Source organism: Agelaius phoeniceus, chromosome 2, assembly GCF_051311805.1.
Source record: "Agelaius phoeniceus isolate bAgePho1 chromosome 2, bAgePho1.hap1, whole genome shotgun sequence".
NCBI classification, from domain to species: Eukaryota; Metazoa; Chordata; class Aves; order Passeriformes; family Icteridae; genus Agelaius; species Agelaius phoeniceus.
The window spans coordinates 88,154,408-88,292,158 of record NC_135266.1 but is presented as its reverse complement, the minus strand read 5'-3'; the positions used below and the strand labels follow the sequence as shown (position 1 = coordinate 88,292,158).

General features: G+C 44.1%; 4 protein-coding genes across 11 annotated transcripts; 2 read left to right on the top strand and 2 right to left on the bottom strand.

The window, feature by feature from the left end:
* Positions 1-3,840: 3,840 nt before the first annotated feature.
* On the bottom strand, positions 3,841-10,398 carry AICDA (activation induced cytidine deaminase). The gene is made up of 5 exons (XM_077174674.1): positions 10,394-10,398; positions 5,946-6,126; positions 4,459-4,729; positions 4,193-4,308; positions 3,841-3,894 (listed from the first exon to the last, which is right to left on the bottom strand). Exons 1-5 carry the CDS (start codon positions 10,396-10,398, stop codon positions 3,841-3,843), a joined length of 627 nt encoding a protein of 208 aa, XP_077030789.1.
* Positions 10,399-18,276: 7,878 nt separating this feature from the next.
* On the bottom strand, positions 18,277-39,227 carry MFAP5 (microfibril associated protein 5). Of its 2 annotated transcripts, XM_077174135.1 has the most exons (11): positions 38,118-38,393; positions 32,455-35,427; positions 30,739-31,542; positions 30,284-30,346; positions 27,548-27,595; positions 26,390-26,413; positions 24,091-24,126; positions 23,277-23,312; positions 22,424-22,511; positions 21,496-21,569; positions 18,277-20,910 (listed from the first exon to the last, which is right to left on the bottom strand). In XM_077174135.1, exons 4-11 carry the CDS (start codon positions 30,342-30,344, stop codon positions 20,792-20,794), a joined length of 486 nt encoding a protein of 161 aa, XP_077030250.1. In that variant the 5' UTR covers positions 30,345-30,346; positions 30,739-31,542; positions 32,455-35,427; positions 38,118-38,393; the 3' UTR covers positions 18,277-20,791. The 2 variants fall into 2 exon arrangements, with proteins under 2 accessions (XP_077030250.1, XP_054484300.2); XM_054628325.2 differs by lacking the exons at positions 32,455-35,427; positions 38,118-38,393 and adding an exon at positions 39,026-39,227 and having other exon boundaries at positions 30,739-30,880.
* A 5,325-nt stretch (positions 39,228-44,552) lies between these two features.
* On the top strand, positions 44,553-95,144 carry RIMKLB (ribosomal modification protein rimK like family member B). 7 transcript variants are annotated; one of them, XM_077174130.1, is made up of 10 exons: positions 44,772-44,936; positions 45,936-46,434; positions 52,477-52,697; positions 76,728-76,958; positions 78,872-78,958; positions 81,888-82,091; positions 83,539-88,066; positions 88,459-90,502; positions 94,622-94,687; positions 94,940-95,144. In XM_077174130.1, the coding sequence occupies exons 3-7, from the start codon at positions 52,523-52,525 to the stop codon at positions 84,000-84,002; spliced, it is 1,161 nt and encodes a 386-aa protein (XP_077030245.1). In that variant the 5' UTR covers positions 44,772-44,936; positions 45,936-46,434; positions 52,477-52,522; the 3' UTR covers positions 84,003-88,066; positions 88,459-90,502; positions 94,622-94,687; positions 94,940-95,144. The 7 variants fall into 7 exon arrangements, with proteins under 7 accessions (XP_077030248.1, XP_077030244.1, XP_077030247.1 ...); XM_077174129.1 differs by lacking the exon at positions 44,772-44,936 and adding an exon at positions 44,554-44,729 and having other exon boundaries at positions 83,539-90,502; XM_077174132.1 differs by having other exon boundaries at positions 44,771-44,936; positions 52,480-52,697; positions 83,539-90,502.
* An 18,407-nt stretch (positions 95,145-113,551) lies between these two features.
* LOC129135175 (alpha-2-macroglobulin-like protein 1) lies at positions 113,552-136,504 on the top strand. Its single transcript, XM_077174128.1, has 35 exons — positions 113,552-113,897; positions 114,457-114,640; positions 115,623-115,785; positions 116,141-116,198; positions 117,600-117,778; positions 118,387-118,471; positions 119,278-119,392; positions 119,725-119,839; positions 120,239-120,348; positions 120,882-121,049; positions 121,362-121,592; positions 121,986-122,049; positions 122,816-122,961; positions 123,940-124,089; positions 124,454-124,570; positions 125,112-125,259; positions 125,692-125,803; positions 127,054-127,279; positions 127,781-127,907; positions 128,194-128,315; positions 128,803-128,857; positions 129,579-129,662; positions 130,057-130,233; positions 130,394-130,475; positions 130,812-130,968; positions 131,158-131,232; positions 132,363-132,525; positions 133,180-133,397; positions 133,580-133,795; positions 134,278-134,402; positions 134,764-134,854; positions 135,297-135,365; positions 135,586-135,688; positions 135,781-135,822; positions 136,190-136,504. The coding sequence occupies exons 1-34, from the start codon at positions 113,839-113,841 to the stop codon at positions 135,819-135,821; spliced, it is 4,335 nt and encodes a 1,444-aa protein (XP_077030243.1). The 5' UTR covers positions 113,552-113,838; the 3' UTR covers position 135,822; positions 136,190-136,504.
* Positions 136,505-137,751: the final 1,247 nt, after the last annotated feature.

Here is a 137,751-nt window from a genome sequence, read left to right as displayed (position 1 = left end):
GCAATCTGCTGTATCTCTGCTGTGCCCCTACTGGCATGTGAAGCCTAGAGGTGGGTCTACCACACTGGTAGCCTTTAAAGGCAACCACAGAAGGCAGCTGGTCGGCTCTCACCTTCTCTTGGCCCTCTGGACTGGTAAAAACATTGTGCCAGCTTGTAGAGTGGGATAGTTCTTAAGTGTGAATTAATGACAAGATTATAGTGGGGACATATCAACACCCTCCCTGTGCTGGAACTTGGGTGCAACAGCAGCAACAGCAATGGAGTTTTAGCCATATCTGATGGAAGTCTGAGGGGAAACCTGCCTAAGACAGAAGTGTATGAGAGGTTTCAAAGCCAAAGGCAGCCTCCAGAATCCTTGCCACACTTTGGTGCCTCCCCATCTGCTATGACCTCTGCTCTTGCAGCAACCCACTTTCTCCTTGCCCAGCAGGGGCTCTGCTCCTCATTGCTCACGTTTTCTGAATGAGGGGTCTCTTCTCTGCCACATCCCTTCATGTTTCTTCTGTGAACCAAATCTGACTTCCATCACTGTGAATATTTAATACATATGTGAAGAAATAATGACATTTCTGCTCCTAGGAACGCTAAAGGGTCAGCACCAGGGAGAGTAGAAAAATGTACTCAAAGACAACGCCGGACACAAATACATGTAGACTGAAAACCCCCTGAAGGGACAAATAGCAAGGGAAATTCCATGACCCTGAAACCCTTTTCTATCCTAATTTCCAAGTACCAGCATGCAGCAGAGGAGGAGAAAAGGAGGGAGAAGCCACGCTTGTGTTTGCAAGGGTCTGGAGTGTGCCTTTGCATTTTTCAATGGCAATCTGTTTCTCATTACTGCAAAGTCCAAGGACACCGTGTACTGACCTGGAGGAATGCTGTGTGCAGCTGTGGGAATAATGTCAGTGTCCTGCTCTTCTGTGGACATGTTGTGGGGCTGTTCAGAGACAGGCTTGGGGAGCTGTTTGCAGCATGGATCAACATCCCTTCAAGGCAGCACCCTCAGCAGGGTGGCAGACACCCCGTGCACCAGGAGATGGCAGCCATGCCCAGTTGTTCACATCAGCTGCCATCCCATTTTTCCTGTTTCCTCTCTTATCAAGGACTCCACAGCTACCTGGATGTGCTTGTGTTCAGAGTTCATTGCTGCAAACCATGCAGTGTTGATCAAACGAGACTGGGGCTTTCAGCCAGCACCAAGGCCCCTAGTCTGGCTGTTCCCCACAGTGTGGAGAGGAAATGCTCTCCCAGAATCACAAGCCCCCATTTCCCACAGCTCAGGCAGCTGGGACTGCAGGTATATTTGCCACAGTCCCCTTGAGAGCTTAGCTTTTGGCCAGGTGCATATAAAGGAGAGAGACACCACAATCTCCATAAGGCTGTAAAGATAAGTGGTTTCAAAAATATATAATCAGTAATGAAATATTCACTATATAAACAGGCTCCAAAGCAAGAAAAATATCTTGGGTTAATAAAGTAATGTTACTGCATAAGAGTCACCCTTCAGGGAGTTATTCTTGGCAGAGACACCTAAAGTGTTTGAGGCTGAATTAATTTAGAAAGCCAAATTAAAGAATAGCTTGTAACAAACAATATGAATTGGTATTTGTGAACAGAAAAAGTGCAGTTAAAACAATCTTGTGTGCAAAAGAGCTAAATTCCTATAGCTGAATCACATGGATTAACTCTAGAGTCTACTCTGAATTTAATCAGATTTATGTTCAGGGGAATCTAAATATAGGATGTATTCCTAATATAGTTCATGATTCTTTGCATTTACTCATTACATTTTTTTCTCCTCCTGTACAATGTCAGCTGTCATCATGTTTCAACAAGTATCTTCAACTCAGTGTTAGTCAAAATTTAAGCAAAGGCTTGTATCACAACCCCTTTTTAAAAAAATGGTAATTTTTTCTAACAATTTCACTGAGAAGGACAATGATGTTGTACAGGTACAATGTCAAAAGTTGAAAGATGAAGATTCTTTATACATCCTTGCTTCTCTTCTTGTTTTGTGAAGCATATTGTCAGCCCTTTTTGTGTCCAGTGTGGTCAATTATGAGTCATGAATGGGCACAATAGGCTGGCCATCAATGAAAGAAGCACGTCAAATAACTTCAGAGGTTTTTGGTAGCATGTCCAAAGTACCTGAACAATTTATCTGCCTTGATCTGCTGGGTGACATTGTCAATAACTTCAAAGCTACAAGTAAAAGTATGAAGACAGTTTAATATTTCTAGGTTGTACCCCCAGAAATTAGAAAGAAAAGGTGACATGTCAATCCTCCGTGTCCAATATACTTCCTTCACCCACATGATACCAAAAAAAGACAAAACCAGATGCTTGTTTTTAAGACCTTTATTTATATAAATAATATGCACCATATGAAACAAATATACAACACCATGCTTGCAAATTAATGCTTTGCAAAGGACTGTCATTGCTATTCCTGGTCAAAATTTCCCAAGCTGAGAGTGCCTTGGGAGCCTGAAGTAGTAGGAAGCTTGTGAGGCAGCTGGCTGTGAGCCCTGCTAGCAGGAGCAGGCCCTGTAGGGGCAGGGCTCTCTGCTCTCCTGGCACCAGGGGAGGTGTTCTGAGGAGCCTCCAGCCCTAGCCAGAAAGAGGAGCAGGATGGAGCAGAGAACTTGCAGCCACCATGAAGGAAATGACAGAGCACACCCAGAGTGTGGCACATACTTAGCCTTGTCCAGGCCCCAAGAGGTTGGACTGGAGAGGGCAATCCAGCTGTAATTCGGGGGTGGGAGGGTGGTGGTGAGCAGGCATGTACTGTGAACCTGTATCTTCAGCTCGTAAGGACTGTGTCCACCAGATCAGGAGCTAATGGGGTCCTCTAGTGGAAACAGAGTGATTGCCAGGCAGGAGGATGGTTTGGTTTGGGCCCTACAGAAGATATCTATTTACAGGCCAAAGAGCTTTGCATATGACAGGATTTTTTCTGGCCAGCTCTCAGTAGAGTCACATTGCTGGCCATATTATAAATGGCAATAAAAAACTGGGAAAAACAAAAGACTGTGGGACTGTAAAGGTGCCTCCAGCAGAGGCAGCTGGCTGGGGAGGAAGCACATTGCATGTCTAGTCTAGGGGGAAATGCTCAGAGGATGAAGAGCACTCCCCACAGTGAGAGCTGTGGTGCTCTGCACACAATCCTCTTAGACCTGCTGGCTTCATGTGAGTTTTTCAAGCTGAGCTACCTGGGCTGTCAAGGACTCACTTCAACACTCTCAGCTGAGCTTTCCAGTAGCTGGCCAACTTTGCTGTTAATACATAGGTTGTACCACCTCAGTTGTGATGGTTTTCACTTCCTACCAACATCCAGAAGGACAAATAAACCATTTCACAGGGGAGGACACAGAGCAGCTGAGTGTAGTGCAGCTCTAAGAGCCAAAAAATGAGCTCCCTGAAGCCTTCATGAAATGTACAGGTGAGTGCAGTGCCAGTGAGAACACAGCCACACAAAAGCTTTGTAGGCTGTCTGCTCCCACCTGGGCAAGACTAAACCCAGAGCTCCATTTAGTGGATCACCTGGATTAGCTCTGCAGGGACTGAGGGGAGGCAAATCACTCTCTGGCAATGTCACTGCAGTCCTGGCTATTCCCAGTTAGCAATGGATAAGGTGTGAGCCTAGGGAAGGTGTCTTCACAAGATCAGCCTAATTCTCCTCGGAAATAAAAAGTAAGGATAGTCTTATGTCTAGACACAGGGCTGTAAGGAAGAGAGATGTAAGAAGGGAAGAGGAGAAAGATCTGTTGTAAGGGAGAGAGTTGGAAATCAAAGAGCAAGTGTTTGTGAAGTCTTCTGATTGCTGATGAGTTTCACTTCAAAGTCCCAGAATTTTAAAAGCATCTCGTAAATCATCTACTTCGTACAGTGGCTGCAGGACAAAATAGAAATGGTAGATCAGTTGTCAAGTGAGCAGGAACCCATGAATATGAGGAAGGAATGGCAGGAGATGGGATTAGAGGGGGAAGAAGGAGAAGTGAACAAGGAGAGGAGAGATGAAGAAAGTTGAGGAAGAGGCATAAGGGATGTGGAATATGAAGACACATGAGTGAATGAAACTGCAGATGGCAGGGATGAGCAGCAAGTGCAGAGAGGAATTATGGTGAGGAAGAGAGGAATAAACTGGGGGAAGAGGCATTGGAAAAAGAAGAAGGAGAATTGTCCCTTACCAGGAGGATTCGTCGAAGTTTCCTGGCAAGATGGACAGAGTTTTCATGCAGCCCTTCCCAGCCTTTGAATGCCTGTTCCCTGTTCTCCACAAATGTGTTCCAGCAGTAGAAGTAATCTGTGCAAGACATGGGGGAGTTACAGGCGCTTGACAGGACACTGATCACTAAATCACCACACTCTGCATCATCTTCTCTGGCTCCTTGCCCTACCTTCTCCCCAGCATGCCTTAGCTCTCCATCATCTCTTTCCTGCCTGCACAACTCACCTTTGAAGGTCATGATGGCGATCTGCGCCCCCGCCTTGTGCAGGCGCCTCAGCCCCTCGGGCTCTGCCTTGCGCTCCTCGCAGAAGTAGAGGCGGGCCATGAAGATGCGGAGGCTCAGGTTGGGGTAGGAGCGCAGGAAGCTGGCGATGTGCTGGGCGCAGTCGTAGCAGGGGCTCCAGGAGGTGAACCAGGTGATTCGGTAGCAGCGTCCCGGGTCCAGGTCCCAGGCTGCGATGTAGCGCAGGAAGAGCACCTCCACGTGGCAGCCCATCTTCGGGAAACCGGGAGAGACAGGGGCCAGGAGTCAGCAGGGTGTGACGGGCAGGCAGGGAGGGCTGGCCTGGATGGGGTGTGAGGGAGGAGAAGCAAGGTGCGGGGAGTGCTCTCGGGTCGGCACACACGGGGACGAGGCACGGCAGTACTTAAGGGCTAGAGAAGCGCTGGTGGGCACTGGTGTGGAGGGATGTACGAACGGGATGGGCAGGAGCTAAGCAGGAAGGTAGGAAGACTGGAAAAGCAGCAGGGAGTGAGGGTGTCTCGCTGGTAACACACTTGGGGGTAGCACAAAGTACAGCTTTACCCGGAGGCTGCATCCCTCAAACGGTGTGAATCAGCACAGTGCCCAGGTGTGCCTGTGCCTGCACAGTGCCCAGCTGTGCCTGTGCCAACACAGCTCCCAGGTGTGCCTGTACCTGCACAGTGCCCAGGTGTGCCTGTACCAGCACAGCCCCAAGTGTGCCTGTACCTGCACAGCCCCAGGTGTGCCTGTACCTGCACAGTGCCCAGGTGTGCCTGTACCAATGCAGCCCCAGGTATGCCTGTGCCTGCACAGCCCCAGGTGTGCCTGTACCTGCACAGTGCCCAGGTGTGCCTGTACCAATGCAGCCCCAGGTATGCCTGTGCCTGCACAGCCCCAGGTGTGCCTGTACCTGCACAGTGCCCAGGTGTGCCTGTACCAATGCAGCCCCAGGTGTGCCTGTGCCTGCACAGCCCCAGGTGTGCCTGTGCCAATACAGTGCCCAGGTGTACCTGTGCCAACACAGCCCCAGGTGTGCCTGTACCTGCACAGTGCCCAGGTGTGCCTGTACCAATACAGCCCCAGGTGTGCCTGTACCTGCACAGCCCCACGTGTGCCTGTACCTGCACAGCCCCAGGTGTGCCTGTACCTGCACAGTGCCCAGGTGTGCCTGTACCTGCACAGTGCCCAGGTGTGCCTGCGCCTGCACAGTGCCCAGGTGTGCCTGTACCAGCACAGCCCCATGTGTGCCTGTACCTGCACAGTGCCCAGGTGTGCCTGTACCTGCACAGTGCCCAGGTGTGCCTGTACCAGCACAGCCCCATGTGTGCCTGTACCTGCACAGTGCCCAGGTGTGCCTGCACCAACACAGGGCCCAGGTGTTGCTGTCACAGCCCTCTGCTCCCCGCTGTCCCAGGCAATCTGGAGCTGCGGGCTCCAGAACAGGCTGGCAAGGTGTTCCCTCCCCCACCTGGTTGCGCAGGTATCCAAAATCCAGGGAGCAGGAGGTGGCGCTGTCCCGGCGCTTCACCACATAGCACAGGTAGGTCTCACGCCGGCCCTTGGCCTTGCGCAGGTTCCTGAAGTTGTAGAGGAAGAGTCTCCTTTGCATGAGGATGCTGCAGGAGAAGACAAGAGAGAATTTACATTTACTCGTGCAGCCAGTTGTTTACCATGTCTCTGTTGAGGGCTCAGCACCAAAAATATCCTCTTCACATCCAAGCCTCTCTGTACGAGAAGAGTGTTGGTAATTTGCATGAAATGTTCTAGGGAAAGGATGCAGACGTGACTCTGGGGATGAAGCAGGTGACCTTGTGAGTGGAAATGGTGTGTGAATTAATAGTGATTAGTCAAACAGCAACTATGGTTGGGCAGAGTGTGAAAATATCTGAAAATATCCAGAACATGGACACCAGGGAGGGAGGAGGATGAAGGCATCTGAGAAGACCTGTGAAGATGAGAGGGTGTGGAGTTCAGCCATCAAGAGATGTTATTTTTGCTATATGAAACCCAGAAAATCCACTGGGGCAAGGGATGGACCAAATTAGAATCTCTTCAGAGAACACTGGACTGAATGCCTTCCAAGCAGGGCCTAAAAGAAGAGCAGAGTTGAAAGTGTGCAGGACCGGGGAAAGATGCCACCCAGCAGCTGATGGAATATTTAAATGGTAGCCATGCTGACACTTCCCCAGACACAAGTACCACTTCCACAGCAGACAGACATCAAGACTGGCATGGGCCTGCTCCTGTGCCCAGGGACCATGCTGGGGACAGGCAGCAGGAGCACAGGGAGGGTGTAAAGTAGTCATGAGCCATTTCTAACAGCCTCCCTGCCAAGTGGAGGGACACAGGCAGCTGGGTTCATTGAGGTGAGATACTCACCTCCCCCGCAGCAATGCAAAACAGAAGTGAATAGGTTAAAAATAATCAGGTCCTTTGTCATCTTTTCCCACTGTTAGGCTGATGTTCAGCACAAAGATGGGGTAAGTTTAAGAGATACTGAGCTGGGTTTTCCAGAAGATCTCCAGTGAAGTGTAGAAAAGGGGAATTTGGGTTTGTTAGGAATTTAAATCTGAGAGTCTAGGCACTTGTATACACCCTTCATCTGTTTGCTAGTGTCACCATAGAGCTTGAGCACTGCAGAGCACTTGATGACCAGCTAACAGGCATCCTCTCTGCCCCTCCAGGAGCTTCTGTCCCTTGTGCACCCTGACACATGGCCACTGCATCACAGGTACTCATTCACAGAGTCATGCACATCCTCTTGCTACCTAGTGATGTGATTTGAGGTTGTGTGTCACTGCCTACTGCTCCTCTCCTGCATCACAGACATTCTCCCTCAGGCAGCCTTGCTGCCCTATTGTCCCACAGACAGGCAGACAACTCTTTCCTGCCCTGTCTCCCTCAGCCTGCAGTGCACAAATGCCTGTCCTGCTCACACTGAAAGAGGAAGCACACCCATACTCTGCTGTGCCATGCTTTGTGCTGACAGGCTCCTGCAGAAGCACATCACATTCGAGCTTGTCTTCTGTTAGAAGAAGGTCCACAGAGAAGACTGCACACACTCAGGAGGGTAAAGCATCCCCATTAAGTATCTCATTCAGCCCAACAGCAGTCTGAGGCTGTTCCTGGAGGTCTGTCCTGTAAGCTCTGTTGCAGTCCTGCTCTGGTGTGTTGCAGGTTGTGTCAGGAGCAGAGCACGAGCTGATCCCACTGCATTCCGTCACCCCTTTCTCTGGCTGCTCATGGTGTGGGCCTGTTTCCCATACCCACGGTATGTTCTTCATCATCTTTCTCACTCTTGGAGCTGACTCACTCCCTACCACCTTGGATTCACCCTATTTCCCTGCCTTTGTGCAAACACTTACAAATGAACACCTGTGTATATTCCTAACACACACACTCACACACATATTGGTCTCCCCAATTTTTTTTCTCCCCAAAATTATCAACCAGTCGCTCACCACAGGTTTGTAAGCCTTAGATGTGTTATTGCAGGGATATGGAAAAGATTGTGCCCTGTAACAGAGATGCTGGAGAGGCAATCTGTTCTATGGTGACAGATCCTTAGGTTGTCCAGAAAGAATAGCCCAGACAATTGCACAGGTGTGATAGGTCAGAGCCTTGCAAAGCACTTACCTGGGGTGTGCCACAACTGCAGAAAACAGAACTGAGCCTTGTGCACAAGGCAACTGCTTGCTGAAGAAACATATAAGCCAGGTGAAAAACAATTACAACTGTGTTGATGTTTCATTAAAACCCATTTGGAAAAATGCTTTTTATCACATCAAAAACATAAGGGAAAACAGACTTTCCCTTTTATATTTTTTAAAAAGTTTTGTGCAGAACAATTTGCTTTCAAAATGTTTCTGATTCTTCTTCTAATTGTCCCTTTTCTCATCTCATTCAATTCTTCTCTATTCAATGTTTTTGACCCTGCAGAGTCGCATGTGGATGCAAATAAGAGTGAAGAACAAGAAATGACCTCAAACCACAGAAAAATAAAATTATGATCACTTAGATTATTTTTCAGTTTCAGAACAAATCAATGACAATTTGAATCACAGAAGACACTTGTTCAACTAGAAATGTTCATTAACATCGGCTCTTTTTCTCCCTTTCCTCTGGAGTTCACCATCCCAGGGAGGATTTTTTCCCAGGGAGGATTTCAGAATGGCTGGTGCAAACAGAAGAATGAATGAACAGATGTTGTGTGGAGCAACTGAGCAGGTGTCTGGCTAGGTGTAAACTGCTGGATACACATGCAACTCCTATGGCTATAGCATAGCTCAAGGGAAAGCAGCAAGGACACAGGAGCTGTGATTGCACCTGGGCACTGAAGAAGCAGCCTGAACAGAGATCTTCTCCTCAAATAAAGCTTCATGAAATCAGAGTGAAGCCCCCTGAGCATGTGCATAGTATGCCATTGTGGAGAGTGATTAGCCATAATAAGCTCACAGACTAATTGCAGTGCAAGTAGAGGATTGAGGGGCTTAAGCGGCAGATAGTATCTGACCGTTCATCCTTCTGTTATCATCCTTTATTTCTAGCAAAGAAAAACAATGAAAGGAACAGAGAATAGCCACAAGAAAGAAATTACAGAAAGGGAAAGAGTACAGGTGGCAGACAGTCAAAGAGAAAGAACAACAGAGACACAGAGAGGCAAGTTTCAAGAGCAGGACAGGCAGGGAGTTAGATCAGTGAGGCAGATGGGGAAAGGGATGATCAACACCACAGGGAAAGCAAGTTAATTCTGACAGAAAGACTCTCATTTCTCATTGGAGTAAGAAACTAGAGACACTCCTTTTACCTGTCCATGACTCCCAGGGCCTCTCTCAGGTGATGAGATCACAAGGAGGTTATCTCACAGACTCTGTGCAGCCCTCTGACCTGATGTACCGAAATGTGGACTGGCCTGTGTGTCCCCTCCCCATTCACCCCTATCTATTCCCTGCTGGCTTTCATCGGGGTGTGGTTGAGGGAGGAGTTAGAAGGGTCTCTGGAGCTGCAGGAGCTGAAGGGAAAGATGTTGAGATGCAAAGGGGCATCAGTTCTGAAAGATGCTCAGCACCCATTGGCCACCACCCCCCCTTGCACTGCCTACCGGCCCCCTCCCACCTGCAAAAATATCTGAAATAATATCAATAGCATAACAAGGCAGGAAACATTGTCTAGTGGTTAGAGGGGGGCCTGAGAGCTTGTGTACCACTAGTGTGAATGTGGGCAAAACCACACCATCCCTCCGGGCTTTGCATCACGCAGCTGTGCAGGGATGGTGGTGACCCTCCAGCACAGAGGCAGCTCTGTGCAGCAGCCTGGAGCCACCCTGCTGGAAGGAGCTCAGGGAACTGCAGCTTGTGGGCAGACTTTCCCTGCTCCTCTGGGACCCCTTGAAGGCCTGGCAGTTGCATGGAGCAGCACTGAACTGAAGATGAGAGTGAGAGGGACTCAGCTCCCAGGGCTCAGTGGGGAGAGGCTGGCCTCAGCTTGGCACCTGAACATTGTCACGAGTGTCTGAGCCCTGTCAACATGCCAGGAGTGGTGGCAGACCTGCACTGCAAAGCTGCACACAAAGCACCAGTGGGGAGTGACCAGAGGGGCCTGATCCTGCTGTTCCAGGTGGTGCTGGCCCCAGCACCGAGCTCTGCCGGTGGCAGGGTGACAGTCAGGACCCCCTGACTGAGGTCTGCGCTGTCACAGCCAGGCTGGCACTCAGGATGCACACACTTTGCTCTGCCAGCACTGCTCTGGGCTGCCCAGGCTCTGCTGCTGCTGGCAGCCACCCCCTGTGCAGGGCTGAAGGGCAGCGAGGCTGGGGCAGTGCCTTGGGCTGGCCAGGGTGCCAGGAGGCAGCCAGGGCACGTTCTGCTCTGCTTCTGCCCCAAGCGGGCAGGGCTGAGAAGCAAGGCTTTTGTTTACCTCATGCTAGGCTAGCTCTTCGTTTTTTCTCTGCTTGATTTACTTTCCTTATTAATTTTACTGGTTTTCAGAATGCTAAGGCTTTGTGAAACCAGTATATGCAAAAACAGGCAAAGGAGAGATGAGTTGCCAGAGCAGAGCAGACTCTGTAGCCGAGCGCTTGGAGAGGACTTGTTTTTGAGAGCAGAGAGCATGGCATACTCCAGGAAAAGGAGAAGCACTCCTGCAAAGCCCAGGCATGGGCTGTCCTACTCCTCAGGGAAATGCCTGGGTGGGACACAAACTCAATGGACACACATTCTGGCAGCTGCATTGGTCTCAAGAGATGTGGCAATTATCCTCCTTGAGGATCTGGCTCCTAGTGCTTGACCAAAGTTAGAAAAGACTGAAATCCTTGAGAATCCCTGTCCTACTTAACAGAGCCTAAGAGAACACTCTGGCTAATGAAACAGCAGTCCCCTTTCAGCCTTTGCTCTAACAGCACCTTGTGAAAAACCTCCTAGGTCAGAGCAACAATCACACTTTAATACCGGATTTCTTTTAATAATTCAAAGGGCACATTTGTTACACAGGACATAAAAAGAAAAAGAGAGAAAAGCAAAAACAAAAAGGAAAACACTCTGGGAAATCTGCTTCTTAGAGATCATAACCATTTGTGTTTCGTTTAATAAATCAAGTAAATTCGCCTTTATTCTTGTGCTGGTTCTCAATTTTCATAGCCAAAAGATTGCACAAAATTTTATATAAATTTTCTACTTTGAAAGGAGTCAAGAAATATCTCCATGGCCAGCCTGGTTCTCCCCATAAATTTAATTGGTGCAAAATTATTTTCTGAAAGGTTTTACATGTCAAGTCTCATAAAATGTATAACTAGATCCTTTCTCTGGTCCTGGCTGTAAGTGGAATTTGTCCTTCCATGTTTAAAACATGCTCTTTCCCCTAAATGTTGAGAGTTTCTTTGCTCTCCACAGAGATAAAAAAGAAAGAATGGATGAACAAACAGATGAACTATAATTGATGGCAAGGCTCTCAAGTCCAAGTGCTGCTGGAGGCTTTCTAATGCCCTTCATTTAGACTGGTAACTTCCTTCACATGTGAGGTCCAAGTGCACGAAGTCAGTGGCAGAGATTCTCTGCCTCTATCTCTAATCCCCAGAGCAGAAACCTGCTGGTGTGGATGTGCTTTAGAGTCTTGTAGCAAGTCCAGGGGACATTTCAAGAGGGACCTTCAGTTCCTATGCAGTTCTGCCTAAAACAGGAGCTGTACTCTCTTGCCACAGCAAGATTTTGCTCATTAGCAGATACCATCCCTGCTCTGGTTAAAAAAAAAAAAAAAAAAAAGTTTAGAAAGCCGTGGAAAGGTTGCTGATCCCTGATCTCATTACTTGTCCAGCTTTCTCCCTGGTTGTAAATTTCCAAATCTGTTTCATGAGTCAAGCATAGGCTGGGAGCTCATACCCAAAGGGTTATGCTGACCACTTCAGTTTTCTGTCCTTTCTGTTCAGTGAAAACCTCTTTGGAGATGGGAGAGGAAGATACTGAAGATGTCTCCATCACGGTTTCTGATCAAAGCCTGGGTCAGTTAAAGGCTGGTGGGGAAGCCTGAAGAGAGTCCCTGTGCTGCTGTGTTATCTAGCAAGAGACACTGCTCCAGCTTTTTGGGATCATGGAAGAATGTTCTAGCATCCCTTCAGGCTTCTTGTACTCAGGGCTTTATTTTCTGTTTTGGAGTGAGAACAGAGAAATAAGTGCTGGCTGAAGAGCAGTGGTCAGGTGTAAGGTGGGGTGAGAGGAGGAATGACACCATTGCTTTTACGAAAGATTCAGAAAGCAAATTACCAAGAAATTAGACAGCAAAAATACAGTGAATAATTTAAATTATCTTCCCCCAAAGCAGAGGAGAGGTTGCTTGTTTAGTCAACAGGAAGTCATGTGTTGGTGCATGCCATTATAAATATATATTTATTTTTTCCATTCACCCTTTGCTCAGAAATCGCCTTTTGAAAGTAGCGCCTCTGTCACCAGTTGGTTGGTTTTGCACTGAACACAAGAAACGCAGACACCTGCTCACCCTGGCCTCAAGAGAAAACCTCAAACAGAAAAACTTTCTCTGCTCCACAAGTGCTGATGCACCACAGCCACTGACTTGCACAGAGATGCTGAGCAGGGGAGTGGTGGAGCTCCTTGCACTAAGGCACTGGCTGATAAATAAGCTCTTATGCTTATTTATTATAAGCACATGGAACACGCTCACATAATATGAGCATATACTAAGCCTGAGACTATACACCAAAATGCTTATTTATTACACACACATTTCACTGTGTTCACTCCACAAAGATTCCTCACCCTCCTTAGAATGACAGACCCAACACAAAGGTACTGCACTTGCTCAGACACCTGTGCCGGGCACACCTCTCCCATTTTTCCAGTCTTGGGTGCAAAAAACCCCTCCACACCAGATATAGAGCAGCTTACTGTTACGACATGGGGGAGAGAGCCTTGTCCCTAGAGCTGCCACCTCTTCCTGTGATGCAGCAGTGGATGCTGTGCCTGGGGAGAAGGTTTCAGCCATTGCTTTACAAAGCAGTGATTTTTGCGGAATGTGCAGCACCACAGATATTTATAAAAGCTGTGAGGATGTGTGTGTGGTCTGCCTGGGGTGGACTTCACCAGAGAGGGATGGTGTGGTGCTGGGGTTTGCAAAGGCAAAGCTAAAGCACTGTGGGGTGAGTGTCACGGAGGCTGCATCTAAATTAGACAAGAGCAGGGATTCCAGGTTATGAGAGGGAAGGGGGAAGTAAAAAAGGCAGGAGCTCAGGATGTGTGGGAGGGTGAGTTTACAAAACTTGCACTGCCGCATGCTGCAGGATTGTCAATGATGCCACTGATGCAGAATTGAGGACATCTGGTTGCTGCGTGTGATTAAAGGTTATATGTTATTGTGTGTTTTACTAGCAATTCAGCTTTCCAGGCTTGCACTGCAAAATCTTTACCTGGAGACTTGACCTGCAGTTTATTTTTGTTTCACTGTTGAGCTTGTTTTGGTGCTGGGGGACAAGGCAAATGAGGGTGAAACTATAGAATTGAGTGTACATTTTTTAACCGCAGCCCTGTGAGTGCTTCTCATTCCTGCCCTGCAGCTCTCTGCCAGCCCGGCCCAGGCCTTCTTACAGGAACTAATAATCCTTAATTCTGGCCCTGTGACCCCACAATTATTTTGTCTCCCTGCCTGTACTAGTACCCTCCACCATGTCTCTAGGCCACAGCACTTCCAGCCCTTGCTACCAGAGACTGACACCTTCTGGGATCACCAGCAGAAAGGCAGGAAAGGGGCTAGATTGTGTTGGGGAGTTTGAGACCTAGTGAATGGCTTCCCCATCATGACTGCAGATAAAAAATGTGAGCAAAATCCACATCCTTATGCTAAATGTCCTCAAGTGTGTTCTCTGGCTTGAGGCTGTGACATGGCTGGGTGCTTCCCTCATTTATGCTAAGAGAAACAGGCTCTCTGATGAAAGCAGAACTGCCCTCCCCATGTTGAGAGATGGGGGGTAGAGTACCTACCAGAGCTGCTGGCACCCTGCTGCTTGCCATTGCAGTGCCTGCAGCTTCAGCCTCCAGCATGCCCTGCCCATCTCAAGTGGCTCCTGACTCTGTGCTGACCTGGAGAATGCCCTCTGTGTGCTCAGGGAGCTGCAGGCACTGTTCCAGTGTTACTGCACTCTCCTACAGCTCAGCTGTAGGCACCTGGGCACCCCACATGCTGTTTCAAATCAGATTTTCCTGCTCCTCAGTGGAAGTCACTGGCTCCATATCTCTGCAGTTATCTGCTAGCCACAGAGAGAAACTCAGTTTTGTACTGCTGTTTTTCACAATGAGGCTCACCTTCTAGCTGTGGTTATGGTTTTGCAAACCATTTTGCCTGTGATTAGCTCAAGTTTGTGCAGTGCTGCAGCTCGTGCTACTCCCTGCAAAAAGAGCTTGCACTGGGGCCTGGGTGGTAAATCCTGATTTTAACTTCCCTGTTGTCTTTGGAGAAGTACTTTGTTGGAGAGACTGAGACAGAAGTCTTGGGAGTTCAGTAAGAAACTGTGTGTTGGACGTTCCTTGGCTGTCAGTCGTGTGCTGAGGACCTTGCAGTTGTACAAGGTTTCCTTGGCGGGAAGTCCTCATGAGCATCTCTTGATCTGGCACTCATACACAGCCAATTTCCTTTTGCCCAGTCTGTGCTCAACATGGGGACACCAGATCCTCTCCTCTCTTCTATCATTTTTGTGCAGGTACAGGTAAGGCACAGGTAAATTTACTTAAGGGTGGCTATCTTGGTCCTGTTGCAATTTGGGAGACAGGGCAAAGCTTTTGGATTGGAGAGGCAAAAATCTACTGTGAAGCAGTGCCCCTGGGGACTCTCAGGGAACAGAAAGGGCAAAGAGGTTTGCAGAGACTACAAAGAGTTCAGACATCTTTCCTAAGCTAAACCAGTGAGCAGCTACAAAGACAGCAGCTGATGGACAGTGGAGCCAAAAGGGACAGTGTGTGATGACAGTGCTGGGCTCAAGCAGGGCTCATGAGAAAATCACCAGAGCACAGAGTCTCAGGAGCAACTACACTCACTGCACCAGGCAGAAAAGAAAGGCTTTTGAAGGTGCCAAGAAGGCAGCAAAGGCCAAGACCCACGTGGCCCTGGACTGGCACTGCCAAGGAGCCCTGATTAGCTCTGGCTGTGAAGAAAGTCCCAAGGAAAGTCAAGATGGCCAAGAAATAGCTACAGGATATGAAAAATGACAGACCAAAAGAGGCAAAGATCCAGCTAAGGGCAAAACAGTGAAACCCAAGGCTACCAAACCCAAGGCAGAGAAATTGAAAGTGACCTCAGGGTGAGAAGGTGGTGCACAAGAAGTAGATGCTGTGTGAGCACAGAAAAAGTGGACACAGAAGCACAGACTGCAGCAGACTGCAGGGACACAGACTACAAATCCTTTAATTGAACCACTGATTTTTGTAATGTTTTGCATTTTTTAGCACAATTTCCTCAAAGGAAGAGAATTTATTTCAATAGTTTTAAAAATGCCTTGTTTTGCAATTAAACTTAAAAGTTTCTTCTCGTTATTTTCTTCAGTTGACTGCAGCAATATTGTAGGGGAGGCAGTTTGCTCAGAGATGCACAGCAAAAAGAACAGAGGCAGCAGCCGAAAGACGCAATAAAGGAATTTCTGATCTGACATCAGGAAACTACTCTCCATCTTAAGTGTGGTGCAATATTAGAACAAGTTGTGGATTCTCCATCCCCTGCTGATTTTTTCAGAATTCACTTGGACAAGGCTCTGAACAATCTGAGCTGCTTTGAAGTTAGCTCCACATATTTACTTTCAATGTAAGTTTATCTGTGATCTTAACTGGGAACATATATTATCTCAATATCCACATTTATTTTAAAAAATGCACTGCTTAACCTACATTTATTCTTATATTTAAGCAGGTGAGATCTGACATGTCTTATTAGTTAGCCACATTGAATTACATATGCTTCTCTATTACACCTTTTTGCTAGTTTGTGACCAGCTGTATTTGTATGGAAATTGCAACCTTAGTAAAATGCCCCAAACTGCATTCTGATAGATAATTTATTCTTAAATGAATGGAATGTTTTTCACAATTCACTTTGTAAATATACTTCAGCGTACTAGCAACAAGCACATGCCATTTGTATTTTAACTGATAAAATTCACATTAGTGGACATGTTTTTATTTGAGAAAATAACTTGCACTAATATCAAAAGTAGACAATCAAATACCTTTGTAGTATTTCCCACATATTTTTAAATAACTTTTTTAATGGACTAAAATCCAGTTCTCTATTTTGTGGGAGTTTATTCCAACTTGCTGCATTACAGGTTCTAAGGATGGCAGGAACAGAGAGAAAAAGCAATGTGCTAAAGATCAGAGAGCAGGGGGTGAAGAGATTCAGAACTGGAATTCAGATTTCCTGTGCCCCAGTCAAGGAGCTGCTCACAACTGGACAAATGTGCACTGTCAAACAATGTCACCATGTGGTGTCAGGGGTCAATACTACAGGATCCTGTACTTTAATATCTCCAGAAAAAAATTAACCAAACAATTAAAAAAAAATTAAAGCTAAAGTCTCCTTTGGTTCCAACCCAGCTATTCTTTGCTGAGTAGAGGAGCTCTTTTTGGGTGGGGGGCAAGGACCAGACCCCTCTGTGAAGGACAAGCCCACACGGCAGCCAGCAGTACATCCCTGCGGGATCCTTCCAAGCTGAGACGCCCAATGTCAAAGCTCTTTGTTCACACCGTGGGCTCTTGAGGACAGGATTCAGGCAACAAGTTTCAGAAGCTTCTAGGTGACATGTCAGCTGCTCCCGACAGCCCTCCCATGCTTGTTAGCTCCACATGCCCAGCAGTGAGGCACTGCTTCAAACTTGGGAGCAGACACTGGAGCACAGGCTTTAACCAGCAGCCTTCAAACTGGTCACATAGACTGGTACTGGGGAGCTGTGACAGCAAGAGGAGGAGGAACAGCCATTGTGTGGGAAGTGATCACAGGGCATCTAAATCCTGCTCCAGGTCAGGAGAGGCTGTGAAAATCAGCCACAAGTGCAGAATCATGCTTCTAAAAACAGAGCTCTGTCAGATTTCTTTGTGGCTAGCCCAACTGCACGAGCTGCACACCTACCTGGAGGCGTATTTAAAACCACTTCCCTAGCTTGCAAGAGAAAGTGATGTCCAGATATTGTGGCAATTCAGGTTGGAGTGGCAGGGGTGATAAATCTGGGTATGGGACAAGTGCCAATGAAGTGTGGGCCGACTCTAGTGTAAGGGAAAAGGAAGAATAAGCTGAATTACAAACAGTTGATGGCATATGTTGTGCTTGGCTCACACAGCCAGGGGAAAGTGCCAATGCAGGAGCACTGCAAAGGCTGAGTTTATGAGACAGAGCAGGCTCTGGCCTGTGTAGGAGGGAGCAGTGTCTCCAGCCACTGGGGCTGGGGCTGTACCCACTACAGCAGTCCGAGACCGGGACACCACAGCTTCAGCCAGGAAGGGGAGTAGAGTGTTGTGCAATAATCTGCATTGTGTGGTTTAGTCCTGAAGATCTATGGGGCACTCTCAGAGGCAGCTTAATGGGTAATTTGGCCCACGGCCACTTTTGTTCTAGAAATACCATCTAAATGCAGACTTGACTGCTTGCACATGAAGATTGCACTGCTTGCACTTGCATTGCTCAGAGTCCCCCACATCTTAGTGCTTCATCTTTTCAACCAAAATACGATGTACAGTCAATGCCTGATGAAACTATGAAAAAGGCAGAAAATCAATGAAAAGGAAAATTTCCTAATCTTTTTGACCTAGATGTGTAATTTTTAATGTGGTCTCTCAGTTATTCCTGTTATTGAGTTAAATGGTTGTAGTGAACAAGTTCTTCTCTTCTCATGTGATATTTATTACAGTTTTTCTCTTATTTCAGTCATCTTGCAATTTTATTTGCAGATGTTAATTCTCCACCAGAAAGTCATGGCATGTGCATAGTAAAAAGATGTGTCCTCAGCACAGATTTCACGGGCTGGGAGGAGTTATCCCTGTGTTCAGCAGCTAACAATTGTCAGGAAAATCTACCACAGCTATCCATGGTAAAAAAAATGCTGGAGAAAATGTTATGTTTCTCTAGGAAAAAAAAAGCATTCCCAGGAACTTCCATGAGCTGTGATTCATGAGTGAGAGGAGGGTGACAGCAGAGGACTAGGCTAGCAGGGAGTAAAAGGTTCCAAATGATAGATTTTATATGGAATCAAGTATCCCCACAAATCTGGAGGAAAAACAGCAAGAGACAAATAAACCCAAACACATGAGAGTTGTCAAGAATAACAGGAAATAAATTTTCTTTTAATATGGATTATATAGACTCTAGCATTAAAAAAGTGTTCTCCTGGACAGGAGCACCTCTTCCTGTCCCTGCTGAAAGCAAGCAACAGAAAGGCTTCTGACCACTTCCCAACCTGTATGAAAGTTAAATTTCTATATGCTGTACAGTAGCTAGGTTACCCAGTTATGTATCTATAGTGATGAATATTCACCTCTAAATACAGAGAACAGACTTGACCCAGTCCAATTTCCAAGATCCATCTCCATCCTACCTTCCTCCACACAGGCAATTTTCACAGGTATCCCTGTGGCATGGAAGCCAGGGGCTGCCAGTGGCTTGAATGTCTTTGAGATCAAGCTCTCAGTACCCTCCTTTCTACAGAAATGTGCACCCTCTCAGTACAAAGAAATCCCTACTTCATTCCTAGTCTCATGAGCCTGGAGTACTCGAGAGGAGCATCACCCCCTGAGTAGCAGTGCAGTGTTCCTATATGTAGGATAAAATTCTAGTCACTGCATGATTTGGAATTCTTTCTCCTGTACACTGGATAAATATAGAGAGATTTAGCCCATCGAAGGCTAATTTTGACCTCACATGGACACTGTCTGCACAGGGTGTCTTCCCCCACACAGAGGATGTGACCAGCTTCTTGCTGCATACAGCAGAAATGCAGGTCCTGGCAAGATGGTCCTACACTAATTGTTTTTGCTCTTTTCCTCAAACATCTGCCTCTGTGCAGCAAACTGTCCCCAGTACTGTGTGACCCTGGCTCTGTGCAACAGGGCAGTGCTCCTGCAAGACTGAAGGGTTCGGCAGATGATGTGAGGGGACTGAATGCCAAATCTAGCAAACTGGTTTTCAGTTACTTGGGAACAACACAAAGATCCTAGAGACAGGGTCTTGCTGATGCTCTGGTGCCCCACAGAATCATGCCACTAAGAGTCACATGGGGACTATTGGTAACAATAGTGATTAATAAAATTCAGACTGCTCTTCCCTACTTACCCTACCTGATCTCATCACTAAAACTGTCCATATACCTGGAAATGTTCTCCATATATCTAGAAAACAAAGTCCTCGAGCAGACCAGACATCCAATGCTGCCACAGTGAATTCTTCTGCCCAGGCTGGCCTGTATAAGCACTTATACCTGCAGATATGTTTACCTTCCCCATCAGCACCTGGCCCTGTGCAGGTCAGCACAGTCAGAGATTCTGCAGAAAAATCCCAGGTGCCAGATAAACAGCAATCCCAGATAATGATTCTGCTCCCACACCCAATTCCAATTTGCAACTCCTTCCTGCTTTGTGCAGGAGCTTCCAGGTCAGGAGGTAGGAACTCAACTGGAGATTGAAAGCAGGTACAGCAACTGGAGAGTGTGGAGGTAGCCAGACCAAGACAAGACACCAAGACAAGATAATTCATTGCAAGGTCTCAGTAATGTCAGGTCACACAGGTTCTTCATGGGCTTTCTTGGGCTTAGGAGTGGAGGGAGCTGTAATTACTGCTCCCTGAAACTTGCCTGGAATGGGCATCAAGAGATGGCTTCAGTGGGAAGGGAGGGACAAGAACAGGGGAGGGGAGGGGAGAGGAGAGGAGAGGAGAGGAGAGGAGAGGAGAGGAGAGGAGAGGAGAGGAGAGGAGAGGAGAGGAGAGGAGAGGAGAGGAGAGGAGAGGAGAGGAGAGGAGAGGAGAGGAGAGGAGAGGAGAGGAGAGGAGAGGAGAGGAGAGGAGAGGAGAGGAGAGGAGAGGAGATGCAGCACTCTGATCCAACATAATCTTTTTGAGAAAAATATAATGCCATACTAAATCCAGATTTTTTCCTTTTGGTAGGAGATGTGTGTAAGGGAGGCAATGGGCTTGAGGCAAAAACTTCCCAGAGGTAGTTATAAATGATCTGTGGCCACCCAGGGAGGGGTGCCTTGGGTTCAGGACAGCTTGTCTCCCAGTTCTGTCACTTCCCTGAGGCCAGCAGACACAAGGAGGAGAATGTGCTATCACACAACAGACTCAGTGGCTTGGGAGAATCAGAGAGGCTCAGGCTGACCAACCACATCTGAGCTCATGCTGATGCCAGGCAAGAAATCTAGGGCAGGAGTTCTAGGGCATGAAGGTGAGATAAGATGCAGCTTAAGGCATCTGTGCCATTGGGAGGACTTCATCCTGTCCCCATTTCTGGCTCTCTTCAGGGGCAAAGCAAGAGAAGGTGCAGCACATTTATAAGGACCTCTGGGAAATGAGCAGCTCACAGCCTTCCAGGCAGAGTGTGAGAGAAAAGAGGGGAGAGTCCCCTGTCCTTAGTAATAGATTATAAAGATGACAACAGCTACCATGACAGATTGGCAGAGAGGGTACTCTGTGCCCTGCAGCACCTGAAGAAGAGGATGTAGAAGAAGGCATAGAAGCAAGGAAATAATGGGGGAATCACAAGCAAGAAGCACTTGTCTTGGACTGTATGTAGTGGATGATGCCTTCTCTTCTCTCTCTTCCTTTTCCTCTGCCACTGTTGGTAGCTCACAGAGCATCAGGCCTGCGCTGCTGCTCCAGGAGCTGTCTGCAGGGGAGAGGCAGGGGCTGCCCGGACCGGCGGAGGCGTCGAGGAGGAAGGCCAGCCAGCTGGCGACAGATCTCATCTGAAGACAAGCACACACACACAGGTTGACAGATAATCAAAGCTTCCTTCAAATTATTCTCCAGCAGAATAGTTAGAGGCACATCCTTCACTGCATCTACAGAGGCTGTTGAAACTGCTCAATCCCCATATCCATGAGGAAAGCAAAGCAAGTCCTTAGGCTTTTATGAATTTCCTTCTGGCTTTATGCATATACATTACATGTTAAAACCACTTGTATTTTGCTGCAACAAAGATTGCATAAAACATCTAGACTGGATCCTGCTTCTATTCATGAACAGAAATACTGAGATTTACTCTTTAACCTCAAAAGAGTACAACTTTGAGTAAGGGTGTGTCTGGGACTACTAGACCATGATTAAGATCGAGGAATAGAGAGCTATCATATTTTTTAGTACCACAATATCTACTTCCCAGTTTTTTTATCATGGCATGTGTATTATGTCCAAGACTGCATTGCATCAGAGCTCTTTCAAAGTCTAGGGAAGATACTGCATGTGGGTCAGGGTCTAAGCCAACTAGTTAGCTTTGACACTCTATCAGATGGCTGCAGTAATCCTTCTAGCTAGCCTGTGATACCACTCACCTTGCATGACCTCGTTCTCCTTGCAGATAATGCGAGTGCACACCTCCTTGTTTATTACGTACATGCGACGCACACTGCGGCATCACCGGGATCAGCAAAGGAAGGCACAGGGACACAAAGAAACAAAAAAGGGGAACAGGGAATAAACGTGTATATTCACTAGTGAGCAGGCAAATCCTTTTTTTTTTTATTTCTTAGCCGAAAATAAGGCTGCTCAATAGCAAAGTAATCTTTGTAAAGACTCAATGAAATCTTAGAATCATAGGAAGGCTTGAGTTGGAAGGGACATTGAAAATCACCTAGGTCCAAACTCACTTCCTTGGGCAGGAATGTCACCCACTGGATCAGGTTGCTCAAGGCCCCACATTGGACCTTGCCTTGAACACTCCCAAAGATGGGCATTGACAACTTCCCTGGGCAATCTGTGCCAGTGGTGCCTCACCACCCTCTGAGTAAAGAACTTCTTCCTGACAACAAATCTAAATCTCTCTTCTTTCAGTTTAAAACCATTGCCCCTTCTCTTATCACTCTTTGTCCATGTAAAATGTTGCTCTCCCTCTGTTTAATAAGCTCCCTTTAGGTACTGCAGGCTGCAATGGGTTCTCCCTGGAGCCTTCTCTTCTCCAAGCTGAATAATCCCAGCTCTCTCACCTGTCTGTAGGAGAGGTGCTCCATATCTCTGATCATTTTCATGGCCCTATAAATATGGATTAAATATGGATTACAATATAGGGCACATAGGGCTCCTTAGTGCTGCACAGACTGTAGCCATTGTGCTGTTTTAAATAATTAGCCTAAAAGGATGCTCTGGGGATAGGATTCATCTCACCAATAGGTTCCCAGAGAAAACCTCTAGTCTTCAAATGAACCAGACCTACCATTTCTGGGCAGTTTTGAGTGCTTTTCTTAGGGACTGCTGGTTTCTTACCTTGTAACACAGAGGTAGCTGATACACTGCTTTACTGGCTTGTGAACAGAGTACAGGCGTGTGCAGGGGAACTTTTCCTCACGGCAGTCTGAGAACACACACACAAACACGGAGGTGCAACCCAGCATCATGGCCAGGTGCACTCATTCAGGCACAGATATAACCTCATCACCAGGGACAGCCCTCCAGGCTTCTAGGGAAGGACCCCAGCCTCTCTTGTCACTCTCATGTGAGAGATGGGGCTGGTTTAAAGAAGAGGAAAATAGTGCAGACATTTCTGATCCCCTTGCTCCACAAGACAAAAGGAAGGGAAAATTGAGTGAAATGCAAACCAAGCCCACTGGACACCCAGAATACAGAAGGCACATGTTGTGAAGGGGACAGACACATATAAACAAAATGTAAATTTTAGTTGCATATTTAAGACTTGGGTTTCTAAAAGATGTGCAATTATCAAATTTCAGGACACAAATCTAGTTCCTAGTTTTCCAGACAATCAACCCTGTAACTAACTACAATGGATTTTCTACTACTATTCTTCTACTACTGCCCACTACAATGGATTTTCTTGCACATCATTCTAAAATGCCCGGTCTTGGCCACTGACACTGACATGATATTGACCCACTGTATCTGGTCTGCTGATCTGCCAGCTCCTCCCTTCCCAGGCACATCCAGGAGAAGGCTTCAGCTTCCACTACCATCATTCTCCAGTACTGCTAACTCAAGGAACAATATAAAGCAATTTTCCAGGAGACAGAGCTGTGTGCCCAGCCAGAACCTCTCTGGAGAGCTAATAGGGTGGGTAAAAGTGGGTCTGGGAGAAGATGTAGGCAGCAAACTTAAAACACACCTGATGAAGCCGTTGTCGCTTCACTGTCAGACTGAACTGGAAGACAGAGGGTAGCAAAGTTAGCTAGTTACCATGATTCCTTCCTAGAAAGCAGCTTAATCAAAACAAATATCTGGAAAACTCTTTCAAGAGCCTTCCATTGTAACTTCTAATGTGGAAAAAGATTTCATTGTTACTGACATGAAACCATAAAGTACAAATCCAATGTGAGTCTAGTGCCAGATATGCAATCAACAATGCTAAATATTTACTTAATCTTTCCCATAAAGCGTTACCACTGCTGTTGAAAATTACAGTGTATGGACATTCTGACTTAAAAGGCCAGGTAAATTCTTTTAGCTGCTGTAATTACCCTTTATGGAGTAAAGAGGTGAAGGACTTTGTGACAGCCCTTCATAAGGAACAGTGACACACTGTTTAAGAAACAGCATCCCAATACCACTGGCTCTTTACTGTCCATGACAAGGGGTCAAAAAGAGGCAGGTTTGTTACTCCCTCTGATAAAGTAACCCCTCTGTACCACAGCAAACCAGTACATTTTATAATTTACCCAGTAACAAACTGGAAAGGAATTCAGAGAACTGACTGCCAGGGGCAAGTTCTTATGAGCAATTACAGAGGACTTCTGCTTCTGCTCAGATGCCATAGTATTAGCCAGAAGCATAGACAAAACATATGTGTTAAAGAGAATGAATCTTTTGAGTGTGGGGCTTAGGGGCAGTCAGAGAAGGCAGGATTCCAGGTGTGTAAGGGACTGTGTGAGGAGAGGGAGGAGGGTCCACAACATGTGGCTGCAAACTGAGAATAAACTCACCAGGAGGAAGAGGCACAGGTGGTGTGGCAGCTGCACCTGGAAAAAGAGATGTACTGGAAGATCTTTATTTGAGCTTACAGTCTCCTCCTGCCAGTGTTCTGCTGGCTTACCAGTCCTGACTAGTGAGGTAAGGACTAGTCAGGACTGGTCCTTACATCTGGTTTATAGACAACGCTGACCGTGATGTTGTTATTATCTGATTTGTCAGAGTACCTGTAGGCTTTCCCTGCCAATATGCTGGGTGTGCTAGAGCTGATAGGATGCTGCAGAGCAAAGATGGGTCCCAATGGCACATTCTTTGTGAAGGGTTTTGCTTGATCCCTCAATGGTAAGCATTTTGAAGCCCCAGTTTGCTGTAAAGGCTTCACTTTTACTCTTTTAACCTTTAGATGTATGTTAGTCACCACCAGTTTGGTCTGGACACTAAGTCCTATCTACCTTCCTACAGACTGTCAGGCCTCATATGCTGAACACAGCTGTTTTCACCTCCCATCCCAACCACAAAGATCATACATCTTGTAGATACAATATTGTGCTTCCACTTTCCTCTTCCAGTGTTGTCTTGAAGCATGGACAAACGACTCTTCAACTAATTAAAGTTGAAAAGAAGGATATATATTACATATGGAATAATTTCTAAAGGCATGTGCAAGGAGGAGTTGCAGACTCCTGTTCTCTATTTACCTAAGAAAGGTTTTATATATTCACGTGATTTCTATGGAAGCCTAATACATAATCATTACCTGCCCATTTCATATTATAATTAGCTGAATATCTATTATGGCCAAGCAATTGTATCCTCTTAATTTGGTCAGTGGGATTTTTAAATAAGGGAGTGGGTGTATAGGAGGAAGAAAGCCACCTTCCTCATGGTGAACTCTTCACCTATGTCCAGTTGGCAGGACTTTTTCACCTGGTGGTCATGGTCCAAGCCTCTCTTGTTCGATTATTCTTGGAGGCCAGTTATTTTTATGGTTTCTGCTCTTTTACAGTACTCTGTCTATCCTCTGTCACTCCTAGCTTTACTTCTGGATATCTTTGTCACACTTTAACTAGGGTACATGATTCTTGCTAGCCACATTTCTAACTTAACTCTTTAACTTATTTAAGATCTTAACCAAAATATGCAGTCTGTTACTATCTTAATTATATTCCTAGCTGGCCCTTCGACTCATCTGCAGTTTTCAATTATCCTAATTACATTTCCAGCTGGCCTCTTGACTCAGTCTCATGGCAGTCTGACCCACAACAAGTACTGCAGCCAGCTGATGAGCAGTCAGGGCAGAGGACAAACTGTGGAGCTGATGCTCTAGAGAACAAGACACCACTCTCAGATGAGTTCCCATACAGTCAGAGCACACTCCCCAGAAACAGCCATGCATAGCTGCCTCTCTCTGACCCATAGCATCGACCACATGTGTTCTCCCTCTCCCTGCCCTGCCGGGTCTTCACCCACCTCAGAGGAATGTGTTTGAAACACTGCTCCAGCAGAGAGAGAAACCATCTCCAAGGCCAGTGGTGACAGATTTGAACTCAGAGTGGGGTTGGAAAAAGTGGGGAGGCTCCTTCTTGAGCCTCTCTTTTCCTCCATTGCCCATTGTTGGAATTGCCTACACTCCCATCAGCTCTGTGTCCATCTCCTGGGGCCATCTCCACTCTCTAAGGACACACACTGTGTGCTCTAAGTGCTTATCTTCCAAGTCCTCCATCTACCCTTCTCTTCACAGACATTTTGCTGCCCCCCTGTGACACAGCTGCAGGCACGGTGGGGCAGACAGTACCGAAAGAACAGAATTTCCACTTCCCCACTCCAACAATGCTCAGGGTTTGCTCTACTACTTTCAGGGGATTTTTGGCACCTCTGTCTCCTGAGAACTGAAGGACATCTGCTACCAGTCAGCAGACACACACACACAGCCTGTGTCCCCGTTTGAACCTGTCCAATTTCTCACCCTCATCATTTAGTCTGTTTGTTCCTGCCACCTTCTCTGGAAGCCAAGGATGTGTGAGCTTTAAATTTCATGGCTTCCTGCAGTGGAAACCTCTTCAGGGAGCCCTGGTACATAAAGTGAGATTGGCATTTCCTTGGAGAATAGACCATTAAGTTACCCTAAATTCATCTCCCTGCGTGGAGCACAAAAAGGACTCCCAGACAGACATAAGTGCTGGAAGAATGCTGCCATGCATCAGAAGTGGGATGAGGAGTTTCTGGACATAATGGGTAATTTCTGTGGCTGTCTAGGCAGCAGTGGTGAAAAGGGAAAAAGAAGCATGAAGATGCCAAGAGATTGGAGCTTACCAGAGCTGTCAGGGGTAACTCCACCTGGAAAAGAGAATGTCCTTGAAAAAGCTTTTCTTTACTTTATGGTCCCTTACACAGCCAGCCAGAGCCAGCTTGAATTACCTCTCCTGCCAGGCTCATGAGACAGTGGGACCCAACCCAGCAAATACATAATCAAACACAGTATCCCCAACCTGTCTGTATCTACTCTCCTTTCTTGTGGCCTGGGACTGGATTTCTTAGTGCACGTGTTGTATCAACTCTGAGTGTGTTTTGGAGGCATATCTTGACTTCTCAGATATGGCTGCTGTTGGCTTCTGAAATGAAGGTGCTGAGGGGTCTTGCAGCACTAGGGACAGACAGCTGAGGGCACCCATGGCAGAGAAGGAGGGAGGCAACCCCAAAACCTAGCCTTGACTGCAGAAATTCATCAGTGGATGAGTTTCTTTGAAAAGCAATTGATGGCAAAGCTGAGGTAGTGGTAGAGAGGTAAAGCATGAAGGAAAGGATGCTTGGAGGATATGTTTTGACCTGGCTTCTGAATAGTTTTCTGGGAAACTGCAGATATTACATATCATAGGATCATAGCTGGGAGATGGCTGCAGGCTTAGCCAGGGGCTTCAGGTTTGAAGAAAAGACAAGCCCTTGTGGTCCTTTTGGGTGCTGAAGCATGATGTAAATGTACATTCATTTTATCTTACCATGTGGCAAAAATGGATTAAGGTCCAGAGGGATAAATCAATTCACCCCCAACAACACAGCCAGTAAGAAGATCAGTCAATATCCTTTCCCAATGGCCTCACTACTAAAGCACCATGCCATTTGTGCACCATTCTCCTTAGGATTTTTCTGAGCAGCAGTAGAGTTCCCCAAGCATCTCGTGGTTGAAGATGTACCAGCTTTTGTGGACCTCCTACAACCCTTGACTGTGAACATAACTTTGTACCCTTCAGCTAAGTGTTCAGGACCCCTGCACTAGAGAATTATTTGTAAAGAGCATGTAACACTTAGCAGGTTGTCTTGGAGAGCTTGTTTAATCTTCACTGAAAGGTAAGCTCACAATGTCAGAGGCAAAGAAACAAAGAATAGTATTTTCTAATAAACAGGCTGTAACTCCACAGGACAACTGGGTCACATGAGCAATCTTCAGCACATTAACATGCCTGTAATACTTACCAGTAGCAGTTTCTGGTTCTTGCCCATTGACCATCCATGGAAACCAGTCTGCAAGAGAAGAAGAGAGGGGTGTGACAAAAGACAGATTTTTATAGTCTGCAGGCTTTGTGAAATTTTCATGTTTATCTATCCAGGAGACACCACTGCCCTCTGCTGAAGGGAGCAATGCTCTCTACTCAGCCTCCACTGCCAGCTGCATTTGCTGTTTAAAGGCTTGTGGATACAGCAGGTCCTGATCCTATCCCTGCTGCTTCCACCACGGGCAGTGGCTAGGCACAGGGACAAGTTAGTAAATACTTCTGGATCTGCTACCAGACCTTGCCCTTCTGAAACCTCTTTTGATGCATTTTGAAAAAAAAGATCGATGTGGCCTCTCTGCTCTGGAGGCTGAGCAAAATCCCTATCTCTATTTTATAAAAGAGGAAACTGAGTCATGGAAATTATTCACTTGGGGGGCACAGATTGAGTCATTGGTACAGTAAAAAGCAGACTTCAGGTTTTGTAGCTCCTTAGGCAAATCATCCAGCCTGTGTATGGAGCACAGAGCAGATAATCTTTCCTCTCTCAGCCTCTGGGTGAACTGGAGAAGAGGAATGATGGAAGCTTGGCTGTGCATACTACATGGAAGGAACTGAAGCTGGGCTAGACTGTTTGTTTGTTTAAATATAAAGGGTGACAGAGCAGCTTCCTTAGAGCAGCCAGGAATAGGAAAATATTTCCTGCTAGCCACAGACGAGGGAAATGTCTGCATAACTGGGGTGGGATGAAGGAAGGAGTTGGCAGGAAAAAGCCAGTGATCTGGGGCACTGCAGGAATGTGTGCATGACCAGCCCAAAAATCAGTACATCCCACTACGTCCTGCAACCTCAGCCTGCAGCTTTCTGCTCTTGAGGGGAGCACTGTGTGGGTAAAACTATCAGATTTTGAGTTTTTGTCATAGTTCTTCCACATTCCAAGGGCAGTTACTTGCAGGCCACAGAGGGTCTCTTGGGACCCCTACATAATCCTGCTCTACAGCATTACAGGAGTTGCTGGACACTGATATTCTGTTCCCCACCCAGCTGCCAGCTGTTGGTGATTAACCCAGGGAGGGCCAGACATGCATAATAACTTAAGTACACAATCTAATACAGCCCAAAACTTCCCCTGTTCTGGCTAATCTCTTAATTGTAACAAGTGGGGAAGAAAATGGTGTTGAGCACATTCTCCTTTGTTACTGATGCAAAAGGAAGGATGAAAATCCTGAAACCATTGCAGAAGCCAGCAGAGCTGGATTTGAAGAGATGTGTAGAAAAGACAGGGTGGCTCCTCCCCCTTTTCTAACTTTGAAAAGTCAGCTATTACGAATCTTGTTTTCCCCTAGGGGTTGAAGAGAAAGCCAGTCCAATTCTAAAACAAAAGGACATAAGTGAAGTGAAATCTCTGCATACCAGACAAGGACACAAAAAGGTTGATTTTCTTATCCCACCTTCAATCACTTCAATTTATAATTACTACGGTACCAAATAAACAAGCCTTATAAACAACTGGACTTTCTTATCCAAGCTGCAGTAAATTCATCCTTGAGATCTAGAACTACAACCTTAACCCACCAAATCTGTAGCTTACCCAAAATCAAAAGAAACAATGAGAGACCAGCTGGTGATTCCTGTTATTTTCCAAGTTAAAACAAACGAACTCAAAAAGAAGTGCTAAAACAAAATATTCAAAAGTAAGAAATATTCCTTTCAGGCTTCCTTCATGTACAATAAAAACCACGGCCTTTTTTTTTCCTGTTTCAAATCATAGCCCACCTATAAGCTCATCTCTTGGATGCCTCATCTCCCTACTTCACAGTCATAAACATGACATTCTTTACAGAGCACCTTTAAAGGAAAAAGTGCTATTTGGAGCAGAATCAGGTTTCAGCATGAGGGGAGGATCAAAGAGGGTATTAGAATAACCTAGTTTGAAAATGATACATACAGTCTTTCCTGGACAAAGCTTTGCCCATTCACTGAATTTAATCTTTCACTATCTGTCCTGAGTCTTCTGACTATAATGTCTGATGCTACCCTCTTGTTTTATTCCTTTTTGTTGTTGTTGTTGTTGTTGTTGTTGTGCTATTAAAAAAAAAAAAAACAACTGATCTGAATTTTTGCTAAAGTATCTCCAAGCAAACAAAGTAATGGAGACACAAAAGAGAATAACAACAACCACCACCACCAAAAGCAGAAAATGGTCTGAACTACAGAGGTGAGGCTTCTCAAAACAGCTGTAAAAATACTACAAAACCTCCCAGCAGTTGAGTGACTTGGAATGAGGTCAATCCAGCAGGAACTGCTAGTGACAGCAAACATGTCACAACTGTGACAGAACAAATTTTGCAGAGCACTAGGAAATGCCCTGCAGATCATGCATACACAGGTGGTAAAGCAGTAAGCACAAAGCACACCTAACTCTCTTTCTCAAATGTTTTGCTTACTATAACATACCTAGAGTAGAAGCTGTGGACCTTTGTCTCTTGTGACTCCCAGTACTTTCTGGAGAGTGTCACAGATGGGAAACTGTTTCCAGTTTCTAATTTTCTCCTTGCAATTTTACATCCATCTTGCCTTTCCTGTTCAGTCCTTCTCCCTTCTCCACCCCTCTATATATCTTTGCCTTTGTTCTTAGATCATTGAACATTATTCTGTGTAGGAAACTCCGTGGGGTCCAGATGGGGAAGAAATCCTTCCCCTGGGCATAAGGACTCACCAGCTGGGGACAAGAAGAGTGTTAAGACACAAAACAGTATACAGGTTCCAGAGGTCTTCATGCCTGTGGAGTGGAGGAGAGAACAGAGGAGAGCTAAGAGAGGAACCGGTATACACTTCCCTATGCCTCAGAAACTTTGCTGCTTGCACCCATTTTCTTCTCAAGACCATTTGGTCTTCCCAGCCTCCCTCCTGTCTCCCTCCTCATGTGGCCAGTATCCCAGTTATTTCTGAAACATTCTGGACTGAACTTATAACACCACCTGCTTTGCTCCTCTTTTCCACCTCCTTTCTCCAGTCCCCATCTCTTTTCACATTTGGATGGCTAAGCCCTGCTCCACACACACCCTCAGCATGCAACGGAAAGTTTCCCCCACGTTCTCTCCCTCCATTCTCTTCTGCTTTTCAGTTATTTCGAGGAGCACTGAAAAAAAAGACAGGGTCCCCATCACTTACTGCAGCCCTCAGCTTCCACTCCCTTCAGCAGCAGACGCTCTGTTTTTCCCCTTCGGCGCCCCCCCACTTTGGCTATTGGGTAAATCACATGCAGCCACACCCAGAACACGTTCTCCTTTTAGTTGTCTTCAAAATACAATTTCTGGGAAAAGAGAAAAAAAAAGAAAAAACCCCAAGAAGCCAGCGAGATGGAGGGATATGGTATCATCATGCATGTGGAATGAGGGGGGGAGCGAGGAGCAGCAGCCCACACCCTCATTCCAGAGTTTATTGTCCTCCGAAGGGGCTCCTCCCATTCCCCCAGGATGGCCCAGCACCAGGGATGGATTCCTGGGTCTGCGTTGCACACTGGTGTCCCGTTTCGTCCTGCCCTTCTACGCAGCCTGGCTTCTCCTCAGGCCGCTACCCCTAGTCACGTTTCCCTTCTCAGCTGCCGCCAGTCCCCACCCCAGTGCTCCGGTCCCCTTCCCCGTGTCCCTGGCTGCCTGTGGCACAGGGACATGCGGAGCCCGCATCCCGTTCTCCGGCAGGACGCGCCCGGATGCTCCCCGCGCCTCTCCGCCCCGCGGCACCGAGCGGTGCCGGTGGCGGGGCCGGGGCCGGGGCAGGCGGGCTGGGGCTGGCAGGGGGGCAGCGGCGGGCAGCGACAGCGGTGACATCACCCCGCTGCCTCGCTGGCGCTTCCCGGCGGGATGGAGGGACTGGGCTTCCCACGGGACCGGGCTCGGGGCGGGCAGGGAGCACAAGGAACGGGAGCAGGTATCGGCCACGGGGCCCGTCCTGCAGCGCCGCTGCCGTTCTGGCCTGAGAAAGGCAGGCAAAAAAAAAAAAAAAATTAGGAAAATGAGAGAGACACAAACGGAGAAAGAAGACGATGAATGAGACCTGACCTTCACTGCCGTCCTCCTGACTCCCCTGTGCCTCCAAGCATTGTGTGTTTTATGTGTGTTTTATGATGCAAGCCCCACAAATCCCACTGGAATAGCCAGTCTCCCCTAACTCTTCTTCCAACAGCCCCTGGATCTGACCTCCTTCTGTTTCTTCCACTGCCTTCTTTTCCCTTTACTGCTTCTGTAACAACTCTGCTGGGTTTGAGGAGGCACTGAGTGAGCTTCAAGGCACAATCTCAGTCCTGGAGCCAAGGAGAAGACCAGGAAACGCCCCCAATTCCCTACCTCATACAGCAATGAAAGACAGAAACCTTGTAAGGGAAAGCTGTGTCTCCTAAGGCTCATCCTGGTAGCTTGGTAACCCCCTTTTTTTCAACTAATTGCAAGCTGAAAATAAAATCCTACAATGCCTTATACACAGTTACTGAGGAAATGCTCTCTGTGTCCTCCTTGCCATGCCAGACCCATGTTGCCCACACCTGACATAACTGAAGCCACCACTTCTTACCTGAGAGTGGCTGAACACTGTTTTTGGCATTGCTTAAGAAGAAAGCAACTGTTCCTTCTTATTTGTGGCCCTCCCAAGACTCCTGGTGGATGCACGAGTGGTGGACCATACCAGAAGAGGTGCAGAGGGGCTGGGGAAAGCTAAGAATTTCCCTGCTCACCAGGGCAACCCTCTGAACCCAAACACCATTCCTCTCTTTCGTTGGAGCAAGACACCACCATTCCAACTTTCAGGGACCAGCTAAAACTGAGTCCATTGGAAATGCTCAAGAGGTCATTAAAGAAACAGAAGGATATGATGGAAGTTAGACCCACACACCAGTTTGAGGAATCCTCTCAGATCCTTGGCTTTTTCTGGAAGTCCACATAGCAGTATGTTTGGACAATTTTCCACACACCTTGGTTTGACTTTTGTTTTTCTCTGTGCCTCTGTGCTGTCATTTGAGCTGTTACTGCTTAAGAGGCTAACTAAAACATCCTGAAGGCCTGGTGAGTTTTCAACACATTTATTTGGGAATTTTCATTGATGCCAAATGTTTTCATCTACCAATGTGTTGATGTGCCACCATCTCCCACAGAGCACAGGATCCACGGCCAGTACTGGATCAGGTTTCTGCTGATTGCTTTTGAGCTTTAAATTTTTCTCTCAGACTGGAAGACATTCTCCCTCAGCTGCTTGGTGGGGGTAGATCCCTTGTGCTAGCAGAACCCCTCAATTTGGAGAGCTTGGTGCGGATGGAGGCGATCCTGCTGGTGATGGAATTGCTGGCTGGGAGCTGCTCAGTATTTTACAAACCAGACGAGCCGCAGAGAAATAGCTGGGAGTGTCCTGCTGCTCTTGCTCGCGGTGGACACCGGAGGGAGCCGCAGCACACCGGCAGGCGAACGCCCCTGTCTTCTCTTGCAGTCCAAGCCCATTCTCTAAGAGATGTGGGGCTGCATCTGCAGGCCTTCATCCAGTATGAAGCATCTCCTCTTAGCTCTCCTCTTTTTCAGCCTACTGGATTAGAAACTGTTCAACTTGGTTTTTTGTGATAGAAAATAATCTTGATTTCCTCCCCTCCATTCCTTGACTCATGACATTGACAAAGATTGCTGGATGCCCTTCGTGGCTGGGAGGAACGAATACTTCGCATACTTCTGCATGTTCCTTTCTCACTAATGTTGCTGTTTTATGCTTTGCATGCTGCTGTCCTCCATCACAGGGTATCTTGGGGGACATCTACAGCTGATGACTCAAGGTAAAGCACTCTTTCTTCTAAAAATTTAAAAGGTATCAGTGCCACAGTATGGTGGGAAGAACTGTTCAAAAAAGAACTCTTTGCCACAGTAAATGGCATGGGTGACTCATAGAGGAAACACTTCCACACATATATTCCCTCAAGTGCTGACCACAGTGCCTGTAGTTGTTTACCTAAGATCAGATGCAGCAGCAGTGATTCAGCAAAAACTTATCTTTCTTTCCAGTTGGTACTGATCCTATTATGTTTATCTGGGATGCTGTAGTAATGGTAGCATATTTTGGATAAGATACAAAACCAGCCTTCCTGGAAATTAAAATCTCCTGGTGCATTTCACCCTGTAGATGACTGCATCTGAACAGACAGTCTAAGTGATCCTGGGGCATGCTATTTGCAAAGGTCTTGGAGACTTTTACCTCTCCTCTTGGTTTCCCTGGCCTTCCCGTATCCTCATGGTAACAGGGCATTAAGTTACATCTGAGTGATAAGAAATTAATGAACTGCTGTGAGATCTGTGAATGCATCATGTCAATAATGCAGCTCTAGTAGTCATGCGAATTGGGGCTGAAAGGAATTTTCTTGGGACCCCACTGCTGATGGGCTCCTTTAAGACCTGGGGTCTGACAGCATCCTGCAGTTGTTCCACTGGTGTTGCTGAGGTCATCAGTGGGAAGGGACATGAGTTAAAGGCCAGATCCATCTATCCTCAATTTTGGGAGCTTCACATCTTCATCACATTGTAGAAGAGTGAATACTGACAAGTACAGGAGCCTAGACACACAATTTGTCTCTATTTTACTCATAGTCATGTTTTCTGTTGTCCCATCTAGGAAAATAAGGAATTCTTCACCCCTTTATTTCCAAATCAACAAGGCAGTGCTTAGAGGGCATGTAATCTTGCAGTCACAAAATACACTAAGGTAGTCCATGAAATTCTAATAAATACTGGCGCAGCTCCTCCAAATCCGTTCGGCATTGTGAAGAACTGAGCACAAGAAGAGGAAATCAGTGAGTTCTTTGCTCCTTGGTTGGTGATTTGGCCCTGTGCTTCAGGCTTCTCATGGCCAATGTGGTTATAGCAAGTTGTCAGGGCCTTCTTTCTTCACTGGTGGTGCTTTGGGGTTTTCTTCTCTACTCTTTCTGTAGTTCTTACTATCACAAACATCCTTCCTTTCTGATCCTTTGTACTGTCTCAGGGTCGATTCTTCCTGGCTGTTTCACCTGTTCCTCCACCCTCTCCTTTCTCCAAGGAGCTGAGCTCAAATACGTCTCTTCTCCGGGAACTTTTTCCGAAATTGTTCTCTGAGGGAAGCATAACACTTTAAGCTTGACAAACATATAAATCCCTCCTGCAGGCTCAGTTATGTGTGTCCATACAGACTCTGGAGCACATAGAAACACCATATTTAATTCAGCTGGTGTGATTTTATACACAGACGAGTCTGCAGATACAAGTAGAACACCAGCAAGGACATGATGGATTCTCCCTTCCCTTCTCCCATCTCTTCTGGACATCACAAACTCTGGAGCAAAGCCAGCAGGATTAATCCTCCTGTTGCAGCACAGCAATCATGCCCTGGAGCAGTAACCAGAGCTGGCTGAAGAAGTCATTGCTGGGAAGTAGAGTTGTGTCTTACACTGACACAGACAGGTTCACAGAGCTGCTCTGGCACAGATCAACTCACAGCTGAGCTTTCCAAACAATACAGTATCTGTCTTAAAGTCCAGCCTCTTGGACCGTTTTATTGTCATTTAGTAGTCCTGCATGGTGGAAGAGATTTTAGTGGTTTTGTCTACCCTAACAGTCCAAAGCCAGCAAAACTATATTAATTATATTTAAAAATAGCATAACCTCTAAGCTTTTAAACATCATTGGTGAAGGGGGCAAAGCTGTCAACTTTAAAAGCCATTTGCTTTAAATTCTGTAATGTTGATGAAAGATCTGTTGTCAAAGCCTTTTTTAAAATTGGCCACATCCAAAATATTCAAACTGAATATGTTGAAGTTCTCTGTGTCAGCATTGACAGCACTCACCCTGCTTCTGAAAGGATCTAAGAAAGAAGAACAAGTTGTACTGAGTAGAAGAAATGCAAATGATGTTATATGTTAGCAGACAGATTGATGAGGGTTTACATTGTGGGGAAATTAGGAAGTACCACTTTCAGGTTTGCATCCCTCCATTTCCTATACCTTCACAGGGGCTGTAAAGTCTGACTTAAATATTCATTTGTGTTCTATTCTACGGTTGACATTACAGGAATCTGAACAAAGATTTTGGGCATTACTGAAACCGCATTGATATAAATCACTGTGTTTCCTGTAGGTAATGCTGACTTCAACCAGGTCACGTGAATTTTCCTGTGACCTTCCCCAGGTGTAGTCACTATTCTATTCAATGGCAGACTGATGTCAAGGCAAGCAATGTTAATAAAAATCTGTCCTGATGTGAAATGTGTACATGTAAAAGGCCTGCACTGCTTTAGCTCACCTCAGCTTTAAAGAGATGAAAACAGCAACAAATATAGACCATTCTATGTATCAACATCAAGAGCACCTTCACAACATGTCTGTAAAAGGGCAGCACTGGTAGCTGAAAAATCTACTTTGGTACTATTCTAATAATTTCTTGCCTCTGTCCATCAATGCAGCTGCCCTGATACATATCTTCTTGTGAGAAAACCTTCAACTATTTACCCTTGAGTTTTCTTGCCATGTCTGCCATCTCAGGTTTCTCTCCAATTTCATTCTTGGGGGTTTTTTTGCTATGTTTTCTTTCTCCTGCATCTAATCTTCCCCCACCTATTTCTGCATTTATTCCTCTGATTCTGTATATGCCTCCTTTCTTTTTCTTTCTTTCTTTCTTTCTTTCTTTCTTTCTTTCTTTCTTTCTTTCTTTCTTTCTTTCTTTCTTTCTTTCTTTCTTTCTTTCTTTCTTTCTTTCTTTCTTTCTTTCTTTCTTTCTTTCTTTCTTTCTTTCTTTCTTTCTTTCTTTCTTTCTTTCTTTCTTTCTTTCTTTCTTTCTTTCTTTCTTTCTTTCTTTCTTTCTTTCTTTCTTTCTTTCTTTCTTTCTTTCTTTCTTTTTCTCTTTCTTTCTTTCTTTCTTTCTTTCTTTCTTTCTTTCTTTCTTTCTTTCTTTCTCTCTCTCTCTCTCTCTCTCTCTCTTTCTCTCTTTTTCTCTTTCTCTCTTTCTCTCTTTCTCTCTTTCTCTCTTTCTCTCTTTCTCTCTTCTTTTTCCCTCCTCCCAAGTGTTGTCTCCCGGTTTTTCTATCTGAACAATCTTTTCTGGCTCTGGCATTCTCTCTGTCTCCTTGGTTTCCTTTCAGTCGCCCTCACTGGAATGTTGGCAGAAACATATTTTTCTTTGAAAACAAAGAGACTAAATAAGTAAAGGAATAAATAAAATAGCTGGAAGCAGATGGGAGGTCTCTATTCCAGGAGGGTCTGTATTCTGCGATCTTTTCTCACTTCCTAGCAAAGGAGGAGATAGTTGCACTCCCTGCCCACCCACCCTTGCCTCACAGGGAGCCAGGCTTCCCCCTCCCCTGGTGTGAGGACCTTGCTGGGAGTGATGGATTGCACTGCAGCGAGGGCTGGGAAACACTGCAGGGAGAGGAGGGGGAGGGATGAGGAAGGAAGGGGAGAGGGAGGGAAGAAGGGAGGAGACTCGCTGCCAGCGTCAGGCTAGGAAGGATGTAACGGGGCTGATGAGGAGAGACGAAGGGGGGATTGGAAAACGAGGATGGGGAGGGCATGGCTGGGAGAGCGTGCGTTTCTGCAGGCAGCACAGCTCCGATGAGATGGGTGAACCCAGGAATGATGGAGGCACCAGGCAGTGGGGGCAAGGCTGGCACTGGGCAGCAGGGGAGACGGGCGGGGAAAATGGAAACGACATAGAGAAAGGGAGGAGGAGAGAAAGTCGGAGCTAGAGAAAATAAGGCTTTGGTTGTACAGCAACGACAAAAGGACACAACTCTGGCAATCTGGATTTTTTTGGAGCTGTAACAGAGGAGGCAGTGTTGATGTAGAAACACTCAAAAGGTCAAACAAAGCGTACTGCAAACTGTACTGAAATGGGCTTTCATTGCACTCCGAAGGGTGGTAACAGGATGACCTCTGGGCAGTAGCGAGGTACATCTGTGCTGCCGAAGCTACTGGTGATGGAGCTTGCAGCGTCTGGCTGCAGCGGCTTCATTGCCCTGTGGATTTTGGCAAGGGGGATGCGTCCTTTTGCCTGGGCACTGTGAGGAATGCAGATGACCTCCTCCCCACTGAACCAATTGCAAGTGCTGCTGAAACATGAGTTGTCATTGTTTGTTGCCTTTCACGCTTCTCTTCTCTCTCTCTCTTTTTTTTTTTTTTAATATACATTTCTCCATCTGTTCCTCATTCATTGCCCAGATTTTTCCTCCATCTCTCCGTTCCCAGCACTACCTTCATCCCTCCCTTCCTCTCCCTCTCCCCTGCCCACTCGCAGGCGCAGCGCTGGGAAGGGAAGGGGCTCGGCGGGCGCCCGGCGGCGGGACCCGGGGGCGCGGGGCTGGCGAGGATGGGGAGCGGGGCGGGGAACGCCGATGCGAGCAGCCCGGAGAACGCTGTCCCGCCCTACAACTTCGCGGAGAGACCCTTCCCCCTCCCGCCATCCACTCATCCTCCTCTCGCCATCCACTCATCCCCCTCTGGCTACAGCTGGCTCTCCGCCCCCCATCGCAGTGCACCAGCTGCGGTTTCCAGCTACACTGACCTAGTTTTGGCCTCCCTGCGAGGCACCTCTGTGCCCCTCCTCCCTTAGCACCTGGCGCAGGAGAAGGGAAGGGGAAGGGTCCCCTGGCACCGCAGGGAACCTCCTGAGCACTGCTCCCATCATGGCGCCGGACCCTGCGAGGGGAGACCAGAACTGGAGATGCAGACGCCCGCCCCCTAATCAGCTCCATCGGCTCAAGGCATGCGAGCGGAGCGGGGTGTGTAAGCACCCTTGCTAGCGGCGAGAGGGGGCATCAGTTAGGTGAAGAAAAATGAAGAAACTGCTCCCCACGAATGAGAATAGACAACCCCCAGATTGCCAGCTCTCGTCAGCTCCGGTGACAGAACTGCCGGACACAAGAGGAAAACACTAACACGACTGGGGTAAACTCGAGGACATTTAACCTGCTGCCTGAAGCTCTTTAGCTGGGAGGGCAGATGTTTATCAGACTTAATGCAGCAAAGTGCCTGCGAGATATAGCCATCCTGTGGTTGCATCAGATCCTTCCCAACAGGCACTGAAATCCAAAGTCATCACTGCAACAGCATTCATCAAAAGACAATGGGGAAGGAGACAGAAAAGGGCAAAACAGGAGTCAAAAAGAGGTAAAGGAGCAGGAAACAAAGGCAGGCAGGCAGGAACTTTCTCAAGATGGTAAAGGAAAAATGCAGACTGGGAAAAACAGCTGGAGAAGGGGCCAGGCAGACGACAGGGACTGGAAGAGGAGAGATACAGACAAAATGTTTTCCTTTCAAATGAGTGTGTCCATCAAAAGCGCATTCACCCTTCTGTCCAGCTCCTCAGTACTGTTGTTTCTCTGCAGCAGAACTGCAAATCAGTTGGGAGAAATGCGCTCCTGTCTTGTGGAACTGGGAGCTGCTGGTTATATACCAGTCTTTGAAACTTACCAGCTGCTATTCATCCTTCCCTTTGTTTCTGTGTGCAACTATGCCCGCCTGGGCTTCTTTGTGTCTCTCAGTCCTCAAACTGTGCCCAGAATAAGGATAACAGGAGCCTCTGACCTTCTCCAAAGTTACCTATTCAATGAGATGCATGCACTCCTCTCTTATGTCCCCAAACGGTTGCTGTCTGTCAGAAAAGGTCTTTCAATGCCCCTGCAAGCCCTTTTCTTCTGTCAGGATTGTACCCTGAGCCTGAGACTCGTCTCAAATGCTGGGAAGAAGGGGATTCCCATTCCTTCTATTCCACCACATGCAAACACCACTGTTATTTTGTCCCAGTATTTACAGCAAAATAATTATTTCCCCCCGCAGTAGCCTGCTGGCTCCCTTCCTATGCCTGGCATAGGAAACGGGCAGTCGCGGCCTTCCCTTGCCAGTGCGTTCGGCACCGGTCGCCCCCCAGCCCACGACCGCTGTCCATCCCGGCAGAGGTTCAGAGGTCCCCGAACGGCGCTACCCGGGCAGCATCACCCGCGCTGCCCCGGCCCCTCTGCCCCCACGCCGCTCCCCCGTCCCGGGGCGCTCCGAGCCCGGCCCGCGCTGCCGCTGGCGGCGCGGCGGCGCTGGCAGCCGGCCCGGCGGCAGAGACCTCGCCGCCGCCGCCGGCCGCAGCCGGCTGCCACGGGCAGGGCTGGGCTCCTCGGCACCGCCGCCACCAGCGCCGCCACCGCTGCCCGCAGCGCCCCGCCCGCACACGGGCGAGGAGGATGCGGATGCGCGCTCGGGTGCGGGTGGGCAGCGGAGGCGAGCCTGGGGCTGGACCCTCCCGCGCTGGAGCCGCAGCCTCCCCACGCCGACCCCTCAGCTGCCGCTCGGTGTGTCCGTGCCGGCAGCAGCGGCGGGCAGTCCCCACCGGGCTGGTCCCCACCCGAAGGCAGGGGCAGAGGAGCAGCTCGGCACTAGATGCCACGGGCAGCAGGGCATGGAGCTGTACGTGGGGAGCAGGGACGCCTCTGGCGTGGGAAGCCCGTGTGTGTAGGGCAATGGACTGTGTTTATGCAGAGACACGGGTGGGTTCGGTTTGATGAACCACATGGAGTCAGGCACACGGGCAACAGACCCACCTGCAAGCTGGGGGGTCACATTCTGCAGGGCATGGTGTGGCACTGAGTCAGCAAAACCTGGAACTTTCTGCAGACACCCTTAGCTGGGAGTCCTTTGTGTTAGCAGTAGTTTCTCTATCTTAGAGTAGTTAATTCAGAACAGGAATTAGTGTAACAGCAGAACCAATGAGAAGCTGGGGTTGTATGAAATTAAAGACGGTTTTGCACCACTTGGCACAGTCCTTATTTTACATGGTATGAAATAAGAACGATATGGCCATTTTCCTGTTGAAACACAGGCCAGAAGTTCTTTCCCTTCACTGGACCATCTGTGTTCATATGTGAGCCCAAGCATTCATGTGTGAACACAGGCCTATACCTTGCCTTATAAATATTTTTTTTTTACTATTCAGTCATCCAAGCAGGAAGCAGAAACATCGCTATGAGACTCAGCTGACCAAATGAGTAGCTACTGAAGACACAGGGGAGCACACAGCACACAGGAAAATGAGTATAAATAATTAGCCTTAGCAACATTTGCAGGCTGGACTTTCCATCATTGTTGCATCACAAGGTCACACACTCAACCAGAGACAGTATATGAAACTTTACAATGTGAATAATGGGATAATATCCTGCAGGCTTTGGCTTCAGGACTAAACAGCTGGTTTGCAGTTGTAGTGAACTCAGTGACAAAAGATGTTTCATGGAATCAACCGTGAAATCAGATTTTGCATACATTAAGGCTTTGGACCAGTCCTTACATTATGCATTACAGAGTGCATGGGAAAAATCTCAAAAGAAAGGTGCCAGGATTTGTTAGTGTTCAGAGGCATCCATTCCTTGTTGATACTACAATTATAATTCTTCCCTAAAGGGTGAAGCTTGGAATTCTTTCTGGACCACTGACACTGGGGGCACTGTCCAATATCGTTCTTGCACAATAAAATAGTAAGAATTTTGTCCTGAGAATAGATTTATGGATAACAGGAGAGACCTTGCCTTCACTGGCAAAAAAAAAAAAAAAAAAAAAAAAAGGGAAAAAATTAAAAATAATGGAAAAAATAAAAAAGGTCTTGCCTAATTCTTGGAAACTATAACATCTACATGTAACTCAGTTGCAGTGAGAATTCTTTATTAAAAAAAGAACTCAAAAGCTTCTGCAGCAGTAGGCACATCCTAGGTTGGCACATCCTAAGTAATAAATTGACCCTTTCTTCTGCTCTACCTCTCCAGAAAGGGCAAAAGACTCTCATGACTCATTCCAAACTCACTTAGTTTTCTAGATGATGGGAAATTGTTCTAGAGATATAGGGTATACAACCTATGACAAAGCTCAACTACTACAATTTCAGCAGTTCAACAAAACAGTAATAAAAAGGATACAGGGCTACATTTTTGCATGAGAGAGCTCTACAAAGGTAAGTGGTAGTTGGCAGAATAAATTGTTACTGATAATGGTAAGACCCAGCTGAAGTATCCCAAATGGTTTGAGATCAAATATCTTACTGTTACCATGACGAGTGTTTTTCCTGTACTTGTAGAATGACTTCCTCTCAGATGTCTTATAACCAAACATGCATTTGTATGGCCAAAAATCTACATTCCTGAATTCTCCAGATGAGCAATTCTCCTCTTTCCACAAACTGTTAACCATCTTTGAGCAGCAGAGGCACCTGCCTTACCACTTGGCTGCTTACTGTAATATAAAAGAAAAAAATTCTGCTATTACTGTGTCACAGTAGTTATATAAATCCTAATGCAGACATTTTTCTTTCCTCTTTGCTTTATGCTGTCTTAAAACCAGCATGCAATTCTTACTCTGAAATACGTGTGCATGCTGGCAATGTGCAGTTGTTGCACAATCTTCAGCAGAGCAGTGATACCACAGTAGCTCTTTGTTAGCAAATTCTCTGTGTAAACAAACCCCGTGCACCTCACAGGCTGAAATTACAACTTTTGAAAGTGCGAACTTCATGCACATGGGAACTCTGTTCTAGAAGGCTTCAGAGTGTAGTAATTCTGTCAAAGAAAGTAGTATTTTGCTACTGTCAAAACAACAAAAATGCTGTCTAGCATTTTGGTGTTCTTTATCTATATCTATTATCTATTGCTAGTTTACCCTGCTGGTACTTGCCTACGATCGCCTCCTGCTCTCAACTTGTGCTTTCAAGTTGGCTTTGAAGTGGGTGATAGTATCTTTTTCCTTATACTGTTGTACAGAGACAGAAGGAGGGGAGCCTGAATTTGGAAGTGGTCTCCGCCTTGCAGCCGCTAGAAGCCAGAAGTCTTGGCAAGCAACACAAGCAGAGAGGAGAGCATTGGATGATGTCTGGGATTTTGGCCTCTGACATCATCTGTGAGGTAGCCTTGCCTCATACTCATTAAGCAAATAGTTTTCAGAAGAGCTGCCTGAATCACATGTGAGGTTTGGGGAGTAGGACCCAGATGTTTGTAGAACAAAATGAACAAATTGTCGTTCAGGTGAGAGAATTAAGATTGGTAGGACAGCACTGCCACATGCTGAAGAGGTAGAAGAAAGCAGGTTGAATGGGAACATTCGTGGTAGGATGGGTGTTTGGGAATGACCAGTGGCTGTATCCCATATTTGCAAAGCTGGGAGTGCAACACAGGTTATTGAGGAACACACATGTTGTTCCCCTGGTGTGCAGTGTGGGTGTTGTGTCTAGAGGTTCTGAAAGTTGGGTGAAGGAGAAGTTCACACAGGAAAATGTGAAATATACAGCTGATACAATATAGTGAAAGAAAAGGGTGTGGTACCGAGGAAACTGAGTAGGTGTGCCACAGAAACTGATCAACAAGGTGTGCTGGTTGATAAAGGGAATGTGTCATATTTGTTTGCTGCCAGCAATTATTTTAGAGAAGTGACAGCAGCAAGGGATGGTGCAGCCCTGGCTACACGCTGGGTATGTCAGGCACATGATGCTGTATGATGTGTGGCATGGGGGACATGTCACAGGACATAAGGTGAGAGGACATAGGCTTAAGCTGTGCCAGACAAGGTTTCTGCTTAATATTAGGAAGAATTTCTTCACTTTCACACAAGAAAGTGTGATTAGATATTGGAAAGATGTGCCCAGGGAGGTGGTGGAGTCATTGCTCCTGGAGGTGTTTAAGGAAAGGCTGGATGTGGCACTCAGTGCCACGATCTACTGCCATGGTGGTGTTTGGTCATAGGTTGGACTTGGTGATCTCAGAGGTCTTTTCCAACCAAATCGATTCGGTGGTTCTGTCACACATTTACCTGTCACACGAAGTACAAGGGTTCTGGCTTTGCACACCACATGCCAAAGCAGCAGCAACAAGCACAACAGGTATTGTATGTTTTGCTGCACTGACAGACGGAGCAACTGGGTGGGCATGGCAGGATCTGGGCTGGGGTCTGCCCAGGGCAGTTGGAGCTGGACCGAAGCCCAGTCTGGGGTGGGGGAGAAGGGCAGGAGCAGGTGTGAGGAAGAGCATGAGGAAGAGCTTTGTCAGCAGGCCATGGGATGTGATCCTGCCCCTCTACTTGGCCTTAGTGAGGCTGCATCTGGAGTGCAGCGTCCAGTCTGGGTTCCTCAGTAAGGAGAGACATGAAGCTCCTGGAGCAGGTTGGAGGGGGAATGAGGATGATGAGGGGACTAGAGCAGCTCTCTTGCAAGGAAAGGCTGAGAGACTGGGGCCAGTTCAGCCTCGAGAAGAGAGGGGACCTTAGCAATGTCTACAAGCAACTAAAGGGGGGATTCCAAGGGGATGGAGCTAGGCTCTGCTTGATGGTGCCAACCACTAGGTCATGAGGCAATGGGCAGAAACTGATTCTCTGGAAGTTCCACCTGAATATGAGGAAGAACTTTGCTGTGCAGGTACCAAGCACTGGAACAGATTGCTCAGAAAGGCTGTGGAGTCTCCCTCACTGGAGATATTTGAGAACTGTCTGGACACAATCCTGTGCCATGCGCTCTGGGATCGCTGGCTGGAGCGGGCAGATTGGACCAGACGATCACTGCGGTCCCTTCCAACTTGACCCATTCTGTTGGAGGCCTCAGCCGTTAGACAGGAGTGGCCTCAGCCACCTCAGCGGTGGTGCCGCCGCTCACGAGTTCAGTTCGGTTCGGGCCGATCCGGTTCGGGCCGATCCGGTTCGTGCCGAGCCGGTTCGGGCCCGTCCAGTCCGGTTCGGCTCGGTCCGGTCCGAGGCATCCCGGCGCCGCCGCCCTCGCGCTCCCCCGCGCCCGCCCCGCGCGTGCCAAGCCCGGCCCGGCCGTTACGGCACCGCCGCCGCTTCGCTGTGAGGCGGCGGGAGCGAGCGCGGGAGGCGGCGGCGGGCGGGGGGCTCGGTGCAGGGAACAGCCGCGGCCTCCTCGCCTCAGCCGCGGGGAGGAGGGACACCGAGGAGGGGGAAGGCGGGGTGGTGGTGGGGGGGACGAGCAGAGCGTCGCGTCGCGTCGCTCGCTTCCCTCTAGGACCGCGCCGCCGGCGGGGAGGAAGGGGCGCGTCTCCCCGGAGCCTTCGTCGCCCCGCGCCCTCCTTCCCAGGCCCGGTGCCGGAGGGGGTGGGGGTGGGCGCCCCGCGGGTCCCCTCAGGCTCGGCGGTGCCCGGGGCGGGTGAGATGTCGGGCTGAGCGGGCGCGAGCCCGCGGGGGTGGGGTCCGCCGTGCCCGGGGAGGGGGCGGGCGGGGGGGTGGTTGGGACCGTCCCCTCACAGCCGTCCCGCCCCGCCGCGCTGCGCCCATGGTGATTGTGCTGCATCCCCCGCGCGCGGAGCGGGGCGAGCTGCCCGCGCCTCCCCGCCGCGCCCGCCGGGGCGCCCAGGTGGGTGGCGGAGGGGGAGCGGCGGCGGCGGCGGCCGCTCGTGGTGCGAGGGGAGAGGGGCGGGAGGGGCGGGGGGGCCGCGCCCCCGGCCCGGGACCCGCGTTCCGCGGGCGGGTCGGTCGCGCTGCGAGCGCGGGGTGGGGGCCGCCGCCCCGCGGGCTCGGTCGGCGGCCGCGTCCCCGCACGGGTCCGTGGGGATCGGCGGTGGCTGTGGGGGCTGATCTTCACGTGATGGAGCCAGGGGGTGTGTGGCTGGCGTTGGGTCTGGCAACAAGATCTTCCCAACTAGGTTTCCTCTCCCCTTTTGTTTTCCGATGTTTAAAAAAGAGCTGGTGGCACCTCGGTGCCTTTACTGCCTGAGATCTTACCAGGGGCTCCGTGTTCCAAGCGTGCCACTCTGTTAATCTTGGATTGATTCCATCATTTAAGCAAGCATCCTCTAGACATGTTATTTTGGTTTGGGTTTTTTTTTTCTTTTTTTTTTTGTCATCGTTTATAAACCGCTGTTTATTTTCTGTGGCAGCGTGGGTTTTAATGCATGGGAGTACATGGTCCTAATGCATAGGAATACACACTTCTGAACTGAAATGTACTTTTCTCCAGTCTCATCTGAATCCTAAGGGTTATTCTGGGGGAGATGTTTAAAGGTTTAAAGGCTCACAAATAAATAGGAATAGTTTTTGTAGGTTTAGAAACTTAATTTCCTCATATGTTCCCCTGTAGGTACGGATTTATCTATCCATTGAACGTACATTTTTAAGTAAAAGGACAAACTGCTTAGCTTTGTGGGCTTTTTCCCCCTTAGAATTGGTTTCTGTGATTTGTGTTAAATACTTCAAGTTGCACATTTCCCCTAATTATGTTCATGTCATCATTTTCTTTTGACTTTGCTTACTGTTTTGAATAGCACCTTTTCTTCCTTTGGGATTTAGTTTATTTCATGCCTTTGTATGTTTATGTCTAATAGGGATGTTTCTTCTTTTTTTTTTTCCTCCCTAGGTGTTGGTGACTTCAGTCATTTAGGGGTTTAGTTCTGAGGAAGCAGAGACACAAGGATTGAGTTTCTTTTACATAGAAAGCTACAGCTCTTCACCAATACTTTTTACTCCTTCCCATCCTTCCCTGCTCCGTAGGGGAGAACAGTTTGGGAATTATTTTAAACATTCATTTACTCCCCCTTCCCTCCCTCAGAAATCTACCCTGGTCCCAGAGGCATCCGCTAGACAGTGCCTGACAGGACCAGGAGAGCGCTATCATAGCTTGCTTGCTTTGGGAGCTTCAGTAGTACCCTTCCCTCCTTTGGGGTGTAGTGCAGGGAGGCACCCAGGAGACTTCCGTGCCACCCGTTTTGGTTAGTAGAGGATCCAGGAAAGGGGTACCTAGCAAGACACGTGACCTCCTTAAGGGAGCCAGAACTGAAGCAGCACTTGGCACGCTGAAGGAAACACCCATCTTTAGTGTCTTTTTCGTCTTCCACTCCTTCCTCACCAAATTTCTGGTAAGTCTCTTCAGCCCATTCATTCACGCAGTGCATGTTTCCCTTCCCCCACTCCAGGCGCTGGGAGAGGCATGCACGGAGACTGTGGGGTGGGGGAAGGGAGGAGGGAAAACTGGCTGTGTACACACGGATCGGGGAGGAGAGGGGGTATTATTGTACCACACTGCGGGGGAACCTGGCACAGGTGGAAAAGCAGCTGATGTGGGAGGAAATGGTGTGTTTTATTTGCACCCGGGTGTGCGTGCGCACACAGGGACAGTGGAGGGGCGTGAAAAAGCTGAGAGCCTGTTGTTGGAAAAAATACCAAGACCAAAGTAGAAGGATGGCTGATACTGACCAGTATTGGGCTCATGTTGCAGGGAGGAAAGAGAATGGATTATTCGGTGGTGACCGGGAAGTGGGGTGTGTGAATGAGGAATCTTGCCTTCTACTTGCAAGCGTGAGCACAGAGCAGGAAAGATGGGGGGTGTGGATGTCCGCCTTTCAGAGGCAGCTGTGCCTGGGAGGATTGCTGCTAGCATCTTGAACATCACTCAGTGCAAAGGTGGAGACAAGGAGATGAAAGCCATCATGGGGAGTGCAGTTGCCCGTCTGCAGGGGTGGGAATGAATGGGAACAATTAATATATTCCCATGTCCTTTGGCTGTGGCAGTCTACAAATCTCAAAGGGAAAAGGAGGTGAATACTGTGATGTGCTTTCAAAGAGGTGTGCTTGGGGTTCACCTGCCTGCAGAGACTTTCAGTTCTCCGATGCATGTGTAGAGGGTGGATGATAATGCAGCAGCAGTGGACAGATTGTGCTGCAGCTTTTCAATATATTATATAAAATGCATTTAAAGAAATATTTTAATTTTTCAGATTCTTCACCTTTTAAAAATGTGTTCTTTCCAAAGATTCTCAAACAGTTATGTGACAGTCTTAGGAAAACTAGTTTCTGGTACATAAAAGAGGAATTTTTCTTGATGTTGGCCTTAAGCATCACCATGAAGCAGCATTGTCAGGAACGAGTTGACTTATCTTGGATTTATTTTTCTAAAGATGTCAGTTCTTTTCTCTATCACCATGTGATATATTCATCATCCATACATATTTCGTAATATTTTTTTAAGATGATCATCATTCTGGTATCTTTGTGTGGAAAAAAAAATCACTTGTGCTTTATGCTCGAAACAGCTGTGAACTGTTTGCAGACCTGCTCTCCCTATGACATACAAAGTCCTATTTCTGGGGTGTTTCAGATACTGCTCTCTTCTCATTAAGATGAGACAGAGATTTCCATGACAGTGTATGATGGATTACATGCTGGGTCATGTGCTGGACAACTGTTCATTAGCTGTTTAACTGGTCTGCTATCTGAGATTGACTTTATAATTCAGATCTGCCTTGAGGTGTCTCCTGAAGGAGGTAACTTGCAAGCATCTGCCAACCATTCTTAGGTCTTCACTGTCTTGAAATGCATCCTTCCAGCCATTCTAGAAGCTGCTGTAATGGTAGAGATGATTGGTTTTTTTGGAAATGTGTACTCAGTTGCAAGCCTTAGCTAATTTATGATGAAAAGGAAGTCAAAATACCTTTTCCAGCTTGAATAGCACTGTTCTGAAAATGAGTATTAAGGGATAAACATTAATGGTGTTGTTAATGTTACTCATAGTGAGGTGGGTGCTTGGAGCAATGTTTTTCCTAGTTCTCCTTTTCCCATGGTGGTTCTGACCTGTCAGTCTTTTGCTCATTCCTTCTCAATTCCCTGAGATTTTTATTGTGGGTATCTCAGATGTAAGAATTAAACATGCCTAGAGGTATGCTAAGTTAGGTTTTACCTCTCTTTTAAACACTGAAAACTGTGGAGTTTGTGTTATCTGCACAGTGCTGTAGCTGAGAGTCTGAGCCAAGCTCTAAAAAAGGGGAGATTCTGGGAGGGGCTGCTGGTAATAACTGTTCCACTAAGGTGTGTCCCAGATCCCACTGTAGGCAGTGGGTGTGTGCTGCAACATCAGATCACAGCTTGAGCAGGTGGAATAGCTAGATCACATTGATCCTTGATGCTATAAACATCTGGGATTCCATTCATTATTCCCATAGGGAAGACACAACCCAGACTTTTTAATTTACAAAAGCATTGAGTAGTTGCATCGTGAACAAAAAGAATATTGAATTTTTTTTGCATACTAGATACCTTTTATCTTACGCATTTATCAATAATACATGAGTTAATCAGTATCTCCTAAAAATGGGTTTCTTGCTTCATCTTAAGGGAAATACATCATGGTGAAAAAGAAAAAGAAACGAGTCTATTTTTCTCCTACTTTTGGGTTTTGAAGACAGGAGAACGAGTAAATGAGCCATGGAGACTAATCTCCCATTCCTGGAGGGAGAGGGAGGTCTCTAATCTTCTCTGAAGAGAACACCTCCTTCAAGGCAAAAAGAGTGGTCTTCAGAGAAGATTTCCAGATCTCTCTAGACAGCTGATCTGATTGGCTGAATTCTCTGTTATTTCAATAAAACATATTCATACATGATGTAAAGTAGAAAAGCAGCACAGTGAGTGCTTTTGTTAGAGCAGCTGCTAGAGGTGTACTGCAGATTGAAGGAATGTGGGAGGAAATAGGTTTGCATGTGCTGGGGAGGGAAGGAAGCTGCTGTGTGATTGCTGGAGTAAGGCCTGGCTTAAGCAGGATAAGGGTGCCACAGCTGAAAGTTGGGGTGAGCTTTCATTCCCTCTGTAAATTGCAAGGAATCTGTTCCATGCAGTGTATTCCTGAAGCAGTTGTGGCAGTGTCTGCTTGGCTGGAGTGACACACAGTTTGATTTTTATCACAGACCTTTTACTTTGATACCACCCTTTTTCCTTCTCCCAGTCTGCTACATGCAGTTAAGTTTATGATTATTTTTTGCCTTCGAATTTCATAAATCTGTGAAGTAGTTATTGAAAGATTGTACTTACTTTGACTGTAGTAGCTTTGAGTGAAAAGTGCACTTGAAGTGGCCATCTTGAAGTTATTTAAACATCTGCTCTTCCCCTTATATATACCATAGTTACTTTGCAATAGATGCTCTCATGGATTAGGAAGTATTCTTTGCACACCCAGCATTGTCTGAGGCTGTGTCTTTTAGATTGAAATGGGTGGAGCTGGTTTTCAGGGAAGAATTCTGGCAGTAATATCCAAATTCAGAGCATAATGCTTTTGTGCATCTGACTGCAAGTCCAGCTTTCCTCCCACAAACCATTTTCTTGAGAATGTGGAAGGGATTTTTAAGATATTTGGGTTAATAGGGTAAATGCAAGTTTTTTTTATGTGAGATTTCTTACACAATCAAAATAGATTATTAGGTGAGACTGAAACTGATGAATATATTCTGGTTTTAGGAGCAGAATGTTAGAAAAAGAAATTCTTTTGGGTAGAAGAGAATTATGCTATTGGGTTGGAGGTGAAGGATCCATGATTTAGGACTGCTAGTTTCTGTCTCTGCTGCTGGCTTGTCGCTTGTTCTAAAGTGAGCTTCTCAGTCATTACTTGCGGACTTGAGATTGCTACCTGCCTTTCTTATGGTAAGATGGGAGCTTTTGTATATACATTCATGAAACCATTAAGATTTTGAGCAAATGAGATGTAGTATTAGGAGAGAGATGAATAGCCATACCCAAGGCATTTTTATACACCTGCTGGTTTAATATCCTCATTGATATATGGACGACCCTTCTTGACAATGTTGTAATTTCTTTCAAAAGTAGAAGATGGAGGAAAGAGAAGGATATTAGCTGACTTTTAAGGAATTAAGTGCTGAAATGACAGTCAGGGAAAGGTGATAGAGTATTTAAGGGGGTGGAGGTGGGGCCACATAGAGAAGAGATTTGTGAAAATTTGAAGCAGATTGGCAAAGAAAGCAAAAATGGGGAGAAAATACTTGGTTCTTGTATTAGTGTTAGAACCAGTACTGAGGGGGAAAAAGCCTCAAACCACAGAAACCCAAACTAAAACCCCAAGCAGGCAGAAATATGTGATGGTATCTGATTTATGTCTTTTTCCTTTAACGCTGAGGAATCGTGTGCGGTGTGTTTTTCCATGCCCCGGGCGTTCTCCCGCGGTTGTGTGGGATGTGCCCGTCCGGGCCGGGGGCAGAGCGGCGCTGCCCGGCAGGGGCGGCAGGTGGCGCTGCTGGGCCCGGCCAGCCCCTGTGCAAATGGCAGCGCTGAGGGGCAGTGCCCGGGCCCCGGGCCTGCGGCGGGGGCATTCCTGCCCCAGAAACACAGGCTGTGCCGCCGCCCAGCACAGGATGTTGTTCCAGGAAGTTCCCTGTAAACTACCGCGTCCAGACATGCATTGTTGAGGGAGACACAAGTGGGGCAGGGTCTGAGAGATGTCAGCCATTGCCAGCCCAAGCCTCATCTTGTCCTTTTCACTTCGAGCTGCTTTGAAGAACAAAGAGGTTCTTGAAGAGATCAAAAGATACTCCTTATAACCTCCCACACCCATTTTTCTGCGGAGAGCAAATGCTCTTTTTCCTGCTTTACCTTGAACATCTTGACTGCATTGAAGGGCTGGTCTGGATCTGTGATCATGTTTCCATAGCTTCTGCCTTTTTCCAGTCTGTTAGTATGAAGAACTGTAGTTCTTGGCTTTATTGTTGCACCTCATTTACTAAATCAATGAAAAAAAAGTCACAGTCTTTGTGTGTTGTTACTATGGTTCTCAGTACCAGGAATAAAAATGTCCACTTAAAATTTTGTTTTCTTATTAAGAAAAGGTTGTTGTGGTTGAAAAAAAAAGTTTTTTAATACTAGAAAAACCTAGCTGTTTCTTAAGGTTGTAACTAAACAATCCTTTGTCCTAAGACCTGCTGCAGAAACTAAAATTCTTTGTGATATCAAGTGATAGCAATTATATACTAAAGGTGGTTTTATATTTACATTGTCTGCTGACAGCAGTCATGACTACCAGGCAAAATTTCTGTTTCTATCTGAGAGTTCAGTTCTGCTAGGAGCTCATGTCAGTTACATTGGTGAAAGTTATGATTTTTTCATCTTTACTTTAATAGGAAAGTTTAAACCATTCTGGTTTTCTCCAGAATTCCTGTTCCCTACACCATGGCTTGTTTTTCTTGAACATAAAGGAGTAGTCCATTTATGCACCTGTAACTGGTTTACAGCTTTAAAAATAATTCAGTAAAAATATATTCAGTCAAAAATTGTCCAAGCACTCCAAAGCAAAAGGAGCAGTCCCTTGCTATTATCTCTTCTAATCCTATTGAAATTCTTCAATTTGAACTGTGTTTTCAGTTCTTGGGCCTGAATTCATTAGTGCTGTTTATATATAAAGGTGATTTAAAAAAAGTGTTTTGAACCAAGAAAGGGCTACCACTGAAACTCTGGCCTAGATTTTGCTTTATTTCATGTGTGTTAATGTCCTGACATTTTTTTGGTGCTCCTTGTACCATTAGTTTTTCCATTATTATGTGTTCTGGATACTACTTCATCTAGTTCTAGGTATATCTCACAGCAGATGTGAAATATTTGTGAGAGCAAAACAGTCCTAAATAGTTACCTGGAACATTCTGTGGGAATGAATTTCTGTTCTTCTGGTCTGCTTTTTTAACATAAAGAGTTTATCACACTCTACTGTTCTATATGTGGGGGAAAGAGACGACTCGAGTCTGTCACTGGGTTTTTAGCAGTGCCTAGGAGAAGGGCAGAGTTATTTCAGTAGAAGGAGTTATCCTAATCATGAAGCTGAAATTCTGGCCTTCAGACGTGGCCATTCAAATTGTTTTCAGTTACATCTTTGTGTACTTCTTGAGGAGAAAGCTGGGATGAGGACCAAGACCTAATTTCTAGCATTTAGTGTTCATGGAATGTAAATGGATTTGTTTCTGTTGTTGGTACTTTTGTTTGCAGAGTAGGTGTAGACATTATTTTGCTTCTTGGAGGTTGGAAATCTGTTGGAATGGACTGACTTGTGCAGAGGAAGTGGGACTTAGTACAGCAGGGATCATGAAGATAAGAGCCTGTGTACTCTAAAAGAGTTTCTCATCTTCTCCTCTGTCTAGCAGTTCCATTGGAAGGAGGCCTTGAAGGTTGCAAGACAAGTCCAAGATGTGCAGTTCAGTTGCTCCCAGGCTGTGGTTCTTAACAGACCGCCGCATCAGAGAAGATTACCCTCAGCAGGAGATCCTGAGAGCCCTGAAGGCCAAGTGCTGTGAAGAGGAGCTGGATTTCCGGGCCTTGGTGATGGATGAGGTGGTGCTGACCATTGAGGATGGAAATCTTGGTGAGAATGAACTAAGGCTGGGAGGGTGCTGAAAGGGTACTTGGAAAAAGATTGTAAAATGGAGCATTGGTACTGTTTAATAACAAATCCCATGTATGCCAGACTACCTGCCATTCATCATCTAAATCATGTAGATGTACATCATACAGGTTTTTTTAGAAAGTATTATGGTAATCAAATATAATTGTTCAGTTTGCTAATTTGCATTAGAACCACTTTTACCTTTCCTCTGCAGAAAAGAGAGGAGGATTGTTTCATTTTGGTGAGTCCAGGGTAAGGACTACAGGACCCCTGAATTAATAAGAAATCATGGAGCTTAATTTTTACTTCGGTACTTGAACTTTGTGGGTCACATTTAAGAGTTTCAGAGGGACTTTTTTCTTCTGTTTGTGTTCTGGCTCCAAAATAGAAAACACTGGAAATAATCTAAAAGGAATTTTCAATGAACAGTACAAAGTGTCATGGAACTAGAGGTTATAATGTGATGTAACTAAAGCATGCTGCTGTATGGATGGGGAGTTATGTGAATTCCAAAAAAGAACAGTGCTGATAAAGTATGTGCATCAAATAATTTGAGCTATTACTACAATTTACAGTATTTAAACTAAATGGTAAGATTTCTGTTCTATTTTTCTTCTAGCTTTTTTTTTTCCTGTGATGATTAAAAAGGAAAAGTAAAATGTTAAGTTGCATTAGAAATGTTAAGTAAAAGGATTATTACTATCTTATTACTTACTATATGTTACTGTAGATAGTAAGCTTATGTGATGGGAAGATACTAATACCACCAGTGTCAAGCTGTGTAACACTTATAATTTATTTCTGTTTCAACATTTTTTAATTTGGATTTCCTAAAGCAAGGAGATTGCAGTGGGTTTTTTTTACCTTTAACTCTTTCATTCCTCTTTCCCATTTATCAGTCAAAAAACATGTATTGCTGGAGATCCAGGGAAGAATTACATTTCTGAAAGTTGTATTAGAGTAATTCTGTGTGGGAAGAAAACATGAAAGTCTCTCAGCTGTGAAGAAGAGGCTGCCATGTATACCTTGTTCCTCTTTGGGTAATCATATGTGGGAAGGGAATCATAAAACTGACTCTGGGGAAGAACTTTGGTCAGAATTTATACCCTATTTTGGCATGAATCAATCAACTAAAAACAAATGCATGGTAAATCCACTATTTTTTATTCTGGTATTTCTAAACTTCTGTTTACCTATATTGTCTTTTAATCAGAGGAGTCTTATGATTTTTATCGCAGATAGACATTCTGTAGGATGTCTTCAAATCAAGGTAGCTTCTTGTCAGAAAGTCTGAGCTCTGAGCGTGCTTTCCTTTGGACAGTGTGTGATGGGAACACAGCCATCGTGGACTGTAGCTGCAGTCTCTGAGATGCATAATTAGTCCTTCAGCATTTCAGTACTGTTTGTTATTTCTTGGTGATTTCTTCTTTTCTGTCTTCTGTCTATTTTTGGGGAACGAAATAGGGCAAGTGTGAATTGTGGACCTTTCTGCTCTCTTCTGTCTAATGTCTCCTAGCACTGTGTCTATTGCAAGGAAAATGATAAAAGTGGTGCACGTTGGAAAACTAATATTGAAGAATGTGTAGTCCAAGAACAAGAAATATTAAGAAAATTTCTAGAACAAAATACAAGAAAAGGGAAATTATTCTCATACAGAGTATTCATTCAATATGATGTAAATAACTGACCATTTGAAAAAGAGTGAGATAAAAATGCTGAAAAATTGTGGATAGAATTTTTTTTAATAAGTAGTCTGGTCTGTCTAATTGTGTTGGTGGTTTTTTTTTTTTTTTTTTTTTTTTTTTTTTTTTTTTTTTTCCTGAGGGGTGAGAATTGTCTTGTATCAAACAATTCTTTCTCTTGGAGAGCAATGAAAAATCTTCTCTCTTAATTTTCCAGTTGTGTTTTTTCTAGAGCTTTTGCTTTGGTAAAGATTTCTGCTAGAGGACACAAGCAAAAGCTTTGTGTTTAATTTTCCTTTTTAAAAACCTCAGTTGGCCTAGGAAAAGGTATCCTGTAACAAAATCCAGGAGGTAGTGCATTCTGTACCCTTTTTGTTACCTACTGTTGTGTGAGGGATCCAGATTGAGTAAAATTTTCTATGACATAGAGGAGTTGATGAAGAGAATATATCTTCAGTGGATAATCGTGTGCTTTTGCTTCCTTTTCTATTATTATTTGTCTTGAAAGCTTGGCAATTCAAGGCTCAAATTCTGAAGGTAATGCATGGTACTGAAAGAAATAATAGTTAGGTTTTTTTCCATATATTCACACTTTGATTGGAGCTTTTTTTGTCTTTTAATACCAAGACAATTTCTTAGGTAAATTGTTAGAAGAATGTTAAATTTACACAGTCAAGTTGGATACTACAGGGTGCTATTTAAAACCTCAAAAATTTGGTATTTAGATGATAGAGTCAGTAATCCTTCTTGTGGACTTGCTGACTGTCAGGAACATGGCTGGAGACTTCAGAGACCAAAAATTTAGTATAAGATATTAAAAAGCTTGAATTATTTACTTCACAGGGGTAGAGTGGAAAAGACACTTCTAAATTTAGGAAAATTGAGCAGGACCATGGGATACATACATGTGAAAATTGTCCCTTCCACAAACCACATGACTTATACCTTAACAGTAGAGCACACTGATGCAGATATCACTGATGCCCAGGCCAAAGTTAGAAGCTTTTGTGATGCTGAGATTTACAAAATTTGTGTCTATCAGACGTGATAGGATTTGCTATAGCCAAAGAGAAAGGGGAAGGAGGGGAGTTGTTTCACTCAGTGGATTCAGCAGCAGCCACTCCTTGGGGCAGGTCTCTGCTGTACTGCAGGGCTGGATGGGAAGTGTGGCTGGATTCCCAAAGCAAACCAACAGTGTAGGCACAGCAATCCCTGCTAGTTCCTTTTCTTTCACAGCTGAAACTCAGGATGACCCAAAATCCCAAATACCCCATACAAGCCCCATATCAGCAGCCACATGGTGAACCTGTATGCAGCTCAAGATCCACATTAGATACATCAACACAGCATGAGTCCAGAAGTGATTGTAAATCCAAGTTAAAAGATGTGGAATTCGTTTTTCCTTTTTAGCCTAAAAGGAGATTCTTAAACTGATTTATGCTTAAACGCTTTTGGAAATAAGTTCAACAAGTATTTTTTGACATTAACTGTGGTTTATGCCTTACTTGAATAGGTGTCTGCTTACCCAAGCCATGCACTCCTTTATCTTTTCCACAGTGGCAGTAGTACTCTGTAGATTTCCAAGGGAAAAACTGAGAAAAAATAAGTGGAAGAGTAGAGCTATATAAATTCTTTCTGCTTCTCTGGTGGGTTGAGTGTGCTGAGATGGTTACTGAATCAGACATGCACAACATTGTTGCACAGGAATGGACAAGAATGCATGTGTGGAAAAAAAGTGGAGGGTGATACTGGGCTGGTTTGATTTAAACTTGCACTGTGTAGCTGTAGCCTAAGTTTCCTAAGAGCTAAATTCATGAAACTAAACCAGTCTAGGACAATCTACTGCCGAGTGGAGCATCTGTGTTCCTCTTGTCCTTCTCCAGCATTGCTCTTGCTGCTTGCCTTGTAAAGGACTTCATGTCTCTCTTGTCTTGCTTTCATGTTGTACCTCAGATAATTAAAAAAAAAAAGCTTCTCTCTGTCTGCTACTTTGCAGGATCTTGCATTTGTGCGAGTTGAGTTGGCCAATCCAATGGAAGATTACCTCCACCAAATAATTAACAGTTTTCTGTTGGATTAGATTGTTGCACTAACCCTTTTTGTGGTCACACAGTTCCTAGCTCTGGTACACAGGCAAGGAAGAACGGGGTTGTTCTTTCAGGGAATGGCTTGTATTTATGTTGATTTAGCTATAGCTCCAGAAATACTTCAAAGCAGGAATTTTCTTGTGGTTGAGATGTCTGATTGTGTCAGCTTTAGGATTATTTTGTTTGTGCATGGCATTTGGTATTTACCAGATGTAAGAATTACAAACTGAAATGTCTAGTTTTCTAATCTAGTTTGGCAATTCCTATATTTATTTGAAATACAAATACAAATAGCAACTAATGCAACAAACTCTGCAGGACATTTTTTAGACATTTATTTGAAGTCTTAGCAGTGAGTCCTGTCAAAATGTGTACTTTTAAACTATATGTCTAAGCTTGCTAATGCAGTGATGTAACAGGCTTGAGGAGTTTGCAGCTAAACAAATTACAGCTTGTGAGCAGGGGTGAGTAGTGTGAGATGAGGTGGAGGTGAGGGAAGCTGGTAGGAAAATCCCACCCTATAGGGGGACTTTTTGGACAAGAGACAAAACATACCCATGGGTTGTCTCTTCGTTCTGAATATTCTTTCTTCTTCCCTGTGTCTAGGATTGAGTTGTACCTTTCCCCACAGACTCCAGACCTTACCTGTAGGACAGCACAGTTAAAGAATTATTCTTCTGTGAAGAAAATGTTAGGGAAATTTGGATCCTTCCCTCATTAAAATGATATATAGTAATATTTTCATTAAATTTTTTTGCTACCAGAACAGCAGAAATTGGAATTCACTGTGTCAGCAATTTACCAATACCTTTATTGTAGATTTTTGGAATCTCCATATTTCCTGATACTGTCCTGTGAAGGAAAATAGTTTTAAGGAAAGTGGCTTTGATGAACTTTGAACTGTTGAAGATGCTGGAGTGACTTAAGTATAAAACAAAGTATTTACTTTTCCTAAGACTTACTTGGCTTTTCCTTTGGGAATGTGAAACCAAATGGTCAGCTTAGGTGAGGAATAAAAAGGGTGTAGTAGTCATGTATTCTAAAACAGTCATACATTGTGCACAGTCAGCTGACTTTTCTTAAGTCAGATGGGTAGCGTCTGGAAACAGATCTCTTACCTTCATTTTTTCTGCAGAGGAAGTACTTAGAAGATATATTCTTTTAATTTGGTAAAGGTTGGTATGCTGGTTTAGGCATCTGATTTAGGGTTTCCAGTGTGGGCCTGAACTTTGCAATAGAAGGCAGTGTCTTGTTTAAGTCTTTAATCTTTTGTTTTGTATGATCTGTCCTTCATTTATTTAGTTTGAACTAGGAATGAGTAGTTGTGATCTCTGATTTTTTTTCACACACTGGATTAGACGTAATTTGAAATAAACATGGAGGAATTGACTTAGTTGAAAGATTTCTGTAAAGTATAGAAAGCTGGGGGGAAAAAAGGTAAGGATGGATAACAAATTCTTGTGTTTTCATATAATGGTAAGAAAAAAACAAAAAACCACTTTGAATCAGCTAGATCAATGGCAAGAGAGGACTTTTACGTATATTAAATGGTTTCCATATCAGAATATCAAAACTCTTAATATTTTTGTAAGTCACCTAAAGACTGTCTTCTATCATACAAGAGGGAACATAGTCATGTCCTCTTCCTTCTGATTGTTTCAGTAGTCCCCTGGCACTTGTTAGTCCAGCAGTGCACCTTAATGTAAGAGATTTTCCTGCAGCATGCAGCAGTGGCTTTGGGAGTGATGGAACAGAAGCAGGCAGCCTTGGCAAGGTGCCTTTTTGAGCACTGCAGAGTTGGCCTGTTTCCTGCTATTAACTACAGCCAGAGCAGCCATTACTTCCTCTGCAGAGTTGGGAAATTGGTTTGTGACTCAAGTGAGAGCAGGAGAAGGAACTGCATTGTGTGCAAAGGACTGGAAGGTGGTTAGACATGAAGTGGATTTTGTGCTGTGGAAGGTGCTGGGCTTAGAATCACTCGAAACTTCATTTTTGATGTTCTTTCACTGTGGAAATTGATCACTTCCAGTCTGATTGCTGCTAAAACCGTAAGCATTACTGTTAGGCAGCTATGGACTATATAGAGGAGATTTTGGAATGGTAGCTATGTTTAGAGGTGGGTGTAATCTAGTATGTGACACCCCAGTATTACATACCCAAGACAAACACATCTCTACTAGAAAAAAAGTAACATTTGCTTTATTATCGTCTTTTAATAACAGTGCCTTTCAACAGTTGCCATGTATGTTAAGAAGAATTGGTTTGTTTTTTTTCTGAACTATGACACCAAAGACAACTTTCTTACAATGCATATAGAAAGAAAGGATTTATACTCTGTAACCATCCTGGGTGTTCTTGCAGTTTTCTTCCTTCCTGTCAGGGATTTCTATTCTTATGTGAATGATTGTCATCTTAAACTGATGCTAAAATAACAAAGGCTAACAGTGAATTTGATCTTCTCAAAATTGTTCTGTTTCTTCAGTATGTCACCAGCTGTAGATATGGGCTCAGTCCAAAGCCACCTTGGCAAGGTAGAGGGGTAGGAATGTTTCTGCAGGGAGGTATTTTATTATGTTAATTTCAAAGGGCTGTGTTAAGGTCTGAAGGTTTTCATTTGCATGTGTTCTAGAACAGCCAGCCAGGAAAATGAGACTTGTAGGGCACATCATCTTGAACATACGTGCATGTCATCATATCTGAAAATGCCAGAAAGCACTGCCAGATTTTTAATTGTTGTAAGAATTCTCAGGAGTGACCATCTGGATGATAAACAATGTAAAAAGGGACAAAAGCAAGATGAAAGTGTTTCCATACATCCTAGTTGAGAAATGAAAATTAGCCTAACATTTCACAAGACAGTCTAACTGGCCGGGGGTTTCTGTGTGACTTTTCCAACAATCCCTGTTCCAGTGCTGTGTCACCTAAGCAAGTTTTGCTGGCACATTTGTCTGAGCAGTTGTATTGTGAACTGGGTCTGCATACTGATGTAGTTTTAAAACCAGTGTGTTCTTGGTGGCAGGTGTTTTTTTTAGACTTCATCAGCCCTCCGAGTCAGGGAACAGCATGGCTGCACAAACAGTTCTTCAGCACGTAAATCAGAAGGGCAAACTGTGTGTTGGAGTGGGAGAGATTAGAAGATAGCCCAAGTATTGATGTGAAAAACTTTATTTTATGGATATGCTTGCTTTCCCAGATTTGTGATCAGAGAAGTACCCTTATCACTTGTTCTTTAAGCAATTGACTTTGTCCATCTTTTCTCAAGTCTGGTAGTAGTCCATTTATGAATGATGGGTAGTTGATTCTCAGTGATTGTGAATGTGAGACAGACTGATACTTCTGAACCTTGACCAGTATTGAGATGGTCTTCCAGTGTGCAGACCTGTGTTTGGATTGATAGGGGCTTCTAGGAGTACCAGTGTCCATGGACAAGTCACTTTCTTTTCTTCTTTTTATAAACTCTTACATGTGAATTTTGGTGAAATACCAGTTTTAGGAATTACAGTTTCCTTTTGTATCTGCCCTTGACTGCATGGAAAGAGTGGAATGAAGAGCATAACAACAACAAAAAGAATGTCGCTACTGAAATGATCAATTATTTTTTATTTCCTTGTATTGTAAATAATTAACATTTACAATGTCATAAAAAGCTGTAATGGTGTCCTTATAATGATTATTCTTTGAATGGTAGAGCTTATATGATTTCCATCTCTCTAAAAATCTAGTCCATTTTAGGATTAAAAGTGTGATAAAATGCCTTTTTATTTGTTAAAAGTTAAGCAAGTTGAAGCAGAATGTGTTAGAGCTCTGACAACTTGAGCAGAATACCTGACAGCAAAGATATTCTGCTTATGTTGTTAGAGGAACCCTGCTTGAATTGCACTAATTAATTGTGTTAACTTGTAGGAAACCTTTCTTATTATACAGAAAAGTTTTCTTGCTCTGTACTTCCGTATAGGGCAGGAATTGAGCTGGGGACTCTTACTGTGTTTGTTACCCATCTTGACACGTCTGTGAGTAAAGCATGGAAGAACGGATATTGGAAGAGACACACTAGTGATTTGATCCTTTTTGTTAAGATCTGAAGTAAAAAAGACTAGGTACGCCAGTGCTCTTGATTTTTTCGGTGAGAAGGTGGTTGGACTCCACCGATACAGTTATTAGGGTCAAAGATTTTGTTCATCATAATAGTTGTAATGTAACACCCATGAATGATATGCTCAAAATTCATGCTATCAAATCCTGTTTCTTGGCAGTTTCTGTCTAAAGAATAATTAGATCTGGTAGGGAAACACAGCAGTCAGAAGATCAATAAATATTTCCCTCGAGTTCTAAGAACTTGATTTGAAAGTATCCTCTAGGTGTCATGTCAGTTGTCTTGTTGTGTTGATACAATGCTGGGGAAGTTTGAGGGGGATGATTTCCTTTTAATTGAAGTTTTTTCAAGGACAGAAGAAGAAGTCTTTTGTAAAAAGCTGTGTGTTCTCTTTAGTTGTTAAAAATATACAGCTATGAGTTGTTTGACAAGCAATTTAGAAATAGAGCATAGACAGAGCTGTTGGAGCGCAATGCAAAGGTCCTTTTGATATGCTCACTATCACAACACTGGGCATTCCCAGTCCCTGGGAAGGCATACAGGGGTTTAAGTCAACTCAAGCCCATTGCTCTCTTCAAAACTCTCTTGGCTAATCATTCTGTTTTTATCCTCTAGGTTGGGCTGAGCCCTGGATACACTCCCCCAGGCTGGTTTAGTTACCTTAGGGAGACATTCAGGCTCTTGCTGCTCTCCTGGACAAACATTTACACATGCAACTGATTCACTCAACTGAGAGTCAAACAGTCTCCTAAGTGTTACAAACCTTTATCTTGAAAGCCACCTTCTGGTCTCTTTTGTCATAGAATGGTTTGAGTTGGAAGGGACCTTAAAGATCATCTCATTTCACCCTCCCTGCTATGGGCAGGGACACCTTCTGCTAGACCAGGCTCCTCAAAGCCCTGTCCAACCTGCCCTTAAACACTTCCAGGGATGAGGCAGCCACAAATTCTCTAGGCAGCCTGTGCCAGAGCTTCATCACCTCTTAATCAAGAATTGTCTCCTAATATCTAAAGCAAACAGCTCTTTCAGTTTAAAGCCATTCCCCCTTATCCTGTCACTACGTGCCCTTGTAAATACTCACCATCTTTCTTGCTGTCAACTTCCAGGTACTGAAAGGCTGCAATTAGGTCACCTGAAAGTCTTCTCCAGGCTGAACATTCCCAATTCTCTCAGCCTTTCCTTATGGAAGGGGTGCTCCACCCCTCTAGTCATCATATGATAAGGTCAACTTGCTTAGCCACAGCTGTGGTCAGTCACTTCCCATATTTCCTAGAGCTTCACAGGCACATCATGTTTGTTCATCTCTGCTGAGCCTTCTCAGGAGTTCACTGATCCATCATGTGGAGAAAAGAGCTGTGAGTACATAGAATCTGGAGTCTGGGGCATTTGCATCAATGTTAGACTTGTTTAGCATCTGTCTTTGGTTGAAGTAGTAAGTACAAGTATATTTCTTCCCAGGTTCGTGCCCTGACCTTAGAGATGGAATATTTTCATCTTTGACGTGCTAGTTGTATGCTTTATGTAACACAGAATGATATGATACAGAGAGAGATCAGCCTAGGAGGGCTCTGTGGTCTGATGTCTGTGTCAGTATTTGGGTCCCATATCCAAGTAACTGTCCTTGAGTGATGAGGTAAAAGGGTATCTTCACCACCAATTTGGCTTACTGTGAAAAGTGCCAGAATCCCTTTGTGAATCTAGTGTGAAAAGTCAAGCTGCTTCTTCCAAGGTTCTTGTTATGCTCCAGATAGTACTGTGAAGGTCTTGAATTAATGAATAGATTATTTTGGTTTCCCCACCCCCAATAAAAGTTACTTGCTTTGACATCTCAATGGTTGACCTAACTGCTGAAATTGCTGATGTCCTGACGTTATGCTTACTTCCTGGTAAAGTCAGGATTTATTTAAAAGTATAATTTGAGACACTCAAGATGGTAAATGGATGACAAGTCCTAATTTATAATGCCTTCTTCCTTGCTTTCCAGTAAGAAGAGCATATTGCTTTGCTTTCTGTCTTATGTATGAAACAAAGTAAAAACATCTGTTGGCCAGAGAGGTGACACTGGTACAAAACTGCTACTTCACCTAGTTTGGGCAAGGAAATTTTGAGTTTTAGTACTGATTATGTTTTAAGTGTTGTATTTATGTCTGATAAAATATTGAATGAGGATTTTTTTGACATTGCAAATAGGTTTCACATCACCTATCTTAATATAACAGTGGCCTAAACCTTTGCATCAGATTTTTATTGCTTAGAATTTGTCCTTCCTTATTAATAATACATCTGACTCTTAAATGGCTCTTTGAGGCTGTCTTGTGATTTTTTTTTGCCAAGTCATGCAGTGGAAGGAGGGCTCTTCAAGGAAAAAAGAATGTTTTACCCCAAATCTGTAAGGATCTTTTTGGACAGAAAGGCTTGGAACAGGAACTCAGTTTGGCTGAAGTGGCTATTGCTAGTGAAAGTAGACATAAATTTGTCCCAAATTGTTACCATTTCAAAAAATAATCTGTTAAGCATCTTAGAGACTTGTTTAAACTTTACAGCTAAACCATTTGAAACATAGCTATGTATTATGGAAAAGAAAGTTCCTCTGGTGTTGTGGCCTTCTGTCTGCAGTGAGATGGAGGATACAGTTTGGTCTGAGCACACAATTTAAAGTAGGGATCTTCTTTCATATTGGTTTTACCTCTTCTCTCTGACACAAAGACCTGAATGGTCCATTCAAATATAATGGGGACAAGATGATTGAAGTTGGTTTGAGATTGGGGACTGAGGTGCCAGTGAAGAAAAATGTGGTGTGAAGGCAGTGTACTTGGCAAACATGCAGGAACAAGAAACAGTAGCAGGAAGTGATTGCAGAGAAACTCTTGCTAGATAAGGAGTTGCTTCCCTCATGAAGGAAATAGGAGAGTGGAACTGGTGGGAACACAGGTTTTGTGATTAAACTTGCAAACTGAACAAGGAGACTCAAATGGGAAACAAGTTTGAAGGCAAAGCAGGCAAGTGAGTGGTTACAGTGGTATTCAGAATTGCAGTCAGAGAAATTACACGACAGTAGGAGAAATCCATGGTTTGGAAACTAACTGGAATGTCTAAGGGGATCAATTCTATGAGGGGGGATGAATGGAAAGTGAGAATTTGAGCAAAGCAAGCTTGTCTCACCCTCACATCCTATTCCACCATGTCAGGTGTTACTTAGGTGTCAAGGGATGAAGTTTGCTTTTGATTATCTGCAAGTATGAGGATAAAATTCTCATATGAGTAGCAGCAGCAAATGACCTAAACTTAGAAATTGGCAAAATCATACTTGGAATTTTGTCTTTGTTGAGTATTTGTTTTCAGCTACTACATTTTAAATTACTTAATTGCTTGCTACTTTTTTGTCAGCTTCCTTAAAGTACATGGTGTTCTGCTCTGGAAATGTAACTTGCAGTATGGTGGAGAGGACAATTTGTAGGATGCCTTTTGATTACAAAATTTGTGACAATTGAAGCAGAACATAGCTGGAAGAAAAAAATCTTAGTCTAGTGATTTAAATTGAACTGCTCAGAAATTGCCTTTAATTGCATGTTTTTGCATTTTCTGAGTGCCCAGACTTTGGATGATAGGATCAGCTTTGTGAAAGAGCTGAATACTTAGATCCACAAATGAAGTCAATCAGAACAGCATGAGCAACTGAGAAATCATGGTGGCTCAAATGTGGCATCTAGAATTCCTTTGTCAACACTTATCTCTGGGTTTCCCTCCCCCATATGGGAGATCAGTAGAATATTCACTGATTTCCTGTGGTGTTATCAAAATTAATTATGACTGTGAAGGACTTACATATTACTGTGATAAGCACAATACGTAAAACTCAAGAAGAAATTAACAGTGATGTGTTTTATGCAAGGATTTCAGTATATCAATCCATGGATTACACACTAAACAATGTAAAAGAAAATACAGTCCTCAGTCACTACTTTTTAAATGAGTGCTGTACCTTCTGTGCACATTAGGTATCTGCTGTGGGGAAAAATAATGTTTGTTTGTGTAATTGAAGACAGTATGTGTGTGGGGTAGTAGATCAGTGCAACAGATATCCTTAGTTGTGGCTTTTTCTAACATTTGTGTGCTTGGCTTTGTGGCTGCAATAGTTTTCTCTTAATGTAGCTTTTGAATGTAATATTGAATACCTACATTCTTAGTAAATAAAGTATGTGCACATAGGGACTGTGCTGGATGCATCAACACTATTTACTATCCAGGTTTTGAAAAATGTAGATGTAGGGGAAACCAGGAGTGCTGGAATGATAACTAATTACTTGGGTGACCTAATACTCTTGTCTTTGAATAGTAGTCCATGGATAAATTTACCTTGAAGATAATGTGTATTCTGTCAGTGAGACCAAGGAATTTTACCTGAATACCTGGGGGAATTGCTCTTATACCTTGTTCTCTCTTTTACTTGTTTCATGAATATGTGAATTGGCATGTCCCCATTGTTATTGTACTCAACTACTCTGGAAATTGGCTTATTCCATTCTTGGAATTCAGTTTGCATTCTTTTGACAGCACTGCTTTCAGTGTTTATATTTCATATTTTATGAGGTGCCTTGCAGGCTTTTTTCATGGTTAAGGATATCTTCATATATATAAAAAAGTAATATATTACTTTTGGACATCAGCATTAAGTGTTGGGCCTTCTGTTCCTGGATGAGGAACAGACTCACAGGGTGAACTACATTCTTAGTTCTGTGGTCAGGCAGGATGCCCTGCTTTGAGTTGAGATTTTTCTTAATATGAAGTAGGAAGGGAGCACTAGTGAGCCTGGCTGAGCCTGCAGTGGCAGAGGCAGCTGGTTGTTATGATAATGAAATTATTTTTTGTGAGCTTCAGATTCCTTGCACCAACCCACAGTGTTGTAGAAAGCAGAGCCATGCAAATCTTGCCTCTCCATGTTGTGGGGCTGCTTTCTTTCCTATGTCATGCCTTTTTCTTCAATGAATGTTGTTGTTAATAACAGAAGAGGCCTTACCAAATTCTCCTGCTAGTGTTACTATGTGTCCTTGTTCCCCTGACTCAGACAACATTCGGGAATATCCTGTAGACTCCGAGTAAAAGTTTAACTCTCCTTTGTCTGGCATGCAGGCTGTTGCTTCTTATTCCCAGTGAGACAAAGTTTTGGTAAGTGTATCTTAAAAAACCTTTTAAGGTTTGAAGTAGCTTTTTTCCTACAAAACTAGACTCAAACTCAACTCAGGACCTGAAGGGTACTACCCTTTGTTTCCCTGACAGCTTTCTGCACCTGCATCTTTCTGTGAAGGCCTGTCTTGTTGGATGACTACATCCACCAGAAAATGAAATTATGATGTGCGAGGCCCATTTTCAGTTGTTTCTTAAGAGCTTAACAATGAAAGCTTACAACTTCTTCCCCACTTTGTTACTTTGCTTTCCAGACAGGATTTGCCTTTACCATATATTAAATTTCTTCTTTGATCTCTTTCCAAATTTCCTTGTGGTCAGAGAATCAGGCCTTGGGTCCTGTCTCTCCTCTACAACTGTCGAACCTATAAAAGCACTTTCCACTTCTTGCATGAAGAACTTGATCTTTAATTTTTAATGACTAAAAGAACTTGTCAGATGATCTTGATAATGCAAAAGAAAGACAGGATGTTGCCCAGTGAACCCACGTATCTAGTTTGAGATATGAAATAGGGCATTGTGGAGCAAGCATCCTACTGTTACAGCTGGGCATAACATTAAGTAACTTAAGAGCCCAGGCATACTGCAGGAGAAGGCCCCAGAGAGTCAGGGGGATAATTGAGTTTGAAATGGACCTTAAAAAGACATCTGGACCAACCTTCTAGTTACAAAGGCCAACATGAAAGCTGGAGCCAGCTCTGAAGTTCGATCAGGTTGCTTGGGGTGTATGAAGTCAGGTTTTGAATATCTCCAGAGATGAAGCTGCCACAGCCTCTCAGTGTGTCACAAAGTTAGACTGCCCTCATGGAGTGGGTGGTCCAAATATACGGTCACAATGTGTTAGCGTGCTGTATCAGTTGCTGGGCTCTTGTCTAGCTCTGTGCACTCCAAAGCAGAGCTGCATGTGTGTGATCTGCTCCTTTGTGTGGGGCACAAACCCTTCTCATATTCACAGCCTGTCCTTCTGAAGAAGCCTTTATCCATTCACCACAGTACCTCAGGCATGCAAACTATCCAGCTGCTAATTGAGGAGAGATTATGGGTTGAAGTCATGGTAAGTGCAGGTAGAAATAACTTGGTATTGACTGGAAATTTTTGAAATGTGCATGTTCATATCCTGCTTCCTTTTCTTTTTCTGTCAATCTTCCCAGGATCATTCTGGCCTAAGACTGAAATGGTTCTTTGTGCACTCCTCCTTACATGCTTGGGACTAAAGGTGAGGCAGGATTCTGAAAGTGCATGCCCTTTGTGGATGCTTTGAGTTGAATAAAGTTCAGTGGTTGCAGGCAGAAAGGATTCTGTACATGTAAACTGCATGTCTTGTTGCTTGTAATTGTTAGTCCTGTTCAAACAACTCTGGCAACTGGGTTTTTGTAGCAGTTTTGCTGCAAATTTTTCTTAACCTGAGAGCGTGGAAGCCACTGGAGAAGGTGTCACCTGCATAGGACAGGAGTTGGAGAAACAGAAATCAGTCTGATTGGTTTGGTTTTACAAAGCTGGAGGCTGGGCTAGCATAGTGACAATCGAGTTGTAAATACAGAAAGAATTCCCACCTCACTATAGATAATTCTAGTCTCAAAACACTATCTTGACAATTTAAACTGTTGAGATCCTTGCTGTCCTTGCTGTGATCCAGGTTTCTCTGTTGCAGTTGACACCTGGATTCATCAGATCCTGCAGTGAGCTTGTTCAGCTTGAAACACCTGCAAGAAATTGAATTCCAGAGAAGAACAGAAGAGTTTCCTGCTGGTGTGGGAAGCTTACCAGCTCACCAGTGGGTCTGTGTATGAGTGATAGGGAGTGGGTGGTACTACATGCCACTGTAGGATTGCATGGAGCTGGAGAGTAAAACTGTTGGCAGCAACAGGATTTAAGTCAAAATTGTCTTGGAACCACAACCTTATGTGAGTGCTTTCTTCAGCACGGGAATTTCTAAAGAGGTGCTCATTTCTTCCCCTTTCTTACTTAGGTCTTCCAAGGTTCATAGCATGCTGTCAGACCTTTTTCTTTCAGAGTTTTTAGTCTTTTTAAGTTGTTAGAGTCAGAGTCTAGAAATGAATGTAAATTGCAATTCCGTAACTAAGAACAGATCAAGAGTGGCATTTGGTAGTGAAATCCCATGATTGCGTTGCTGTAAAATGGAAGAACTTGAAGAAAAATGTAATCTGCAGATATTTAAAGGCAATTCTTTGAGTAATCTGTGGAAGAGCTAAATGAACTAAGGAGACTTATCATACCTGAAGTGGTAAGGCTTTTGTTTCTCTTCTCTGCCATTGACTTGTGATGAGAGCTGTAGACCCTTAGTGGTTTTTATTTCTTTGTTAATTGGGTGGGTGATTATTTCAGACAAGAGAGCTTCAGATCTTGTAGTGTAGATGAAATGTTTATAAAGATACTTACCAGCTTGCAGGGATTGGTAAGCACAGAATTACCCTTACAGTCTAGAGATTAGTGGTAAATTGGCTGATCTCTTAAATGTGTTGCCTTCAAAAGTCAAAACAAGCTGACAGTCCCTTCTACTTGCTTTAGCATGGTGTCTGTGAGTATGGTACTACCACAACATGATTTTTGTATTTGACTGGACTGACTGGAAGGACTGTGTAATAATGAGGAACATTTTCTTTCAAGAAGAAAGTTATAGATTGTATGGAGCGTATTAATTAGGGAGCAAACTAAGTATCTTAATTAGTTAACATGTTTTTGTGACTAGGTGGAAGCTTCTGTGTCCAGATCAGGTGCAAAATAATACTGCAGTGTTATATCTGTGTTGTCATTACAGTATGGGCATGGAGCATGTGTACAGCTTTTGCAATGTAGTTTTAACCCACTAAAGTCAGAAAGAGGAGACAAGCTCAGTGAGTTTGCTTACAGAGGTGTAGGAAAAATGTATTTCTTCATTCTCTACCTTTGATTTGTGTATGGTTCTATGTTAATGTCTGTCAAAACTAAGAAATTTTGGGTTATAGCTTTTTTTAGAACAACTTTTTTAGGGGACTGAAGGTGTTTGTGGAGGAACATACTGTACTCACAATGACACTTGCTGTATGTCCAAGTACAAGGTTTTCTCTGACACATTATAAAACCCCCACAAAACAACAGACTCTCCTAATTGACAGGAATTGATAATATCTCTGCAAGCTTTAGAGTCAGTTTTAATGCAATTTTACCCAAAATACCACAGCGAAATTCCTTCTTTTAAGAAGGATACATTTGTTTCCAAAATAAGTACTTCTGATTCATAAATTTAATGCAGTTTTGATGAGGAAGGCTTTAGACTGCAGTGACAGGTCAAAACAATAAACTGAGGGGATCTTTCCAGTCCCCAGAATTCAGGCTCAGCTAAATATATTTAGGAAAAATTGGAAAGGAGAGGGAGTTGGATAGAATTTATTAAAAGTTTTTGACAGTTTAGACATTGTTTTATAAGTATCTTTTCTGTTATGGGAGACAGATATGAAGGATCTGTGTCTTCGTTACAAATTGAAACTTGCATTGCATGCTTCTCCACTTTGCTTCAACACTTTGCTTAAGTAAATAAACGGCATCTCCTGGTGTCAGAAGATATTGTTTGGTAGCAGACAGAGATGAGGTGCATTATGGTAGGCATTTTAAAGGTATTTAGTAGGTATTGATATTACAGGAAAAAAAATCTGATTAATCTCAGATGGGAGGAGAACCTGTTATGGGTTGCTTGAAACCTTCCTTGGGATTTCTGCTTTTGAAAAGACCTTTTCAATCAGCCTTTTTTTTTTCAGGTGTATCCTTAACTTTTTTTCTTCACCTGCTATTCAGAATGAACAGAAACAGCACATGTAAAACATGGGAAAGACTGACTGAGTGTTAAGAGTGGAGTTAGTTTACAGTAAGGTTAATTTACGTATATTTAGCAATTCTGGGTTAATTGCTGGGCTTGATTTTAGAGATTTTTTACAGCCTTAATGATTTTATGATTCTGTTCTTGTTCTGTAACACTGAATTAGGATGGGATTGTTTAGTGTTTGACTTTCTGCATTTGAGTTGGGGAAGGGATTCCAGAACTTGTTATTTCTAAGGCTCTCAGTGTTGGTAGGCTCTGGATAGATGATACAGGACAGATACCTGCCACAAGTGGGTGTTCTTTCAGTTGAAGATGCCTTAGACTTCTAAAACTCTGTCAATCATGCTTATTTGACCCAGGAATGTTCTGAGATCACCTTGTGGAGAGGCTCACCTAAACCATGTAGAAACTAAAATATCATGTCTGGCTTATAAACAGATGTCTGCTTTTGAAGTGCAATCTGTCTGAGCAGTGGGTTTAGGTAAAGATTTCATCATAAGGGCTTGCTAAATCTACAGCTCCTGGTTTCCAAAATACATTTTTTTTTCAGAATACAGTGGCATAGTACTGTTCTAGAGAAATCAGTTTTGTCTCTGCTCTGTGTGATTTCCTTGGTACTGCTGAGCTGTGGAAGTGTATCCTGGTGGGAAAGCCTTTCTGGCTAAGTTTTTGTGGAGAAGTAGGGTGAGGTCATATTAAATACATAAGGTTGAATGTTAGCACTTGTTAATTTGGTTGGAAAAAACTAGTGAGCAGGATAGGAAGGGAGAGAATTCGAACTTAAAACACCCAGCACAGAACTGTTGGAGAAATCTGTTTCTGTGGACACTAGGGTAAAAAATGGCTTGGTAATACTAGATACCAAAGAGGCTTTTACATGGCAGTGACATTTTGGAGGAATTGTGACAACTTAATGATCAGACTAATAAACTGTGGCTGTTAGGCGATAAGTGATATAGGAAAAATTCCTGTGCAACTTCAAAGGGGGAAGTTCAGTTTGGTGTTAATAAATTTGTGGTTCTCTAAAATTTCAGTGCTTAGCTGACTTTCAGAGGCTAAGTTCTGGTTCAAATAAAATTGCATTTGAAGTGTGATACTTTATCTAGCATACAGCTGCCACAAGCAGCCACTTCTCAGAAGAGGAATTTAACTTCAGTGACTGCCTCTGTCTTTGGCAAAACCCCCAGGAATTGCCAGTTGGTCCAAAATACTTATATATTTCAATGAAGTTGTGTTTTTCAATGAAGGTTTGAAAAAAGAAGTTGGAAAAAAAAAGTTTATCACCCAATTTCTGGAAATTTTATGTTGTTAATAGTTGGGTTATAAGATACATACATAAAGTTAAATTAATATAGCAGCAAGCTTTTGAGATATAGAGTAGTATTTAATGAATATTAATTCTACTTCTGTTAATTATTCCTTAGTTCTGACACAGTCTTGGCAGAATGTATATTTGAAGTATGCTGAATTTTGAAAATTTTAGAGATTTAGTTGTGAAGGAATGTATAACTTGTTATTGCAGTAATCTGCTATTTAGGTTTGGGATATCTCCCTTCTGAGCTTTAAGCTTGCTTTAACATGGCAATTAGGGTGAAACACATTTAATTCCCTGCAAGTAAACTGTAAGTAATTATTAAACACTTTATAATGATTTAATGCAAATATTATGCAGTGTCTTATGGGTGACAGATATTGGGAGGACAAATGAAATAGGAATGCACTGATTTGAGAGTAGGAGTGAGTCCAGGCTTGTAGAAAAATTCAGTGATGTCTGTGAGAACAACTGATAAATTGTGAAGAGCAAGTAGCAGGATGTAATATCATCAAAATACGAGGAAAGGTTTGTGTGGTAGAAGGCTTGCCTGTTTCTCCCAGCTGACTGAGTTGAATTCATTATAGCCTGCTTGCTGAGTGACTGTTCATTTGGGAAACGTTAGCAGCTCCATGGATGGGTGGATGAATAAATTTGTATAACAAAGTTCTGAGAGCTGGAGACTTTCAGGGTAGCCTACAGATCTCTGAGGAAAAATCTGGGTGATATATCTGGAAGTTCCCAGACCCTGCTAGCTCCTGTTGGAAATGTGGTGGGAGCTGGTGTATGTTTCATGCTAGTGAAATTTCATGCTAGTGAAATTTGATTCAGATTTTATTTTTTGTAGTGCTGCATGCATGATGACCAACCACTTATATGCTGGTATGTCTGTTAGAAAAAGTATTCCACATACGGGATCTGTCTGAATACTGAAACACTTTTCCTGCTTTGTTTTACTTATGTATTTCCGAGAGCTGGTGTTCATTGGGGGTTTTGCTAAAGACAGAGATAGCCACAGCTGAGGCCACAGAGTGAGGATTTTTTGCATAGATACCCATGTTATACATGGAATTACATGTACATTAACTGTGTTGTCATGCTTGGGAACTTCTCATAGCCACACAATTCTCAGACAAATTCTGTGAAATATATACAGGAAGTCAGTTTGAAAGATGCACCTTTTGTGCCTCATTCCTGCTCTTTTGATCTGTTTGGTCAGAAATGGATTTGATAGGTCATGAACTTCCATGGGTAGCAAGGCAGTGTATCAGCTGTTTCCAGGCACAGTGAAAAGCTTAATCTTTTATAAATTTATTTAATATTACTAAGGTTTAATCTTTTGTTAAAAGTGCCTGATGTTTGCTAAAGCAAGATATATAAAGCGTCTGAAAATATTTTTGATGTCCTTGCAATCTTTGAGTTTTTAGACTTACATTCTGAAACTACATTCTTTCTGTGAAAGCATTTGCATTGTTTCAACTAAAAGGACAGTTGTTTGTAACATGCAAACTGGACATGAGCTATTGCTTTGCAGTAGTTACTAATCTGCTGATGAATGAGTCTTGTAGAGATTGGAAAGGATTTGTGTAGGTTGCAAATGGAATATAATGAGTTTCAAAAATGTAAGCAATTTAAAATACTGCTTGGATGTGAATTAAAATGCTCAGAAGCCACACACAGTTGCTTGAAATCTCGATCCTTTTTAGCCATCCATAATGCCATCATTGTGTGTTTTTTCCCAGAGTATGTTTGTCCACCCTAAAATTGTACTAAATCAGGTTTTTGAGAGACATCTGTCATCCTGAGTATCTTACAATATGAATAAGCTCTGCTATGCTGGAGGTTAGTGTCTCAGGAACTTTGTAAGAATGTAGATGCACATTTTCTGATCTCACAGGTAACATCAGTAGCCATCTCTGCCTCTTTCTTCTGTCTTGAGTACAGTTTAATGCTCTGTTTTCTGTGGTTTTCACAAGTTCATGTGATGGCTTCTACCTTTTGGATCAAAATAATCCTTTTTAGCAGAGACCAGCTGCTTTGCATTTTAAGCTTGCCTGCTGTTCTTTGGGAGTGAAAAAGGAGGAGTGGCTGGGCCAACTGATGAATAATCATGCATTTACCCACTCAGTTCTATCATGTGCTGCTTTGAGCTGTTTTTGAGAGAAACTTGAGCCTCTGACTTTGAGGTGTAACTGGTCAGGTTTATTCCCAGGTGATTACAGTTCACATTGCAAAAATTCCTTTTGTACTTTGTCTGAATACTGTGATGATTGGTGTCTAATGTTATAGGTGTACCATGTTCCATTTTGGAGAATTTTGTCTTGCAGAGGAAGAACAAAGATAGCTGGAGCTGTGTGAAAGAATAGGTCTCGTTGAAGAGCGGGGTTTACATCTGTTTTTACTGTGTGATATTCCAACCCATGAGTCTTTACATCTTAGAACCAAAGAATACCCAAATATTTTGTGATAACCTAAAAATTGTTCCTCAGGCTCTGGTAAAGTGGTTGTTATATGATGAGTTATATGAAAGTTCACAGTATTGGATAAGCTTGAATTTTCCTTTCCTGGCTTACATTATTGGTGTTTCGAAGGACTGTATAGCTGTCTCTTTGCTGTGTCTGCAATGTGATGGGCAGCCACTGAAAATGTCAACGAATGGATTAACTTGTTATTTGTCAAGGTATTTCTGTATGGTCTGAGTGTCTGCCTTCTGTGTGTTTGTGAGGTCAGCTCATTGTCCACAGGCAACAGTGAGTGTAACCTGCTTTACTGTTTTGGGATCAGGATGACCCTATAACTGCAAAGAAAAGAGGGTTCATCTCTGTGTGTTCAAAACTGTGTGCAGTTTTGTGTGCCACACTGTGAAAAAGGTCACTTGGTTTGTTCAGCCTGGAGAAGAGGAGGCTGAGGGAAGACCTTGAGTGGTCTATAGCTTCCTCATGAGGGGAAGCAGAGCGGCAGGCACTGATCTCTTCTCTGTGCTGACCAGTGACAGGACTTGAGGGAGTGGCCTGAAGCTGAGTCAGGGGAGGTTTAGGTTGAATATTAGAAGAAGGTTTTTCACACAGAGGGTGTTTGGGCACTGGAACAGGCTCCCCAGGAAAGTGGTCACTGCACCAAGCCTGACAGAGTTCAAGAAATATTTGGACGATGCTCCTGGGTACATGGTGTGGTTATTTGGGCTGTTCTGTGCAGTGATAGGAGTTGGACATGATGAGCCTTGTGGGTCCCTTTCAACTCAGCACAATCTATGATTAAAAAAAAAAACCAAAACCTCTTAACCACTCTGTAACATCTTTGTAGTCTTTTTTTCCCTTATTCTTCTTTACATTCATGAATCAGTTCTTTGGAAAAAAATTACCCCTACACATTAGTATCTTCTGTGTTACTGCTTTCAGCACATTATAGTGAATAAATATTATTTTATCAGCCCAGTTGGCAATAATGACCATTAACCTGATTCTTAACTGATGGGTCTCAGATGAAATGCTGAATGCACGCTTGTTCCAAAATGGCAGAATCTGCCTCTCCTTTTTACTGTAATAAAGCTGCTTCTGTTTGCAGCACTGTGTTGCTGGGAGACTGCAGCTAATTTTTATGGCGCATATCAGTAGTAGTGATTCAAATTATACATTTCATTTAGTAGCTCTTCTTTCTGTTTGTAAACTGCCTTCTGTAAGGGGAGAGAAATTTTGTTTTGGGGAGAACAGTATCCAGACTAGAGAATATGACTGAATCTGAAACAAAAGCTCAGACTGTTCTGTTGATAGCATCATTGTACTTCCAAAGTCATTTCAGGGGGGATGGTGACCTGGCTAAATTTACACCAGTCTGATAGTCAGGTCTAACACAGGTACTCAGAAGAATTCCAGATGAGACAAACACATCTCCTCAAACTACTGTTTTTCTTTTTCAGAATCCATGGTGCAAAACTTCAGCATGTGGCGTGACTTTAAAGCAAAAGAACAAAATAGACTGAGAGATTATGAATTGGAAAACTGTGTCGTTTTGGTTCACAACACAGATAACGGTGGCAATTTGGGGCTATGTAGAAAATGCAGTCCTTTTTAGAATGATTGTTGCACAGCTTGCATGTGGATCAGGATGTGCATGCAATTACATTGGCAAAAAGTGGGTGTAATTGGGCATGCACCTAAATGGAAAAATACATGTGTAAGGTGGAATCTGACTAATAAGTAAAAAAATCCTCTGCTTGCTGAATCTGTACTCCTTTTCTGGCTAAAGGAGATAGTAGTCCATTTTGTGCTGTTCACAGTCTGCTTAGGTTTGTAGCAGTGTCTTGTTTTTAATCTTGCTTGAGATGCTCTCTAAAATGGGGTGTGTGTGTGTCTGGAGCCTGCTTGCTTAAACACGCGAGTCATGTCAGCTGCAATGCGGCAGTGCTTGGTGCTAATGAGGTGAGCAGCCAGAGCACCCGTCTGCTTATGTTTGCTCATCTCTGTGCAATTATGGCTGTGGGGTTTGGAAAAAGGGATTTGTATTGGATGTGGCTCTGTTTTGGCCTTTCCAGAGTGTGGTTCTGTGTTCTCCTGAGGACTGGGCAGCACATTTCAACTTCCATTTTGGGAGTTAGGTGGTTGCTTCATTATGTTTAATGCAAGGTCTAAAATACATCCTGGTTGGGAGAAGAAAAGAAAAAAGGGAAGTACAGAGGGGGGAAACCCCCCCTTCTTCTCTCCCCCCTCCCCCCCCAGTTCTACACCAATTAATTCTAATGCACCTTGAAATGAAATATATCACTTGGCAATCAGTGCCTTCATGCAGAGTAGATACAAGTCTGTATTTGTAATGTAGCATCTTTGGAATACAGTAATCAGGTAATAAAATTTGGTTAGATCTCACAAGTTACAGGTGGCCTTTGGTAGGCACAAGATGCAGATGCACTGTGATTTCTCAGCTCACTTTTTTTGGTTTTTTTTTTAACCCTTAAGGTGCTGATAGCAGTGTGAGCTGAGTTTTTTTGCTGAAGTCATAAATTTTTGCTTTGAACATAAGGCAAATAAAGTAAATATCAAACCTTGTTTGTCTTTTCCTGTCCTCAGATGCCAGATTGTCTCCATTGAGCTTGATGCCTTCCTGTCCAATCCTGTTGTATGCCTATTCCTGCAGCTCGTCTTTCAGTGTTTCTTTTTCAGAGAATTAACCTGTAAAACTATAGGTCATGATTAAGTAATATATTGATCTTGGTGGCAAAGCTGGCTTTCCTTCTAGTTCCTGCCTTTGTCACAGGGTTCTTCCCTGTTAGCTGATAAAATTATTTCTGACTACTTAATTTAATATTATTCAGATTGTTGAAATGACCTGTTAAAAATACTGCTGGTTTTTTGTGTTTTTTTAAGGATCGTATCTAGTCTCTGTTACTTTGGCAATATGTTGTGTAACGTGGTGCCACAAACAGAGGGATCAATACAGCTGGGACTGGGAAAGGTATGAACTGCATCCTGCAGGCAAGAACCAGCGGTGGGAGGCAGGAACCTCCTGAGCTGTTGATACAGTAGTGTGCAGCTTACACCCATAGAAAGGGTGGAGTGTCAACCTGTAAACAAATGTCCATCACCCTGGGAAGGAGCCCAAGACTGTGTGCCCTAATTAAGTCTGGTTTTTGCTTGGTCCTAGTTTTAAGTGAGTTAAGAGTGACATGAGTGAAACAGCACAGCTGACAAGATGCGTGCTAGGGAGAGTTGTGCTGTTTTAACACTTACTGTTGAAGTCTGGTATCTCTGATCACAGATAGTGCAGTATCTGTGCCTGTTTGCCTTCTCCTGGAGACCTTATGACTTAAGACTGGGATGTTTTTTCTCTTCCTTCTTTAGGTCTCCGGGTGAAAGGGGAGCTCATTACTGCTTACCCACAAGTGGTGGTTGTGCGTGTTCCCACACCTTGGGTCCAGAGTGACAGCGACATCACAGTCCTTCGCCACCTAGAGAAGATGGGCTGTCGATTGATGAATCGTCCTCAAGCCATCCTCAACTGTGTCAACAAGTTCTGGACGTTTCAAGAACTTGCTGGCCATGGTGTGCCTCTTCCAGACACTTTTTCATATGGTAAGGCTGTTGGATCAAAGAGGTAGCATAGTTGCCTAGACAACTTGTGCTTTTGCAGTGCAAAAGATGTAAGTTTTGCAAATCCATAGAAATTTAGCCATAAGGCCAGTTCCACAGCTAAATGTTGAGTAACCAAAAAGGAAGTTAAAGTCGTGACACCCAGATTCTGGTTTTGTCTTTGTTGATTAGCTTTTGATGCTTTGAAAAGAGCACTTGAACTGTACCTCAGCCTTCCAAGTAACTGACTTTGGCTGTTAGTGCTATAATACTTTCTGTTCTTTTCCAATTGCCTAAAACAGCAGACAAGAGCTTGGGGTACTAATGCCATAAGTACTACAGAAAACTAGACTTAGAACCTGAAAGTAGATTAAACTCCTATATGAATGAAAGAGTCTGCAAATACATTAGTTTTTGGGAAAGGACAAGAGTAGGAAGGAGTAGGAGCCCTTGTGTTCACTTTTAACAATAGTTTAGGCTTTGTTTCCCACCAAAACAGTTAATTATAGTTTATTGTGACTGCCTCTGGAATCTCTGGTATCTCTGGTTCCTGACAGAATGCTAGATTAGAGGAACCATTTGTCTGAGCTACCTTGATGCTATTTCTGCTTTTAATTACAATCTGTTAAAGAACTGTAGATACCTCTCAACCTTCTGTTCCTTCTGGGAATACCAGTGCTTTCCTCCCGTTTGTGTGATTGCATCAATAAGTTTTTATAATGGGAATGTGACAAAATGAGAAAAAAGATTGACAAAACCATGGCTTTCTGTCAATTACTATGAATTACTATTTCCATCAATCACCATGAAAACAATTTGAGAAGAAACATACCCTTTCTTTATACATGTGGCTGCTCTAACTTGTTGAGAAAGGAATGAGTTCTTAATTTTTTTGGGGAAGGGGAGACCATGAATAATGCTTAATAATTGTAGAACATGCCAGTTTGATCATAACTCCCTTCCACTTCTGTTGGTGTCTGCCTCTGGCATTTGACAGAAGCATGACTTTCTTTTCGTTTTTGTTTTTTTTAAACCACAAGTATCAAGTTATCAGTGAGAGCTGACTTGGCCAAGTAAAGCAGGGTGTGCTGGATGCCATGTTACTCCATGACATGCATTAAACTCCGTGGCAGGGTTGTGATGGCTGCTGCTGGCTTTGTGCCTTGGTGTCTTGACTTGACTTCTGCACTTTACTGCATTATGTGTTAGAGGGGGCTCATCCCTTTGTCTGCTGACTGTTCTCTTCTGTATTTCTTGTGCTATGGTCAGCCTTCTTTGAATGGAACTCAAGTAACCTTGAAGTATCAACCATAATTGTGCGAATGGCCATTAAAAGCTACACTCTAAGGTCCTTAGAGATGCAATGAGATTAAAAGTTGAAGTACTACTTCAGGATATAGAGAGAATGAGATACAGGAGACTTAAGCCTTCAGAAGGGGGGAAGTGAACTGACCAGGTCTGGGTTGTTGCTGCTCTGTGGATTATGCCTTGTCATCACGTTCTGTATTGCTTTCCTGGTTAGTAGTTTGGATGGAACTGTTACTAGTGTTATGTGTCTGCTGCTTTCCTGTTAGACATTTGAAAAGATGGAAGCTGATAAAGTAAAAGGGATAAAATGGAACAAGATGGTTGAATTGGGGCATTTGGATTTGGAAGATTAGATTGAGCTTTTGGGATTGTGATCAAGAAGCCTTTGTCAATTTGTGTCTTCAGTTCAAAAGGAATTAGGTCTTAATATCCCACACGACACAAACACCTTCAAAGTCTGATTGTGTTCCATGACCAAGGTCCTCCTAACTGATGATTTCTCTGCATTATATAAGCTGTAAGGGTGGGAGGAATGTATGGCAATTACATCCCAAATTTGGCCACAGCAGACTGGTGGCACATAATGTTGTTGGTTTTCTTTTTGCCAGGTGGTCATGAGAATTTTTCCAAAATGATTGATGAGGCGGAAGTGCTGGAGTTCCCTATGGTGGTGAAGAACACGCGGGGTCATCGAGGTGGGTGTGAGGTCAGGGGTAAGGGCAAGGACTATTCTGAGCAGCACTCCAAGATTTTGTCTCATCAAAGAAAGACAGTTCAGAAGATCTGTTAGGTGTTGGACTTCTTTCCAATACATCTAAATTCTACCACCCATGAATGCTGAATATTGAATAGGCTGCAGCACTGGGAAACAGTTTTAGTAGAACCCAGTCTTGGAAAGCCAGGGGGCAAAGCGTTCAAAATTATGGTGCATTGGTGACTTCTATGGGGAAAGCTTTGAACTGGAATAATGGGACGTCTGGAGTTTGTGAAGTTGAAAGAAGCCTACATGGATTTTAGGGATGTTTTTAAATAGGCCTAAAAAATGAAATCTCAGTTCATTCAGTCACTTCTTTCCTACTCAACTTCATCTATATTTAGGATTCCGATTTAATTAAAATCTTATGTATTGTTTGTAAAACTGAATCTCTGTTTTTCAGAAAAATACTTCTGACAGTGTCAGTGGTATTACTGCAGGTTCGGATTAAATTGCACTGTTTTTAGTATTTTGTTTTAAGTGTTGAATATAAAACAAACATCAACTTAATTTAGTGTTAAATAGTGGTTACTAAAGGGAAACCATGTTTAAATAAATTTCAGAGGTTATTTGCACAGGAAGTTGCTCTGTTTTTAATATATTTTAAAACAAATGTAATAAATATCAGATCTATAAAGAGACTAAAAATGAAGTTAAGGCACAAAACCAGGAGTTACTTTAAACAAAATCATAACTAGAGGACACCACTTCTTTCTTTCTGTCCATCAGTTTGCTCTCACTCTCTGCTGCTCCTCTGCTACTGTCATGAGTGCTTCTGTAGCCATGTAGTAAATAGATTTAGGAACTGATGTCAAATCTGGATCGGTTATTTTTACTGGATCTGGATCTGGATCGGTTATTTTTACTCCAATTAGTTTTTTACATGACTTAGCACTTACTTGCACAAATGGTCGTGTTGACGTAATAGAAGAGAGCAAAACGCTGGGGGCTGAGGAAGATCAGACCTGCTGCTGATAGCAGCAATACCTGTTAGTGTGGTTTTAAAGTGTGGGTGGAGCTCCAAAGCCAAGGTGGAACGTTTGATGTTGCAGCAAGGTGATTTTGACAGCTGTGGAATATCTAAGACAGTGGATTTGACTTAATACTAGCTTTAGTAAAGATCTACTAAATAATTTTAGAGTTTCAGCTATTGATTTTCTTCTCCCTTTTTTAGCCAGGATTCTTGTAAATCTGTTTACAAGTTTTGCTTTAGAGCACTTTAAATTCCAGGCATTTTAATGCAAATTTATGGAAAGTACATATCTTTTCACATTAAGAGAGCTGGGGAAACTTTTTCAAATTAATTGAAGAGCAGCCATTTGCAAATTATATGTAAAATAAATAGGCAAACGGTAGGTACTGGTTGATGAATAAAAGTCACACTCTTCTAGGCCAATTTTTTGTGCAGCTTGCTGCTGCAGCAGATGGGCCAATCCTGGTTTTACCAAGATGTCATGATGGTGGATGATTTGCAAGAACTAAGTGGTTCCTCTCCAAGGCATCATTCTTCCTTTTCCATTTCAGGAGTACAGTAGGATTATTAATTGCCTGTAGAAGAGTTAAAGTTTGGAGTGGGAGAAGGGACATAGGGGTTTTTACTTTTTTGTGAATTTTAAGCTTACATTCTCATGTCTCTGTAGTGAGAAATTCCATGTTTCTCAAGCAGTCTTCTGTGTTGTGGAGACCTTAAATCCTATCTAAACAGAGGCTGCTGTAGTAGGGCATAGGAACACTTGGTGGAATTCTTTACACATTATTTATCCTACTTCTGCTACTGCTGCATTTCTGTTCTCTTACTTAAGGAGGGCAGTTTATCAATTTATGTTTGTACTCTGTTAGCACCATAACAGAACTGAATGACAGTTCTGCTTCAAGGTAAAGTGGGCACCTTATTGCAAAACATGAATCTAATTTGACATAGGACCTTTAAGAATGGGGAAAAGAAGTTGGGAAATGTAGGTAAAGGTGGAAAGGTATGCAGTCTTGTACGACTGGAAACTGCATAAGAAGTAGTTCAGGGATGACTTTAACCAGGATGAATACAACTGGAGAAGAACAAAGAAGTCTTTGGTGTAGTCTAAAAATAAAAGGGAATGAAATTACTTATTTTAGGCTAAAAAATCCAAGTCCTAGAGATGTTTGCTGGCAGAAAACCTAATGATTTGTCAAGAGGGTTTTTTTCAGTTGTAGGATAATCCATTCATTTTATGTCTTGTGGAATCTTCTGCTAAATTATCTTGGATACTGTGGAGTGGAACGTTTTCCTCTGAATGTAGTTGTTCCACTGCAGACCTCATTCTGGAGTTGTGAGCCCTTTTAAGTATTGGGAAGAGCAGCTCTCAGGAACTTCCTAACAGAGAAGTGGGTGGTTCTGCAGTGGCACACTAGAGACTTCAGAGTTCTTAGATGCTCAGTGTTCAACATTTTCATGTTGTTGGTTCTTGTGTGTCAAAGCTGTAGGCTGTGGGTCCTGTCCTTTTGGATGAACAAAATTGTTATTAATTACATGTTGGCTGCTCTTAAAGTATTTCTTCCTTTTATTTCCTCTCACTAAGGACTTGTACCAAAAGAAGTTGAAACTGCAAGACCATCTCCTTTATCTAAAGCTTTTTTCTTTTTCCTTGCTTCTTTCTTTCTCTATTTTTTTGAACTCATGTCTCCTCAGCTGTCAGTACTTGAACACTTAAAAGCACTGAATCAGTGGAACACTGTTGTCCATGGAGGAGTTTGTAAATGGATATAAGCTACAGATGGGGCCTCTGAGAATGGGCAGTGTGCCGGTCAGAGGTTTTACTTTCACGTGCTGAATCATTGATGCAGCTCAGATGGGCAGCTGCTTTCAACACCCCGATGTTCTTTCCTCCATACAGGTAAAGCTGTGTTCCTGGCACGAGACAAGCACCATTTGGCAGACCTAAGCCATTTGATCCGTCACGATGCCCCGTACTTGTTTCAAAAATACGTTAAGGAGTCCCATGGCAAGGATGTGCGCGTCATCGTAGTGGGAGGCCGTGTGGTGGGCACCATGCTCCGCTGCTCGACAGATGGGAGGATGCAGAGTAACTGCTCACTTGGTAGGAAAAGCATTGCTCATAGTTTTGATCAGAATATTTCAACCCAGTTGAAAAATCACAAAGCTGACTGAAGTAAGCTGCAGGTGTTATTTTGTGTTAATTGTGCTTGCTGCTGGGGGTTTAAAGAGGAAACATGAGAGTAAGGATTAAGTAAGAAGCATGTTGAGCAAACAGAGAAGGAGAGATGATCTTTGCTCAAAGTGTTTGATAGATGGGATGATGACAAGTAGGGGAAAGTTCTAGAACACAAATGGAGCAACTGATGTGGTAATGGCAGTTTGCTAATGCTATGTTATCATTTGTTTCATCTTGTTGAGAGGAACAGAATATGAAGGAAGACAGAAAGCAACACTTAAGGGAGGTGGAGGAGTCAGTCATTTGGCAAGAGAGTAGAAGAAAATGAGTTAAGTGAGGAAGCTGTTCAAGGCAATAAGCAACTGGATTGCACTGGATTCATTTTCTATGCTGCCTTAAGTCTATCAGGTTTCTACCTGCTACCTCTTCCCACAAAGACCATATCTGGGAGAAGGAGGAGGTTACTGCATTGATTGTAGCATGTTCAGAACTGAGATTCTGCATAGGTTTGGGTGTTGGACTTGAGAGTTTCTGAGGGTAAAAGGAGGAAGGACGCTTGAGGGTGCCTGGCTGAAACTGTACTGAACCTGAGAAGGGATGGGATAAAATGTATTCATGTATAGTGCAGTTTTGGTTAGTCAAAACGCCTACAAGATTTTAGTTACTACTTCATGCAGAGGAAATATAGCCTGAAATATTTTTCTGCTAATTTTTTTTTGTTTGTTTGTTTCTTATTATTTGGGTTATTTTTCAATTTAACTATTGTGATATATGAAGCTTGAGCCAGATAATACTTGGGTGATGGACTGTGAACCTGACAGCTGAGGTTCAGACATAAATGTTCCCTAGTTCTTGCTTTAGAGACAGTAACCTGTGATAGCAAGTAGAGAGGTATGTGAGCAGATGATGATGTCTTAATCCCCATTCCTCTCCATTATATCTGCAGTTACAGTTGTAGTCTTACCAAGAGCTCTAGGTTTAATTTTCCTGAAATATTTCTTCTGATCACGTACAAACATGTAAGGAAAGCCTCTACCTTAGAAGGAACAAGGGCGGTTTGTTAGGTCATTTTTTTAATATCCTGGGCTCATAAAAATGTGTATTTTTTCTTGACTAAAAAGTCATCACTTAACTGTTTTTAAACAAGTCATAATCTTGACCTGCCAAAGGCAGGTCAGAATCTTTTGAAATCCTGGTGTGGCATCAAGTTCATTAGTAGTCACTGTGGAAAGGAGGTCACTTTCTGAGTCATCAGCAGTGTGCTTGCAGGCTGACTTTGAAGCTTCCCAATCAAAAATCATGGCCTGGTTGAGAAGGATGTCAGTCCCTTGTGACCTGAGTGCAGACAGCAAGTTCTTTTCCCTTTTTCCAGGTGGTGTAGGAATGATGTGCTCGCTGAGCGAACAAGGCAAGCAGTTGGCAGTCCAAGTGTCAAACATCCTGGGGATGGATGTGTGCGGCATTGACCTGCTGATGAAGGACGACGGCTCATTCTACGTCTGCGAGGCCAATGCAAATGTAGGTTTCATTGCCTTTGACAAGGCTTGTAATTTAGACGTAGCTGGTATCATAGCGGACTATGCCGCTTCCCTGCTGGCCCCCGGCCGCTTGACGCGGCGCATGTCCTTGCTCTCCGTGGTGTCCACGGCCAGCGAGACTAGCGAGCCAGAGCTGGGCCCTCCAGCTGGGGCCGCTGTCGACAACATGAGTGCTAGCTCCAGCTCTGTCGACAGCGACCCTGAGACCACGGAGAGAGAGTTGCTCACCAAGCTCCCGGGGGCTCTCTTCAACATGAACCAGCTACTAGCCAATGAGATCAAGCTCCTTGTGGAGTGATGCCACGTGTAAATAGGTGACCAACAGAACTCTCTCTTGTAAATTTTTTTTTTAAACCAACTTGCAATGCTGTTTATCAGAGACGCTCAGAGCAATGAGGAGAGGGGGGTGGGTGTGTCAGTTGAGAGAGCAAAAGTAAAAGGCACACGTGCTGTGATTGCTGTCCCTACTCATTTGCAGTACATTAAATTGTCTTCCTTCTTAGTCAGTTTTACGGTGGAGATGCTCAGTTCGTAACCAAGCAGCAATTTTATTTGGATGCTGCTTTGGTCCCCAGATATATTGCAGTTCATGTGTCTTCACAGGAAAGCATTGAAGCGTGATTCACACTTGAAGATTTTCAGAAAGTTGTCTGGCAGCTCTCTAGAAACTTCTGTGAATTGCTGCACCAGTTAAGTCTCTTCTACCTCTGTAAGGCTTGATCCTGTAAATTGTTTAGTGCCTCAAATTCTTTATGTGAGTTGAAGGTGTTAAATACCAAGTATTTCAAAATTCCTTGACACCTACTGTTCCTACTCTTGCAGATGGGAGCTGTAAGTTCAGGATCCTTTTAAAGTCATCACTTTCTGACCTTGCAGGATATGGCCTTTCAAATGATGAGGCTGAGAGAAGTGTCAGTTGACTTAATGTGAACTTTCTGTAAAAATCTGTAAATTGTGCCATCTTGGTATTAAGTGGCAGCTTTGTGTCTAAATTCCTTTATAAAGCTTTTAAAGGAGGATACTTCTGTTTTTCTCATTTCAAATCCTGATTTTGGAAGGTATATAGGGGAATTGGTCATATTCTATTTGTGGGCAGAAGTGGCACGTTTTTAACTATTTTTTGCATGGTTGGAGGAGATAAACAGCACTGTAATGTTTGGTATACAAAATGATGTTTAATCTAAAAATGTGAAAAAGAATTACACTAGTTTAAAGCAAACGTGCATCGACTTGTATTTGTTAGTGTTTTAGTCTTTCTGAGAGAGATCTGCTATGTTAATGTTCCTTTTTCTTTAATACATGCTAGTCCAACACTCCCTTCTCTATGCCTGCATCTTTAACAGTGGCCAAAGTGAAAACACCGCAGACTGTTTGTTAAGAAAACACTGAGTTATAGCCTGTACATTGGTGGGGGGTTGTTTGTTTGTTTTTGTTTGTTTTTTTTTGGAGGGAGGAATGTGGTAAGGTGTGGAGGAGGGAAGAGCTGGTTAAAAGTGATTAGTCATCCACAGGAACTTTAGAATAAAGCTGCAGTTCATACAATACTTACCAGGCTTACTTTTTCCCCACTGAGCATAAAAACTTGATGTTGGCATAAATCCAAAGAGTATAACTGGGGAGAAATATTCAGTTCTTAGCTTTGGAAAACGTGGCAGATTTGAAAAAGGCAAAAAAAAAAAAAAAAAAGAAGGAAAAAGAAAAAAAAAAGAGAGCTCAGCCAGAGTTTAAAACAAAAAACAAAAAAACCTAGGTCCACAAACAATTAAGGGATTGATCCTAGACCCTTACATGTGTGTGGTGTGAGTGCACACACTCGTGTGTGTTTGTGTGTGCACAATTGTTTTGCTTTATTTTTTTGAGGGTGTTGGCTGTTTAGCTCCTAATTTTTTTCCAGACTTCCTGATTTTCCTTAATCCTTCTGGCTGTGCATTTTGTCATTAGCCTTGAGCTGGTTTGGAAAACAGATAACCAAAACAGATACTGAGTCCATTTTTCAGTCCCTGTCTTCCTCCTCCTTTTCCTCCTCCTTCTCCCTTTTCATTCCCCTCTTATTCTCGGGGTTCATAAAGCCCTGGAACTATATATATATATATAAATATATATATAAAGATAAGCCTCTTTTTTAAAAACAAAAAGTAAAACGTTTACAATTGAAAAATCATCTTGTGAAAATAGGTTTGTTTGGAGGGGGGTTGTGTGTGTGCAATGCTGCTGTTTTCTGGATACTTTAATGGAGCATGTCCCATGTACCCTCTGAGGTTCTGCACTGCCCACCTCTGTGGCCCTTCCTCACCTCTCTGCTGCTCTGCTGTTTTACCTTCACTTGGACCTTAAACACAACTCACGGACACTATGCAGAGAGTCTTCAAGAGGCAATAAACAGAACAGTATTAACCTACTTTATGGAGGTTTGATCATGCTTCTTTGTACAGTTTGGTTTCTTATTTTAAAAGGAATGTAATAAAATGGCTTTTTTTTTTTTTGTAGAATTAAATATTATTATTAAAATCAAGTGAAAGGTTGACTGTTGGTGTTGAGCAGGAGGGTGGACCAGGTGGTCCAGCAAAAAAAAAGATCTTCAGCAGTAAAGGTATTTTCAAGTCCTTACTGAGCCTTCAAGTGCACAGGTTATACCTGAAGAATATAAAGGTCTTCAGCTTCTGTGAAGAGTTACAGAATGACAGAACATGAAAGTAACCTAATTCTCTAGTCACTGAGCAGTGAACTGTCTCTTCCATGAGCTCTACTTCCCTTGCTTGTTTATCCAAGGGGAATTTGGGGTGGAGGGTGGCTCTTTTTTTGTTGTTATTTTTTCTTGTTTTGTCTCTTCCTTTTTACTGGTAGGTGCCTGCATTCCTTGACAGGCTGATAGGATCAATCCTTCCCTTTCTAGCTGTGACATACATTGAGCACATGTGGAATAACAGCAGGGAGTAAACAGGTGCTAGTTGGTATACAAAGGCCTTTTCTATCACAGGAAACATCTTTTAGATGAAAGTTAACTGAATATTCTGGATTGTTTTTTTGAGTACCCATAGTATCTTGTAGCTCACAGGAACCTTACATTTCTAGCACCCTTTCAGAATGTCTGGGTTACACCTCACAGTTAGAAAATTCGTGAAGTAAATATAAGATTTTTTAAAAAAAGACCAAGTGGGTTGAGAGATTTGCAGTTTGACTCCCTTCTGATAAGTTGCTCCTCTGTTGGTGCTTCCATGACTAGTTTGGAGATAAGTCTATGCATAGTGGTCACAGAGGGAGACAGGATTTGAAACATCCTGTGCATGTGTTTATATATCTGGTATTGATGCTGAGTGAAAACCTTGCTTGAGGGTTCATTTGTACAAATGGGCACACTGGTCTCACGTATTACTCCCTGCTTAACCCATTGCTCCTGAAACAGTGAAATGCAAACAATGGCCTGGGGGTGCAAGGGGGGGTGTCTTGTTTTTACTCAAGGGGAAAAACACCAACAAAACTAGTCCATGGTAACCAGGCAGTGTTTCCCATTGAAGGTGAACTCCACAGATATCAGCTTTATACACTTTATTTTCTTCAATTCCGTGTGCTGAAAATCACATGCTAAACTTCACACAGTTGCACTAACACTACCTCCATATGTGGGTTTGGAAGCATGTGCTGAAAAAATGGTCAACATAGTGGTGGATTACAGTGGTGCCAATACAGCTGATGGTGATACAACTATTTTTGTATATTTTAATGTTTGAAAGAGCCAGTTAGAAGTTTGTTTGCAGGAAAAAGTTTCTTAAACTACATCTGATGAAATTTTGTTCTCTGTAACACTGGAGATTTTATTCTGTTCAGCTTACTGTGTTTGTAATTGATGTCTTGCTGTCAATGTATGGATTGTATCCTAATCCTTGTATTTAATGCTTTAATGTGTTTTATAAAATCTTTTCTTGTAATGTTACAACACCTTATCTGTAAAACAGTGTCAATGCTTGATGTTTACATTGACTGTTACATTTTTTGTTCTGAGCTGACGGTCAGTCTTGAAGCCTTTTCTCCCACTTCGTGTGCTATCTTTGCTGTGAGATATTTACTCGGGAAATAACCTCTGGAACATCTGGGTATGTCAGACACAAAGGAGATACTTCTTCAGATGTTATACTGGACTACAAAATCCAACAAATGAAACCAGTGACGCTGGCTAAATTCCCTCATTGCAAAAATCAGTTAAATACATAAGGGACCATAAGGGCTTAGAGAGACTTTGAAAACAGATTGTACAGTATCTTTCTCATGGCTCACTCTTTTTGAGAAGGTTTATGGGCTTTATGGCTGGTGTGAGACACACGACCCACTCCTGTTCTCTCTATGGAATAGTAGGTGCTCGGACAGGTAACTTCTGTTGCTACTGTCTTTTTTAATTTTTAATTTTTTCACTGTTTTAGGAATTGTTTTAAACTGAACACTGCAGTATTTATAACCAGGTGTTTGCTGCCTTTTCCTTTGTTTTATTTCTTTAAATCTTTCTTAACCTTTGAGGGTGACTTTTGGAGCATTCTGATGGTGGATCTGCTGTTGGAAGTCTCCAAGCCTCCCATGTTTCTAATTTGAGTTGGAAAGCTTTTGTTTTTTTTTATTTGTTTAAAACAATGACACAAATTAACTGTGTGGATTTCGGGTGGGATTTGCTGTTGTGCTATTTTGGGTGACTTATTCTCCCTTTTTTTACAGAAATGTGTTCTAACAGTTCACACTTTGTTACTGTTCTTTGCAAAACTTTTCAGGAGCCAAAAAAGTCAAACAATCCAGAGAAAACCCCTTCTCCCCTTTCCGATGGCAAGAGTGAGAACTTATGAAAAATCCTTGCGAATGTTCCTTCCTAAACTTTTCCCCCCAGTAATGCAAGCGGGTAAAATGGTAAATGCAGCAGTTTGGTGACATCCAAAACCGACCTGTTGTCAGGTAAATTGACACTTTTCTGCTCTTACTCTAACCTTGATAAGTTTGCTAACTTGTCTGCCTTCCTTTCTTCCCATCAGTTCATTTTGGTGATACTTGTTGAATGATTTCTTTAACCGGATTTAGAGAAAACACTGCTTTACTTCCTTATTTCCCCTCCTTATACTTGTTGACTTGTAAGAAAACTGTCATTGTGCTTTACTGAGGTGAGACAAAAGTGAGTCCCCCATGCAACTGTATGAGGAATAGTTTTGAAATACATTAATTCCCCTTCCTCTTTATCAGTTTAGATTGTCTTCAAGTGTACTGTTTTAGCTTAGATTTTTGAAAGATATGTTGCTTTCCATTTGCTAAGTGAACATAAAATATAACTGCAGAAGTAAGTAGTTGATAGGAATGAATGAACTAGTACTAAGAATGTTAATTCTATTAAAATTCAATAGACAGGATCCTGTAAAGAGGACAGATGGACGAATATGTGTGCTGCAGAGAAAGACTGTTGAGCTGATGATTTCTGTTTGTGGCGGATGGGGTGACACATTTTATCTTGCCCTTACTGCTGTATCAAAGCACTTGTACATTTTATCCTTCTCTGGTAACTCTCTCCCCTAATCTCAAACAATGTAAAAGTACTGGGTACTTAATATTTTTTTACTCAGTTTAAGGGGGAGAATGTTGTATTTTACTCAGAGGTAAAATATCAGACAATTGGAGTACCCTTCCAAATTGAAGAATATTTCCCTACAAACAGGCTTCCAAGTTTCCTGATGCAGTATTATATTTCCCAGGACATCTGTAAAGAATTAGCACTTGTTTCAGATTATTTTTCTGTGTACATTAATTACTCCTCTATACCATCATAAACCAGTCAATTTTTCATAGTCTCAGTTTGTATTTTCCTGAAAGAAAGCAAACTTACCAGCAATATAATAAATTGTAGCTTCAAGTTAAGGTGGGAGGGAATAATTTTAGAGCCAAATTTTGCTCTCAATTACACTGAGATAAACCTGGAATCACTCTGTGAAAGTCAGTGGAGTGATATCCGATTTCACTGGTATAATTGAGTGTATAATTTGTGTCTTTTAATGTTACTTGCAAGGTAATTTTACAAACCTGTTATACTTATGTTTCCAATGCTTTTTCCTTTCAGACATACCCACTTCTTGCGTCTCAGCATTGGGCAGGCCTATTCCTTTATTTGTGTATATTTTTGTGCATCAGCTGCTATAGGACACGGGTGTAACACTTTCAGGCATGTGGTTGGGTGTCTTTTTGGGGTTTGTAATAATGTCAAAAAATAAAATTTTTTTTCCCCTCAGATTTATTCATTAATTCATGTTGGATCACAGTTCTGCATCTCTAACCTGATTTTAGATACATATTATGTGAAGATTTTCTTGAAAGAAATACAGTACTAGTTCTTTGCAGAGTCTGCAATTCATCTTTGGTGGGGAGAGTTTACCAAATATTACTGCATTCTCTAATATTTCAAGTTTTAATATTTAATGTTGCTTGAAAGGTGGTTTTACAGATCATGCTCCTTCCTCTTTATGGAATGGCTTTCAAAGCCTTGTGTTGATCTTGGTTGTGCCCAGTGCTTTGCCTAGTGTATGGGGAAATGTAGAACTTGAATAGGCCATGACTTTTAGACAAGGGATGATGATTATCTGCATGCTGAACCAGAACTTCTTCTATATGCCCTTCTGCTGCAACAGAATAATAAAACTGGTAGGTGGCAGCAGCAGCAGAAGACACTCATGACTGTGACCTGAGAAACCTCCAGTACTGGGAGAAATGGATTGCAAAGTACTAACTGGAGTAAGGGGAATGGAGAAGAGAGGCAGAGTCCCTGAACTGTCCCTTTGAATGGTGAGTCTGATTTACAGAATTCTGACCATCAAAAGACTGCTTGTAATACAAGAGGCACATTGATCTATCTCAGTTGGTGTTTGCTTACCTGATGCCCTAATTCTCTTCTTTGATTGAACATTCCAGTTTCCCCTCTGCCTTTATAAGGCATAGTACTTGTCTTAAAAATTAAATTTCACCAAAATCACCACATATATAGAGTACTGGAAAATAAGGCTGAAAAGAATGCATCTAGCCCAGTCATTCTCTGCTCCACAGAAGACTGTTCATATTTGTGACATTGGTGAAATGTTCATTGTAACCTAGTTTAAAAACCAAGGAATAAATGAGGAAGATTCTGCAAAATATGGAATTTTATTTTATGAAGGTAAAAAACATCCTTACCATCAGCCAATTATCAGCCTCATAGGCTGAGAGTCCAGCTGCTTTTTTTTGCTACTTAAGATATATGTATGCCTTAGAAATGCCATGATAATAAAGAACAATGTTATTTTTGGAGATTTCCTAAATCTCAAGGTAGCAAAAAAAAGTTCAAATCACCGACAGTTAACATTCTTTTTGGAAGTGGGAAATGCAAATTATATAATGTTTCCGAGTTTGTGGTTAAGAGTTGGTAGTTTCAGCCATCTCTTCAGTTCTAAATGGCTCTGAAACTTCTTTGATTGCACATTCCTATCAGGAAAAACATTTTGAGCATGTGCCCCAATCAGATATTTTCCCAAGGTACATATATGTATTACCACATACGTTGTAAAACTTCCGTAAACCCAAGAAGTTAAAAAGGATGAGGTAAAGATTAAATGAAGACTATTTTTGAAACATTTCCTAACTGTTGTCATTAATGGTGAAAAAAACATTTTCACCCTGCAGCCTTACAGATGTTCTTGCAAAGCTTCCTGGGGAGTGTGGGCTCCTCTTTGGAGACCTCTGATGTAGACACCATAAATACTTACCTTTGCAGATGTCATCAGGATGTTCCACTGTTACAAAACCTCCACGCTAAGTAATTCTCCTACTAGAGATTAAAATGCTGACTCTAGTAGGATGACTGCTCCTTCTGAAAAGAAAATAAGAGGAGAGAGCAGCACAGGAAGCACTGATGAACTGCCTGACATAGGAGAAGTTTGTATCTGGATCAGCTGATAATATGGAGAAACATGTCCAAGTGGATTGGGAAAAAGGAATTATGTCAGAATATATACTAATATGCAGAATACAGCAGTAGCTTTTGTATTTTCATATATGTTTCTACTTCATTTACAGCTAAGTATTTGTCAATAAATTCCAAATTGTGTTTTCTCTTGTTACCTGGGGTAGTCACACTAAAATCAGGAACAACACTTATATACAGGAGCTGAGCTGGATCTGAATTTTGATATCCAGGCAGCTAAATAGTCTCCAGTGCACATCAGGTACCACTTAGGACCATGGACAACTGGTGTGCTTTTCTCATTAGCTTCTTAGTTATCATACGGCCTTTGAAGGTATTCTGTGGACCACAGGCTGGAAATCCCAGAACTGAATTTTTACAGAGTGAGATTGCATGTGCAAAATGGAAAATATTTTGGATAGAGAATTGATTGGAATCTTGTTAAACATAATAATGAGCAAAGTCTGTATATGAGATGAAGCTCATAGAGAAAGGGTTTTAAATCCAGTCAGGCTGGAGATGTGATGAAGAGAAATAATTTCTGATAGTAGAGGCAAAGGAATCTGAAGCCCATGTCAGTCTGTCATCAGAGATAGAAATGAGGCAGGAAAATAGATTTTGCTGATCTTGAGCATTCCCAGCTGTTGCTGTAAGGAGGAGTCTCACCAGACTTGCCATATGTAATATATGCTAGGCATACTGGCCCTTGGGAACTGGATCTTGGGGAGAAGAGCTGAAAGTTCCATTGATGCACAAACTAAATGTAGCACCTGCCTACTTGAATGGGTGTAAAGGTGTAACTGTAATGGGATTAAAGGTGTAACTGCACTGAGTTTACATGACAGTAACATTTGGGAAGAAGGGTGTTCCTCTGGCCCCGGACATGGGTCTGTAACTGCTGCTTCTCAGCTTAGTAGGAGAGGCACATAAAGATACGTCAGCTTTTTTGATGAGCAGAGACCAAGGTGACTTAGTCACTGGTCAGGAAAGAATTTTATTTTTTTTGTTATAAACAGGAAGGCATTGAGAACACTTTCAGATCCTCCATGGTTCTCCATGTGTCTGTCAGTACAAAAGAGTTCTGGTTTTGTTTTTTTTTTCTTTTAGATGTGACATACCCCAAAGCATCCTGTTTTCTGCAGCTTTGATGTGGTAGAGATTTGAAGAAGACAGATTATTTCCATTCTTGTCATAGACTTCACAGGCAGGCAAGGGGTGATATTTGTGAAAAGAAGAAATAGATAGGTTCCTCGTGCTGACTTAATAGTAGGTGATGGATTAGGCTGATAAAAAAGTTAAAATTCACATTGACCCATGCAAGGCATTTTCAAGGTATTTCTGCATCCCTCCTTTGTTCTCTTTAGAAACAGTACAAGTGTTACTAGAATATACAGTCTGCATAGTAATATGTCTGTATTAAGCTCTGCCAAGTCTGCGCATGAAGGGCTTATAAAAGATTTATGTGAATTTCTGTGTCTACTTTTTTATTTGGAGGCAGGTTGCTGTATGCAGCTATGTACAGTATTCTGTCTTAGGGTAATAGATATTTTTTGCTTATTTGGAAGGAGGGAACTGTGTTTGGACAGTTAAATATATAATTCTGTTATCCATTTCTATAGGAAGCAGAACAGCTAAGAAAAAGCATTTTTGTGTTAGACAAATTACAATATAATTGAGGTTTTTTTAATACAGGAATGAAAAAGAAATGTTTCATTAAAAGGTTATTGGAATTTTTTTCAATAAAGTGTTCTAATAGGAAGAAACTAATTTCACAGAATCACAGTATTAGTTAGGTTGGAACAGACCTCTGAGACCATCAAGTCCCAGCCTTTGAACGAACACCATCTTGTCAGGTAGACCATGGCACTGAGTGCCACATCTAGTCTTTTCTTAAACACCTCCAGGGATGGTGACTTCATCACCTCCCTGGGCAGCCCATTCCAATGCTTGACAACCCTTCTGTGAACAGATTCCTCCTCATGCCCAATGTGAACCTTATTCACTGTTGTAATATATAAATTTAAATAATAAATTAATTAATTTTTTATATCACAATTGCTAATTTCCAGAACTTATTAGGACAATCCCTCTTGTACAAATTATCATTTGTTGTTGGAGAAGGAGGGAAGATCCATGTTACAAAAGCCAGTAACTCAGTTGTTGCTACCTCTTTGGCCAGTCATGCATTTCTTCTATGCAGATTTCCTGGAAACAGTGACACTGCTGAGCTTCCTTGATGCTTAGTTTATCTGTGTTGTAAAACAGTTACATTTTGGGGGGAGAGAAACTGAAGAGGTGAAAATTGTCCTTGGTGTTACATGTACTGAACGGGAAGGTGCTCTGAAGCAGAGGAAGAAGCCTAGGCAGTAGCTATATGCACAGTTATCCTTTTGGTTCTGTCATGTCAATGTAGTGGGAGGCCAGGAGTCCAGATGAATGTTTCAGTTACACCTTGATGAGGAATGGGAATGTCACACTGACTGTGCAGCTATATATATTTCATCTGTAAATATTCCATTTACAAGAAGTGTGGTTTGCCCAAGAGGGTGTGTGCAGTTTCCCCTCCTGGCTGCTACTGTGCAGAGCACTGCCTGGTAGTCTTTATTCTGTGGATTCTTTCTGTTCAGTGGTATTGTACATTAAGCCTGAAACTTGCATTTTGTGAGTGTTAGGAGGAAACTCAGTGTGCTTGTGTATATATTTTCCCATGCATCTAACCAACACAAGGTGACAGAAACAACACAAATGTTACAGTTACCCTGCCCACCGACCTTTACAACATTGTATGGGAGGGGTAGTGCAGTTGTAGTGTGATGTAGGAATGCTTGTCCATGCCCAAATAGAAATGGTTGTTTACTGGATGGCAAGTACTGAAGTTTTATCAGTGGGAGAACTAGGCAGGAAAAGTCTGCAGTTTGATTTAGCTAAACTTTTACACAATTTTTCCTCCACATGAAATATTTCCACAGGAATCTAAGGCGTGTGGAAGATGCTGGATCACCAGGTGCAGAGATTGAACTCTACCCACTGGAAAGGTAACAGGAACTAGATTTTATCTTCAGAGCACAATCCACACTGCATCTCACTCCTTGATCTGGAAAGGCCTTTTCCAAGGTTAGAAGAGGAGTTTGGTACCCATGCCTTAATTCTTGGTGTGTCTGTGTTCCAGCTATCAGGGAAGCCAGATAGGTGCCGGATACAGAGATTTTTTTTATGATATCTGCTTGCATTTCTGATGTTCATATTTTGGAGCAAAGACTAACTTTTTCAATGATTTATTTCTTTAGGTTTTTCTACAGCAGCAGCAGGTCTTCTCTTGCCTCTCATGGGGACACTTAGCCTTTTGATAATGCCTCCTTCTCAGTGAAGGGAAGAAAGGATGGATCAGCAGGGATGTGCAATGGAGTGATGTCCACATGTGGTGTTAACAGTCATGATGATCCCTGTCCCACTAACTTGGAGAATTGAATAAAAAAGTTGAATTGTAATTAATGAGAGTGTGAGATTCTTTTTTGTACCTTTTCCACCATCTCCCCTTTTTTGAAGGGCTGATTAACTTGAGAAATCTGTTGATACTGCATCAAAGCTGCAGCTAAGCCAGAAGAGTAAAACCTATTGGGTATTCTTCACTTTATTAACCATTTTTTTCCTCCAGGAATTTCATTCCTAAGAGTTCTAAATGCTTTATATTGACATGAGTAATCTTCCCAAATGCCTTAGAAAATTTAGCATCAGGCCTTTGGTTTTATCAGTCATGTTATGAGTTCACCCAAGTCACTGAGGGTACAAGTCTCCTGAGTTTCAAAAGCGAAGTCACCATACTGATCATGTTGTACTTCATGGACTTCACTTTGGTGACTGCTAGAGAAAAAGAGAAGCAACTTGGTTAACCCACCAGAGTTAATGTGCCTTTGGGTTTTGAAGCCACAGTGGCAGGGCTTGTTACAGACATGGGCATGGACATTCTTACTATCTGTTGTTTCTGAAGACAGCTAATCTTACCATGGGTTATAGATCTTGCACGTGGCTCTCTTGGTTTGTTGTTAGTGAAGCACTGCAAAGGATTAGACACCAAGTGATGGCATTTTCATGATGTGCCTACTTGAAATTTGTACAAAATTTACAAAAGTGAAGCAAAAAAATGTTTTTTTGTCTCAAGATGCTGAGTTTGTACATTATCAGTAAGCACCTCTTATCCTTGACATTCTTCCTGTTCCTTTCATTTCATGTATTCAGGATATTAATTTCATGTAAATTTTAATTCCTGCTTTCTGTGTGCTTGTTCTAGTAATTTACACATGAATGTACCTAGAAATGTGGCTGGTAGCCTGTCTGCAGCTATGCCTTTGCTCCAGTAGCTGCAGATTATGGTTGGATTTTTTGCAAATCTGTGTGTCACACCATTCCTCTGGCACTTCTGTGAGCAGGTGGAATGGCTGCTCCAACGCAGTAATGGACATTTCATTTCTTGTGGTTCAGTGCCTGTTTGTGTGCTGATGCGTATGCTGATGCTTCCTTAAGTGCTTTTCTGCCTTAATATTTCATGCCTAAAAAGTAGAACAGCTGAGAACTTTCCAAATTCCTTCTTAGTTTCATATATCCCATCTTGCTAAGCTACTTCCAGGCCCTGTATGTGTTTTAGTTCTCTTATTTTTTGTGGGTGTTCAGCAGTGTTCTCTGTTCTGCTGCCTCAAATTTGCTCCTCCTGCCTTCGTAGTCTTTTTTTTTTCCTTCTTTTTTTCTTTTTTTTCTTTCTTTTTTTTTTTTTCTTTTTTTTCCCCTGGTCTTTTTTCTGCTCTTAACTGGCCCCACATGTTTTTATCCTTGTCCCAAGCACACATGCACATATGGTAGCCTAAGAATATTTGTTACTCACTGTCTATCACAGATAACCATTCTTTGTACTACTCTAAGAGTGTGTTTTCCTTTTTTCAGAGTGAGAAATGCTCTGTTACTACACATTTCCTTTTGGCATTTCACAACCCTAAATGTGTTAGAAGTAGAATAGAAATTAAAAGAAGTTTATCACTGTGTGATGTCTTAGTAATGAGTGAAAGTTGGCAAATTGCAATACTGAGGAGAAAGTTCCTGGCCTTTTGCACTCATCTGTCTTTGTTGAGAGGGATTGGTCCTGCAATCCATTGGTCCTGCAATCCACTTAAAAGCTCAAATTCTAGAGCTGTGGTCAAGAACCTGTTGGTGTCATGTAAAGTTTTGCTTTCCTTTGTCTTTCTTATCTTCCTTAGAATTTAGGTACTGGGTATCAACAATTAAATAGTAATTGGATATTCATAATATGATATTGTGGTATTACTTGTACAGCATAGTGAAACAGAGTAATAATAGTTCAGTAGTGATAACAGTGACCTGTGCTGTGATGATCAGGGTGTAAACAGTTCCTTTTGCACGTCTGCATTTCCTGTTAATTGGAATTGCGCTGTTGTGCCAGCCACAGAAGTGGAGTACTTGTAAAACTCTGCTTTGCTTAGTGTGATGAGATCTTGGGGTGGGGTATATTTGTATAGAGGCCAGACTTGGAGAGAGCTTGTGATTTTGTTTAGCATTAGATCTGGAAAACCTCTGTAACTTGTCTGGACTGCATTCCCAGATGTGCATGATGTAAACAGACAGCTATGTCTTGACCACTGTCTTCTTTTATTTTTCTGGGTCATTTTCCTTATATTTTGCCTTATCACCTTGGTTGCTTCTCCAATCCACTCTTTCCCTGTCTAGACAACTTGGTTTATCACTGTGCATTTACCTCTAGGTGGTCTGCAAAATCTAGGTTTGGAATCAGACATTGCATCATCATCTCTCTGACCCTGTCATTCCATGCTGTCATCACTTCAGTGTTTTTCCAAGGACAGCTTTGGAGGCTGGCCTCCTGTGATGGTGATGTTGAGAAGGGAGAGCGTGCAGTGCAATGACCAGGTCACCTCAAAAGCCCCAAGGGTGGAATCCTTGGGAGAGAGGCTGCCACTGTGTGCTTCTTTCCCCTGCACTGAGCCCCTTAGTTTAGCTGGTGGTGCACAGGCCAGTCTGATAAGCACAGGCTGATAAGCTCACCCCTACACTGCTTCCTGGCTTGGGCACTTCAGCCTAGACATGGGCTGGCCACGGAGACCAGCCATCACTGGGTCACTGCTGCTGTGCTCTTCTGTGCTTTGCACATGTGCCTGGTGCTGAGACTCAGGCAAGCTCCTTGGTCTCCTGAATGTTGGCCCTCATCTGCTTTGGATCTGCTATCCCAGTTGGTGGAAGGGAGTTGAGCAAGTAGTACTGGGCTCCAAAATCAGGTTAAATACATTAGGAAGAATTTCTGTCAGAGATGGAATACACCTCTATATTTTTATCAGCTTTTTAATTAATATTTTGTATATTTTATAACAACACTACTGAAGATTTCTAATGAAGGCAAAAATCTTCCTTCTAGTTCTGCTCATCTTTTCTTTCCTGGAGGGCGTATATAGCAGCTGCTGGAGCTGTCTTTAGGGAAGAACCTGCTGCTTCTTCCCTACAGCCCCCAAGAATCAGGAGAAAAAGACAGGGATACAGTGATGTTCTTCCAAGGGAAAAGACTGGGAGGCTGCTCTCTAGCATTCCTGGTAACCATCCATGTTCAGCAGCTTAGCAGTAACAGCAATTGTCCCTAACAGTCTGATATAGGAAGCAGGGAAGGAAGGGACAGTATCCCTTACAGCTGTGATGTCACGAATGGACCAGAAGTCACATTCCTGTGGAGATGAGGGAGGGTGGAGAAATAAAAAACCAATCTCCATGGTTTTCTAGTGCCTTCTGTCCAGACTTGTGGACAGTGCTGTGTTACAGGGAAGAATATCTGCCTAATCTTCCCTATAACATCCCTCTGCACAGCGTTCTGTGGTCCTGTATGCAAGGTAAGACTCCGAGGGAAGAAGTGCTCTCAGAATCATTCGAAGTGCTCTCTGCAGGCTGAATACTTTTGTGTCTTGGATTGGGGATCTCTGTTCTTAGCCCAGTCTTAGTAACAGCTCATGTATTTTGAAAACAGCTGAATTTGTGAGCAGTGAATGGAAATGAAGAATTGCAGCCCAGTTATGAGACTTCACTCTGGAACAAGCAACCCTTGAAATAGGAGAGGAGGCCCAGTAGAGGGAAGGAAAGAAAGTGTTTTCAGTATCTAAATTTCCAGATTTAGTTAGGAGTATGTGTGCAACTTTCTGTTATAACAGTGCTGGTTCTGATACCATCAGTTGTCACATGGAGTCACTTTAGGTGGGAGATGTTAAAGGAGTCCAGCCTTGGTTAGATGCAGGTGATTGTTTGGTGTAGGAGCGAAAGGATAAGACAGGTTCCTACTGATGCTTTCTTGTCTAAACTCTATTCCTGTTCCTCCCATTGCTCTACTAAGATATCTTTTTGCATTGTGATTTGGTAGGAGGCTTTCTTGCTTTAATTTCCAAGGTCAACAGTTTTTAACAGTTGCAGATTTATTTCTCTCCTGCAACCAAATTAAGGTCTTGAGACTGGCCGTTGTTTTAAAGATATTTATGTATCTGTTACCTCACCTGAAAGGATGGGGTTGGGGCACAGAATTACATTTTTCTGCTCGGTTTTGTGGGCCGTGGTTAATGTCCCTTTGTGCGAGGCAGTTTTGTATCACTGATGTGGAGCCCCTTCTGGTTTTTACAGGATCTGAGTTAGCTGTGTTTCCTTGGAAGTTTAGTCACTCATTGAGATGAAGCTGGCATTCAGCACGTGTTACTATAGACTGTACCAAAGATGAGCCTACTCTGGAGAGCAGATAGCCAAAGCAGATGGCAAATGTTACAGGAGACAGGAAGAGAGCATGTCAGTAGCTATGAGTTGTAACTCATCCGTGGTGCAGTGACAGCTATCCATTATGCTGTAGAGTCCTTTGAATGGAGAGAGATGAAAAACAACCAAGATTCTGTCTGTTGGCTGGCCACTGTTCTTTGCATGCATCCTGTTTTTCACCTTCCTATAGGGAATTACTGCCAGAGTCACACCACGCTTGCAGGTAGAAATGTTTGTTCTTGAGCAACTGTGCAGTGACAGGAAGGGCAGCAGGGACCCACCTGCCTGGCTTAGGTGCAGTTTTCTGTCATGAAGGGAGCCCCCAGTGAGCTGTGTGCAGCTGAAGATGCCAGAAACAAAAGCAAGGATGCAGCCCCAGGAATTTAGCACTGAGGACACTGCAGACCCATTTTTGAACATGTTTTTAAGGCATCCAAGTCTTGCAAAATTACTAGTCATAACCATAAACTTTTGATTAAATTTCCATCTCTTTCCTCTAGCCCACATGATTGGTGTTTAATGTCACTGCATTCAGTATCCCTTGGAGCAGAACACACTGTGGTGCATTGTTTTGTTTGTAGAGCTGGCAAGCAGGTCATAATGTGTTGCTTTGGTTGCCTGGAGGAGTTCAGCATCTTTTAATTACGTGTTTTTGGAAGTGTCCTTTAACAGATGTAACCCTTAGGAGCTGGAACAGTGAGGATGAAAAGCAAGCTGGTTTGGAGGGATTTGGAAGCAGCTGTTGTGAGCCCAGAATGGTGAAGTGCTTTCAGAGAGGTGAAATTCATGCTCATATGCAATGCTACTCCTGGAAGATTTTTCTGCAATTCCTGTCTTCCGCACTGGTTCTGGAAACCCGCCCAGAGTTTTGGATACACCTCCTCAGGGCAGCAGTGCTGCCCTGTCACTGAACTTCTGATAAAACCTATCCTAACCCTGCACTTGTCTTTTGCATGGAGAGGGTGTGGGCCAGCAGGGTTTGTTTTTCTCACTGGCATGTCAGAAGAGCTGCCAATCGTGTCTGTTTCCAGCTGTGGTTTTGTCACAGGCACCTACCAAGGACTGGTGTTTAAATGGCATCTTCTGTAGTGGAAGAGGTGAATTCCAACCTCCCTAAGTCACTTCTAACTGTGCTGGACTTGGATCTTATTTTGCCAAGTGCACATTGGACCCATTAACTTAATGGAGAGTAGGAAACACAAACATGGAAAAAAAATCAAGCCCAAGATGTCTGAATCACATATTAGCAGATACATCTTAAAGCAGAGATCTCTTTTACTTATTTCTGTTGGTGTCCTTAGTAAATACAGGAAATAAGACAGCATATCCTCCTGCATCACAATGGGTTTAATTTATCCCTGGCTAAATCAGTCCATTTCAGTGGATGTGATGGGTGAAAAACATCTCCCAAGAGGGCAAGTTAGTTTTCTTGAGGCTGTGTTTCCCTCTGCTGGTGTGGAGTTAATACTGCTGATGGTATTTTTCCTCAAAATCAAGCTTCTGAAGCTACTTCTTTCTCATACTCCCAAGAAACATTTAAACTTGTCCCTCATATTCTCTGACACAATCAGCAGAAGTCATTACTGCTACTCAAAATCATAGTGTGGTGCAGAATTACTGTTCCATAAAGACTAGTATTCCTCAGCTTATAGTGTGGAGTATTTCTGAGGGACATCTATGAAAACAAAATTGTTTTACAGATACCTACACAATGCTACAGCAAAGCTCTTCTGTGCCAGAACTAAGTGGAAATATTTTTCAAAGCTGAAAATGAAAATGCTTTAGACAATCTTCACATTCAGTTGCTTCAGAGTGTTTGTCATTGTCAGAGCTTATTTTGCTGTAGGAGAGAGTTACATTCAATAGCAATATCTGCCTGCTACTTACCAGTGCAATAAAAATCCAGTGTCTCAGACCAAGCCAGGAAGATTTCATCCCTGTAGCACTTCAGGTCTTTCAACCCTTCACAAAAACATTGTTTGAACCACTATTTTCTTCTTCAGTCTATTATTTATTAACAAAGATGACTTTTTAGTGGTTATTATTTCAGCTTGCAAAGACAAACTGTTTGTCAAAATCAAAGTTTCCAAAGTATTCTATTCAGAACCATGAAACATAATCCCATATTTATCTAAAAAAATGGTGTCAGACTTTTGTAATGATCAAGACTTAGGAATGCCTTTGCTTTTAAGTTTGTTTTGTGTAGTTGAGTTTTTTTCCCAGTGATCCTAATCATTCTGAAATTAAGCAAAACTGTCACACCATTATGAATTGACATTCTAAGCCCTAAGCCTCAAACAAAATGAGATGCCTTAGCAGGTTCTTTGATTATACCTTCTTTTGACAGCACAGAACATTTGGATCAAGTGCCAGCAGACACATACATTTGGAACAGCTTATTCCATAAACAAGTGGAATCTTCTGCTGCATGGTCTCCTAAGCAGTCTCCAGAGCTGCTGCAAGCATTACCTGCCAGCTGTAGGGAGGGTAGTATTCAGGTGAACTCCCAGCTCAGTGCACTGCCAAGACCAGGCTGTAGTTCATTACCATAAGTGGGATCCACAAAAAAATGGTTTGTTTTTGAATTCCAAGACTAACTGATCTATTACTGGTTTTCAGCAAGTGAAAATCCCATGACATATCTTCGTGTAGTTGGCCTGTGACTTTAACATTCTAGAAAAATAAGAAATTAAGTGAAGACAGAAAGGGTTATTCTACTCCTTGTTGCTTGGGGGTGGGACAAAAATGTATGAGGCAAAACCCTTTGATTTTGTAGATTCTCACTGGCACACATTATCCTTGATGCAGAAATATTTCTAAACTGCTGTGTGTGCAGCTCCTGTGTGTCTGCAGGTGCTTGAGAAGTTGTAGCTGAACATAGAGGTGGTTCAGCACAATTGTTTCCCTGTTCCCACTGGTTTCTAGGCTGAGAACTCCTTGTCCCCCACCTTTGAATGGTTTCCTCTTTCTTGGCTTCTGGCTGTATATATAAATTTCCCAATAATTTATTTCTCTGCTTTCCCTGTAGCCTCAGTCCTGCTGGTTCTGGTTCTTAGAGAGTTCTGTGGCCAAGTCTGGCAATTCACAGTCGCTGTTTGCAGGCTGTCCTGCAGCCATCCACCCCTTTTGTGTGCCTCTGGGTGCTGCTTTTGACACTTCTGCAGCTAAGCATCATCTGCCTTTCACTTACTGAGTGGTAATGCAGAGAAGGAAGTGAAGATTTTGAGCAGACAAGGCCAATACCTGTCTCAACACAGGCATTTGCTTCTTGCTGTTGAAGCAAAAATCTCTCCTCATTTTTGGAGTGCTAAAAAGGGATTAGCCAAGTTGCTGTGTGGGGATAATACATTTGGTGGGTTAGTCAGCACTGCAGAGGGGCTTCAGCAACCTCTTAAACTCCAGCACGTTCTGAGAGAGCCTGTGCTTGTTTCCAAGTTGCAGTTCCAACAAGAGCCAGGTATAAGGAAGGATCTCTGGGAAATTTTGATGTTGAAATTCAGTGTTAGAGCTCCCTACCTTCATACTTGGGAAAGCCTGCACTTTGTGGCAGAAGCTTTCAAAGTGTTTGGTGCAAGGAAAATGCAGCCCTGGAGAATGTGATCCAGAGCCAGTAACTGCAGCTGAAACCAGCTGGCTACAGCGAGGAGAAGGAACCTTAATGAGGTGCTACAGTTGTGCTTAGAGTTAACCTGGACTCTCAAGTAATTTCTGGCCTGTGTAAGAAACAGATTTTGCATGGTCTACGTGTGTGCAAACACACCCTATGGTTATTGCACACGTGGAATGAACCCCAGAAATTTGCCCAGAAGTAAAAGTTGCAGCCACAATCGTGGAATCTCCTTAGGTAATCCCTTCTGGAACAGCAACTGCTCAGCCCTTGTGTAAAGAGGGCATGTTTGCCTGCAAGGCACAGCTATATTAGTGACATTCCTTTACTCCGGAAAGCAGATGTTTCCTAGGGAGCAAGCTGCCCAACAGTTCCTGATTATCCACATTTCAGTATTTGAGCGGAGCCAGCTCTAGGCAGAAATCCCAAATGCCAGGTATTTTACTTATGCCATAGATGAGGAGAAAGAGGATTCTAAAAGCCCAGTAAAGATCTCTATAGTAAAATGCTCCCTTGGTTTTTATTATCTGATGTTGTTGTCCGACTTCAAAAACATCTTTTGTTCTTGTTAATTGATTCAACATCTCATTATTTGTCTGCAGCTGATCTCGTTTTGCTTTGAGGCAGAGAAGTGCTTTGCCTTCAGAGCTGTCTGTTTTCCAAGTCTGTTGTCTGCAATTTCTGAGCATGCCTTTGTAGTTTCTAAGTCCCAACTGAAATTAAACTGTAAAATTATCAATAGTTTGTTCAGGCAAAGTCTTGGATGAAAAGCAATGGACTTAGGTTCTCTGAATTAAGGAAAACTACTCAAGAAATTACCTGTCCTTAGGAACATGCAGCTTTTAGACATCACAAGGGAAGACAGTGATGCCAGCTACAAGTACCATGTCAGCAATGAAACTCTATGTCTTGTACCCATGACTGATGGCAGCAAAGTGTATATGAATGCTCTCTTAGAGGGGTCTGTGGGTCCTTTTTTCCTCCCCTTTTTGGGTGCCTTACTTTGTAGAGACAAGGTGTTCAATGCAAACAGCCAATAGTTCAAGCACTTTCCACTCACCCCTATGGCCATCACAGTGCCTGTGAACAATTTCAGAGCAAAGAGCACCTGGAGATGCTGGAGACAGGACATGTAAGACAAGATGGCCACAGTTCCCTGCATATGCTGGAACAACCCTGGGAAATTGATATAAAGTTCCCAGAGCTTATTTGCAGTCATTGTGGGACTCTTGCCTTAAACTATGTGGTTAAGTGCTCAGTGGAGGTTTCTTGGCATCCCAGTTTGTCAGAAATTTTATTCCACCTGTTGCCTGCTAGGTTTGTCTCCTAAGGAGATCTGAAGTGGAGGCAGAGAAGGCAAAGGACAAAACATTAAATAATGAGAAAAGGCAGCTCAGGGAAAAAGATGTGCAAAGAGACACTGTGAGCAAAACATCCCATCTACTGCTCCTGGCATGTGGTCTTGGGGACCTGTCATAAAACACACGAGGGTCTTTGAGTGGACCACACTTTGACTCAAACGTTTTTAAAAAAAACTTCAGGATAGGGTCTGCATCTCAAATAATGAAGAGGCAGTTTTCTTAATGGCTTTTATTGCTCTTACCAGTATTGCTGGGAAATCCTATTGATAAATAGGATTTCTTGCCATTCACCCTGAATTTCCCATCACCCTTCAGCTTTACCTGTTTAGCTTTACTCTAAACATTTAACATTTTTCTGCTGCCTTGATCTTAACAACTTTCATAGAGTTTCTAGCTTGTGACTCCGCTTCCCTGTCTTGAAATTCATGCTCTTTTTATGAAGGTAAAACCAAAGCAAAAAAAAAAAGTGTTGTAAAAAGGTGTAATCTTTATCTGCCCCTCTCTGGCCTTTCTGACTTTTATCTGTGTTTCTCAATGTCCTACCTCACGTTAAACTGGAAATCCTCAGGGAGTTCTGGCAGAGCTGCTTGCATGTTAAAAGAAATTAAATGGTGAAATGTGGCTTCATGGAAACTCTAATGTCCTAAGGGCCTGAATGCCAAGTCCCTGTACACAAGTTGAAACAAAAGAGATCATTTAGGCTGGACAGATATTCTTGGTATTTTACAACATGCTTGGAGACACACTGGGAACACAGTATGGAATTAGGGTGCCAGTGAGAAGTGTAGAACCATTTTCAGAGCCTCCAGTTTTGTTTAGCTGAGAGAATCAGGCAGAAGTAAAAAGTTAAGAGAAAGACTCATATACCTATTTGCAAGCTTTTTTTTAAAAAAAAACAAAAAAAAAACCAAACAGCATTCAACAGCTGGTGGGGACTGTGTCTGTCAGCCTTGCAATGGGGTTTAAAACTTTCTCAAACTCTTCCCATGGTTATTGGGATACTTACAAGAAATCACTTTACCGATACGCAAGGACAGGAAAAATCAGATATGCTGGTATGGACTTGTCAATACCCAGAAGCAGAACTTATTTCTGAAACTTGTGTTCCTTGGTTCATTAGCTGTGGCTGAAGCATGTTGAAAGAGGAGCTTCCCTGTTATAAACTCCAACAACATCTTGATTTCCAAATACTTGTGACTGGAAAATTGCAGTAGTGGTCGTTCAAGGTTACGGTGCTGTGCAAATATGCAAGAACACTTAAAAAAAGCCACAAAGGAAATCATAGGTCTAGGCATATGTGTACATTCAGCATTCAAAAAGAGGGATATAAGCAACTTTTGTTGGAATCCTGGAGCTTCCAGGCTACTGTAACACCTACTAGAGGGCAGATGAATAGAAAATAACCTGCATACATCAATAAAACAGAATTTTACTTTTACTACGTGAATCTCAGCAAGCAGTAGACCCTCCAAAATTTAAATCTGTAGATAATATTCAGAAAAGGCTCATTCTGAGCAGTGGATAATTGTTTCCACTGTTCTCTCTCAACTTTTTGCAGCCTCCCCTTTGAACAGCCTCATTCCAGCAACTGCTTTCCTCTGGCTGAACGAGCTGTTCATCCAGCTGCTTAACTGTTTACTCTTTTCTTTCCCAGTTATCTTGCTTTCTCTTTGGGAATTATTAGCATCTGAAAAGGTTTCAGTCTGTCCCACCTACCCCATGCAGGGCCTAACAGTGACAGAACCTCAAGCTGTGGCCTGGCTTCTCCAGCATCACACTGGCACACTTGAAAAGTCGGAGCTGTGGGGCCAGATGGAATTGATTCCTGGTGACAATCTGATTTCCCCCAAATCGAGGTATCTGGGAGAGATCCCAGGACATTGTGCTCTGTGTGTCTTGGAATCATGTTTCCTAGGTGAGGCAATCTGTACCTTTGAGCTGTCTGATAAATCTCACCTAAATGAGCCCTCAAACCCCATGCCTGTGATCTTCTGCCACTTCAGGCTCACTGGGAATAGCAGCCACAGCACAGAAGTTATTCTGCTGTACTGGTGAGTTTTAGACAGAACTTGGCCTGCTGAGAGCACCTACCTGGTAATATTCAGGAATTTTTCCCACCTCAAGTGCTTTACAGCTTTGGATAGATGTTGGATGAAAGGTCTGATGGCAGAAGCATAGCAAAGGCACAGGGAATACTATGGGAAGAGGAAGGGGAGGAGACTGGCAGCTTGGTTTGAGTGTTCATGTATTATTCTTCACGTAGGGGGCTGAGGATAATGGTAGGTGCCCAGTAGGTGTACATAGTTGGATATAATGTGATATGGGAACCACAAAGAGCAGTTATGAGATTTTTCCTCCCACAGATAGTGCAGCCAAAAGGCCTAAAGGAAGGAGAAGGTGGACATTTTTGTGATTTAGCAAAACTTTTTTGGGGGCACTGTAGCAGGGGTTTTGAAAAGCGACTAGCAGTCTTGTGCTGAGAAATTTTTCATAGAGCTACTTGAGTAGATACAATTTTCCCTCTCCAGTTTCACCCTCTCTTTCCTGTTCTTTGTAAGGTAGAAACAGAGGAGAAGGATAGTGAAAGCTCATTCTGCTTGCCACGGGATTTTCCCTACAAGGAATAGCTAGTCACTGCCATGATGTCACAGAAGGCCTAAAGAATTAGTTCAGATGTACATGCTTAAAGATGGCCAGGATGAATCTCATGCTCAGCAATTCATGCTCTCTCTGCATAGCTGGTGTCTGTCTTTATTTCTTTTCCTCCATTTTCTTTTCAAGAGGAGTTTGCATGTAGGAATCATGTGAATGAGCTGGGCACATACTGTCAGAGGGGCTATTTACACCTGCAGCCACAGTGCAGCACCCCAGGAGACTCCTCAAAGCCAGGGGCGTGCTTTGGGTGCTGGCCTGTGCTGCAGCAGGGGCTCTGCATGGATTGTGATCCTGACCCTGCGCATCACTTCTTCTCTGGGAGAACTGGGAGGGGGACTTGTGCATGAGACAGTGGTGGCCAAAACCAAGATGCTGTGGGCAATGGTAAAAGTGGTCCTGACTGCAGCTTTTGTGCTCTGTGCTTAGCTCAGACAGCCCTAGAGGTGGTTGTTGGAAACAGTCAGCTGTCCTATCCCACAGTGCCAACATCACAGCACAAGATGGAGGCTAAGAAGAAGAAGAAGAAGGAAAAAGGATAAGGCACACCCAAATTCCTCCATCTTGGGACCCCAAGCCCCCATTCTAAAAACTTCAAAAATCTATTTTTCTCCCCATGATAAATTCAGTATCATTCTACTTAAATTTTTGTGGCTTGTAATTCTTCATATAAGGTTGGTAATTGTTTTTTCCAAGGGCTAAATCAAATGCACAGGGGTCTTGGGCTCTGTGCCAAGGTCTCTGAGCCCCCTGGGCAGGGGCTCAAGTCCTCCAGGGCAGCCAGAGGAATTTCCTGGCTTCCGACACCACAGCATCTCTCCACCCCTTTGCACTGTTGGTTCTCCTCTTCTTCCAGGCACAGTAACTAGCTGTGACCTTTGCACTCATTGTGCAAAGATAGATAGTTTGGATATCCCCAGGTGCATTTCTTTGCAGCTGCACTTCTTGTTGTCTGATCTCATTGTATTTTCATGGCATCAATAGAGGATGAAGGAATGGGAAAGATTTCCAGAGAGGGGAGTTTTCAACCAGACATGCACTGCACTCCTTTTCCAGGTAGTGGGAATGACAGGCTTGTAGATCTTCAGAGAGTCCTTGACCTTGAGAAGGATGTTGGAAGTATGGAAAGTTGCTTCTGAAGTGAAGGGCACTGCATCCTTTTGAATGCAGGAACACCTTTGAATTAGGCGGCACAACTGAGGAAGGTGTGTCTCGGTGGGCTGGGGAAGGACTCTCGGAGGGGGGATAGTGTTAGATCTGGCTGATTAGGCTCTGACTTCCTCCTGTCTTTGTCCTAGCTCTGAAGTTCTCTCTCTCCATCGCTCTTTCCTCCTCTGATTCTGTTCCCAGCCCCTCACCAATAGACAGCAGGTCTCAGTGCTGGGTAAAGAGCTGGAGTCACAACTGCAATGTTTCTGAGGTCAGCTGATGCCAATTGAAATGCTATAAATTATTTGATTAAATAGATTTCAATGAGCAAATAAGAAGCCTTTATTTAATCAATTTCATCCTCTTTTGAGCTGGTAACCAGTACACACTGAACAAATATTGTCAACGTTACCTTTTAAGCCTATTTTTGCTACCCAAAAGAGTGTACTGTGGCTGTGCATGTTTGATCAAGCCTGCTAGGTTAATGTTTTAGAGCATTCACTTGCTGTAGTTTTTCATGACAAGAGTATAATTAGATAAATATATTTTTTTTTTCATTCCACAATTCATTCCTGTACAGCTTAATGGAATCTAGACTTCAATTACTGCACAAATCCCTCAGCACCTAAAATTCATCAGTAAATAAAGCTACCTTAGATGTTTTGGATTCACTGAAAGTAAGCTTGTCTAAACATATTTGACATTTACATGGATTCAATTTAAACAAGGCAAGATTTATCTCTCAAAAAATAATTAACGGATTGATTTTTTCCCTCTCTCTTTTTCTGGTCAATGTGTTCCTCGGTGTTTCAGAAATCATAGAGCTGAGCTCCTCACAACTAGTTCCTATTTGCAGATATGGAGGGCAAAAGAAATTTCCATGCTTTTGCAGTCCCCAAAGGCTTTTTCAATTTGAATAAGCTAGTCAGTACTTTGAACCAGGTGAATAAACAGGAAAAAAAAAAGGAAATATTTTGTGGAGGCATGAACAGACCTCTCTTGTTAAAAACTGGCTGAACACTTTTGTAAAGCGTTTTCTGGGCATTCACCACTGACTTTTGCTTACTCAATAGTCTGCCTTTAAGACATTGTAGGAAACGTGTAGAGCTTTATGAACTTTTTTACTGTAATTACTTGATTCTATTCTAAAACAAAACAGTGTCTCAACCCCCTCATGGTAAATAATTTATTCCTTATGTCCAAACTAAATCTACCTTCTTTCAGTTTAAAATTTTGCCCCTTGTGCTGTGACTCCAGGTCCTGCTAAAAAGTCTCTCGCCACCTTTCTTATAAGCTCCAGTTAGGTACTGGGAGGCTGCTCTAAGGTCTCTCTGGAGCCTTCTCTTCTCCAGGCTGAATAACCCCAGCTCTCTCAGCCTGCCTCCATAGTAGAGGAGTTCCAGCCCTCTAATCATCTTGGTGGCCTCCTCTGGACTTGCACCAGGAGGTGAATGTCATTCTTGTACCAGGGTCCCCAGAAATGGATGGAGCACTCCAGGTGGGGTGTCACTACAGCAGGGTAGTGAATAATGCAAGTGAACATAGAAAACTGGTTCTAAGGTCTGAACCTGAGCCTGTAAAATTGCATGAATTTTTTTTTTTCTTTAGTCCTGCAGGCCTTTATTCTGGGGTCTGGTTTCTTCTCTGCAATGTCTCAGGTCAGTTTGCGAGAACTATTCCCATAGAAGATGAGCTTTGTTAGGTTTTTCCACTGAGCAGTTCATTGGATGTAATCAAAGTTGCCAGTCAACTGAGAAAGTAAGTAAGTGGCCTGGTCAAAATTAAGAATCTAGCCTAAGACCTGACAAATCTTCCCACAAATACATTACAAGTAGTAAAATCCTCACCACAGTTTTTCAAGGTTGGACTTGCTTTATGTAGGACCCCAAACTTTACCACTAGGGTCCATTTTGGGTCTTGACTCTTTGTTAAGACTAGAGATGATTCCTAAGGCACTGTGTTAAGATCTGGAAATTGTTGTGGGCTTGGCTGAGCCAATTTATCAATTTGTAAACAATTTTCAACTTCTATGAGTGCTTATCTACTTGATGACCAGACAAGTCAGAATGTTGTGGTTAAGAGAAGTCACTATGCCCAGAGTGCTCTGAGATTTCTTCCCTTTGGTGGGGTGAGTAAGAGAGGTGAAGCAAGAGCCAGGGGTTTGGTGTTGGGCCAAGGAGGTTCAGAAGGGATTGGACTCTTTCAGTGGCATGTGTGGATTTTCTGAGTGTTAGCTGGTGCTCTAGTTACTGCTCCCTTTTGTGAGAAGTATGCAAAGTTGCAGGTCTCAGGGTTCACATGTGTTCTTTGGAGAGAGATCCATGCCTTACCTGTGGTTTGAGCACATCTTATGACAGTTTCCAAAATCCCTTGGGCATAGTTTGAAATTGCCCAAATTGAATTCCAACTAAAGAAATTAAAGCCTACAGTCTAAAAGCTGGGGAAAAAAAAGAAGAAAGCAAAAAAAAAATATTGCAGCTCTTTGAATGATCTTAGTATAGGGGCCAAACATTGAGAAAGGCATAGAACAGTTTACACTATGTTGCCTTCAAGCTTTCTGACCCAGTCAGCTCCTGCTCCTTCTGCTGTGTTTGTCCAGGTGTGTTCTCAGCTCCTTGCTTGGTTTTGGTGCAATGGACAAATCTGCTGCCAAGGCAGCAGAAAGAGAGTGCAGCAGTCTACTTTGCCATTGTGGAGAGATTCTTTAAAGGGATTCCATTATGTCATGGATCTAGACAGGTTGCAGAAGCACTAAGGCCTGGCAGATTTTTATGAACCTTGCATGAACTATGAAATATCCTTAATGCAAAAGTTTACTTCACTATCAGAACACAAGGATAACAAATCCAATTGTCTTTGTTACACAGCAGTTATGGAGTAAGCATGTGTGTGTGTAAGAGGCGAGTTGGAAATGTCAGTGATGAGGAGCATGAACAGAGGAGGCCCAAGGCCTGTATGACATTGGTGATAAGTGTCTAGAGGAGGATGAAGAGTGATTCAGTTGCTTTGATGAATTACTCTGCACTACAGACTCTCCAACAGATGTGCTTCTTCAAAGAAAGTGAGGACTTCCTGCCCTCTGCACAGTCTCCTATCAAAGTGCTCTGCAGATATGGGTACTTCTCCAGTACTCTCCTCATGCAGTTCACTGAAACCACTGCCTTTTTATTTTCTTCAAAGATATTAGAACACAGGAGTGATTTCCAAGGTCCTTTTCCTCATTCTGAACCATGGACAATGTTATCAATTTATCATATGTATGACCTTTACTGAGACTTCCCTTCTTCCTTTTCAGTTTTTTATTCAGGTTTTAACTGTGGAGAAGAGGTTTCTATGTGGTTTTGCATTGCCAGTATGGACTATGTCCTTTGCTCCAGCTGAAGTGTGTTTTCAGGAGGAATAGATCCCTTACTCCCCATGGGAATCTTGGCTCAACACCTCTGTCACAAAGGCCTTCTTGGTGCCTATTTAGAGAAAGAAAATGAAGAACTAGAAGGGCTGCACAACCTTGCTTTGCTTTCTCTGTTGCAGAGACTTTGAGTTTGTGACACCTGTGCAGCTGTCAGTCACTGCCTTTGATGCAGATCCTTCAAATGTATGTTCATGTGACCAAAAGCCAGGTTTGCCAAAGCTAAACAAGGAATAGAGAGCACACCTGGGCAAACACGGTAGGAGGGCATGGTGGGACAGGGTCAGAGAGATCTCCCCAGTGCTGGCCCCAGTGGGTGCAGCTCCTGCCAGAAATCTGCCAGCATCTGGACCTCTCTGGCTGTGACTTGTGATCGATCTGGCCCATGCTTTTTGTAGGAAAATCTGGTTTTAGACAAAAAATTTGTAAGTTTGCCTGGCAGACTCTTTTCAGTAGTGCTAAGCAATAGGAAAAGAGGCAATGGGCAGAAACAGATGCACGGGAAATTCCACACAAATATGAGGAGGAACTTCCTACTGTGCAGGTGAATGAGCACTGGAACAGATTGCCCAGAGAGGCTGTGGAGTCTCCCTCACTGGAGATATTTGAAAACTGACTAGATGACACCTTGTGCAATGTGCTCTGGGAGGAATCAGCTTCAGCAGGGAGGTTGGACCGGGTGACCCACTGTGGTCCCTTCCAATCTGACCCATTCTGTCACTGACACTCTCCATAATTTGACCTCTTTGAGAAGGATACAAAGAGACAAGAATGGGGAGAATGCGTTCTTCTAAATAAAAAGTGTCTAGTCTCCCTTGCCAAGGAGCCTAACAGTGATTTAGACCAACTCAGAGCTGACTTCTATCAGCCTCTGGCCAGTTATCTCAATCAACTGAACAGTGAGATGTTCACTTGAGACAAAGGCAATACTAGTTAGCACTAACATCCTGTACATAATGTGCAGCCCTCATGATGCATGTCAGTCTTCCCAATTCCATCTGGGAACAGACTGTGGAGAGCCTTGGGAGCAGGGCTCCTGAGTTAGCTGAACATTTCTGTGTATCCTGCTGTTTTTGCCAGGTGAAGAGATCCCCACTGATTGCTTGAATAACATAGTCTTGGGACGCAGGTGTGGAAAGCTTAGGCTGCATTGGCACTGTTAAACAGCACTGGGAAATATTTCCAGGCACAGAACTGTAGCTGCCTGTATTATTAGGACAGTCCCTTGTACATCTCAGCTCAGGCTGTCTCACATAAGACTCAGATGAAGTTTGTGGACTGCTCACAGCACGCACTTTATGTGGTGACTGTGCTTTTCTGGAGGCCAAACTGGTTAACCAGGACAATTGACTATCCACTGTACAGGCTGCCATCAGTGCTTACAAGACGTCCCACATATTTAATTTATGAGTTTTAACCCGACCCTCAGGTTCAAAAGCAGAACCAAAAGGCTGTATCCCTGGATGCCAGACCTTTCAGACCCAGAATAATGAAGAAATGGAAGCTGTTCCTGAGGCTCCCCCCTTGCAGATGATGCCATGACTAATGGGTCTTGGTGGAGACCTCTGTGGGCCAGTATTTGTTTCCCTTTTCCTCGTGGTGTGCAGGGAAAGAAAAGTCATTAGCTCATTAGTGGTTGCTGGCTGGTGGCAGTGCTGCTTCCTTATGCTCATGGAAGGATTTGATCCATTCTCAAGCCAGACAGGCTGAGGAGATCCACAACCCCCCTAATCTGATCCAGTGCTCCTGAGCTCTGTCCCCAGTGAGGACACTGCTGTGTGCAGGGGGCAGCTCTTGCTGCAGGCTGCACAGCAGCAATCCATCTCCTGCTGAAACAAAGGGATGCAAGTGACAAGTGATCAGGACCTGGCCTGGGTCACTGGTCAGCAAAGTTCTCACTGTTTTCTTGCTGTGAGAAGTCCATTTGGTCAGGTGTCCCCACGGCAGCCTTGCAGGAGGGGATGTTCTGAACTGGTGGCTGGCAGCCAGAGTGGCTGCTATTGGCTAAGGGGCACTTGGCACAGTGCACTCATCCTTACAGCTGCTGTGTGGAATCTCAGGAGACAGGGAGAGGTGGGGAGAGGCTGGCTCCTCCCCACATCCCACCTCTTCATTTAGGCTGTGCTAGAAAGAAATTGCCCCCCCTATAAACAGCCTCAGAGATTTCAGAGGAAGAGAGCCACTTGAGACTGGGCTGCAAGAGCCCCCAGGATGAGGATAGCCATCCTCCTGAGCCTTCTGTTCCATGCTGCAGCTGCTTCTCACCAACTGTGAGTGATGCTGAACTCCTGTTTCAGTCTCTTTCATCAGTCTAGCTAGATGGACTACATCCCATGCCATCAACTCTCATGCTTCCTGCTCTATCAGGTCACCCCAGGGAGTAGCTGAGGCATACACCTTGCCTCCCATGCCTTAGTTTGACTCCTGCAGGTCAATGCAAGCTTTATGGGGTCTTCTAGGTCAGACCTTAGGCCCAGAGATGTTTGCTCTGCAGTTGCAATGCAGATCAAATAATTGGTGTCTAGACTGCAAGGTTATGAAACCACCTCTTCTGAAGACTGCATGGGATGTTTTTGGAGAGTTCAGGAGATGACTGGATAAGGGGTTTGAAAAAGATTATAGGGCTATACTTAACCTAATCAAACAGAAACTATTTCTCAAGTTTCAGTGAAGCAACTGCTTTGCTGGGCTCACTGTTGGTTTTGAATGCTGAGGGAAGCCATGGCACATTGCTACAGGATTCAGCAGTAGTGGGCCACAGCAGGACAGCTTTCTTACACCTCTTGAGACCTCAGACTGATACCACCTCTGCTGTGTCCCCCACCACAGACATTACCTGGTGGTGATCCCTGCAGCTCTCCGGTACCCATCCACCCAGGTTGCCTGCCTCCACATCACCTGTCATGAAGCAAAAATTCAAGTGAATCTGGCCTTGGAGCGCTCTGCAGGACGGGAGCTCTTAATGCAAGAAACCATCCAGAAGAAGAAGACTTTCTTGTGCACTAAGTTCTGGGTGAGCCACCCTAGGCAGATGCCATCACTGATTTTCCTTTCTGGAAATTGCTTGTATTACTCCCTCACAAGGGGTGACATAGCTGGGGTCTACTTTGTCCTGGTGTGAGCCTTTCAGGAAGGGGAATGGGTGGTGTCCAGGGATGCACAGCCCAACACAGCCTCTTGGTTAGCACTGAATTTCCTTTCTGAATCGAATTTTAAAATGAAATTTACATTTGTTAAAATCTGCCAGAGTTCTGGATACCACCTGTGTCCCTCTCCTCCATTACAGACCAGATGAAGCAGCTTTAGCTCTTCCTGAAGGACTTGTGCAGGTTCACAGCTAAAGCTTGGGGAAATCTTGCAGGACATACTGCAGTTTCTGTAGTACCTGAAATCAGGCAGCAACTCAGCTCTTGGGAGCTACTGAAGACTAGTTGGATGGAAATGAATATTCTTGTTTTTCTAAACAGCATCTTAGAGGTTATTTATTGTTGGTGAGAACTTAGCAAAGGTCTGGGATAAGGCAGACATGTCTAAGCAATACCCCTTTTGTTATACTGTATATTCTGTGCTGAGGCTGCTGGGGTCTTTGGCATCCAGAGTCTTTCTGGTTGTGTTTTCTACTTTGGATTTCTTGTAAGTGCTGGGTAGCTCTGAAAGTCTAGCATTTGAGGCTGTGTAACTGCTTGATCTCTCTCTTTTGATTATCTGCTACCATCTCTCACCTTTCTGTCATCTGCCCATCTTCCTGAACAAGTCTGAAAACTCAAAAGTGTCAGGTGCTTGCTTGTCACCAGTGGGATAAAGAACAGATTCCATGGCATGCAGGGCCTCCTGCTGCTCATGTGGGACTGTGTGAGATCTGGATGTGATCTGGTTTCAGAGGTTGTTGCTGATTGCTCCCTCCTGGCACAGTGGGAGGGAACCAGTGAGTTGTTCCTCTTTACTGTCAGAAGATTACCTGGGGCCTGTGTGCTCTCCTCTCTCTGTCTCTGCAGGTTGCCCCTCCAGCTGATGGCACAGAGGAGGTTGCCACTGTAAAACTGACCATCACAGGAGATGGGGTCAATGTTGAGGAGCAGAAAAAGGTCCTGATCTGCAAGTCCAGGAATGGCACCATCATCCAAACAGACAAGCCCATCTATGAACCAGGGGAGACAGGTGAGATGCAAATGGGAGCAGCTGAGGGTCCCAGGCTTTTTGCTGGTTGCACCATGTGGAAAGACTGTGATGCCCTGCAATGCATGAACAACCCTAGCAGAAGGCTTTGAGACCACATCTCTTGCTGAATGGTGTTCTCAATGTTTGTAATGTCTGGTTTGTGATGGCTGTGGAGTTGCAGGAGGCAGTAGATAATGATAACCATGTCCATGGAACCTTCCATGTGGGAATGTTTGCATCAGACGTTACCACAAGTGTGTCTAGAATGGAGGCAGGAGCTGGGGAAGCACATGGAACAGGGGTCTGTAGGGAAAAACTGAGATCTGATAACATATTCCCTGATTTCCTTCCTCAGTGAAATTTCGCATTGTGACTCTGGATGAGGAATTCCTTGCACTCAATGATTCGGTAAGAGTGTCCTGGGGGCTGTGGGAGAGGCTGCCTTGTACCATGCATGCATCCTACCTCCCTTCCACCCTGCTCATCTGCCAATGCTCCAGCTTTTCCACATTCATCCCTGGCAGGTTTTATGAGTATGCAGAGGGCAATAGTAGCTGCCAGGGAGATGGCAGAGGTGTGCATGTCTCTTGCCCTTCTTGGTAGAATGGTCAGGCAGCTGCAAGTACGGGACATATTGATTCCTGATGTGATGGTGTCACAGGGGGAGTGAACAGGTTGTAAATCAGGTTTTCCTTCTTGTGGGGAAGGGTGCTTTTAACCTGCACCCTAGAAGATGGAATTTGGAAAGTGCTGGTTAGACATTTTTAGGACAAACTTTTTGATTGCAACAATGTGGAAATGTGTCCAGAAAAGGAATTTTAATCATTGGAGATGTTCAGAACTCAGCTGGAGAAGGCTATGAGCAATCTGCTCAGGAAGACATGTTTCAGCAGGATGTTGGATTAGGTGGCCTCCAGAGGGTCATTCCAAATTATGTGATCCTATACCTCTGTAATCCTCCTAAGACCACACCTGAACCAGAACTAGGTTTGTTTGGGTAGTGACCTCTGGGTTTTTCTGTCAGGAAGTCATTAGTACGTACTGTGTGACCTCCAGATTAGTTTTTCCTTTCCTTTTCTTCACACCTTACTATAATGAACCCACCTGGTATTTCTCCCTTTTTTTTTGTGGCATTTGTTTTACTTTGTATTGTTGCCAATGCTCTTACGTTTCCAAATCACTTTGGACATCCTTCAGAGAGAGTCCTGAGTCTGAAGTACCTTGTGTGTGGTGCTGGCATATGTTTCTCTCTTTTAATGTTTTTGCATTTTTTCCTCCCCAGATTTCCCTGTTTCTCCTGGTAAGTGATGTTGAAATCTTGTGTTAGAGTAATGGAGATGGCAGTAGTTTCACTGTGCTGTACATATTCAGTTTCTGGAAGATTTTACAGACCTCTGAGTGGAATAGTAGATCTTCTTTGTTTTTTTGTTGTTGTTGTATGTTAAATTTTTAAACTAACATACTCCTTTCCGCTTCTTTTTTATGCACCTCTTTGAGGTTATGCTCCCAGGCACTTCAGTAGAAATCTGTTATTCTAGACTTGCAAGACAATAAATAGAAAACTTAGATTCTTATGAAAGAAAGTTACAACTGTGAAGAATCTTTGCTTAAAATCAGACTTTAAATAAGTGCAGAAGGAGGCTCAGATGCTGGGAGCAGAATCTGAGCATTATGATGTCTTCAAAATTTCCTGATCAGTCTACACCAAACCTCATTTCCTTAGCTATAGAACCTGGTAGTCTACAACACTGAAATCCTGAAGCTCAGTTTCTATGGGATGGGGATCAACGAGATGCTGGAACAACTCCCTCTTTCTTGTGGGTGCAGGACCCTAAGAACAACCAGATAGAGCAGTGGCAGAAGGTGGTCCCTCAGGATGGCATTGCAGACCTGTCTTTCCAGCTGAGTGAGGAGCCCCTGCTGGGAACGTACGTCATCAACGTCACCAGCGCCAGCGCCAGCGCCTACGGCAGCTTCTCCGTCAAGGAGCGCGGTATGAGAGAGCACGCAGGGTTTGTCCGAGCTCCTGACAGCACCCTGCACTCCTGGCCCAGGAAGCAGGGTGTTTATTCCTCCATAACCATCCCAGGAGCAAAAGTTGTAGTCATAGAAAAGAGTCTGAGCTGAGGCTCAGGAGAGCCTCAGGAGAGGAGATTGCTTTGGGACCTTGGCTTAGCGTGTGGGAAGAGTGTTGTGCATGGCCTCAGACTTTTGATGCAGCTGATTCCTATGGATGCCAGAGTCAGATAAAACAAGGCAGTTTAGGATGGACTTTTCCAGAGAATATGAAGTCCAGTGGCCTCTCACTTCACTTTCATTCCCTAATCAGCTGTATTGGGAGGCCAGCCTTCTCTCATTGAAAATAGCTGTCAGAAGTACCAGGGACATGGGCGTGTTTGGTTTTAGTTTGGGAAGGAGCAAATCATCCAGGGCCTACACACAAATCTGTTAAAGATACATGGAAAATCTTTCCTTTCCCTTCTTACCACCTTCCTTCTCCATTCCTGTCCCTTATTCCACCATTGTCTGCCTTTATGTTAATTCTTTGTGAAGGCTGTCCCTGGCCCGTGTTTCCTACAGTTCTCTGTTTTTCCCTTCCAGTGCTGCCAAAATTTGAAGTGATCTTTGAGGCCCCAAATCAGATTTATGCACTAGAGACAACCTTCCCGCTCCGGGTATGTGGCAGGTGAGGATCTGACTGGAGGGATGGACCTGTGCTCATTTCTGGCCTGATGTGCACAAGCTGGATGGGAAACCATGAGAAGCCAAAGGGCAAGTTTACTACACTTCAGTCACAGGAAGCCAGAACCTTCCATGGCAGCTGTTTGCACCCTGAGGCAACACAAAGCATTCCTGTAACTATCATTCTGATACTCTAATGCCCCTTTTCTAAAAACACTCCACAAATCTCCACACACAAAACCTGGGGGAACAGCCTACCCTTTGACAAGCAACTGTTTGTGGGACAGGACATGACAGACATGTGGTGTTCATCTCCCTGAAGAATAAACTCATGGGAAATGATGGGAAGCTTTTCCAGATTATGCTTAAGTGGAAACTAGAGGGAGGAAAAAAGGAATTGCCCCAGGTATAATCCAAGGACAGCGCTACAGTTAGCCCCATGTAAAGGTGATTTTTTAATAGAAGGCACTTTCTAAATCACCCGTGTTTCTGGTCATAAGATGATGAATGGCTTCAGCACATCCTGGGGTTCTTGCAGGTGATGCTGATATATAGTTACAACACTCTAGTTACCCAAAATAATTTAGTTTGGTGCTAATTATATCATAAAGCCCTTCATCTCCTATCACTGCACAGCCATGTGCTGACCCTGCTTGCTGGGTCAGGACTCCTGGGCCTACTCTGTGGCTGCCACTCCTGTGTGAGAGTGTGAGTATCCAGCAGGGAGAGGTCTCTGGGGCTGTGCAAAGCAAGCCATGTGTTCTCCCACCCTGTGTGACTGTCTCTTCCTTCCCCTGCTCCCCCAAACAGATACACTCGTGGGAAAAGCGTCCAGGGGATGGTTCACGTGAGCCTTTGTCAGAAGATAGCCCCGTTCCTGCCCAGTGCTTCCAAACCCGATCTCTGTTACAAATTCAGCAACCAGGTGAGATGCTTAGGAAGAGCTGAGCTGTGTTCAGGGGCATTTGTGCTCAGCCTCAGGGTAACATGAGGCTGCTGAGTCTTTTAGTTGAAGTAACAGCAATGTTAACACATTTTTTTGGCTGCTTGGCCACTGCTACTGGTGCTGCCTCTCAGCAGCTGTGCCTGATGATTGTGACTGGGCTCATCATGTGCCTGCTCCACATCCTGGGCTGCAATGCCAAAAGGAAAAGCACCCCGACAGCAGGGATTTCGTGCCACTGTTCCTCTGCCTCTTCCATAACTTCTAATGCAAGTGCCTCTCTCAGAGCTTGTTTCTCCTCCCTGTACTTTCAGACAGATGAGGCCGGCTGCTTCTCCACAAACGTGAGTCTGTCCTCCTTCAGCCGAGACTTTCGCTACTATCGGGACAGCATAGCTGCAGAGGCCTCGCTGGTGGAGGATGCCTCAGGTAACTCTGGGGTTTCTGCTGCCTGGGAGGATGCAGGTGAAGATGTGCTAATCTGACCAAAAGCACTGGAGACTTTCAGGCTAGCAAGGGATCTGAGCCTTCTGAGCCCACTGGGGCCTGCTATGTAACCTTGCAGATAGAGACAGCGGCTCTTGATGGCGTGACACACTCACTCTGAGTGTGGTGTCAGGTGCTGAGGCTCTCTAAAAGCTAGCAGTTAAGTGGGAGAAAGACCAGATCCTCAGAATCTTGGGCAGATCACCAGTGGAATGTGAAATGTGTGTGCAGCTGAGCTTGTCTATCCCTATTACCAGTGGGTCACTCTGCAGGGAAATTGCTGAGGAGTGCTTGGCTTTCTTGTTCCCTCTCTCATGTTTCTGTCTTGCTGCTTTCATTCAGAGATACAGGTCAATGCTTCCCACAAATTACTCATCTCCAGGATTGGCGGGATGGCCTTGTTTGATGATGTGAATTCTTACTACCACCCTGGACAGATATACAGAGGAAAGGTAATTCCAAGTTTCTTTGAAGGGGAAAGTGTGAGCAATATTTCACAATAACCTTTACTTACTGTCTTTTCTGACCCCATCTCTAGTCAGGGGCTTGGGAGGGCACAAACAACTCCCAGAAACAAAACTCTGGAATTGTCCAGTGTCACAATAACACCCAAGACTGCCATTTACCAAATAACCCATGAGGGAGAGCAGCTATGGGCTCTAATATGGGGGGGTAGCAAACCCAAACATCTGGAATTTCAGCAGCCAGGAAGTCTTCTGCTGTGAAGGAGTGGAGAGCACTGGAGGTTGGACCAGATGACCCACTGTGATCCCTTCCAACCTTACCCATTCTGTGATTCTGTGAATGAACATGGTAGTGCAAGTGGTAATATGACAGGAGCAGTGGCAGTGTTGAAAAAATTATTAGTGACTGAAAGAGTGATCTTGCTGTCTTTGGAAACACTGCTCCTGACTTGGGGAAACCAGAGATTCTGTCTGCTAATTAGATTCTTCTGCACTTCTCTTGCTCCCCATGATATTCTCAGATTAAAGTAATTGATTACCAAGGCAAAGCACTGAAGAACAAAGAAGTTCTCCTTGTAGTAAACTGTGCTGAGCAGCAATTTAGGCAGAAGTACATCACTGGGGACTCTGGAACAGTTTCATTTAGCCTGGATACCTCTGCCTGGAACAGGACCTTGGCCTCCCTGGAGGTAAGAGAGGAAGGGTGGTCTTGTGGCAAGGGTATGTCTGCATGTTAGAGCTGTATACTGTCCCACAAACATCTTCCTTGTTCCTTCCCAAGGGAGAGTAACTCAACCTGAAACACCTCAGCATGTTCTAGATCTTGGCTGAGATCTTGCCTCTCTCTCTGAGAGCTTATTCTCCAGGTCCTGGTTGCTTTCCTCACGAGCTCTCCACAGAGAGAGTTGTCATTGGCATTGCTCAGATTGTCTAACAAAGGTGATTTGCAGCCAAATTGTTTAACTAGAGAAACTAACTGGTTTGTTTTTTTGTCTCACCAGGCAAGTGTGCTGCATCAAGATTCAGACAGAGAGCCTGGGACAGCTGACTTGAGTTACCAACGAGCCTCCTATTTCATCCATCCATTCTACAGCACCAGCAGGAGCTTCCTCTCTATCGTCCGTGTGCCAGAGACAATGCCCTGTGGTAAAACACAGTCTGTCCAGGTGGACTTCAAAATTTATGAGGAAGACCTGGAACATGGGCCCAAGCGTGTCATTTTCTCCTACTTTGTGAGTTTCTGGGAAAGCACTAGTGGGTGACAGCTGAAGGCCCAAAATCAGCATCTCTTAGAGGTTCAAGGCTGATATTTGATAGTCTTGGCTCAGGCCAGGACAGGGAGTTCCTCCAGTCATCATGGAACTGGTTTTGATTCTGGTACTGCAGAAACAAATAGCAACAAAGGCAGAACCTTTATTTTAGGCTCTGCAGAGGTGCAGGGCAGGTATTGGCCTTACCTGTCCTCCCCCCACTTCGTCTCTGAGCTCTCCATACTAACTGAGAGCAAATAAAGCTAATATTCCTCCCCCAGCCCCCATTTAATATCTCAATTTAATTTCAGGGTTTCTTATTGATCTCAAAGGCTATGTGACTATGTGACCATCCCTTTCTGTGTCCTTCTCTAGGTCACAGGGAAAAGAGGGATAGTCCATGCAGGTCAGCAGACTGTTTGGGTTGGGCTGCCAAGAAGTAAGTGCACTCCCCAGTATCATGTCATAGCAAGCACTCAGTGGTCTGTGGCATCCCCTCTTATTGGGACAAGTGGTGTTAAGCCTCCCTGCAATGCAGGGGTGGCTCACCACTTGTGTGCTGTGTCAGAGCCCTGTGCCTTTCCAGATTTCATGTTCCCTTTGCCCTCCTGCTTTGTACCAAGAGAAGAATACTCAGCATTTCCCAGCCCATTTTGATCTGACAGCCTCTGTTGTCTTCAAGTCTCCTTTTTCTACTTCTCCTGCAAGCAGCACGAAACTGCAGTCTTACTCTCCATAGCAACTGTGTCTCCAAATAATCTGGGTGATTAGGATGCCACATTTTATAATTTTGGTATCTGTTGACCCACTGTTGCCTATTTCTCCAGCTCTTGTTTTTTGATTCCTAAATTATAAGTATTCTGGGATAAGGTCATCTCTCTGTTGGTGATGGGATGGGAGATGTTGGGTGAGAGGATGCTTTGAAAGATATCTGAGAATCTCACTCTTTGTGGAGCCAAACTTGAACTCCAAAGTACTGTTTCATGTCCCCAAGGCAATAAACAGAAAAGTCTTTTGCTGGTCTTGAATACCAGATCCAGAGATGTGCTGATTGTTCCAGCAGTCTCCAGAAATCTTGTTGGTCTTGAAAGACTTCAGTAAAGGAGGAAAGGATTTAAACAGGCACATGCAGAATGGTAAAGATGATCAGATTCTATTTTCGCTATCAAATCCACTTCCTCTTATTCCCTCTCTTCTCCATCTAGTGCTGGAAGGCTCCTTCTCCATCCCTCTTACGTTCAGCTTGATCTATGCCCCAGCTCCAAGACTTGTTGTTTATGTCATCTTCCCTAATGGAAAAATCATTGCTGATTCTGCCATCTTTAGTGTCTCCACGTGTTTCAGAAACAAGGTAGGGTTTGTGTCTGAGGCTGTGACTAAATGTGTGAGCAGGGACGTGTCTGCTGCAATGAAAGGAGAGCTGTGTTGCTGTGTGTGGCTGACACTGTGTGTGATGCTGTCACAGGAACTGCAGTTTGTGACTGGTGAGGTGTGCTGTGATGTTTGGAGAAAGTGTATGCTCAGCATTGTGGGGGCTGCTGCAATGTTTGGGAAAGGCAGAGAGTTGCTGTCTGTCTCCATGGGCAACTGCAGCCTGGTAGGATCATAGATAATCCAGCCCAGCACAGATCATTTGTGTGGTTCTCAGGAGAGCTCAGGGCTGCTCTGCTGCTGCAGCAATTAGAATTGCTAGTATGTGGTATTGGGATGGCATCTGAAAGTGGATGATGGAAGAAGTGGATTTTACTGGCCATCCAGAAAGGGCTGAGTGCATCTGGTCATTGTGACATCCTTGGCAATCTGCTTTCTTGGCTGTGTCTTGCACTCCAAAGGTGAATTTCTGAGAGGGCATTACCCCTGCTGCACAGCTCCACAGCTCCACAGCTGCTTGTCTGCCATAGACAGTCAGATTCAATCAAGAGCAGGAGGAGTTTCAGGAAACTGAGGCCAATCCCACAAAGAGCCTGGAGATAAGGACTAGGCTTATTTTTGATCTGGGGCCCCAGAAGAAGGGGCTTCATAAGACAGCTGTGAGGTGTGTGACCATGGCTGGCTGGTTTGCTGGGTAAAGAAGAGAGAGCTGTGCTCTGACACGGGAATGTCTCCATGTGCACACTGAAGGCTCCCCCTCTGGCATCTTTCCTGTTAGAACCTCAGTGTTGTCTTTTTAAAATACCTCCTGGGGGTCCTTGGGAGGTTCCTTGGCTGCCTATTCAAGGCAGGTCCTTGAAAACTCTCTCTTCATGTAGGTCCCTTCCCTGCTTGGGAAGTGGTGGGTGACCACCCTTAGAAATGTCACTCAGGCATTGCCTGCATTCTTCCCGTCCAGGTGGAGCTGAGCTTCTCCACGCCAGAGACTCTTCCTGGCTCACAGGTTGGCCTCCGCCTGCAGGCAGCTCCTGGCTCCATGTGTGCTGTCTGGGCTGTGGATCCAAGTGCCTTTTGGATGAAGCCAGGAAAAGAACTGAGCAGCCACTCGGTGAGTGAGCCTGCTCTGACTTTTTCCCTTCCCTCCTGACGCCATGTGGGAGGGAGGCCACTGCACCTGTGCAGAATTTAACTCCAGGAAAATTGAAATCACGGCCTGGAGGGATCGGCAGCGCTCCCAGTGTGGATGGGTAGGGATTAGGGATTAAGGAAGATGTTGAGCCTCACTCGGTGGTAAAACAGCTTCTGTGCTGGCACTCTCAGAGGAGAGCCCAGGAAGAGTGACAGCGATCCTGGGCTTTCTGGCACATGTTCATGTAAAGTAGCCAGAAGCAACTCAAACAGGCCTTGGATGCGGGAGAGGAAGGGAATGCCAGGTTTAATTTGCACTGATTTTTTTCCCTTTGCTTTCTCAGATCTATGGGCTGTTCCCATCTGTTTATAATGCCAGGTATCCTCACCAAGTGTCTGAAGATGATCGTTCATGTGGGCTCCCAAATTCCGATGAGCCTGATGTGTTTACAGCATTCAGGGTAAAAATGGTTGATTTGGTGGGTTGAGATAATTCATGAACTGAGGGAAATGTGGGCCCTGACTTTACCAATATCCAAGGGATGCTGCTGCAGACAGGACAGTGAACAGGTGCAGTTTAAGCCCTTGTAACTCACTTGTTATTTGAATAGGTGATTTGAAATGTATAAGGAAAAATCATTGTGTGGTTGCCACGCTTGGGTTGTGTGACTCAGGATGCCAAGGATTATTCATTACTTTAATTGGATTTCACACAATTTGTTTAATCTTCATAGCATGAGCAATTGCACCCTGCAGGCAGAGAAGGCATAGTACCCAAATGACCATATGTTTGAAAGGAATAAATTTGGCTGACTCAGGCCAGATGAATTACCTTAGAAGAGCTTGTTTGCCCATTGCGGGGGATCTGAATTATTCCTTCTTAAAATGAAGCAAGAGAATATAGAGGACAGCCAGGCCCCACTGCATGAGGGGACAGGAAGGCACAAGGGCAGAGGGCAGAGAAGAGAGGACAATCTTCTGGTGATTAATTTTTTCCTACAGGAAATGGGGTTGAAAATTATGTCCAACACCAATATCAAGAAACCCAGAGTATGCCAAACCACTCCATTGACAACTATGCTACGGGGAAAAGGAATATTTATTTCCAGGCCCATGTTGACGTTTGCCCAGCCCCATAAACTGTATAACAGTAAGCATTTGACAGCTTTTTCTTCTTACATGGGAGGCTTAGTCTTTCATGTGAAAGCAGTCCTGGATTTGAGCCAAGAGGCAGCACTTGCTGTAAGTGCAAATGGAGGAGGAAGAGGGTTTCCTGTCCCTAAACCTGTTGTGCTAATGTGAGGGATGTTAGTGGGATGTCTGATCCCAGGTTTTATCTCTGGAGTGAGGGAAATGTTGCCTGTCCTATGGTGCCTCCATGTGCAAGTAAACCCTAAAGCACCTCTGACATTTGAAATGAGGCAAGGGATTTTAAAATTTGGGACAGCACATTTTGTTCTGTTGCCATGTTTCCCAAGAGCTGACTGCAATTGCTGCAGCCTGAGCTCTGCTGGAGCTCCTCTGCTCTTAACCAGGACCTGAGGACCCTATGGTGACTATAGGTCTTTGTTGCTTCCAACAGAGCATCTGACATCAACCTATCAGCCCACTATGTTTCCACCTTTTTCTGCAGCTGAAGAGAAAGCACACAAGCATTTTCACCAAACCTGGCTGTGGGATTTGTATGCCGTGGGGTGAGTAAACTGAGCAGTGGGGGTTTAGTCTGGGTCATTTTATGTGGCTGGGAGAGGCAAGAGATGCAGCTGAGTTTAGATCAGAGGCAGCTGTGCAAGACACTTATTAAGGACATACATCATGGGGCTCATACCTGTAGGCTGTTCATTGCTGGAGTTGGTGTATTCATTAAATGCATTTTCCTCTACTAGGAGTGCTGGTCATCCATGAGAGGTGGCTGGCACAGGAAGATAGAAAAGCATGAGGAGCAGCCAACAAGCTTAGTTTACTGCCTATACTCTGCTTTTGGTAGTCCTGGAGGCTTGCATTTCCCAAAATGTGCTCGCAGATGTATCCTGGTATCCAGGGGGAGCTGATGTCCATAGAAGTCTTTCACAGGACTGAAAATTGTGTCCTGTGAGAAAGGTTCACTGTGTACACAGGGCCTACTGAGAGAGCTTTTGGAGATTTTTCATCTGAGACTTGAAGATTTTCTTGTGTGTCCTCTGAAGACTGAATTATGCTCAGGCCAGATCCTGAGTATATTTCCTATCAACATCTGCCCTCTCCCACTTCCACTGTCCTTACAGATACATCTGTCTCTTCACCCCTAGCAGCAGATATTTCCTCTGTGACTTGTTTACCAACATGAACTGAGCCACCAAAATTTTCTGTGTTGTGTGTGTTGCCTTCCTGTACATGCATGGTGAAATAAGCTGAATAAAATCAGCACCTTTAGCTGTATCTGCTCTTTGTGTTGGCTGTGGTGGCAGCTGCAGAACAGTCTGCTCCTCTCAAAAGCTGTGATGTGTGCACAGGACAAGTCTCTGCCCTGCCCTCATGCTGGGCTTTAAGCTGTCAGTGTCTCACAGGACAGAGAATGGCTGGATCAATCTCATCTGCTAAGCCCTACTCCTGCTCGTCCTGTTGCTCTCTTGGTTTCTGGTTTCTGGTTCTCCATTTCTAGGCCAGAAAAATAAGACTGCTGACATCTGTAAGTCATTTTTAGATGTGCAAAGGGCAAGTGCTGCTTGTAAATGATGACATCTTGCAGCCATGTACCCTATTGACCCAAGTATTCAGTCAGTAGAAGCACCTGAGATGGGGTCCCCACTTCTACAAGGACTTGTAACCCTGCAAGGGCTGCAAGTTCAGTAGGGGTTGGGCTGAGGTGAGGGGATGGGATGCTCTGCAGAGAAGAACACAGAGCAGGTCACCTGGCATGGCATCATTCAATTAAATGTTTCTGTTGCTGTCCACTTCTCCCCAGCCCCAGTGGGAACAAGAGCATCACTGTCACTGTGCCTGACGCCATCACAGAATGGAAAGCAGGAATGTTCTGCACGGGACGGAACGGCTTTGGGTTTGCTCCAGCCTCCCGGCTGATTGTTTCCAAGCCCTTTCTTGTGGAGCTGCCACTGCCATCTTCTGTGGTCCAGGGTGAGACCTTCAACTTGAAGGCCACAGTCTCCAACAACCTGCAGCAATGCATGAGGGTAGGTGAGCCCTGATAGCCTCTGCAAGGAAAGCAGGACATGGCTGACACCTGTGGCCTGTGATCGTAGACTCATAGGGGAAGGGACTTTAAAGATCATCCAGTTCCAAATCCCCTTTGAGAAATCATGGCAATTCAGTGACGTTCTCTCTGACTGGAAAAGGCAAAACATTACCCCCACTTTTAAAAAGAGAAATAAGGAAGCACCCTTGACATGCTCAAGAGTTGGGCCTGTGAAAACCCCATGAAGTTCAGCAAGGCCAAGTGCAAGGTCCTGCACGTGGGTTGGGACAATCCCAAGCACAAACATAGACACACTTGTTGCCCTTGATAACCCTGGCCAGGATGCCAGGTCTTTAGCTTTCCCAACCTGATCCCTGGCTAGTCAAACAATCTGTGTGTATTCCTCTCAGGCTGTGCCCTGCTTCTACCCTCTGTCGGCTTCCTTTTTGTATTGTTGATGTTTATTTATTGCCACCTGCCATCCCTTCTGCCCCTTCAGATCCAAGTGACCCTGGAGGAGTCTGCACACTTCCAGCTGAAGCCATGCAAAGGCTGTGCCTACAGCAGCTGCTTGTGTGCTGGGGAAGCCAAGACCTTTCAGTGGAGTGTCACAGCTGAGCAGCTGGGTGAGAAGCACAGGGAGGTGGGGTCCTGGAATTGGGAACGGATGGGACCAAGGTGGGGGTGTTTTGTAAGAGCTGACATAGAGTGAGGAGCTGTTTGCTCTGCCAACCAGAGTACTTATTTGCACCTATCCTATGGTCATGGTTACTCACAAGCCTGTGCTAGGAGGTACAGAAACATATAGGGGTCTGATCAAATTTTTTGTTGTCAGCAGGTGATGTCTATTGTATTAACAGGAAGTCTTTCCTCAGAAAATGTCTTATGCACATAAATGTGTGTTATTTTCAGGGCTCGTGAACATCACCCTCAGCACAGAGGCTGTGGCCTCCAAAGAGCTCTGTGGTGAGGAGACACCATTTGTCCCAAGACAAGGACAGAAAGACACGATCACCAAGCTCATTCAAGTCCGGGTCAGTCAAGCTCTTCTGTTACCTAAGCCTCAAAGTAGGCTTTGTGCCATTCCCAGATTTTGTGCATGTTAATTTTGGGAGTTACTATTCAAAATGCTATTCAAAATGTGCAATTATCATCTCAGGGCCTGAGCTGGGCTCAGCTGTGAGGGTTGATGGATATAGAAGGTAAAGGGATGTCCTTCGCTTCATACCACGGGAAACTTTAAACACTCTTTTATGTCCTTGCCTCCTGAGTTCTCTGCTGAATCTTACGGCACCATTTTCACAGATATTCAGAATTTAGGATACTCTGAAAATGCATGCTGGTTTCTGATCTGAAGTGAAAATGGTTGAAAGTAGTTTGTATTTTTGTGTGAAAACGATGATACTCCAGCTGACTGTCCACCCTGAACCAGGATTCTGAACATACCTTCTTCTAATCCACTTGTAATCCCGTTTCTCTCCTGGGTGCTCATTAAAATGCTACTTTTATGTGCTCCAACAGCCAGAGGGAGTGTTGGTAGAAAAGGCTCACAGCTCCATCCTGTGTCCTGAAAAAGGTAGATGGATTGCTTTCTTCTTTCACCCTGTTCATCCCCCTCTTCCTGTCTAACCACCTTCTGGGTATTCAACCCAGAATAGTTCAACAAGTGGAAACTTGTTGAACAATTTTCTCTGTCTGCATGATGAAGCTACAGAAGCGTACTCTAATTGCGGTGCCAGCTAGGGCTTTCTCCTAGGCAGGGATGTGGGGAGGTCTGCTCTTTAACCATCCATATCCCTGGCACTAAGGTGACAGCTTGAGGCCTTTTTCACCTGTGCAAATAAAACCACACTACTGAACATGGCGAGGCTGGAGGTCATGGCTTAGGATTGCTGTTCCTGACTTGAATTTTATGGTGTATGATGGGGCCATCATACCAGCTGATTTTGAGAGCATGAGGAGCATTGAGGAGACAAAACTGCAACTGAAATCTTAAATGAGATGGAGTAACTTCTGTAGAGAAAAATAGGTGACTTTGACCCCTGAGGATTTCCAGGAGAAAATCCTCTCACAACTTCTTTATAAAGAGGGGTGTTAGGACAGCACAGTTACCATGAGGTAGATGCAGGAAATTAGGGGCAGAATGGGACATAGATTTTGGAAGTGATTTACAGCCTCTGTGACAGAAAAATGGGAAGTTCAAGACAGCCTTGAACAGTTTCTGGGGTTTTGAAGGCTTTTTTTCATCAGAATCTATTTCTTTTTGTTCTCCCCACACCTTACCTGACTGGTGTCAGGGAATCCAGCAGAGGAGTCTGTGTCCCTGGTGCTGCCTCTAAATGTGGTTGAAGGTTCAGTCAGAGCCACCGTCTCAGTCACTGGTAAGGAGTTAAGCTATGGTGGTACCCTTGCAAACCCCATATCTCTGAGTTTAGCCCAAGGAAAGCCCAAATTTCCCCACACACCACTTCTGAGTTTTCCAAGGCTCCACTGCCTTGTTCTTCTCCTGTGTGTGGCTGTGTTTCCTTATTACTGACAACGTAAAACACGCAGCAAGGGAGAGAGTGTTGTGTTGATGAGCTTCCTTGCCAGGATGGGAATGTGTACAGCTCATATGAGGAGCACAGTGGAATTGATAAGGTGGCTGGACAGAGGTGTCCCCACACTGCTGTGCTGGGCCTGCCTTGCTTGGTGCACTGCTGAGAATGGTCACAGGTAGGAGGAGGTGACTCTTACTGCCTAGGAGGTGGTCAGGGTGCTTATGTTTTGTCTCAGGGGACCTCATGGGGCTGGCACTGCAGAACCTGGACCACCTGGTGCAGCTGCCCCACGGCTGTGGGGAGCAGAACATGGTGCTGTTTGCCCCCGTTGTCTATGTGCTGCAGTACCTGGAGAAGACGAGGCAGCTGAGCCCTGAGATCAAGGCCAGGGCAGCAGGATTCCTGCGCAATGGTGAGTGCAACAGAGCCACCCTGCCCCTCTGCCTTCCCCTGTGGCCAACGTACCAGGTTCCCTCTCCCCTTCCACCTGGAGCACTCAACCACCCCATTCCTGCACAGTGACTTCATTGCAAATACCATTGTGAGCACTCATGTCCTATCCTGCTTCCCAGGGTACCAGATACAGCTGCAGTATCAGCATCCTGATGGCTCCTACAGTGAATTTGGTACCAAGGATGAGTATGGTAATACTTGGTAAGCCCTGGGCTCTCTCCCTGCTGTCTACCTGCTCTCTGACAGCCAGGAGGTGGACAGCGTGAAATCCTTGCTGTCCTATTGGATCCAAAGTGTTCTAGAAGCTTTGTGGACTGGGGCACCCCAGTCCTGGTGATGAATTGATCTTGAACCAGCACATTAGAAATAGCACAATAGGTAAAGAGAGATGCGCCAGTTTCAAACTCCCACTTTTTTTCCTCAACTTCTGCTTAGATTATTTCTTTCCACTAATTTCTCCTGCTCTTTCTTGCACTCCACCTCTCTCTGATTCTCTCTTCCTTCTTTCATGCCTTTTTTTCTGTTCTCCTCAATCAGGCTGACTGCATTTGTGGTTAAATGCTTTGTTCAAGCCAAGCCATACATTTACCTGGACAACCGGATTATCCAGGCTGCTCTCAGCTGGCTGGAATTCCACCAGCTTCCCAGTGGTTGCTTCAAAAACGTGGGACAGCTTTTCCACACATTCATGAAGGTAGGAGCCAGTGCACCTTGAAGGACAGCACCAAGCAGTTCTTGCCAAGTGTGCTGGTAATTGTTTAAATTCACTTGCCTGTGTTGTAGTGCTTTCTTGAGGGGGAGCAAGCCTGGGACTCTCCTGAAAAGCTTCATTATTTGCCTAATAATTTTCTCAGCTTTTTGGATGTCTATGCTTTTTTTTTAGGGAGGTGTAGATGGGGAAGTCCTCTTGGCTGCCTACATCACTGCTGCATACTTGGAGGCAGGAGCAACACCAGAGGTAAATCCTGGGATTCTTTGCCATGCTCTTGCCTTAACATTTGAATCTTAATGAACTTAGTGGTAACACTGGGGCAGGCATCAGAGCACCTTGGAGGGACTTGTGGGCAAAGTAATTGAGTGGGTGAGGAAGATTTTACAGCTTCTCAGGAAAAACTCTCCCTTTGAGTACGACGTCCCTGGCAGGGAGAAAGTGAGGTTCAACTACTGGGAACCACTGGACTTCATGGCTAGATACAGTGTTGGCCATTTCCCAGGAATGAGCTGTTAATTCCCACTCCTTCCATGCCCTTGCTCGTCCTACCCAGCTGAAGGCTGATCATGAGGTGGGTGGAGCTGCTCCCACAGTCAAGTAAATAGACATAATGTAATTCCTAATACGGTTGAGATTCACAAATAAAGCAGAAGTCTGGGAAGGGAGTGCTGTAGGGCAGCTGTAACTGCATGGTTAAGTAATGACAATAAGAGGGAGCTCTTACAAGTGCTAAGGATTGTAGCTAGTCACTAGGCTGTGGCACAGGCAAATAAAAAACCAATTAACTTGATGGAGAAACACAATTGTAGACATTGAGAAGTGAAGCTCTCTGGAAGTCAGAAAAGTAAGTGAAAAAGCAATGCTTTTCAGTGGAACAGAAAGCAGTGGCCTTAGGCAAAAAAAGGGAAGACAGATGGAAATTAAACTTCTTTCTGGCAATAGATGTCCTTCAGGTCACCCCTTTTTCACCATAGTACAATTATTCACTGTGAAGGTGAATTAAACACAGTCACCCTGCTCAGCAAGCTGTGTGTACTCATTAGCAGTTGTGTGGTTTTGCTGTTGTTGTGTTTGGCCTGGGAAAGTAAGACATGGTGGTGTTACTCCCTCAGGAAAGTAAGGAGCTTCAGCTGTGCTCATTTCATTAGAGAGCATGGCTGAAGCCCAAAACCAGCTCAGGGGAGAGGTCTGTCAAGCACCTTCCACCAAGGGCTGAAGATGCTGCTACTGCTGACAGGGAGAGTGCAGGCCCGGGCACAGAGTCACTGGAGTGAATAAACAAGGTGCTTTCTGGGCTGGCACAGAAATGTGTGCATGCTCCTGCTCGAGTCCCAGGGGTTTGTGTGTGACCAGCAGCGTGTCCCTCTCGCCTGCAGAGCTCGGTGGTGCGCAGGGCTCTGGGCTGCATCGCTCCTGCCCTGCCCAAGGCTGCCAGCCCTTACACCCAGGCCCTGCTGGCCTACACCTTCGCCCTGGCTAAGGACTCCCAGCGCACACAAGAGCTCCTCAACGTGCTTGACCAAAAGGCAATCAGAGCAGGTACGGGGGCCTTGGAGCCAGGGGAACGCTAGAGAAGGGACAGGTGACCTTTCTGAGCCCTTGGTAAGGTGCAGCTGGGAGGAGCACAGTCTCACCCTCCAGGCCCTTCACCAAGGAGAGCTTTTAGACATCCACTGAATGAGCTCATGGTGTGTGCTGCCAACACTGTGGTGGGGGTGCTGATTTCCTTCAGATCTCTTGCCCTTTTCTGGCACCTGAAGCGGAGGTTTGGTTTTGGGAGACTTGGGCATTCTTGTGCAGGACTGCAAAATGCCAGAGAGGAAAGTAAAGTGCCCCATGTCTTGTTAGTCCCTGACCCTCAGGGCTGGCCAGTGGACAGCTGACTAGTACCAGGTTGTTAGTGGACTTGGCAAACAAGGCAATACAGAATTTGGACAACTGGGAGGTAATGCATATGCACATTATTGCCATATTAGTTTTTGCATATCACCTTGGTTTGGAATATGGAATTTTAGGTATTGCAAAATACATTGATTTTCAGCTGCCCTGGTGATATGAAAAAAAAAAAAAAACCGCCAAAAGGTGTTTACCCAATGATCTCTGCAGACACAAGCCACTGTGTCTAGGAGGCTAGGCCACAGGAGTTCTTCCCTGACATCCCTCAAGATTCCCTCTGCTACCTTCCTTTCCCAGATGGGCAGATCCACTGGAGTCAGACCTCATCCAAGCCCAGAACCAGTACCAGCCCTTGGTCACAGCCAGTGCCTGTGGATGTGGAGCTGACAGCCTACGTCCTCCTGGCCCTGCTCTCCAAGCCAAATGTCACAGAGTCCGACCTCACCATGGCCTCTGGCATTGTGGCCTGGCTCACCAGGCAGCAGAATGCCTATGGAGGCTTTGCCTCAACACAGGTAACTCATGGCTAGGGAAGGGGATGTTTCTTGAGAAAGAACCTCTGCAAAATACGTACACAATGTATGGAAGTGTAAATGCTTTGGGCAAAGGAGTCCTTGGATATGGAAGTCCTCAGGACACTGGTTTCAAGTGTCTCTGGATGTCAGAGATGCAAACGTAATTGTGTTTTCCTTTCCAGGACACAGTGGTGGCCTTGCAGGCACTGGCCAAGTATGCAGCACTGACACACAGCACACAGGGGGACGCAGAGGTGAGGGTGAGGTCCCATGGAGGCTTTGGGAAGAAGTTCCAAGTCTCCTACCAGAACCGGCTGCTGGTCCAGGAGGCAGCACTGACAGAGGTCCCGGGCAAGTTCTTGGTGCAGGCCCACGGCAGCTGCTGTGTCTTTACTCGGGTAGGTTCCCACAGACCTTGCTGTGGCCACCCTCATCCCCTCAATTGTCAAAACCAAAACTCTGCTGCACCTCTGTGGAAGGAAATGTGCATTGACTGTGCTTTAACCCCAGCCTGCTGCCAATGCAATAAACCTGTGTGTGGGAGGAAACAGACAGAAAATGCCCAAATATGAGGACCATGATGCTTCCATGGCTCTCAAGAGTACTGGAAGATGAAAATGCTTTATAGTAATCCCACTGCTGTGTGCCTGACTTGCACAGTCTCAACTGAAAGTTTGAGAAGGAACCCATGGAAGGTTTCCAATCTGAGTGAGCTTTATTTTGGGTACTGGGACGAGTGTGCTTACTGCATATCATTTATCCATTCACTGTCTGGGGTCCAATCTCAAGCAGTTGAGTAGCCAGTGGAAAAAAAAGGTGTCATAGATGATATATAGCTAATTATCAATGTTTTAGTCTGTCTTTTTGTCTCTCCCTGCAGATGGTGCTGAGGTACAACACACCCTCCCCACAAGACTCCACATCCTTTGCCTTGCAAGTGAAAACTGAGCCTGTCAATTGCACCAAGGACAATACACGCTCTGTTACTGTCCATGTCAATGTCAGGTGACTCTAAACATCTCATCCCACTTGGGAAGGAAAGCTGGGCATGGCTGGAGAGCAGAGGGGTGCTCCTTGGCTGCAGTGGAGGCACCGGGCAGTTTCAGCAGGAGGGAGGATGCAGAGCCTTGGCTCTTGCTGAGAGAGGTGTGCAGTAGTCAGCTCAGACTGGGGATGCTCAGAGCAGTGCAGCCCCATCTTCTGCATCCTGTGAGAGGGAGCAGTGACTGCCTGTCCCCAGCCCTGGCTGGGCTGCCTGGCTCAGGGCACTGCACACAGGGACTGCTGGTAAAGGGAAAGGAAAGCTGGGAGAGATTCTCTTTTTAATGTTCTCCCCAGAGACTCTCTTTTTCATCTTCTCCCCCAGGTACAATGGGAAGAAATCCACTTCCAACATGGTGATTCTGGAGGTGTCCCTACCGACTGGATTTGCCCTGGCTCCAGGATCTGGGATGTCTGTAAGACTTGTGGAATCAGGGTGGGCAAGTGGTGTCAGTGGGACCATCTGTGCCCAAGGAGAGGGGGAGGCTGTATGGGAAGGTTGTATAGGGAAGGTGTTGCCTGTCTCTTCCTTGAGCAATCTTACCATCCCTTCCTCTCTGCCACACAACAAACTTGAACACATACTGTTAGCTGTTTCTGTGAGTCTTGAGGAGGGTGATACTTCTGACCCAATCAGCTTAGCATTCCCCTGTCAGCTAAGTGCCCTAGGCTCTTGTCCTTGGGGTTTGCAGGAGCTGAGTGGCCCTGCAGGGAGATCAGCCTGAAGAGATAAGAGTCCAAAATACATTTTGAAGTGAGTGCATGAGAATCTGCCAACTCAGATAAACCTTGTCGGGATATCTCACACTTTCCTTTCAAAAGATAAAACTAAATGCTTTCTCCTCTCTCCTGTCCTAGCTGCAGCATGGACACTCTGTGAGAAGAACTGAGAAAACACAAGGAGGTGTTGCCATCTACTTGGACAAGGTAATGTCTGTGCTGGTAGAGAACCTGAAGGAGTGGAGAGCAATGCCCAAATTTTTGGGAGAATCCAGGACTGGGGCTAGCAGATCAGTATACTCAAGATTCATCTTGAAGTCCAATGTTTGAGTCTACAGACTTGCTATTGTCAATTAGTAGGATCAAATTCAGGTGAGGAATAAAAAGAACAGCCCATAAGTGAACTGTCATTTATTTTCTTCCCCAGCTGAGCCATATCTCTGACACATATGTCCTGCATCTAGAGCAGGAGATTGAGGTGACCAACCTGAAGCCAGGCCATGTCAAGGTCTATGACTACTACAGCCCAGGTCAGTGTGCAGCCATGGGGTGCCAGGGCTGCCTGGGTGTCTGCACTTGGCTCTGTGCAAGGATAACTTAGATCTCTCCTCTTCTGTTGCAGAGGAGCAGGCCCTGGCTGACTATAATGTCTTCTGCATCTGAGGTAGGTGCAAATCCCCACCTCAGTCCCCTGTACAGACCTTCCTGTGCACCCCCTCCACTTCTCTGTGTCCTGCTGGAGCCCTGTGTATCTCTGATTCAGCATGTTCCCTTCATCTAGGACTGTATCTGAAACTCCCTAAGCAGAATTCATGGTACTAGTTTCAGCTTATTATATTTGGGTATGGAGAGTTTCTCTGTCTGGGGAGGGGCTGAAGTAACACAAAGATAGTGGATCAAACAAAAAACCCCTTTCCTTTAGAGTCCTCAGTGAGAGCCTGTGCTCCCTAGCTGTTAGCATCCCAAATTAATAATTTGGGTCATATTATTTGCTCTCTGGGTTACTCTCTCTTCTGCTCTCATTTCTCCAGGGACTTGGACTGCTTCCTTACTGTCCACTGCTTCAGCTCACAGGGATCTCACTAATGCAAGATGCCTTAGGACAGTGGGGCTGCTGCGTTATTGCTCCTGGTATAATGAAACACCTGGAAAGTCACATCTCAGGCTTGGGATTTTGGTGCTGGGACACATCTGAGGCTGGATTTCAGGACTAGCTCCAGCCTAAGCTATGCTGCTCATCCTGACAGCCATTACCTAGTGAATTTTTTTTTGTGTGTCTGATTAACTCTGATTGTTTTAATCCAGGGATTTTCTTGCTTGCAAAAAGATGAAAATAAAATACAAATCACAAATCTGGCCACTGTGGTGTGTGTTTGGACTCTGTGACAGCCTTTACCTGGGAAGAGTGAGCAGAGGCAAGCTCTGTATCTCAGCTGTGTCACTGGCATTCATTTCCTCCAGCACTGGATTCTCCTCCAGCAGTGTTGTGCAGCCATCAGTATGGGGTGAGGACTCCTAGTCCTGCATGGAGACTGATCCCACTGGGCATCATCTCCTGCACACAGATGTAGCTGAGCCATAAGGACTTGGCTGCTGGTGCACTTTATGTGGATGTAAATCTACCCTGCTGTGTATGAAAAAAATAGAAAGCAGAAAGAGACTGATTTTAGTTTCTGCACCTCCCATGGAGCTGGATCTTGCACAGGACAAGTCAAACATGAGTTGTCAGGAAGGGGTGGTGCCTTAGGGCTAAACCCCCTGCTAATGAGTGAGGAAAGTGAGCAGGGTCTTTGCCCCATTACAAGGAGCTGGACAGGCAATTCAACAAGCAAAGAGTAAATGAAAATTCAACATCTACCACTGCTTTTTAAAATCAAACCTCACGATTTAAGTGCTGGTGATCACAGATCTTTTAGGTTGACAGTGACAAGTCTCTGTATAAACAGGTGACTCTCCACAGACCTTCCCTGGAGCTGGCTCTGAGAGTGTGATGGTTAAGTGCAAAGGCAGGCTTAAGAGTGGAAGGGCTGGAAGACAGGTGAGGGTTGAGGGTCAGGATTTGGTTACAGCCCTGAAAGCTCTCCCTGTCCTGCTGGGATTTGTGGTGGTTTAAAGGGAGGGATTTGGAAAGCGTGTTTAAATTTTAACTATCATGCTCCAGAGTAATCCTGAAGACTCAGCAAGTCCTATCTGTGAGACAAAGACATGAGCATTTCAAGTTTGTTTGTTTGAGAGCGAACACACTGAGGAGATGTGCCAGCAACGCAGGCTGCTGACAGCCTGCTCTGTGCTTCATGTGCAGTTTAACAGGGCTAGAATGAAAGCATCAGCAGCTGGATGGTAGCAATACCTTTGTGGAGCACCAGAAGTGGCTGAGCTGATGTTGCACCTTTGTTTAAACAGGTGCTTTTCCTCCTCTCTTTATTCAATTTCCTCAGTAGTCCATGAGCAATGCAGATCTCAACACTGCAGAACAGAATTTTTATTTACTTTCTTTGAAACTTTTTAAAAACACTTTGCAAATATTTCTGCTTTCTTTGCAAATGTCTTCTCTCTCCCTTGCCTTTACCACTGGCAAACTCTGTCCTTGCTG

Excerpts from the sequence above, each read along its gene's own strand:
- AICDA (XM_077174674.1), bottom strand. Across the intron at positions 4,730-5,945 it reads TTGGATACCTGCGCAACCAG|ATGGGCTGCCACGTGGAGGT; the intron begins GTGGGGGAGGGA and ends GGTTTCCCGAAG. Across the intron at positions 3,895-4,192 it reads AACTTCGACGAATCCTCCTG|CCACTGTACGAAGTAGATGA; the intron begins GTAAGGGACAAT and ends TTTGTCCTGCAG.
- MFAP5 (XM_054628325.2), bottom strand. The coding sequence starts at position 30,344 with ATGAAGACCTCTGGAACCTGTATACTGTTTTGTGTCTTAACACTCTTC. Across the intron at positions 24,127-26,389 it reads AGTTACCCCTGACAGCTCTG|GTGCAGCTGCCACACCACCT; the intron begins GTAAGCTCCAAT and ends CTCTTTTTCCAG. Across the intron at positions 23,313-24,090 it reads ACCTGTGCCTCTTCCTCCTG|TTCAGTCTGACAGTGAAGCG; the intron begins GTGAGTTTATTC and ends TCTGTCTTCCAG.
- RIMKLB (XM_077174133.1), top strand. The coding sequence starts at position 52,523 with ATGTGCAGTTCAGTTGCTCCCAGGCTGTGGTTCTTAACAGACCGCCGC. Across the intron at positions 78,959-81,887 it reads GAACACGCGGGGTCATCGAG|GTAAAGCTGTGTTCCTGGCA; the intron begins GTGGGTGTGAGG and ends TCCTCCATACAG. Across the intron at positions 82,092-83,538 it reads GCAGAGTAACTGCTCACTTG|GTGGTGTAGGAATGATGTGC; the intron begins GTAGGAAAAGCA and ends CCCTTTTTCCAG.
- LOC129135175 (XM_077174128.1), top strand. The coding sequence starts at position 113,839 with ATGAGGATAGCCATCCTCCTGAGCCTTCTGTTCCATGCTGCAGCTGCT. Across the intron at positions 127,908-128,193 it reads TGTCACAGCTGAGCAGCTGG|GGCTCGTGAACATCACCCTC; the intron begins GTGAGAAGCACA and ends TGTTATTTTCAG. Across the intron at positions 133,796-134,277 it reads GCTGCTGTGTCTTTACTCGG|ATGGTGCTGAGGTACAACAC; the intron begins GTAGGTTCCCAC and ends CTCTCCCTGCAG.